The 127,193-nt window shown below is 37.8% G+C and overlaps 1 protein-coding gene across 4 annotated transcripts; it reads right to left on the bottom strand.

Annotated features, from left to right (window-relative positions):
• Positions 1-50,658: 50,658 nt before the first annotated feature.
• LOC149792122 (pyruvate dehydrogenase (acetyl-transferring) kinase isozyme 2, mitochondrial-like) lies at positions 50,659-120,987 on the bottom strand. 4 transcript variants are annotated; one of them, XM_089970645.1, is made up of 13 exons: positions 120,815-120,987; positions 116,330-116,471; positions 94,753-94,824; positions 89,986-90,049; positions 86,166-86,180; positions 77,211-77,331; positions 75,901-75,987; positions 73,306-73,383; positions 70,862-70,938; positions 68,277-68,375; positions 63,773-63,889; positions 60,056-60,169; positions 50,659-56,876 (listed from the first exon to the last, which is right to left on the bottom strand). In XM_089970645.1, the coding sequence occupies exons 1-13, from the start codon at positions 120,915-120,917 to the stop codon at positions 56,685-56,687; spliced, it is 1,281 nt and encodes a 426-aa protein (XP_089826771.1). In that variant the 5' UTR covers positions 120,918-120,987; the 3' UTR covers positions 50,659-56,684. The 4 variants fall into 4 exon arrangements, with proteins under 4 accessions (XP_089826771.1, XP_089826769.1, XP_089826772.1 ...); XM_089970643.1 differs by lacking the exon at positions 120,815-120,987 and adding an exon at positions 119,462-120,327; XM_089970646.1 differs by lacking the exon at positions 86,166-86,180.
• Positions 120,988-127,193: the final 6,206 nt, after the last annotated feature.

Genomic DNA, 127,193 nt, shown 5'->3' on the forward strand with positions numbered 1-127,193 from the left:
ACCGTTCTTGCTCCCCTGTTTCGATCTACTATTATGCACCCCGCAAAACTCGCCGCAGCAGTTTTTTCCGCATGGGGCCCCTAATCCCTGGGGAAGCCATTTGCATTTATTGACAGCAAGCGCCGGATTAACCATTATTATTAACCATTAATAAGCATTCAATTAAATATTAAAAATTATACAGTATAATGGATAATCATTATTCCAATAATACCTTTATCGACGCATTGGGGCGCGGAACATCTTACTACGAGGAGTCCCCGGATGACTTTTTTACGTCCCCGGAAACGTATCACGACGTGCGAGAATACTACCGAAGGCATTTGGGTCCATCTTGGAGCGTTTCCAGTAAAAAGTCCGCAATGGAACTCCTCACCGTCGCAGACTACCGGTTTCGTGGAGTAATCATCCAACAAATGGGGAGATTTTACGTATTCGTAGATGATCCGGACATAAGGGAATTTCAGGGGTATTCCGCTGTTAATGAGATTATTCCGAAACACCGGTGCAGATATCCTACCATCGACGTCGATTCCAAGACGCCATCGCTGGCCGAGTTATTGTCGTATTTCCATGAGTTAGTTGATTCCATTAATGATGTTTTAGTTTTTGAAACCAGCGATGGTTATCACATCATGTTGAAAACGATCCCGGTAGATTTCGAGGAACATCAATCACTGTTGAAGAAAGTCGCCGCGGATAGACCAACATGGAATGTTGATACACAAGCTGGGCTGCATAGCATCAAATTACCCGGAACCAGGTCGGCAAAACCAAACAGCGTTGATAAGCGATTGATTTATCCTGTTGGATTCACCGGCACGCTGCTATCTTGTCCGGTCTCTGTTCAGCCGTGTTACGAACAACTCGAACCCGAACCGGAACCTGAAATCACCGAGTGTGATGATCCTACTGCTGAACAAATTCGACAATTTTCCACGTTGTTGTCCGGACAACCCGATCAAATCACCGGGACTACAAATCAACTCAGCAACATAATATCGCTGGGGCGAGTTGCGGGCTCATTTTGCAGCATATGTCAGCGACGTCACGGATACAATGAGATCGGTGGATTCATCGAGGGGAAGGCCATTGACGCATTTGTGTGCGTTTACTCTGATCAGTTTGTAATCGGTTGTTACAGAAGCACGCAAAAAATAATAATACCGCGTGATATTGGAACCGCTAGTGACGATAAAACCCTCTACGAAAGGTATGTAAGGAGTTTTAATTATCGCCGCAAAGACTACAGTGGCGAGTTTCCCAAGAGGATTCCCGATTACACTTATCGCGAGCCACCTGTTCATGAAGGCGGCCGGGGATGTAAAATCATTCTCAACGACGACTACATGGACGGATCCCACTGTGGACTCGGCAAGTCAGAGTCGGCGTGGAAATCAATACGAGACGATCAGTCCGTGTTGTGCGTTTCGTACAGAAAAACATTTACTAGAAAGACCACCATCGATCATAGTCTCGAATCGTACGAAAATATCCATGGGGATATTATATTCAACGTTAAAACGACTCGTAGAGTTGTTTCACAAATAGAGTCGATTGTGCGCGTCCGGGGGATTCCTGATGTGTTATTGTTGGATGAGTGGCACGGAATTCTCCGACAGGTGGCCTCATCGAGTCGCGGCAAAGAGATCTGGGGCGCACTGACATGGCTGATTTCATCCGCGAGACGGGTAATTGTACTTGACGCGGATGCCAACAACGATGACTTAGAATTATTCAGAAAATACTTAAATCGCCCGGGTATGAAGTTGATTATTAACGCGTATCAGCCCGATCATGGAAAGAGGTTTACTGTGGAACGGTCTCACAGCGACAACTACAACAAACTGTTGGAAACGCTAGCGCGTGGAATCTCCGCAGTGGTTTTCGTGCACAACAAACGACGCGGAGATTATTCTGTGGAGTCCATCGCTAGATTGTTACAGTATTTACGATACCCAGTAAAATACTATCACGCGGACACCGACTCGGCCGAAAAACAACGAGATTTCGCTGATACCACTGCGGCGTTTGAAAATATCGACGTGGTAATATACAATCATACCGTTGAGGCCGGAGTATCCATTGTGGACCCGCGATTTGGGTACATGGCGGTGTTTTCCGAGGAATTAGGGTCCGTGGAGGCGACCAAACAGGCAATTCACCGATTCAGAAATATTTCGGAAATACATTATTCGGCAACAAAACAGAGCCGCACGGAGCTTCCACTGACCCGCGATGATATTATTTCCATAATCGAATCACATGAAAAGAATTTGTCGTCGTCAGAGTTGTTGTTCAGAGCGCCGAATCTCGGTGATGTGAATTCCGGCTACGGATACGCTTTCATAAGTACAATTATTGACGAAAACAACTCCAAGTGTTATTTTACCGGGCGACTTGTTGAAATGATGAAACGAACCGGCTATTTAGTTGAGTGGGAATTACCGGATGAGTACGAAACATGGAAGAAAAAAAAACGACGAATACAACGATGCGTCATTGACGCGGAAATTGATGATGACCCCGCCGTAGATGAATTTCTGAAGACATCGGTCGTCGAAAGAATAGCCGCGGCGGGTCGGGATGGTATAGCGCGAAAATACCATCAATATAACCCCGATGAACGATTGGAACCGTACAAGAAGAAATTGATGTATCTCAATCACGTATTCCAAACCGATGTGAGCAAACTGGACAGCGACCGGATAGAACATCTCGATAGGAATGTTTCACGGCTACAACGATACCAGCGGGTTCTCGTTGATAAACATAATAACGGTAGCGCTGTTATAACGACTTCGTGTCGATCCGATAGAATCACTCCGCGACAACAACTCGAAATAGTCCGCGATGTCCTTGACGCGCTAAGACTACCCGATGTTGTTCCGGATCGATTGGACGTGGCGTGTGTGGCGGTTAACCGCGGCGAGTTGATCAAAAATATTTCAGCGATGTTGGCGCAACCGGATCAACTCGGTAAATACAACACGCTGTTGAGACATTTCGGTGATATATTTCCGGACGTAAAATTCTTTAGAAAGGGCACCCTGACGCTGAAACACATCATTGAAAAAATTAAATTGATTTACAAGGGGTTCGGTGGAAGATTACAATCGGATGATACTAAACACGCTGAGCGATCTAACTACACGCTGTATTATCCTGAGTGGCCCCGACCCGACCTCGTAGATGACCTAACGACGACCATTGAAACCGTCAGCGACGATGGATTCGCCGGCAGGGATGTCATCGCGGTAGACGCTCACTGCAATGTTTACGATTTCATGTGTGGTTCGGTCAACAGCTGGTTTTCTCGATATGACGGGTCAGATTGGCCAGAGTAAAATGGGGGAAAGTGTGGAAATTCCTATAAAAAAATAAATTACCACACTTTTCCCCATTCCTCGTCGACCGTTGTGCCAACAACCGACCCTGTGGAGTCGCGTAACGGTCCCCCACAGACAGGTTGGACTCGAGACAATCACTATTGTCTGTTGAACCCTGCGACCCTCGGTGATATTCGCGTTACCGGCGACGGTGAAAACCTTCCCGTACACGAAAGCCACCGGGGAAGTGTGGTATTATTTATTTCCACACTTTCGACGCCCGCTCACCGTCGCCGCGACAACGCAACGACCAATTGGAGTGTTTCCGGCGCCTCATTCAATGATTTCTTTATTCGAAATATTTCGTTGCCAGCCGTTGCGAGGTGGCGCTGACGCCGCGGTGGTAACTCATGTCCCCTGCGGGGGGATAATATCTTTTAACATTTAAAAAACACTCTTATTATAATAATGTCAGAATTTGAGGTCGCACTTCACGATTACAGGCGCCGTAACCCGCAAATCACAGTTCGTGACAGGACTACTGGCACCGGCCGGAGAATAATTACTGAAAAAGGTCCCGATGGCGTCCCTCATATATGTTCTGTCCATGAAAACAGGGGGGCTGAAGCCCGGGCCCGTCTGAGGGAGAAATATCAGAAGCGGCGGCGCGAGGACTATAGGATACTGGCGGCTGTCCTGGCTGGTGTTGAGAATAAATATCGCGTTGAGCGCATCGATGGCGGAATTTTGATTAGAAAGGAATAACATTTCATGTTAGTCGCGTAGCGCCTTTTCCACGCGGGTTACGAATTTAATGTCCTCGGGAGATATTACACCGGGAACCGCCTCCATCACGAATTTATCCTCGCGGGGTTTATCCTCGTGACGAGGTTTTTTCTTTTTTTTACTGTCGGCGGTTGTGTCGAGGGTTGCGGCCAGCATGTTGTATTCATCCGTTATATCATCGATTCGCTGAATCAGCAGCGCGTTATCACGTTTCGCTGCAGCAAGATCTCGTTGAGCGCTCCTGAGCTCGTTTTGAAGTCTATCAACGCTGCGTTGTGAATCATCTTGACGCCGTTGTGCATCATCGTAACGCCGTTGCATATCATCATTGACCCCTAAGTAGTTACTGTTGGTAGTGACCTTGCAATAACAACAACAATAAAAACAGTTGATATATTTTCCACCGCAGAAAAAAAAATATTTTTGTAATTCATTTATCCTTCATTAATTTTTTTTTGATATTTATGCCGTGATCACAGTTTTTTACAAGCCAGTCCTTGCTGATATAGGAATAAACATTCCACCGTTTTTTTCAACGTTGGCGTGCTGACGCGGACGTTGGCACGTAGGGCAATCGCGGCTCTTGCACATGGGGTATGTTTGTTGAGGCGGGCACTCAGGGCAATCGCGGCTACGACATCCTGGGCAATCGCAGTCTGATCTACCATACCAACTATACGGGGTTTCCTGGTAATCTGAAGCCTGCATGTACGGTGGCAGCAATCAGCAAAATCAACAAATACGTGCACATGGTAACACTACTCGTATTACAATTTTCAATTTTTTATTCCAGCGACGTGTCAGATTGGGGAAAGTGTGGTAATTATTTTTTTATAGGAATTTCCACACTTTCCCCAATTTGTCACATCTGTTTGTCACATCTGTTTGTCACATCTGTTTGTCACATCTGTTCTGAAGAAATCACATCTGTTTGTCACATCTGTTCTGAAGAAATCACATCTGTTCTGAAGAAATCACATCTGTTTGTCACATCTGTTTGTCACATCTGTTCTGAAGAAATCACATCTGTTTGTCACATCTGTTCTGAAGAAATCACATCTGTTCTGAAGAAATCACATCTGTTTGTCACATCTGTTTGTCACATCTGTTTGTCACATCTGTTCTGAAGAAATCACATCTGTTCTGAAGAAATATTTCATCGACGTGTCAGATCTGTCAGCGTAAAATAGGGAAGTGTGGTATTAATTATTTCCACACTTTCCCCCCAGTGGTTGGTGGACCAACACTGGACTATTTTTTTTAAGAACAGTGAAAATGGGGAAAGTGTGGTAATTATTTTTTTATAGGAATTTCCACACTTTCCCCAAACCCGTGCCGTTTTGTGCGCAGGACTAATTATTCCCAATCGAAGGCCTCAGACGGGCCCGGGCTTCAGCCCCCCTGTTTTCATGGACAGAACATATATGAGGGACGCCATCGGGACCTTTTTCAGTAATTATTCTCCGGCCGGTGCCAGTAGTCCTGTCACGAACTGTGATTTGCGGGTTACGGCGCCTGTAATCGTGAAGTGCGACCTCAAATTCTGACATTATTATAATAAGAGTGTTTTTTAAATGTTAAAATATATTATCCCCCCGCAGGGGACATGAGTTACCACCGCGGCGTCAGCGCCACCTCGCAACGGCTGGCAACGAAATATTTCGAATAAAGAAATCATTGAATGAGGCGCCGGAAACACTCCACTTGGTCGTTGCGTTGTCGCGGCGACGGTGAGCGGGCGTCGAAAGTGTGGAAATAAATAATACCACACTTCCCCCGGTGGCTTTCGTGTACGGGAAGGTTTTTACCGTCGCCGGTAACGCGAATATCACCGAGGGTCGCAGGGTTCAACAGACAATAGTGATTGTCTCGAGTCCAACCTGTCTGTGGGGGACCGTTACGCGACTCCACAGGGTCGGTTGTGGCACAACGGTCGACGAGGAATGGGGAAAGTGTGGTAATTTATTTTTTTATAGGAATTTCCACACTTTCCCCATTTTACTCTGGCCAATCTGACCCGTCATATCGAGAAAACCAGCTGTTGACCGACCACACATGAAATCGTAACATTGCAGTGTGCGCGTCTACCGCGATGACATCCCTGCCGGCGAATCCATCGTCGCTGACGGTTTCAATGGTCGTCGTTAGGTCATCTACGAGGTCGGGTCGGGGCCACTCAGGATAATACAGCGTGTAGTTAGATCGCTCAGCGTGTTTAGTATCATCCGATTGTAATCTTCCACCGAACCCCTTGTAAATCAATTTAATTTTTTCAATGATGTGTTTCAGCGTCAGGGTGCCCTTTCTAAAGAATTTTACGTCCGGAAATATATCACCGAAATGTCTCAACAGCGTGTTGTATTTACCGAGTTGATCCGGTTGCGCCAACATCGCTGAAATATTTTTGATCAACTCGCCGCGGTTAACCGCCACACACGCCACGTCCAATCGATCCGGAACAACATCGGGTAGTCTTAGCGCGTCAAGGACATCGCGGACTATTTCGAGTTGTTGTCGCGGAGTGATTCTATCGGATCGACACGAAGTCGTTATAACAGCGCTACCGTTATTATGTTTATCAACGAGAACCCGCTGATATCGTTGTAGCCGTGAAACATTCCTATCGAGATGTTCTATCCGGTCGCTGTCCAGTTTGCTCACATCGGTTTGGAATACGTGATTGAGATACATCAATTTCTTCTTGTACGGTTCCAATCGTTCATCGGGGTTATATTGATGGTATTTTCGCGCTATACCATCCCGACCCGCCGCGGCTATTCTTTCGCCGACCGATGTCTTCAGAAATTCATCTACGGCGGGGTCATCATCAATTTCCGCGTCAATGACGCATCGTTGTATTCGTCGTTTTTTTTTCTTCCATGTTTCGTACTCATCCGGTAATTCCCACTCAACTAAATAGCCGGTTCGTTTCATCATTTCAACAAGTCGCCCGGTAAAATAACACTTGGAGTTGTTTTCGTCAATAATTGTACTTATGAAAGCGTATCCGTAGCCGGAATTCACATCACCGAGATTCGGCGCTCTGAACAACAACTCTGACGACGACAAATTCTTTTCATGTGATTCGATTATGGAAATAATATCATCGCGGGTCAGTGGAAGCTCCGTGCGGCTCTGTTTTGTTGCCGAATAATGTATTTCCGAAATATTTCTGAATCGGTGAATTGCCTGTTTGGTCGCCTCCACGGACCCTAATTCCTCGGAAAACACCGCCATGTACCCAAATCGCGGGTCCACAATGGATACTCCGGCCTCAACGGTATGATTGTATATTACCACGTCGATATTTTCAAACGCCGCAGTGGTATCAGCGAAATCTCGTTGTTTTTCGGCCGAGTCGGTGTCCGCGTGATAGTATTTTACTGGGTATCGTAAATACTGTAACAATCTAGCGATGGACTCCACAGAATAATCTCCGCGTCGTTTGTTGTGCACGAAAACCACTGCGGAGATTCCACGCGCTAGCGTTTCCAACAGTTTGTTGTAGTTGTCGCTGTGAGACCGTTCCACAGTAAACCTCTTTCCATGATCGGGCTGATACGCGTTAATAATCAACTTCATACCCGGGCGATTTAAGTATTTTCTGAATAATTCTAAGTCATCGTTGTTGGCATCCGCGTCAAGTACAATTACCCGTCTCGCGGATGAAATCAGCCATGTCAGTGCGCCCCAGATCTCTTTGCCGCGACTCGATGAGGCCACCTGTCGGAGAATTCCGTGCCACTCATCCAACAATAACACATCAGGAATCCCCCGGACGCGCACAATCGACTCTATTTTGTGAAACAACTCTACGAGTCGTTTTAACGTTGAATATAATATCCCCATGGATATTTTCGTACGATTCGAGACTATGATCGATGGTGGTCTTTCTAGTAAATGTTTTTCTGTACGAAACGCACAACACGGACTGATCGTCTCGTATTGATTTCCACGCCGACTCTGACTTGCCGAGTCCACAGTGGGATCCGTCCATGTAGTCGTCGTTGAGAATGATTTTACATCCCCGGCCGCCTTCATGAACAGGTGGCTCGCGATAAATGTAATCGGGAATCCTCTTGGGGAAACTCGCCACTGTAGTCTTTGCGGCGATAATTAAAACTCCTTACATACCTTTCGTAGAGGGTTTTATCGTCACTAGCGGTTCCAATATCACGCGGTATTATTATTTTTGCGTGCTTCTGTAACAACCGATTACAAACTGATCAGAGTAAACGCACACAAATGCGTCAATGGCCTTCCCCTCGATGAATCCACCGATCTCATTGTATCCGTGACGTCGCTGACATATGCTGCAAAATGAGTCCGCAACTCGCCCCAGCGATATTATGTTGCTGAGTTGATTTGTAGTCCCGGTGATTTGATCGGGTTGTCCGGACAACAACGTGGAAAATTGTCGAATTTGTTCAGCAGTAGGATCATCACACTCGGTGATTTCAGGTTCCGGTTCGGGTTCGAGTTGTTCGTAACACGGCTGAACAGAGACCGGACAAGATAGCAGCGTGCCGGTGAATCCAACAGGATAAATCAATCGCTTATCAACGCTGTTTGGTTTTGCCGACCTGGTTCCGGGTAATTTGATGCTATGCAGCCCAGCTTGTGTATCAACATTCCATGTTGGTCTATCCGCGGCGACTTTCTTCAACAGTGATTGATGTTCCTCGAAATCTACCGGGATCGTTTTCAACATGATGTGATAACCACCGCTGGTTTCAAAAACTAAAACATCATTAATGGAATCAACTAACTCATGGAAATACGACAATAACTCGGCCAGCGATGGCGTCTTGGAATCGACGTCGATGGTAGGATATCTGCACCGGTGTTTCGGAATAATCTCATTAACAGCGGAATACCCCTGAAATTCCCTTATGTCCGGATCATCTACGAATACGTAAAATCTCCCCATTTGTTGGATGATTACTCCACGAAACCGGTAGTCTGCGACGGTGAGGAGTTCCATTGCGGACTTTTTACTGGAAACGCTCCAAGATGGACCCAAATGCCTTCGGTAGTATTCTCGCACGTCGTGATACGTTTCCGGGGACGTAAAAAGGTCATCCGGGGACTCCTCGTAGTAAGATGTTCCGCGCCCCAATGCGTCGATAAAGGTATTATTGGAATAATGATTATCCATTATACTGTATAATTTTTAATATTTAATTGAATGCTTATTAATGGTTAATAATAATGGTTAATCCGGCGCTTGCTGTCAATAAATGCAAATGGCTTCCCCAGGGATTAGGGGCCCCATGCGGGAAAAACTGCTGCGGCGAGTTTTGCGGGGTGCATAATAGTAGATCGAAACAGGGGAGCAAGAACGGTCCTCAGCCCTGTCTCGGATGTGGCAAGGGCGTCCGAGGAAAGGTTAGAATTTGTATCGGCTGTGGAAGCCCCCAGTATCGGTCAGCGGCAGAATACTGCCAACGAAAGAATAAACCGATACCATCCCCGGAAGAGTTTTTAAAATCTCGAAAGGAAGCAGAACGCAGTTGAGCGGGATGAGGAAAGTGTGGTTCCGCGTACGGAACTCACGAGCCTGTTGGGGAAAGTGTGGTAATTATTTTTTTATAGGAATTTCCACACTTTCCCCATTTTACGCTTGACCAAACTCGATCCGACGCAATGGATGAAGTGGGATAAGTTGTATTTAATCGCCCCTAGCGTAGATGATCAACGATGCTACGAGGTGTTGAAAGATTTCAACGAGAATGCATCAGCGATCGCTAAAAAAATGTCATCGAGTTTATTACAGATATCAATGATGCACCAGGTATTGATGATATTGATGGCGACGTTAACAATCTAGTCGTGTATGATGATGTTCAAAAAAACCCAGCTAGGATATTTTCCAGAGGCAGGCATAAAAACACTGACGTGATATATGTCACTCAACGATACACTCAGATTCCAAAAGTAATCAGAGACAACTGTAATATTCTTGCTGTATTCAACGGCGTTGATACACACACGCTACGAAATATTTGGCAGACATGGTGCGGCGGTGACATGGACTTTAATGTTTTTCGAAACTCTTTTAGTCATGCTCAGTCGACCCCACATGGATTTGTAACGATAAATTTACATGATCCTCGGACACGATATCGTATCGGACTTGACCAAATATTCGGTTAAATTGCAAGTAGCCACTTAGCAGCAGGGGGGGCGATGACATCGACGCGGTCGTCGATGTGTTTACCGGACGCTGACAACGCTGGGATCGGCGCGCAGAAGGCATTAATTAAACCAAATGACGTCCGGACAATTGTCGATTTGGCCCCTCGACGATGACAACGACGACGACGTCGTTTTTTATTACCAGGCGCTGACGACACCGGATCCGCTGAGTCCAGAAGGTATTAATTAAGCCAAATGACGTTTGGACAAAATGTCGGATTCGCCCCCCCCCCCCCCCCCCCCCCGCTGCTAGTAGAAGGTAGACTTGTAACGAATGTTGTAGCTAATACGCCATATGCTGCTAATTTGCGTGTTGGTTTTGTCAACAACGGGATCATGGCATTATTTAGTGGCGCCACATATATGATTGATGGAAAAAATATTGAATCAGTTCAGAATGATGTCGACGTTGCTACAACAATAATTGGTCTGGCGAGATATTCTGACGACTTTACAAGATCAGCTGGTCCAACAATGATGTTTGCTAAGGATATTACTGACAACGCTGATCATGTTCAGTATACCAAAGTACGGACACCAGTAGGTACTGCATCTGATCCACAACCAGTTGATTTTGAACACGCAGACAGACCAGGTGCTGCTTTTGATATTGTAGGAAGAGTTAATGCGACTTACAACCTGGGATTTGCAACACGCCGATCAGCGCTGTCGGGAGGTGATAGAAATTTTTCGTGTGCAATTCCATTATCTCACATCTTTGGATTTTGCAGAAATGTTAGAAAAGTCATCTTTGGAGCTAAACACACAATTGTGCTCGTAAGAAAAGGTAATGATAATGATGCAATCTGGCGAGGTGCTGGTGTTGCCGAGGGTAAAGTAAATATATCAAAACTTTCATTGTGGATGCCAGTAATGACTCCATCTATTACTGAGGAACAAAAATTACTATCTTTTATGGATCAAGGCGGTAAATCATTGCTATCATGGTTAACAGTAACCACAGATGCTGCTCAAAGCAATATTAATGGTTTATTTACATGGCATATAGCATCACAACAGAGTGTTTCTGCACCACGACATATTTTTATTGCACTACAAGATAATGCTCGGACGAATAATCAAGAACGTTCACATATGATATTTGACAACCTTGGAGTTAATGAAGTTTCCTTACGGATAAATGGACATCAAGAACCAGCCGAGGATATACAACTAAATTTTGTTCAAAATCATGTAGCGCGCGCATATCATCGTTTAATGTCATTCATGGGACGTGATCAAAATATAGATACCGGCTTGCAAATATCACAACTAGATTTTACAGGTCTATATCCGATTTATTATTTTTCACTAGAACATCTTGATTTATCCAAACAATCTGTTGTTGATATACACTTTCGAGCTCATGTTACTAACCCTCCTCCTGATATACCCGGTCCACCAATTGTTCCCGGCTTCTACAGAGCGATCGCGGTCATACTTAGCGACAAGGCCATGTTACTTGAAGGTGGCAGTGGTCGAATGAGGGTCGTTGATGCACCGGTGGAAAATCTTTAATCGTGTTATTTAGAAAAATATTATTTATATAAAAATGTCGTATAGTCATGTTAATGTTACTCTGACCCCCGGTCAGATAAAAAAGCTTCAATCAAAAACCGCCAACAAATGCGGAACTAAAATATCACTAAAACGAGATCATATTAGTGGTGGTCCAAACAAATTATCGCTGACAAATAATCAGATTAAACATTTCAATAAAGCCCTAGAATCAAAAACTGGAGTTCAATTCCATCTCTCCCCGAGCGCCATCAAAGACATGGTTAAAACAGGTGGTATATTCCCATTTCTCGCTGCCATTCCGGCATTACTAGCTGCAGCTGCTCCAGCCGTAGCAAAAGCGGCCGCGTTAGGTGTTGCTGGAGCGGCGGGTAAAAAAATTTTCGAAAAAGTTACTGGTGGACGATATAACGAAAAAAAGGGACGCGGTCTAAGATTACCGGGATCTCGTTGGGGGAGAGGCCTAAGGCTTCCAGGGTCATTTCGTTAGACGTTCCATCATCAAATTTTGATTTACTTAATGCCGCTAAAAAATTAAAAATATCCGCCTTTAGAGGTGTTTTTATGCGAGATCAATTACCGAAACAACCAAACAAACTAGAAACAGGTATTATTAATCTTGACAAACGTTCCGGACCCGGTACTCATTGGGTATCATACGCGGTTGATCCGCGTGGAATTGTTTATTTTGATTCGTACGGGTTAGCTCCACCTGTTGAATTTATCAAGTATGTCGCACCACTCCACGCAACAACCAGAGGTTATAAAGTTTGGTATTCAACGCTACCCACACAAACAATGACAGATCCGCCAATATGCGGCAGTGAAGTAATTAATGTACTCGACGCTATATCAAAATCATCCAGGCCGCCACATAAAGTCGTGCACGATTATACAAGCAACCGATTTGTTGCGCGTAAGGCGTTTTAAACAACGGATCTTATTATAATGGTTGACATCTACGGAAGATCTTCTACTAGTAAGAAAATAAAATCCGACGTTGATCTGTCAAAGTATGCGACTAAAGATGACCTCGCTGATATCATGAACCTTGCTGGAGTTGATCCAGATGAGGTTGTTATTTTTCAAGATCGATATGGTAAACTAAAAACCAGCAATATCAAATGGAATGATATAGTCCGGCGAGTACTTGGTGCAGTTACAGATAATATTCCCGTGTTTACTGATAGCGGCAAAATCAGAGATTCAAGTATGTCACTTAAAACCATCAGAGATGAAATTGCAAAAAGTGTTGCTAATCGCGTGAGAAATACCGGTGACACAATGATGGGTGAACTCAGCATGAACGGGAACAAAATAGTAGTTTTAAAAGATCCAACATCTGACGAAGACGCAGCAACAAAAAAATACGTCGATGTCAACTATGGCACCGTAGACGGTAAATTATCCACGTTACGGGCTGAGTATGACGTTCACGCAGGAGCTTTTGGAAGATTTCGAAGAAATTTTCAAAAAATCGATGATACCATAGATAAATTCTTCGGTACTCCACGCGCCATTGACATGAAACTCGTTGATATCAAAACTGACCTAGACACGATCAAACAAAAACAGCAAGACATCGTAGCGGGAATTCCTGAGATTGTCAGCAAAACCAATTTGATTAAAATTCCAGCTGCAATAACTCCCGGGCATATCACAAACATCGTATGCACGGTATCATCGGGATTTGCAACATGGTCGCAGCAAAATAATACTATCAAATATACCGCAACAGTCACTGGCGTGTACAGGCTGTCTGTGTTTAGTGCTGCAAAATTTGAAATATTTACAACGTTTCCATGGCGTCATTCCACCGACAGGTTTTCCGGGGTTGTATCTGTTGTATTAAATAGCGGAACCGAAGAAATATTTATTCTGGAAGCAGCTGATAAGAAATTAACCGCAACATCCTTCTGGTGGTGTTTGGAATTTGTAGCTGAAACACCTCAATTGGTTACTGCATAAAAATATATGGACGGTGCACAATACAGATACAATCAAGCGCGTGAATGGCAGGCTGCGCTAAAAGATCAAGTTGATCAATATACAGTAAAAGTAAAAAAATATCGACGACGATTGGTTATCGTTGATGTGATTGTTTATTCAGTATCCGCTGTTGTTGCTGGAACCGGTGTAATATTATCAGCGTTGACAACGATGGCACCAGTAGCTGTAACTATCTGTATTTCAGCAGCAACAACTATTGCAGGTGTGCTTGGTATCATCACAAAAAAAATATGTACTTGTACGAACGAAAAATTATCCGATTACAAAATAAAATTACATACAGCGACGGTAGCATACTCGAAATTATCCTCGTTGTTATCAGCAAGTCTCAGTGATGGAATTATATCTGATTTCGAATTTTCAATGATAACCAAAATATACGACGAAGGTATCGGTATTAAAGATACAAGTATCAATAATGACAGAATTACTCCAGCAGATCGTGACCAACACAACTCCGCCAAAGATAACGATGATCTCGGTAAGTTCAATTAATCCTGAATTTAGTATTAATTTTCCTACTGCAATTCCAGTAAAGGAAATAGCACTAGCACAATTACGAGTATATTACAGCTGGCCAAATATCAGATCAAAATCATTTAACGGTACACCAGCAAATAATTCGATTGTATTTGCTAACAAGAACAAACCCGATGGAACACCTGACTGGTTTGTTGTTGGAATACCAACTGGCAGTTATGAGATCGAACAAATCAGTGAGGAATTTGCGCGTAGAATAAAATCAATAGCGGGAAAAGAATCAAAAATATCAATTAATGTTCATGAACCCACCCTGTCCTCGACGATTGAAATAAACTCGCCTGATTATGCCGTTGATATTTATCAGTCCACGATAAGATCCGTACTAGGATGGCCTGAAATTCCCCGGGTGTATCATGGACCACTAGAACCGAAAAAGTCTGATTATGTCACGGACAGGCAATCATATCATGAAATTAATCCATCATACGGGGAAAAACTACGTATTTTAAAAAGTAAATCAATGCTTGGCCATTTTATCTTTCACGATGATATTGAGGCATGGACTTTTATAAATCAGGGGGAAACAGGACATGTTTTGGGTTTTAATCGGAGTGATATTATGAAATATTTTCAGGAAATCAAATCAAGAATGTAAAAAACAACTAGATCAACTAAATCAATATTTTAACGAACATATTTTTGACATATCAGCGTCATCGCGTGAAAAAATCATCACGCGTGTGGAAATATTAAATCAGCTTATATCAGACATGGAATATTTTAATAACCGAATAGTTCAAGCGATGGTTAGTTTAAAATCATTTAAAGAATTTGATGCATATAAATGGTTAGAAAAATATAAATTAACAGAAGCCGATGTACCAAATTTTAAATTTCCCGGGTATAGTGTAACCGAGTTAAGAAAATCTGTCAATGATGTCATTGATGAGTTTTTTCCTAAAATAATCGATGCGTGGAAAAAACTAGCACCATATCCAACCGTTCTCAGATATGATAATGATCCACACGGCGGTGGAAGACACGTATCCCTGGGGATCGTTAATATAACACCGACGGTCGCGGTCAATCTGGTTTGTGACGTAATCGATGGCAGCTATCAAATAGATCTCGGAAGATCAAATCAGGCTCAACAAGGATACATCCTGTACACGTTCACACCACAAGTTCCCCCTGGAAGTTTAATCGTGCAAGAACCAACTAATCCCGTATATTTGCGGTGTCACAATAATATGTTAACGCGAATCAATTTTAAACTCACAGACCACCTTAATCGCTTAATTGACATACGTGAAGAAGAGCCTGTAATAAATCTGTATGTGAAATCTTAAGGATTTCTGTCCTAAGGACTTTTGTCGTAATGTAATGGAGGGTTTTTACACGCGAGGATTTCTTAACAGTTAGAAGAACATTTGTAACAGAGATCAGAATCAAATTCGATCAACTTAAAAAAATAAATAAAAAAATATTTTATTATTACTGGCACAAATTTGTGTTTGGTACAAATTAATCGGCCTAGGCAACTAAAAAAGCTGGTCGATGAAAGTAAAAATTAAAATTTCTATCACAAAAAAAAATAGGATTTATTAATTTTCCCGATTTTTACTGAAATTGTACAAATTACTTGATTTTGACTACCAACTACCCCGTCAGAAACATAAAAATGCACGAATTACTTGATTTTGACTACCAACTACCCCGTCAGAAACATAAAAATGCACGAATTACTTGATTTTGACTACCAACTACCCCGTCAAAATCAAGAAATTCTAACCTTGTCAAATTGTTCCTAATAAATTTTATTTATTATAAATTGTATTTATTATAAATTAATTTTATTTATTAATAATATTATTTTTACTGAGATTTTTATTTTTTTTTTACTAAAATACAACGAAATTGCTCAATTTTCCTGATTTTGACTACCAACTACCCCGTCAGAAATCAAGTAATTCGTGCATTTTTCTTTGATTTTGACTACCAACTACCCCGTCAGAATCAAGTAATTCGTGCATTTTTCTTGATTTTAGTAAAAAAAAATAAATTAATTCAGTAAATAAATAAATTAATTCAGAAACAATTTGTAAAATTAAGAAATTTGTACAATTTTATGTTTTTGATGGGGTAAATGGTACTCAAATTAAGAAATTTGTACAATTTTATGCTTTTGATGGGGTAAATGGTAGTCAAAATTAAGAAATTTGTACAAATTTGTTAAATTTCAGTAAAAAAAAAACAAATTACTAACCCATCAAATTCAGAAATAATATTTCTGATCAAAGATCTCAGTCATCTTCAAAATTACTACTTTGGATCGTTTCACCAGTAACGAGGTTACTCTGGATCGTTTCACCAGTAACGAAGTTACCTTCTGACATTATTTTTCTTAATAGTCTTATGCGAGTACTAATCGTTTTCTTTGCCTCATACTCGTGAGATAATAACGACTTAATTCTTTCTACGGCGGTAGAAAGAGGAACGAACTCCTTCACATGATCATCTTCTACGGTAGCTAGCGACTGAAACATTGCCGATTGAATCCGTTTCATGAGCCTGTATTCAGATGATAGTGTGTGTGTCCCCATGGTTTTACGTTCTTGTAAAATCTCAAAGTCAGAAACTATTTTTTCAGGATTAAGTTCATCAGATATATTAATTCCATCTTTTTTCAATTTTTTAATAGCGACAATTACATCATTGATATTTTCATGGTTCATTTTATAATATATGAATCTTTAAAATAAAAAAAAATATCCCAGAACCCCTTCGAGTTCGTCGGGATGTTTCAGGGACAGCACAAAACATATAACTTAATTAAGGTACGCTCAGCAAAAACCCACCCATAATAATTAATCCAGTGGGTGATACGAAAAATAGGTATCAACCACAAGTCAATATTGTGGTTGGGAATTTGCTGAGCGGGGGGGTTTTTGCGGTTCCCCCCACTATTATAAAAATCGCAATTATGCGTACACCACCGACAAATTGTCAGCCATGGGGGTTTGATCCTGGACCGCGAGCGTCACAGTCCAATACCATACTGATCGAGCTATCAAACATTGTTACGAGCATATGTTTCGGAACTTAATATATAGCTAGCTATATAGCTAAGGAACCAATATTTACACTAAACAGCGGTTTCTGAATAATAACAGTTTCTGTATTTATAACAGTTTCTGTATTTATAACAGCGGTTTCTGAATAGTAACAGTTTCTGTATTTATAACAGTTTCTGAATAATAACAGTTTCTGTATTTGTAGCGGTTTCTGAATAGTAACAGTTTCTGTATTTGTAGCGGTTTTCCTAAGCAGACTGAGAATCAATAATAACAGTGGCATGAACACACAACTGCAGGTCGATTACCATGACAACGGTTTCTGTTCCCACACACAGCTTCCTACGGATCAATAACATTATCATGATCTCTCGTAATGTTGTATGATGGGGAAATATTTAAAAAACATAAATAATACTTCTACGAGTAATTAGTTACGATGTAATTGGTTACGATGTAATTAGTTAAACTGACTAATTACGATCATAAAAAACCAACCATCTACGAAGAAAACTATATATTACAAAGTAATCTCCCCTTATATAATCAAAAATTCAGTAGTGTATGGAGGACCTACTGTGACATAAATTAAAAAAATTAATTCAATGTGGTGATGATAGTTAATAATGTGGTGATGATAGTTATTGATACTTAAAGATAATTTTCTGCTTATATTTTTTCGAGAAAGTGGTTTTATACATATTTTCTGCTACTTTTTGTACTGAATGCGGGTGAATATCAAAATATTTCGCAGCAGAAGATATTGAACGAAACATAATTTCTTTGCCAGTTTCTATGTTTGAGGAAATTACCGCCCTCTTTCCGATTGTCTTACATCTTCCTGTATTTCAACGTGTATTATTCTCGCTGTGAGAGATAGCTTGTAAATTGGATAAATTATTGTTTTGAGTGTCCCCGTCAATATGATCAATAACAAGACCGTCATTGATCACTCCGAAGAAACATTCATACGTAAATCTATGACATAGATAATGTTTCTTTTCCCCCCCGCATGTGAACATTAGATAACCAACATTAGTAATATAACCAACTTGTCTCTTCAACTTGCAGTGTCTGATGATACCATTAATATTTGATTCATAGTTTGTTATGACAGGATGTGGGACAAATATATTTTGCTCCATTATAATAATATTATACGTTTAAATCATTGTTTGTCTGAAATCTTGATATATAATCCCTCACGGATTTTATAGCGTTTTCACCGCTATTATTTTTTTTGTCATAATATCTTTTGAGTTCTCTGAACCGTTTCCCGCCGCACTTCCCACATAATTCTGTTTTTCCTCGCACTCCAATACCACACCGTAGACATGGTATTGGTCCTAGACTTCCTCGTCGTATGTTTTGTGAGTGCATCCAACAAAATTCCTTTCTACAGGATTTGTTGCATCGATTTACCGAGCCGATCATCAACCATCTGCATTGGGACATTGTATATATATATATAATTTTCTTTATTTAAATATTTGTTTTAATTATATGAACGAGTTTGAGAGATTATCCCAAACTAGGCCTGTTAAATATAAATTCAACCTTGACAGATTATCTTCTGACTTGCCAGTGCGAGATTTGGTTGATCCGAAAAATAAAAGTCTGATCTCGAAAATTCACGACGCCAAGAAAGAATTTTACACGGATGGTGCATCTCATACATGGTCAACGTTCAAGATTATACGCAACACTGTCAAGGACGCTACAATGAACGACAAGCGAGCGGCAACTATCATTAACTACATCGCTGAATACGAGGGCAATCAAAAATATTTCTTCAGAGTAAAATTTATTGTATTAACAGAAACAGATAGTTGGATTATCCGTGACAAATATGATCCTGTCCTTGGTAATAATAAAACTATCATATTAAGTAAAAATTCCAGACCGGGTCTATTGACGGGTATTGACAAACCGTATTATGAGCGAGCGTATCCAGTAACAGCGGTTATTTATGGAATCTATGAGATAAATAAAAAACCCAACGTTGATAAACTAGCGCCGATGAAATTTTCAAGGTTAAATTGTGTGGCCGAACGAGTAATAGAACACTTTACAAACGCGATGCGTGGAAATGGATTAACTGATTTAAGGCGTGAAAAAATAAACTCGTGGGCTGATTCAGTTAAGGATACCGGTGCTACAATAAAAGATGTTGCTGAGTTAGGAAAAATATTAAAATTTCCAATAACTGTGGCGACAATAACTGGAGAAGTACTGTACCAGTCGAAATATAAATCGAAAGGAGCTCCAATAAATATTATCGATCATAACGCGCACGCATGGACTAACGCGGTAACAATATTTCCACGTGATCGAACTGTTAGATTTTACTCCCCAGATAATTCTGGGGCAGATAATTCTGGGGCAGATAGTATGTTTGATTTTATCAACGAAATAAGTAAAACCGATCCTGTATCGGTATGGTTATTTAAAAGTAATGAGGAGGGTGAATTTGATCAGTTTGTCAAACCGAACGGTGAAATATATCGCACAGAATCCCTCCATGACGAGATGAAAAATCTTGCGACGTTTTTACAGTGCAAGCACGCGGAAAATACTGACAAATTACTAACTAATTGTTTTACCGTTCCATCTGTTGCGGCTCATTTCGCCAGAGAACGAAATTCATGGAAACCAACACGATTTGATTTACTCGAGGGCGTACGCGCAAGTTGCGTCGAATATGGACATGGCGGATTATGGAATACCAAATACAATTACAATGATGTTATTTCGGTTGATATGGTTGCATGTTATCCAGGAAGTTTTCTGGGATACGGAGATTGTTCTGTGTACTTTGAAAGATTTGGTCACCCTACAAACGAGATGACGCGAGTGGCAATTAATGGACCATTACCTGATTTTGATCTGACTGGATTCGCCTGTATTGAATCATTCGAGTTTAACGAAAATCTTCACAAGATTTGTTATGTTTGGTTTGGCAGACATTTTTGTGAAAAACGTTGGGCACCTATAGTTTTGTTGCGATATATGCTAGATTGTATGATACTGACATCGTTGGTGGTCAGTGAGGCAATTATATCATATCATGCACAGACCAAAGTTTGGTTGCCCATGTCAGATTCTGAAGTTATTAGCGAGTTTAAGGAAAAATATCCTGATATTTCCGAAGATGATATTCCTAATAAACTCAAAACCGCAAAAGATCTCGGTAGAAAAATTATAGGAAAATTTACTCAAGGTGGTGCATATGATTATAAAAGACATCACGCACGATGATGCCGAGTACGATTTTATAATCGCTGATACAACGGCGAAAAATACGTTTGTAAATCGAGAAAGTGTTTATTTATCCGACGGAACAAAATTAGGTACGATCGTTAGTTACATAAATGACGTATCCCCGCAATATACTCATCTAAGATCTTCCATGTTGGCTTATGTTTCTATAAATTTATTATCGATGATTAATAGATTTCCTGAGACCGCAGTCAGAGTCGCAACGGACTCGTTTTATATTTCAAGTAAATATTTAGAACCTGTTATGAAATTTACAAGTAATGATGAACGATGGGGTTCGTGGAGAATAAAAAAGGAACTATTACACAATTACACAGAATCAGCAGATGTTCCAATGAGAGATTTTTATCGTGAGGGTAATAAAATATCAGAAATGTCGAAGGCACCATCGTTGAGTGATCCAATAACCAGATATAAGACAGTATATCTCAATGGTCCTGGTGGATGCGGCAAAACAACTCGAACGATTAATGTTTTTAGAAATTCAGATATAATCGTGCTGACACCCACACATAGACTCGCACGTGAGATGAAACAGCGGCAAGTACAATCGTGTACGTATCTTTGTTTCTTTCGGTGGCGCGGAGATACATGGACTCCTGAACGGATGGGAGAAAAATATATACCTAAAATAATTATTTGGGATGAGATATGCACGGTCTCATTGGATACATTAAAAACGTTTCTTGATTGGTTGTTGACGAAAAATACCGCCATAATAATGTGTGGCGATCATGGTCAACCGCCGCCTTTTGTTGGACCATCTCCACATGATTGGTTAAAAAATTTCGTTGATTATTACGAAGAAATAGATGATGATCATAGAGCTCTTGAAGCAAATTTGAAGGAGTTTAAAAAATTAATCAGATTACAATCAAACAAAATTCAGTGTGAAATAATACGTGGAGTGATCTCAGAGACATCAATGAGTGATTTTTTGAACTCATGGAGACCCAACGATTTGATCGTAGCAAGCAGAAAAATAATCAGAGACGCTTTACAACAACAGTTATTTCAGCTACATAAAGAACAATATTCAGAACTACCCGTTCCGTTATGTTATAGACCATCAGATACACGAAAACAGAATATTAATGTTGATATTCCAGGACCCTTGACAGAGTCAAGGAAACAGATTCTCGTATTAAATGATATTGTCGCCGTTGATATCAGTGTGGTCGAAGATGCAATACACGCTGACAAATCTCCATGGGTGTTGGGATACGCTATGACGATCCACTCGTCTCAGGGATTAACTATTTCTGATACACGAGTCTGGATTGTAGACGATCGCATCGAGTGGCCAAATTTAGTTTATTTAGCGGTATCGAGGGTCAGAAATATGTCTCAATTACGTAGAATTATAATTCCTGAAATCGTTGATAAATTTAACATCATCGATGATGATATAATAAGAAAAAAATTAATCGGATACAAACAATCTGACAAAAAAAATAAACGTGACTTTGATCTTGATGTTGAATTTATTATTGAGTTAAAACAGCAGCAGAACAATCATTGCACCAGTTGTAATTGTATAATGTTATGGCGGTATTCGAGTAATGATTCAAGACAATTTACCGTAGATAGAAAAGATAATAGTCGCGGTCATACACGAGAAAATACCATGTTGACCTGTCTTGAGTGTAATCGACGTAGAGGCGCAGGCACCCTGGTGCTAGTGCTAGTTAAGTGATCGAAATCACCGGAGTGATCGCGGTGGTAGTTGTGTATCCGCGGAAATTATTTGTAGTTGTTCACGTGTAAATCCACGTTGAGGAGCGGCCGAATCTAATCTGTAGATTGCGGGTCTGGAAACGCCTACATTTCTTCCAGTGGATCTTGTCACGGTAGATATTTTGTGTGTGATAACACTCCAAATAGGATCAGTTGCTCTCGCTTTACCACCTTCAAGTTCACCAGGCTCATATAAATATCTGACTGTGACATCACCTAATATTTTTTGTTTTCCAGCATCTTTTCGTTGTGTTGGTATATTTTTTTTTGTGACCGCGCTAATGGGTTTCATGTTGGTTGTTCGTGTGATCTCATTATTTAATGCAGCTATCACGCCTGGTAATCTTGCCACCCATTCGCGAGATCTTTTATCCTGAATAAATTCCCTCGCGTATTGATATCCAAATAACCGTTCAGCAAGTGTTCGATTAAATCGCTCAACAATTGCTTGATCACGGTGAATTGCAGTATGACCTCGTCGTATTTTGGTATTATGTTGTTTCATCAGCGATGATACTGGACCAAGAAATTCCTTGCCAGGATCAACCTGTAGTAGCTGTGGCCATCGCAGACCACCTTGTGGTCCGAGTCCTCGTTGATAAATTCGTTCAAACGCATCGGCTACTTCAGATGATGTTTTCGCTGATAGCGGCTCTGCTTCTTTATATCTACTTGCAACATCAACTACGGTTAGCGCGTATTTGTACGTTTTTCCACGCACAGTATCATGCGGTAAAAACAGAATATCAGCTTGATGAACTTCATTAGGAACACTGACTTCGAAATACGCGTACTGAATTTGTTTAGGACGTGGTAGATAAATTTGCCATATTGCCTGCCTGGACAACCACGCGCTAGCAGTAGAATGTTTAACCGCCGCTGCATCAGCGAGTTTACCAATTGCTGCTTTGCCTCTCCAGTATCCTCTCGGCGAATAATAAATTGATTCCATTATTAATTACCAGCCCCAATCGCTAATTTACCTTTCATCGAGGATCTTACTAACCAATTAGCTAATGATTCTCTAATATTTTTATTTTTTATAGAATTTAATGAATGAATTAATTTTACATCTGCAATATGCCTATCTTGTAGATTTTGACTTTTATAAGCTACATCATGAGCATGACAAGCGCGATCAATAGCATTTATTGGTTCCTCGCCTGGTTTTGGTTGATCTTGATCATCGAGCCTGATATCAAGTCTGGTACCAGGACCGCAATAATTATATCCTGGTAGATGTTTTTCTCCGCTGTATTTAGCCCATGGAGCACCTGGAAACTTTGACATCAAATTAACAATATCACCACCGCGCTTATTAGGTAAAAACGAAAATTTCTTTCTACCGCATATAGAACATTTTCCACCGTACGCTATTTTTTTATTTTTTGTTGTAACCGTGGCTAAATCAGTAGTTGGAGTTTTAACTCTACAGCGTAAACAATATAAATTCATGTTATAATATATATGGATATAATTGATTTCTCAGCAACTCGGCAACGAGAGCCAGTTAAGCATCATCCTGCACTACCGAACTCTATCAGAATGATTATCATAGGACCATCTGGATCGGGTAAGACGCAATTATTACTTAATCTGATAATGAGATGGTTGAAATGGGATAAATTATATTTAGTAGCACCATCCGTTGATGATCAGCGATGTTATGATGTACTTAAAGATTTCAATGAAAACGCGCGATTACTGGATGAAGATAATGATGTTATAGAGTTTATAACCGATATTGATGAAGCACCATCCGTAGATTCCATAGACGGATTTATTAATAATTTAGTTGTATACGACGATGTGATGCTAGATAAACAATCAAATCCAGCCAGAATATTTTCCCGAGGGAGACATAAAAATACAGACGTGATCTATGTTACTCAACGATATACACAAATTCCGAAGGTGATCAGAGACAGCTGCAACATTTTAGTTGTGTTTAATGGCGTAGACACACACACGTTGCGAAATATTCATCAAACCTGGTGTGGTGGTGACATGGATATAATTAAATTCAAAAATTTCTTCTCACGAGCGCAAGCTACCCCACATGGATTTATAACAATAAATTTACATGATCCAAGAACAAGATATCGTGTGGGTATTGATAAAATATTTGGGTAACAGAGGTGATGATAAAATTAAATTTAATTAAACAGATATCATTAATATAATGAACAACTGTGCGTGGCTGCGTCAAGGAACCACTAACAATTGTAATAAAAAATGCCGTGGAGAATATTGCAAGAAACATAATTATCTTATAAAGAAAAATCCTCATGCTGGTCCACGAAGATGTGTTGGATGTAACAACGGCGTTAGAGGATTATATCAGATTTGTAAAAATTGCGGTGGAGATCGATACAGAAGTTTGATGAACTATTACAGAAAAAGAAAGAACATAAATCCAAAAATAGAAAAACCACCATCAGAACTTGAATATTACTTGAAACATAGAACAAATTCCGAAGATTCAGATGAAGATGAAACAGATGAGGAAAAACGACAGCGAGAACGCGTTGAAAAATATTCATCAAACTTGGTATGGTGGTAAATTAATAGCAGCAGAGAGGGTACCTACCAACGTTGGTCGTCAAAAAAATAAACAAGAAATAAATAAACACGTAGAGTACTTTATTTTTTCAGCTACTATTTCGAACTGAGGTTTTATTAGTACAATCGGTCATTGCAAAAATAAAACATCTCAAGGAAAAGTTCATTTGTAAAATCTTGACCTTTCTACGAGATGATTTATTTGTTTGTTTTATTTGTTTTGTCGGAATTCTATGGTCTGTTTACCCTCTCTGCTGCTCCATAACAGCGGATTTGAAACTATCTACCTCAACTGAAGAATTAGTATCAGAACCAGAAGAGGAAATTGAGGCGGTTGAGGAGGAGGGGGACGCTGACCCTCGTTGAGAAGTACACCGAAATGGGGCTAGATCAAGCATTGTATGACGTCAACATAGCAGGGCAGTTTATTACAGCCATACAATACGTTGCCTACAAATCTCTAGACACCTTTAAACCAAGACCTTCTCAATGGGGATTAGGGGTCAGAGTTCTTCCCCAATTCTACAGACAGGGCTCCAAAAGATTGCTTTTTATTAAATAGGGAACCATATTTGGCTTGGTATCCCTCCTTGACTAAACTATTCTCGAAACAAGCTTGACCCATTGGAACACCACAACAAACTTAACTTTTTAAACCTAACAGTGACCAAACTGGTATATGTCGCTTAGACATAATAATTTAAAATAAGATCAGTATGGCTATTTTTATGTACACTAAGTACTAATATTAGACAGATATGTTAGGAAGTAGGAAATTTAACAGACTCGTTAGATTTGAACTAATTGCACAGGTGGTTAACACATTATTGGTACCTTTTATTGTCCATTAGCAAAAACGGGACTTGATTTGAAATAAGTACGGGCTAGCGTTTTGGTGAGTACTTAACATCCATGGCTGTCTTGCTGAGCACCTTTTTCCTCCTTTACCACGCTCGGACAGAAAAATGAGTGTGTGGTGAGACAATTCCCACTCATGTTTAAAGTCTTTCAGTCAGGTTGTTAAGGACTAGTTAGTCCTACACCTGAGTGGCTAAATTTAAAAATAGTCTGTGAGTACATAAAAGCCTGGGGGATGAGGCTCTCTTTCCTTCCCCAGGAGTAATTAAAAATCACGCGGTGCGTTATTAAACCAGTGATACATGCTCCATTAGAGCGAAAATCACTTTAATTCAAGTAAGCAGGCAAGCAAGTTCGGGTACCGTCTCTAGCACTCTTGATGACACCAACTGTCTGGGTTATTTTCTTTCTTGGAAGCCCCTATGTTCCACTTCTGTTTGTGATAATAACTTGTGATACTTCGCATTTTCTAAAGTAGAAATCTTTACAAGCCGTACAAAATACAAAACTTATACGACTTTGGCTTTTGACACTTGCACAGACTCTTCACTTTATAAGTGTCACGAGAAAATTGTATATCCAATTTTTACCATTTTCAAAAACACGCACACACTTGCAACTTGACCAGAAATATGTATATCTTGTTTTGTGGATAAGTCACAGACAAGTCCAAGCATATATAGGTGGTTATGAACGTTAGGAATATCCCCTCCTTTTTTCAGAAATATCAAAGCTTGTATGTGCATTTTCCCTTTTCCACTCTATATTAGTGCTTAGATTTGTTCCAAAAAAAAAAAAAAAAAGAAAAAAGAAACGAAATAATTTTGAAGAAAAAGAAACAACTGAATTTTGAATTCAGGTTTCTCTCTGTTTATAATTTTTTCAAGTTGACGGTGCATGACAGAGTACATTCGCCTACCTTTCCAAAGTGAGAGGCATTTCTTCACATGTCATTGCCTTTGTTAAATTCGGTTTCATTGGTTAGTTATCGTTAATCTTTAATTTTTTTCATGCATTTCTTTTTGATAGAAGATTTAAGGCTTTCTATTGTTGTAACGGTATTTATGTTGTTTGGTCTGTTGATGAAATTATCTATAGCAAAGTGCTTAAGATTTTTCAGTTTTTTTATTATTTCAAGCCCTACAAAAGGAGACCAAGTTTGTTTTCAAAGACGATTGAAACTCTAAATTACACGGGCGTGAAGGAAAACATCGTTGTGTTTAATCTAATCATGCTTGCCGTATCTCTTTGTGTTTTAGAGGTCATATTTCTTCTTAAGTAAATACACGCATCAATAGACAGACAGATTGGGTCATCATCCTTGAGTTTCACTGTACTTTCGGTTCTTTACTTCATACAAACCCCAAATTTATTAGTTTGAAAAAGAAAAGATAACATGCCCCTCAATACTGTAACACGTCTGTTCTGACTCTACCGATGTGAGTGTTTATGTCGAAATGTTTAAGTGAGATATAAAAAAATGGTCAGCTTGAAAACGCGAACCAATACTGTGACGCTCAGTATTTTGATGTGGTAAGAGGAAATGGTACAACACACACAAAGAGGGCTTGTAAGTTCACATTTCAGTCTGTCTGCACTGTAATGGTAACAACGCAAGAACATAGGGATTATTATGCCACACAGCCCTAGAACAAAACAATGCATCATCCGTTGTAAGCCATTTCATTGGCTATACTTATTTTCTTACCGCGTTCGCTTCGAATTGACTTGAGTAGCTATTCAGACAGTGACGAGAATGGCCATGCTTTACTGGGTCTATCCTATAGGCGATTTATATAAAAAAAATATTTTTAAAAATTAAACTAATGCACGAACAACCGTACCATGGGCGATCCCATGGAAATTGTGTCCGTCTTATTGCAAAATACATCAACATTTAATTTAACCGTGCAGATCGCTAGAACAAACCTCTGATAATATACATTTTGAAAAGTGTTGTGTGACACGGATCGCCATTGTCGCTTGGTGTCTGCTTTCTTGTTCGAAAAGAGATCGTTTCGTCTTGACTATAAAAATCTAATTTGACTAAGTTTTACGCACTACTTGAACTCACACATTTACGTTGTAGGTGTAAGCCGTCGTTCTCAGTTTTCTGGAAGTTCGTTTTTGCGTTTCTCAGATGTGATACTATTTTTTATGGACCGAACGAAATTTCTTTTGGCGTGAATCAGGACTCGTGGTTTTGTGGCATAATTGGAGAGCATTGATTAAAGCTCAGTTATGTCGTCTTCGAAATCGCTGACACGGATTTGAACTAAAACTTCAGGTTTTGTGTGAGGCGATACGGTACATCATTGCCTTTTACTTCCTCAATGAAATTGTTTCATCTTATTGCAAAATTACATTTGACTAGGTTTCATACGCAGCAGGTCCATGTATATAAGGAGAGTGTCTTAGCGTCAGAGTATTCATTCCGCTCTCAAACGATCAAGAAGATGGAAGAGTCAGCACAGATCGACCTGCTGGTCAAATATTTGCTAAAAGTCATACGAAAGCATAATTCACATGCGAAAGTGGCAACAAAACTTACTCTTTTGGTCGTTGATTTGATGAGAGTCATACGAAAGTGTGTAAGTGCTAATGAAGTTTGCTATATCTGCAAAGGTAAATGGGTATTTGTCTCCAGAATACCTGCTTCGTCTAAGAAAGAGAGACAAAAGTCAAGATACCTAATATCGTTGTCAGGAGAAAGGACACTGGAATTCAGAGTGCCCTACGAGAAAAGAGAAGAAACAAAAACAAGACGAAACAGAGAAGAGGGATTCAGAACAAGAAGAAATTGAAGATGATGAAGAACTTGTGCCAGTAAAAACATGGAAATGGAAAAATTGACAATGGGAGCCGATGCGTTGGCCCTGATGTGAAATTTCATACTACCTTCTAAAAGAGAATAGACCAGAAAGAAAACGTAAGTGTCTCTTGGTCTTGACATTGTATAATAAGGATGGCGTGTTTTGTTTTTACTCACACTTTATGAAATTGTGCTCTTTCACCTCTCTCTATCCCTCTGGATCATGTTTTAGTTAGAATTGAAATGGAAGGATGTTTTCCTTCACGCACGCTCTTTAGGCATGCAAGTCCGTAAACAATAGTCAGTCTATTCGTCCATCATTTTGTGTCTTGATGTTTCCTAAATCACACACTGATGCCATAAAATAACGGGTTAAATGGGTTTTGTAGTGTTGGGAGTGGGGGTGGGTGGGGTGTAGGTGTTTGGCAGAGTTGGTCGTTGCAGGTGAGGGCTTAGGTGCTTTCAAAAAACTTTTTCTTCTTCACTCTGTGTTGATGGAATATAATGGGTTATTTTCTTCACTCTCTGTTGATAGTATATATATAAAGGGTTATTTCTTCACTGCGTGTGGACAGTATATAATGGTTTTCTTCTTCTTCCATCTGTGGTGTGCGCGCGCGCGTGTGTGTGTGTGTGTGTGTGTGTGTGTGTGTGTGTGTGTGTGTGTGTGTTCGCGTACGTTGTGTAGATCGCATATTTGGTTGTTTTTCTTCTTCTTCCTCCCGAGTGTGGATAGTATATTTGCGGTTTGTATGCGTTAGCGACGTTGTGTGGATAGTATATTTGGGGTTTGTATGCGTTCGCGTACGTTTGTGTGGATAGTTTATTTAGGGTTTGTATTATCTCCCTTCTGTGTTGATAGTGTATTTGGGGTTTGTATGCGTTCGCGTACGTTTGTGTGGATAGTTTATTTGGGGTTTGTATTATCTCCCTTCTGTGTTGATAGTGTATTTGGGGTTTGTATGCGTTCGCGTACGTTTGTGTGGATAGTTTATTTGGGGTTTGTATTATCTCCCTTCTGTGTTGATAGTGTATTTGGGGTTTGTATGCGTTCGCGTACGTTTGTGTGGATAGTTTATTTGGGGTTTGTATTATCTCCCTTCTGTGTTGATAGTGTATTTGGGGTTTGTATGCGTTCGCGTACGTTTGTGTGGATAGTTTATTTGGGGTTTGTATTATCTCCCTTCTGTGTTGATAGTGTATTTGGGGTTTGTATGCGTTCGCGTACGTTTGTGTGGATAGTTTATTTGGGGTTTGTATTATCTCCCTTCTGTGTTGATAGTGTATTTGGGGTTTGTATGCGTTCGCGTACGTTTGTGTGGATAGTTTATTTGGGGTTTGTATTATCTCCCTTCTGTGTTGATAGTGTATTTGGGGTTTGTATGCGTTCGCGTACGTTTGTGTGGATAGTTTATTTGGGGTTTGTATTATCTCCCTTCTGTGTTGATAGTATATTTTGGGGTTTGTTTTTTCCTCTTCCCTCTGTGTGTGTGTGTGTGTGTGTGTGTGTGTGTGTGTGTGTGTGTGTGGTCGCGTACGTTGTGTAGATCGTATATTTGGTTGTTTTTTCTTCTTCCTCCCGAGTATGGATAGCATATTTGGAGTTTGTATGCGTTAGCGACGTTGTGTGGATAGTATATTTTGGGTCTGTATGCGTTCGCGTACGTTTGTGTGGATAGTTTATTTGGGGTTTGTATTATCTCCTTCTGTGTTGATAGTATATTTGGGGTTTGTATGCGTTCGCGTACGTTTGTGTGGATAGTTTATTTGGGGTTTGTATTATCTCCCTTCTGTGTTGATAGTATATTTGGGGTTTGTATGCGTTCGCGTACGTTTGTGTGGATAGTTTATTTGGGGTTTGTATTATCTCCCTTCTGTGTTGATAGTATATTTGGGGTTTGTTTTTTCCTCTTCCCTCTGTGTGTGTGTGTGTGTGTGTATGTGTGTGTGTTCGTGTACGTTGTGTAGATCGTATATTTGGTTGTTTTTTTTTTCTTCCTCCCGAGTGTGGATAGTATTTTTGGGGTTTGTTTTTTCTTCTTCCCTCTGTGTGTGTGTGTGTGTGTGTGTGTGAGTCTGCGCGCGTATGTTGTGTCTGTGTGTGTGTGTGTGTGTGTGTGTGTGTGTTTGTTCGCGTACGTTGTGTAGATCGTATATTTGGTTGTTTTTTTTTCTTCCTCCCGAGTGTGGATAGTATATTTGGGGTTTGTTTTTTCCTCTTCCCTGTGTGTGTGTGTGTGTGTGTGTGTGTGAGTCTGCGCGCGTATGTTGTGTCTGTGTGTGTGTGTGTGTGTGTGTTTGTTTGTTCGCGTACGTTGTGTAGATCGTATATTTGGTTGTTTTTTTTTTCTTCCTCCCGAGTGTGGATAGTATATTTTGGGGTTTGTTTTTTCCTCTTCCCTCTGTGTGTGTGTGTGTGTGTGTGTGTGTGTGTGTGTGTGTGTGTGTGTGTGTGTGTGTGAGTCTGCGCGCGTATGTTGTGTGTGTGTGTGTGTGTGTATTGGTCTCTGTTTTTCCCTATAAAACTCACTTTATCCCTATCAGATACACTCTACCTACCTACATACAGTAGCGCGTATTCAGGTCAGCCACTTGCAACACTGTTGACATTTATCCGCTAGTGTTCAGTACAGTGACGTCACTGACGCTGGAAATTTTGAGACTATAAATATCGACTTGGGGATTTCCACATTTTGTAGCTATACATATATACTAGAATTCATAAACAGGAACGTCACTCAAGCTGAGGCTATAAAAAGATAGTGGGATTTTCCAAAGGAAAAACCCACAAGTTGGAGCTATAAATAGATAGTGGGATTTCATAGGAATTTCAGCTGATTATAGATACATAGGTATTTATCCACGATCGTCACAGAAGTTGATATTGTAAGTAGTTACTAATTTTATCCATTTTAGTCTAAACCGTTGTAACTTAATTTTCAGGGATATGTTTATTTTCCTTTAAATTCTGGGACAATTTCGTCATTTTAACGTTACTTTTAGTCACATCCATTTTGTCGTTGAGCATTTCCTTGATTATAGCTATTTATAGCATCATTACAATTATGCAAATTTTTGAACACCCCAGCAAGATTTCAGGTCTTGGTAATGCTTTATATATAAATCTCACGCTTGTACTAGTGTATGTATGTCTCTGTCTCTGTTGTGTTTGACCCTCTACCATCATTGTCCCTAGACAATCCCACCATGTTCAATTTCCCTTGACGCTAGACAGTCCCAAGATTTTTCTCCATATTCAATTCCCCTTGACGCTAGACAGTCCCACGATTTATTCCCATGTTAAATTCCCCTTGTCCCTAGACAAGCCCAAACTCTATTCCCCCCATGTTCAATTCCCCTTGTCCCTAGACAAGCCCAAACTCTATGTTAAATTCCCATTGTCCCTAGAGTTGCCCACGATTTTTCTCCATGTTAAATTTCCATTGTCCCTAGAGTTGCCCAGGGGTCTTTTTAATGCTAAGTCCCATTGTCCCTAGGGTGCCCCACCTTACTACTGATGAGGCTCTCATTCCTTCTCCCAGGAACAATTATCAGGTCGCCGTGGAAGAACGCAGCAGCAGAGGGAGCGTAATACATATATGCTGACCCAGCCAGCTAGCACCCATCCCACTAAACTCACTAAAGTGAATAAACTACAGCAGCCGGATAGACCACTACTACCAGCAGCAAGGGATAGGACTAAATCTAAGGTTGCCCTGGAGAAGACGGACCACGTTCCAACCCCGCAAAAAAATAAATAAAATAAAATGAAAAGAGACATTTGCCAACATTGTCTCTAAACCTCCACCACCACAACCACCTCCGCCAGTGAAGAGCAGGACCACTCCCAGAACAAGCACTCCAATTGCAGTTTCTAGAATGCAACATGAACTACAAGAATAAATTCTAGCTGATATCAGAGAAATCCTGCTATCACCACAGGTTACATTAGACCCACTACCGGACAAAACCTTCAAAGTCACCGTACAGGAAGCATAGGTAGCAACAACACAGGATGAAAGCGACCCAAACATAAAGCGACTAAATGCACTGGGACTTCAAATGGCTCCAGCTGACATCAGGTTAGCGCACGATTTTATGAAAGCAAATATATTTATAGGCTGGAGGTCAATTAAGGACAGAAAACCCACGTCGCAGCAATGGCACACAGGAAGTCACATCCTCAAGAAAAGGTTCAGTGTTGCCTACACTCAACATCCCGTGAATACACTGATAGAAGCAGCTGAAGTTTTAAGCGGATTCCATATATTTGAATGTTTTCCAGCCAGAAAGCGAAGGGAAACACGGACAGCGGAAGCAATATGCGAGGAAGAAGTTAGGCAAGGCACCTTCCCGCCTGGGGAGAAATAACAGCCCTCTTATGGCTACAAATTGCCATTTGTCTAAAGGGACCAGTTTGGCTTGGTTTCCCAATTCGATAAAACCACACAAAACTGACTTGATCGTTTCGGTTGCCTGCATCAAAATTTAAACCCAATTACCTAACAGTGACTAAATTTTTATTGTCGCTTAGACAATTACAAAAGCAAAATTGTTAGGGCATCTCACTATGTACACTATGTACTAGTACTATTTCGATTGTTAGGAGTTAGGAACAATATCAGACTCATTTGAATTTGACTCAGTTGCACAAGTGGCTGACACAATATTGGTTGTTAGTGTCAATTTCCAAACAACTGGATAAAATTTGGCTAAGTACGGGCGGGTTGTCTGATGCCGGAACTCCCCTACACTTCCCACGTTCGGATATTCGTACAAAGGGCGATGTGGAACGATTTCCACCCGCCTAAAATTGGTGTCCCAGTGTGACGTCATTGTCACCAACCAATCGCGACTGACGTTACAACTGCATTGGTCGACACCACAGTGACTGGTAAATAGTAAATTTTTTTTAGTATCATGAGTTCGTGGGTCCATTCCCACTCATGAAACAGCCCTCCAATCAGACCGCAATGGTAACCAACAGGACCCGCGGCTGAAGGCTGTAATTACCAGTGTACCTTGTACACACAAAGGCCTGGGGGATGAGGCTGTTTTTCCTTCCCCCAGGATCAATTATCATGTTGCTGTGCGACAATTAACAGTGGTACATGAACAACGTGTGCACACAACTATAATCCAACTAACTAACCACATGTGAACAATTACTACACATAACGGAATACAAAAATCAATTAAGTAAATACACAATGATAAATCTTCAGGATCAGACATTGTATTCCGACAGTTATTTTTGTATTTCCATAAGGAACTAACTGATATAAATATTTCCAGGATCAAACGTACTTACTCTGACTTTCACTTAATGTTTCAATAAGTACTAATACTAATCTATATTATGTATATATTAACATGATTTTGCACAATGAAACGACACCAACCATGAGGAAATGATGTTACACAAAAAATGACACCAACCATGAGGGAATGATGTTGCATAATAAAATGACTCCAACCATGAGGGAATGATGTCGCATAATAAAATGACACCAACATGAAGGAATGATGTCGCATAATAAAATGATACCAACATGAAGGAATGATGTCGCATAATAAAATGACACCAACCATGAGGGAATAATGTTGCATAATCAAACGACACCAACCATGAGGGAATGATGTTGCATAATCAAACGACACCAACCATGAGGGAATGATGTTGCATAATCAAACGACACCAACCATGAGGGAATGATGTCGGATAATAAAATGACACCAACCATGAGGGAATGATGTCGCATAATCAAACGACACCAACCATGAGGGAATGATGTTGCATAATGAAACGACACCAACCATGAGGGAATGATGTCGCATAATAAAATGACACCAACATGAAGGAATGATGTTGCATAATAAAATGATACCAACATGAAGGAATGATGTTGCGTAATAAAATGATACCAACCATGAGGGAAACTATACTAACTCATATATACAAGGAAGGGAGACGAAAGGGGTATACGGAACTGGAAACCTATATCCCTTTTCAAAACTGTCCACAAAATCCTTAATAAAATTTCAGACAACATAGAAGAAAAAAACCCGTAAGAAGAGTGCACTTAACATATACTAATTACGACATTAACTATAGTTAGTGCAGTAGATGTTTTAAAAACAAGGGGGCAGGAGGGGTCACTAATCCTAGATGATCAAGAAAAATCATTTGACATGATACAACATAATTATATCATAGTACTATTTAAGTATCGATTCGAAAAAAACGTTCTTAAATGGGTCAAAATGTTATATAAAAAAACAGTAACACATACACACACGAGTTACCAAACAAAACGCGCAACACACAGTCAGTTTATCTTTCCTCCCTTTGTCTGTTGTTCTCTGGAGTAGTAGCATGGGACACAGGGGGGGAAGCGGCCCCTTTCTGGTCGCGTCTCCTATGCGTGCCCTCCTGCCACCTTCAACATACCAAATATATCTGCACTGCTAAAAAGCACTTGTTGTCACCAATAAGGGGTGGGGGTGGGGCTAGAATGGAGGGGCCATTGAGGGAGAAGCGGCGTGGAGGCCTAATCCATTAGGGGACAGGAGCGCACTTGAGTACCTTTCTGCCACTCCCACATGCCCAACCCGTCTTGATCCCTCTGCTACTTATTCCTAAATAACAAAAAGAAATTCTTCCAAAAATACAAAACTGTAGCAGAAAACTTAAATACTTGATTTTAAAGCCAGTCCTAAACAGCAACACAATGGCTAAAGTACAACAGCGCAACATAACCAATATTCATACATAAAAGGACAACCATGCATTGATCTCTGGCAAAGATAACTAATATTATAAAGTTAGGAAACCGGAGGGTTGTACAAACCCGTAAAATCTTTAAGCCTGTAGATGGAAAGGAAAGAGACCTACAAATAGAAATCAAAGTTAGTACGTTTCCGTCTGATATAAAGATTAACCCCAAATTAAAGACATCAAATACAAGCTTTTTCTCTTCAAAATTCCTTTTGATGTTTACCAGAATATTTATTTTTATATATAAACCTGAATTGTGTATGTAAACGAATCCACTTTTTCCAAGAGCTGGTTGTTATTTTCTGCAAGACGTAAACACACATTTTTATCGCGTGCTGGTATTAATGATAAGATTTAGTATAAAGTATTAATGATACGATTTAGTATGAAGTATTAATGATAAGATTTAGCATGAAGTATTAATGATAAGATTTAGTATGAAGTATTAATGATAAGATTTTGTATGAAGTATTAATAAGATTTAGCATGAAGTATTATTAATAAGATTTAGTATGAAGTATTAATAAGATTTAGTATGAAGTATTAATAAGATTTAGTATGAAGTATTTATGATAAGATTTAGTATGAAGTATTAATGATAAGATTTAGTATGAAGTATTAATGTTTTTTTATAACCCATAATGCAAACTCAGAATTAGTTTAACAATTTATCACGGTTAGACGTCTGAAAGCATGACATGTTGATGCGTTTCTTTTTCTCTAACATATATCAATTATTTTAAATCTGATTTATATTAAATTTGATTTATACACTGCATTTCATCTATATGATTTATCGAATTTGTCTTTTTATTTCAGACCCTTTGTATCCCTCTAACTACAGTGTAAAATGAACGATACGATGATAGTGTAAAATGAACGATACGATAATATGTGTTGGAATAAATGTCTCCTCTGTGTTTTAGCTTTGCTGTTATTAGTGTACCCGTGTGTCAAATGATAGAGATGGGCTTCGTTTTCCAACATATGTAGACGCTTCGTCAATTGTAAAATTTGTCTATATTTTAAGCTCACGTTTACCGTCTTCATGCCATTACACATTCATATCAAAGAATTCCGCACTTTCTTTCCTCTCAATGTGTTCAAATTGGGCGTGGGTTTTTTTTTTTGGGGGGGGGAATTGAACTTCAAATAATAGCGAAACAATTTATTGCATTTCCGTCACTTTCCGCATCACATATCCTAAAAAGAGATTTTACTTTTTTATAACTCCAGAAACTACTTTGTAAAAATTATTTGTCTGCTCTAGAGATTTTCAATGAGTATATCCGTATTTCTTCCTCCATACCTGACACAGTTTGAGCATTGCTTTCATTCCGAATTCAGAGGTGGTCATGATTTTTATATTACCATCTCATATTTATTATGTTCAGATTTCCTTTACTCAGTCTCATATTTCAACGTGACAGTCTCGCTGTCTTACATATTGTCACTCAGTCTCACATTTCCGAGTGGCAGGAATAATGCCGAATGTATTGCCACCCAGTCTCACTTCAGAGCGGCATTATCACTGTCGAATGTACTGCCACCCAGTCTCACTTTTAGAGCGGCATTATCATTGTCGAATGTATTGCCACCCAGTCTCACTTCAGAGCGGCATTATCATTGTCGAATGTATTGCCACCTAGTCTCACTTTCAGAACTGCAGTATCATTGGCGAACGTATTACTCGTTATCTGCATATCACATTATGTTGAAACTATTGAAATGTTTTGTTGTTGAATGATTGTATTATTGCATCTTTCCTCTAACGTGGCTTTCAAGAAAGAGTATCAGTGTTATAGATCTCTTTTCCCATTCCTTCTCTAGCTTGAATAGTTTATGAATGTGTTTAGGACATCACTCGTTCCCTGTTTGCTTTGGATTTTAAACGTAGATTTTTAAAAATTCAGTCATATCGCTACGATGTCTGCATTGTGACAGTTTACAATATCAAGCACTGAGGCATATGCACTGGGGCATCATGCCGCAGACATGTAGCATGATGTCCCACCCAGACACATTATCCTGACACCAGGTCGACCAGTCCTAACACTAGCGTCTTAATGCTGAGCGCCAAGCGAGGCAGCTGTTAGTACCATTTTTGAAAGTCTTTGGCATGAAACGGCCGGGGGATGGAACCCTAGACCTTCCACTAGGCCACCGGAGCGGTCGATACACACATTTGCAGATTTCCACAGGTTTACTACAGACCGAGGTGGCATATCCTGCGTTCAAGCTTTTGGTGTAGATGCCATGTTCGAAAGATAAATGAAGAGATGTATCCATGTTTTCAAAACAGCGCGTGTTAGAATGTGTGGTTTGTTGAGACGATGTTACTTAAAAATCGCCATGTTGTGTCCTGTATTACAATGCGTTTGTGTACAACAGAACGACATTTGCCAAACGTTATGTACGATAATACTGTAATAAATTTTCAAGTATGCTCATTTTGTTATAGCGCGACGTTTATTATTGTTGTTATGAACGAACCCGGGAAAACCCCGGAAATAACCATCGACCAACGAGAAGCTACTGGCAAGCTTTCTCACATAACCACATTGGCAGAATCCGAGACTCGAACCCATGCAGACAGAGGTGAGATGGCAGTGATGCGTAACGGAGAGCGCTTTAGACCACTCGGCCACTCGGGGCCCCAGCGCCCCTTTCAAGGAATTCTTAGATTTTCGTGATTACTTGTTTGATTATTGGAACTCGGTGCAGTGGAAATATTCCTTAGCCCGAAATAATTAGTTGTTGTTGTTGTTCTTGTTTTAGGGTTTAACGCCATTTTTCAGCACAAGACAGGCTATACATGGCGGCCAGTGTTAATGGTGGAGGAAGAACCCGGGAAACCCCCGGAAAGAACCACCGACCCACGAGAAGCTACCGGCAAGCTTTCTCACATATCCACAATGGCCGAGCCCGAGACTCGAACCTACGCAGACAGCGGTGAGAGGAATAATTAGTCAGTTACTAGGAGCAGACGTCACAGTGTGAAGTGTTAGTGAGTTTCCACGATGCCATGGTTTACTTTTAGTGAATTCAGGTCAGAACCGCATGAGTGTCCCTGTCGTTCCATAGGCCCTATTAAAATCTAGTGGTGTACATTGGTGGTGTGACTGCAGTGTCAGTATTTACGGTAGGAATACCGGTAAATTACACAATGGAATCAGCAAGAAGGGACTCGGCAAATACCGTTTATGTCGCCATGATGGCAAATGCGATGCAATTTTACAGGCGAAATGTAGCCAGAATCCATGATTAGACTGGCCTTAGGTGGCTTAGCAAAATTAGTTCTTAAATGCCATCCTCAGGACATTTGGTTTTGCTTTAAAATAAGTTCAGTTTTAACACAATTATTTGCTCACTGGACTACCTAATATGTTAGGCAATATTTTCCACGCAACCCGATCGGCATACAATCATTAGGCAGGGGAAGTAATCTGTACGCTGATAAGCTTGCAGTCATTAGGCAGAGGAAGTAATCTATACACGAAACCTCGACTCCACTAGTGACAAAATATACCGTTTTCTGTCTTCGTTTATATTGCTTTATCAACGGTCTGAAAAATATGTTTTCATTCTGTTGTATTTCGTTCCGTTCATTTGCTTAAAAATCCCATCAATAGCATAAAATGTCTTCACATGGATAAAAAATTAAATCGTGCACTGTAGAATTTGTCCTAATTGGATGTTTTCACATGTAGCTGACATTCCGTGCAACTCGGGTTAACACATTGAATAGGCACCTAGAATATGTTTACGATTAACAAATGATATTAAATCTTCCAAATTATGGTACTCCGGGACTTCGGTTAAAATACGCTTGCTTTAACTGACAATCTACGGTACCTGGATGAACCCTCCATTCAAGCCGAGTGGTTAAAAAGCATTACGTTAGTAGCGAATGGGGGAGGGGGGGAGGGGACGGGTACGGCACTCTACGGACAACGGGACTTACATGTTAAAAAGGGTCCCGGCACTCTACGGACAAGGGAAATTAAACATGTGTGTGTTACTATATTACTGCTGATGAGTAGGCAGGCTATCGAGCAGGAAGAAGCACCAACAAACTGCAATCTCAGACTGCATTGCGAGAAATACCTTTAGCATTAGTAAATCTCTACAATTTCTTTAAACATTTCAAGAAGGTCTTTGACAAGTATGGCATGGGGCATTATGGGCAGCTATGAGGAAGTAAACCATCAGCTCCAGCCTGGTGTATGTTGTTGATAACCTCTATGACAAAGCTACCAATGATGTCCTCATCAACGGCAGCAGAGGAGGTTGATTGCAAACAATAGTTAGTTTCAGGCAGAAATATATACTGTTACCTACACTGTTCAACATTTTCCAGGAAATCATCATGGAGGATTACTTACAAGACCACTATGGCACTGTCATCATCAGAGGAAGAACGATCATCAACCTTCGCTTCGCAGATGATATTAGTGGTTTGCCAGGAGATGGTTGAGCGCCTTGCAACAACTTCTATACCACACGATATCAAGATTAGCACCGAAACAACCAAACTGATGACAAATAACACCAATGACATCAGTGCAGAAATAAAGGTCATTAGACAGAAGATGAAAACAGTCACAAGCTTCAAGTACCTGCAGTCAGTTATCACAGATGAGGGCTCCAAACCAGAACTGCTTTGCATGATTGCCCGAACAACAGCAGCAGTAATAAGGTTGAGATAAATATGGAAGGCACCAACATTGCTCGTTTCCTAATAAGGCGCATGCGCTCTCTTGTCATATCCATTTTTCTGTATGCTTCTGAAATATGGACGCTCATATCGTCTACAAAGGCAGGTTTCAGAGGTCTTGATCATCGCATACATTGACCATGTAACCGACAAAGAGGTCCACAAAGGATCCAACGAGCCATCGGAACCTATGAAGATCATTTGACCACTGTGAATAAAATGCAAACTGAAGTGGTATGGTAATGTCCTAAGATAATATGGACTGGCAAAAACAATCTTGCAAGGCATAGTGAGAGGATGCAGAAGAAGAGGCAGACAGATAAAAGAGGTAGGGAGACAATATCAAAGAGTGGACAGGCATGGAGTTTATAGATTCCCAAAGGGCAGTAGAGAACATACATACATGGAGAGAATTGGTTGTAAAGTCATCTGTGGTGCCCCAATGATTTCTCGGGTGACGGAATTGATGATGATGATGAGGATCTAGTTTTAAAACTGTCATATAGTAACGGTTGCCATACATTTGATGGCCTTCATGCCAGGATCATATATCCCATATATAGGCATATAGTAACGGTTGCCATAATTTGATGGCCTTAATGCCAGGATCTTATATCCCAGATATAGGCGTATAGTAACCGTTGCCATAATTTGATGGCCTTAATGCCAGGATCTTATATCCCAGATATAGGCATATATTAACCGTTGCCATAATTTGATGGCCTTAATGCCAGGATCTTATATCCCAGATATAGGCATATAGTAACCGTTGCCATAATTTGATGGCCTTAATGCCAGGATCTTATATCCCTGATATAGGCATATAGTAACGGTTGCCATACATTTGATGGCCATAATGCCCGGATCATATATCCCTGATATAGGCGTATAGTAACGGTTGCCGTACATTTGATGGACTTAATGCTAGGATCATATATCCCAGATATAGGCGTATATTAACGGTTGCCATACATTTGATGGCCCTAATACCAGGATCTTATATCACAAATATAGTTATATAGTAATGGTGGCTATACATTCGATGGCTATAATGCCAGAATCATAAATCATATATATGGTCAAAATTGGCCTGGAGTTTTAGAGAAGTTAATAATAGCAATCGTTGACAAATGCATACAGAGAGAGAGAGAGAGAGAGAGAGAGAGAGAGAGAGAGAGATTTGAACCAATCAAGTAAAAATATAACAAGAGAACTAAGTGGGCTCGAACTGATTCCCCCAGAAGCTAACTAACCAAACACATGAGCAGATGTCCGAAAGATCTGGGACTATAGGGTATTTACTGTTGATTACGTGTAATGAAAACGACTGTTTCAACTTTTCTTTAGTCTTTCTATTTTATCCATATCGGATGGCACATCAGCACCATTTGTCCAATATTGAAAGGACCCGAACCATGTCCTTTGTGACAAGATGGTCAAATTCTATTCAACAGTTGTTTTCCTGCCTTAAGTGACAGTTTGGCATCACTTCCATGAAAATTAAAAGACTGCTATGTCAGGATGCCTTTCTCACATTTGGTCAAAATTCTGTACAAGTAGCCTGTCTAAAACAATCATTTAAAGTTCATTTTATAGTTAGTAATGGTAGTCATATATGAAGGTGGGTCAGCATTAGTTGTACAAACGTAAAGGTCTTCAAATTCTGTTCAGCAGGTTTCGAAAATAAGCAATTTCTATGTTTTCTCTTTTGGGAGTGGGTGGGTAGGTAAATGGTGGCTATTTAATGACAGACTTGAATGCTTTTTATAAATTCTGAATTTTAAAATATATTCATATAAGGATCCTTTATGTCAAATATAATCTAATTATGTTTAACTGTTTTGGAGATGTTGCTTGAAAGTGTGTCACTTTTAGTAATGACAACCGTATATGATGCTTAAAAACATCAGCAATAATTGTATCAACTTCAAAGCCTTTTATGTCAAGATGCTTTCTGTCAAATTTGGTCAAATTCTATTAATCCATTTTTATAAGCTGTTTCAAGTTTTTAAATTATCGCTTATTGCCGCCATATGTAATGGCAAACTAATATCATATTTCCAATTCTTAAAGGTCTCAAGTTTAGTCAAATTCCCAATTAAGGGATTTTGGTGAAGAAGATGCTTCATGGGTCTTCTATATTTAGTAACATTAACCATATTTGATAACAGACTGGCATCACGTTTTCATATCATGATGCTTTCTGTCAATCAAATTCTGTTTAGCAGTTTCACAAAATTATCAATCTTAACATTTTTCCTAAGTTTGTTAACAGCAGACATATTTGATGGCAGTTCAACGTCTGTTGTATAAACATGAGTCACATTTATATCAGGACGCTTTCTATCAAATTTGGTCAACTTCTGTTTCATGATTTTAAATGAAGGCTTTTAAAGATGGGTTTTCATATTTTCATTTGTTTGGTAACGCTGGGCATATCTGATTGCAGGTCAGTATCATTTGTACAAATTTATCTTCATGCTAAAATATTGGTACTTTTGAGGCTTCAGTTTCGCTAATAGCCCTCTTAAAGAAACAGCAAGATCAACAAAATATTAGATGCAGAATGGGAATATTATATCTGGGAAACAAATTTGGTTGATGGCATATTTCACTGCTGGCCTACTGACGCCATCGATTTGGGGTCAGTTTTACAAGCAATTCCTGCCCTGCTAGTACTAAAATTTAATTACACTCAACATTATTCAATCTTTATTTTGTGATTAATTGTATTTATCTCCAGCAAATACAATGCAGAATTTGTATAGTACTTGCATTTTGTTTTGTTGTGTGTGTTTGTTTGTACAATTGTCATCAATTTAGCACCAGATATAAATTTTGTACTAATACTGTATCTACCCAAGTATATGTATTTCCATTTTCTGATTTTATTGTCTTTCTTCTCCCTCTTATTCTTATTATTCACCCTTAAAAATGCATGTTAAAATATTTAATAAATAGCTCTTGTGCTTTTGGATGACTATTCATAATATCAACAGATTGTAATTTCTATCAACTATTTTAATAATTTGTTAATCACGTGGACGAACACAAATTGTAATCCATACCAGGCATTACAAACTGTTACTACTCTGTGGTATTCAAAAAAGCAACGAGAAAGAGTGACAATCATCAAGTTTTATAAAATTATTTTTTTGGTTTATTTCCCTAAATTAAAAAAAAATGAAAGATATAAAAATAGCTTTGAAGTATGCTAAATGAAGATCCTTAATGTTCTATTAATTCCAAAAGTATGAGTAATCCAAACGAGTTCCAAAGGTATACCACACGATGATCAGTAACATACTGATGTCTCAACAGTACATAAGTATCATTATAATATAATCCTAAAATGTATTTAAATGAATTCACATTAACCATGTTACAGCTATTACATCCAAATAGCCTTTAAATGAATTAAATGCAATTCCATACTGCTAAGAAACATCCAAACAGTCACTAAAGCATTTCATTGTGTTTCTGTGAGTTACTCCAATTAATTTGCAATATCCTGAGTACTGTAATTCCAACGAATGATTAAATTTAATATATGACGTTCTTTCAATATAAATGAATAACTTTTAAGTCTGTTAGTAGCATTAAGAATGCCTAATTCTGCATAATAATTCTCTTACATAGACTACTAAAATGCAAATAATAGAGTACAGTACGAGACTTTAATGCATTATCTTGGCATTTTAAAATCACTGTATCAGTAAAGATGAGTTGATTTGGACTGATCAATCAGGAAATTAGGTCAGCTTGGCCTTTCAATAGGACTTGTGTCCTTGCCAATCAATTTAAGCACCTTATATCAAAATTACCCCTGATTGGGTAAAATTAGAACTTAAATTGTCATAAAGTAAGGAGACCTAACAAAACTGTTACTATGAAAATGATACACTTAATAAACTGAATTACAAGTTCCTAGAAATACCTTTTCACTGTTAAATGTAGTTTATTCACATAAAGTAACCCCAAAAAGCGATGATTGTCAATATGTTTTTAAGTGATTGTAGGTTCATAATGGTAGATAACTAAGTGGCTGGAGGTGTGTTGCTTCAATAGATGCTGATTCGTTAAGTGCAGTAAGTTATATATATATATATATATATATATATATATATATATATATATATATATATATATATATATATATATATATATATATATATAATTTTTACATTGTTTGTTAATTTTAATTTTATATTTCATTACATACTATTGTAATCTAGCATTGTATGATGGACTTGACATTGTCCAAAATTGCCTTCATTTCTGACTAACCTGAATTGTTTTTTTTTTTTTATAAATTTGTTTATTCTGTAAACAACTAATACCACACTAAGGGCTGTTCCATTTAAACAAACATGGTACCCAGGGAAGGAAGTTTTTGAAAAAATATATGCCAGGGTACTTAGATTTCACAGATTATATTAAAATGATAAGAAAATTTTAAATTGCATCTATGGAAGAGTACCCCACTTTAAAAGTGCATTCCCTGGGTACCACGTATTTTTTTAAAGGAATAACCCTAAAATATTTGCTATGTGTATGGACTTAATATCAGGATCATTAATATTAGTAAACATCTTTTTCTGGGTCTAGTTCAATATTATTGGAAATTACCTGGTGTACGTGACATAGTTCAGGTTCAATATTTTAATTTTAGCAAGGTTTCTAATAATAACTAACATTTTTATTTTGTATACATCAGAATCATTCTAGAAGGTTATTTTCCATTAGGTATTTTTTTTTATAGAAAAATGCTAATTGTGACTGGAGGTCAAGTAGAAGACTATAATCTTGTCAATGAAGAGAAAATTCACTTGTGTTGGAACTTTTAGCACAATCAAGTTGTATTATATGTTGTGTACATTATTTCATTTCGGGCTGGAATCTAATTCATCAAATTATTAAATTCAAGGGATTATTGTCTCTGGAAATACAAAAGTGCTCTGATAAAATTCTTGGACAGAGACATTCATTGGAATTTATAGTGAATTTAACCCTGGAAATATATTACTGTGATTCAGCAAAAGACTTGAAACATCAGCTGTATGCAGCTTACAACAAACACACCAACATCTTCAGCTTTGGATTTAATTTAGACTTCTACTTAATTTTATTCAGGACTTTAAGTTATTAGGACTTGTGTCTTTAATTCTATGATTATTTTGGGATATAATTCATAATACATTTTTTGTTTTATTCTTGGGGAAATAAATTGTTTGTTGAATGTTACAAAACTTGTTGCTTTTCACTCTTTTCTGTTACTTAAGAGATTAGACTTGTATCAAGCAGCATTACTGGCTGTTTGAACATTATCAATTACAGAACCCAATATATCATAAATTCCAGTATCACTGAAGCAACGAATAACAAGTCCACCATATTCTGAGGTTTTTCTACCTTGTTGTTGTAGGGTTTAACGCCATTTTTCAGCACACAATAGGCTATACATGGCGGCCAGCATTAATGGTGGAGGAAGAACGGAAAACCCCCTGAAAGAATTATCGACCCACGAAAAGCTACTGGCAAGCTTTCTCACATACCCACATTGGCTGAATCCGCGACTTGAACCCATGCAGACAAGTGAGATGGCAGTGATCCGCAAAGGAGAGCGCTTTAGATCACTCGGCCACCCTTTTCTACCTTGCACAATAAACTTAATGTAACTGATTAGCTATACAAATCCCTAACCAACTGGCAACATAGAGTGTCTTACTGAATGGCAAGTCTCTAACAGATTGGCTTAATCAAGTCCCTAACAGATTGGCTAAATCAAGTCTCTAACAGATTGGCTCTATCAAGTCCTTATCAGATTAAATCAAGTCTCTAACAGATTGGTTATATCAATTCCCTACAAGATTGGCTAAATCAAGTTCCTTACATTAAATCAATTCATATACAGATTGATCAGGTTGCTGACCACCCATAAAGGACAATAAACATGAAATGTAAGCTAAAAGGCAAAATAAATGCAAATTGTGCACTCATGTTATACACAATGATGGGGTGAAACCCCAGCTCACTGATTTGTGAATGCTAACTATGCAGTTAATGCCGGGTAATTATATAATACATGTATGATATTTGATTTCTATTAATAGATTTTATAACTAGATGAAAGATTTCATTTGGTTTTGGTGCTTTAAAGCACTGCAGTTCTTAAAATGATAGATTCTGGAAAGATGGATGGAATTGAATCCACACCCTTCTGGTCTCAAGTCCAATCCCATAACTGCTGACCCACCAGGGCTCTTAAAAAAAGACAGCACAAATTCTAAGCTTATTCATTTATTTAAGGAACAGACAGACTGGCTTACTTACTAAGTAAGTATACAAAAACCCACACAATTCCTTTTTCAACACTTACAAGCCAAAAACACAACACTGTATAATATACAATAATTCTTTGAAAGAACTTTCTTCCAAACAGGTACTGTATTTCATCACGTATGCATGAAACTCTTCTGTTAAACAAATGATTACCAGAATAAAGTTTGCATCAACACAACACTTCACTTTTATCAGGATACAAAATTTATCTCAATAAAAATAAGAGTTGTAAGGTTTAGCTTGCATTATGTTTAAATTATCGTATTTGCATTTTGAAAGAATACATGAATGTTATATTTGTTGCTTTACTCTAGTTATCACGTTTTATGAATAGGCACTTCTAATACACTGAGTGCTGCTACACAGTCAAATAACTAAACAAATGTGTGATAGGTCTTGTACTTCGTAACGACTACTTTTCCAGTCCATCATCTCATGAAAGACAGGTTGTAATTAATCAAAAATCATTTTGATTGGATGATGCTAAAAATGTACAATGTTATTATGTTATAGGGAAGTCAATGACATGATGAAAAACACATCACATATCACTGTGGCATGCAAAGGAAAACCATCTATTATGAATATACGTAATAAACACACTGAATCTTTAAAACCAGGCAAAATATAATATGCAAATATGTTTGTAAGCAAGAACCTGCAATTATTTGTTATTACACGACATTATATGACTATTATGTTAAAACAAAATCAAAATTTTCACTTGGTAGTTATAAGAGACAAAAGTTGCTGCACAAAGGAGAATACATTCCTCTTCTAGTATACTATTAACCTCTATGATGGTCTGGACCAAATTAACATAGTGGATATAAGTACACTATTAACCTCTATGATGGTCTGGACCAAATTAACATAGTGGCAGGGACCCCGAGTGGCTGAGTGGTCTAAAGTGCTCTCCGTTATGGATCACTGCCATCTCACCTCTGTCTGCGTGGGTTCAAGTCCAAGGCTCGGCTAACGTTGGTACGTGGGAAAGCCTGCCGGTAGCTTCTCGTGGGTCGTTGGTTCTTCCCTGGGTTTTCCAGGGTTCTTCCTCCACCAGTTATACTGGCCGCCATGTATAGCCTATCTTGTGCTGAAAAATGGCATTAAACCCTAGAACAACAACAACAACAACAACATAGTAGATATAAGCATGCTATTAACCTCTATTATGGTCTGGACCAAGTTACCATAGTGGATTTGAGCTCACTATTGTTCTGCTCTGTGCAACTGAAAAAAGTTGCCTCCTTGCTCTGGATAATTGATGATCATTAGTAATTTCCCATACTCTGAACATAAATATACCAAGAGTTTGATATTTTCAGCAATATCACACTGCCTTCTTCAGTAAATAATGTTGATCATGTGACCTATAATGGTCACGTAAAACAAGGAGACTGATGTAGATAGGTGTCTGTGGTAATTTAAGCCCATCATCACCATTTAGTGTTGGCCTCTACAGTTATATTTCAATCATCTCCATTACCTTCCTTTTCCATACGTTGTCCTCTGATGTGATGACCTTTGTCGTCCTTTAAGACAACAACTTACATGTGTGAAGGACAAAATAGAAAATTTGACAAATGTGATGGGGTTTATTGTATCAAATGTAATGATTGTGAGAATGACTACATCAGGGAAACAGTGTTAGAAACAAGGATCAAGAAATACATCAGTAGAGAGTCATTGGTCATACAAGAATGTTGGGACAATATGGGATATTCCATAGTTCCCAATCAGACAAAAGTCATCACATCAGAGGACAACAAATGGAAAAGGCGAAGGAAGCGACTGAAATATGTCAGCAGAGGCCAACAATAAACAGGGAAAAGGGGCTTGAATTACCACCCATATGTCACATGATCAACATTAGTTGCTGATGAACGTGGTGTGATATTGTTGAAAAGTTTTTAATTCTTATGATAATTTATGCTCTGAACAAGGGAAATTCCTAATGATCATACTTGCAAGTTGTTAAGCTTTACTCTGTTGGGACCAAGCTACTATATCACTGTTCTGTATTTGTAGACTGTAAAACTCTGTGTGTGGTTTGGAATAAGTTACCATACCTTACATAATGCCTGTTATTACACTGTCATTGTTGTTATAGGGTTTAGCACCATTTGTCAGCACAAGATAGGTTATAGATGGCGGTCAGTATAAATGGTGGAGGAAAAACCCAGAAAGAATCACTGACCCACAAGAAGCTACTGGCTAGCTGTCTCACATACCCACTCGAACCCATGCAGACAGAGGTGAGATGGCACTGATCCGTAACAGCAAGAGCTTTAGACAACTCAGGGCCCCGCCTGTTACTACGTATCTGTACACTGTTAATCTCCATGCATGGTATGTAATCTTACTGTGTGTTTGACTTTCCTTTAACTGTGTAATGCTTGTTACTGTGTACAATTTGTAATGTCTGTTACTGTGTATGGTTTATAATGCATGTTACTGTATACAAATTCTAATTCCTGTTACTTGGCATGGTTTGTAATGCCTGTTACAGTGGCGCAGTTTGTAATGCCTGTTACTTGGAAAAGCTTTTAACACGTTACTGGGTAGTCTGCAATGTGTTACTGTGTATGGTTTGTAATGCCTGTTACAGGGTACAGTTTGTAATGCATGTTACTGTGTAAATTTTTAAAAAATGCTTGTGTGGTACATTTTATAATGCTTCTTACTGGGTATGGTTTGTAATGCATGTTACTTTGTAGCTTGTAGTGACTGTTACCGTACATGGTTTATAATGTTTTATACCATGGTGCAATTTGTAATGCCTGTTACAGGTTATGGTTTGAAATACTTGTTACTGGGTAAAGTTTGTAATTTCTGATAATTTGTATGGTTTGTAATCCCCGTTACTGAGTAGTCTGTAATGCCTGTTACTGTGTAGTTTGTAATGCCTGGTAATGGGTATGGTTTGTAATGCCTGTTACAGGGTATGGTTTGAAATACTTGTTACTGTGTAGATTGTAATGCCGATTACTGTGTATAGTTTATAGTGCCCCACCCATAATGAAAGAATTTCATAAATAAAACCTCATTAAAATATTTGTAAACAAATAATGTTGTAAACAAAGTTTCTCATCACGTATGTATGTATGTATGTATATATATATATATATATATATATATATATATATATATATATATATATATATATATATATATATATATATAAAATCTATCTTGATATATATATATATATATATATATATATATATATATATATATATATATATATATATATAAAATCTATCTTTGCACACACACATGAGGAGTTAGTTCAATTTGTTAAAAGAGTGAATTCTCAACTCTGAAAGGCATTTTAATATGGTCCCACCAAATAAAACACATCTAAGATCAAGTGTTGAGCTTTGCTGAAGGCACAAAGTTCTGTGGTAACAAGATTACAACCATGTACATGCATAAGATCAAATGAAATCATGTTCTACACCATGTACATACATAAGATCAAATGAAATCATGTTCTACACCATGTACATACATAAGATCAAATGAAATCATATGTTCTACACCATGTACATACATAAGATCAAATGAAATCATGTTCTACACCATGTACATGCATAAGATCAAATGAAATCATGTTCTACACCATGTACATACATAAGATCAAATGAAATCATATGTTCTACACCATGTACATACATAAGATCAAATGAAATCATATGTTCTACACCATGTACATGCATAAGATCAAATGAAATCATGTTCTACACCATGTACATGCATAAGATCAAATGAAATCATGTTCTACACCATGTACATACATAAGATCAAATGAAATCATGTTCTACACCATGTACATGCATAAGATCAAATGAAATCATGTTCTACACCATGTACATGCATAAGATCAAATGAAATCATGTTCTACACCATGTACATACATAAGATCAAATGAAATCATGTTCTACACCATGTACATGCATAAGATCAAATGAAATCATGTTCTACACCATGTACATGCACAAGATCAAATGAAATCAAGAGTTCTACTTTGATTTTAACACCTGCTTCGAGCCAATGCTGGATTTGCGATGTCTGGTCAGTTTGAGATTTTCGGAACACAAGTTTTTAACAACAAGAGACATCCCTTTTCTTAAGGCCTTCTTGGCACGAAAGTATAAATACTTACAATAAGCTGAATCTAAGGCCTTTAATCAATGAATAGGACACAGACAGACAGACAGACAGACATGCATGTGATTGTTATATCAAACTTTTTCCATAGCAAGCTAAAACAGCAAAGAAGTGTACTTGTTAATACATGTGTAGATTTTATGCTGACTGATAATTTCAATGAAATTAAATAACTATCCTATACACTCTGAACTCAAATGAAATTAACTACCTCTGTATACATTGGTCTACAATGACATGAATCATCTGTATACATTGGTCTACAATGCCATGAACCATCTGTATTCATTGGTCTACAACGACATGAGCCATCTGTATACATAGGTCTACAATGAAATGAACCATCTGTATACATTGGTCTACAATGAAATGAACCATCTGTATACATTGGTCTACAATGACATGAATCATGTGTATACATTGGTCTACAATGACATGAATCATCTGTATACATTGGTCTACAATGACATGAATCATCTGTATTCATTGGTCTACAATGACATGAGCCATCTGTATATACTGGTCTACAATGAAATGAACCATCTGTATACATTGGTCTACAATGACATGAATCATCTGTATACATTGGTCTACAATGACATGAATCATCTGTATTCATTGGTCTACAATGACATGAGCCATCTGTATACACTGGTCTACAATGAAATGAACCATCTGTATACATTGGTCTACAATGACATGAATCATCTGTATACATTGGTCTACAATGACATGAATCATCTGTATTCATTGGTCTACAATGACATGAGCCATCTGTATACACTGGTCTACAATGAAATGAACCATCTGTATACATTGGTCTACAATGACATGAACCATCTGTATTCATTGGTCTACAATGACATGAGCCATCTGTATACATAGGTCTACAATGACATGAACCATCTGTATACACTGGTCTGCAATGACATGAACCATCTGTATACATTGGTCTACAATGAAATGAACCATCTGTATTCATTGGTCTACAATGACATGAACCATCTGTATACACTGGTCTGCAATGACATGAACCATCTGTATACATTGGTCTACAATGAAATGAACCATCTGTATACATTGGTCTACAATGACATGAATCATCTGTATACACTGGTCTACAATGACATGAACCATCTATATACATCGGTCTACAATGACATGAACCATCTGTATACACTGTCTACAATGACATGAACCATCTGTATACATTGGTTTAAAATGACATGAACCATCTGTATACATTGGTCTACAATGACATGAACCATCTGTATTCACTGGTCTACAATGACATGAGCCATCTGTATACATAGGTCTACAATGACATGAACCATCTGTATACACTGGTCTGCAATGACATGAACCATCTGTATACAATGGTCTACAATGACATGAACCATCTGCATACACTGGTCTACAATGACATGAACCATCTATATACATCGGTCTACAATGACATGAACCATCTGTATACACTGGTCTACAATGACATGAACCATCTGTATACATTGGTTTAAAATGACATGAACAAGGTAATGATTGTCTCACAAATGTAATCATCTACTTATCTTAAGGTAAACTATGTTCTTATTTGCAACATTATTTCTCAGGATTGGATTGCTCTTAGCTCTAGGTATGTGAAATATTGTCACCACCTGGCTGTAAAATACATTACACACAACGATTTCCCTTTGGACATTGTCATCACTTGGATGAAATAAACATTACAAACAACAAATTCCCATTACATTTTGTGATCACTTGGATAAAATAAACATTACACCCAAGAGATTCAATTTATATTCTGTCATCATTTGGATGTAATGATCATAACACAATGATTTTAATTTACATTTTGTCTTTTATTTGGCTGTAATAAACATTCTACGTAAGATTATCTTTACATTTAGTCATCACCAGGATAAAATAAACACCATACACAAGGATTCCAATTGTCATTTTATCAGCAGTTAGCTGTAATATTACAAACAAGGACTTAACTTCATGTTTTCACACCGATTTTAGACCTTGGTCTTGTAATCCCTGCTATTGTGTTACAAAACTTATGAACCATTAAATATCATGTTCATCAACATAAAGCACCGGTAGCAAAGATAAATTATATAATATTCATCAAAACAATAATTGCTTTGCTACATGAAATGGAGAAAATATCACAATTTGTTTTACAAATGTCATTAAAACAGCACGACACTAAGCATTTGATTCTATGATGTCACATTAAAAGTCAGTGGCATCTGACCATGCGAAGAATGACTGCAACATAAAGAAACATCAGGGATCATGTGACTTTATGCCATCCAATCAAAAATCATCTCTCATGGAACTTGTATAATAATAGGCTACTATGAGATGCTGTATTTTGACATCTACTACAAAAAATGTCATGTGGAGCCTTGAGAAAATACTAATAATTATGGTGCTAAGTAATGATGCAAAACTACGGAATGTGAATATTTTAATTTTATCGTTTCTGTCATTCTTTTTACAGATATATAAAATCTGAGATATGTCCAAGCAAACATATTTCACTGGACAGCTGATGACCTGTATAAATTTAAATACGAGTACAGCTTGATGTTTTGTCCTTCTAGTTTTAAAATAACCATGACATCACTAAGAACAACTTAAGGTTACAAAAAGTCATTGCTCTATAATAAACAAGTGATAAAACAATCATTATTGCAGTTACAATAAGCAATCCAAAAAATACTAATCAGCGTTACAATTACAATCTAAATACCAATCACTGTTACAATGACAATTTAAACACCTATCATTATATAAATAAAATCTGAAAAATACCAATCATTATTACAATACATGAAGGACAATAAATAATCAAAATTCCAATCATTGTTATTACAATATGCAATATAAAGTACCAATCAATATTACCATTTGAAGCAGTGCAAATTCTCCAAACAAGTTTATTTACAACTTTGTGGAAAGAAATGTTAGCCTGAGATCTTTCAAAAGCTTTAAAGTACTAAGTCTCCATAATTTATGGTATTAACTGTCACAATGACCATTGCTCCAAGTCTTTTAAGTCCTGGAACAAAATACTCATACAAACAAAATGGACAGAAGTAATCAGCCCACTAATATGATGCAGTGGTATGTCACTATGAAGACGATCTGTATATACAATTGCTGACTTTAGTTTTGAATCCAATATAGTGTCCCTCACCATAAAATCCCTCAGTATAACACAACTCCTCTTGGATAGTATTCCTCACTATAAAGTCTATCCCTATACCACTGCCCCTCTTGTACTGTGGGTGAGATTGCGTATGTCATATTGAGTCCCTTCCTATACCATTGCTCCTCTTGTACAACGGGTGTGATCAAGTATTCCCTAGTTTCCCTCACTATAAAACCTCCCCATACACCACTACTGTTCTTACACTCTGTGTATGGTCATACATCCCATTAAACTTCTTAAATTGGGTTTTTCATGACATATTAAAGTTCTTGGCTCTTGGAAATTAAAAAGTTGATTTCACAACATTAAATACTATACTTGTGTTTTAATGCAAAATGAAGACACTGCACCCACCTTAAACATCTCTTGGCAATTATCTCCCTCACTTGCAACAAAGGTTGTTTCTATGACTTCCATGAACAGAATTATAATGAGGGACCAACATACAGACCTGTTTACCATGACAGATATCTATCAGTACAGCTCTGTCTAACCACGACAGATATCTATCAGTACAGCTCTGTCTAACCATGACAGATATCCATATGTACAGATTCGTCTAACCATGACATATCTCAATACAGCTGTCTAACCATGACAGATATCCTTCAGTACATCTGTATAACCATGACATATATCTACCGGTACAGCTAACCATAACAGATATCCATCAATACAGCTCTGTCTAACCATGACAGATATCTATCAGTATAGCTCTGTCTAACCATGACAGACATCCTTCAGTACTGCTGTCTAACCATGACAGATATCTATCAGTACAGCTGTCTAACCATGATATAAATATATCAGTACATATCTGTCTAACAATAGTTTCAACAGTAGGCTACATGAATTAGACAATGTAAGGTAAAAATTCATTGTGAATACCTCCATCTATACAGAGACAATGTTCTCTCCCATTCAGAGTGAGTATAAATACCACTGTGCTATTTTCTTTGTAAACAATTCATCAAATCATCAATAATGCAGAATTGCTCATAAATCATACATCTGTTTGAACTGAGTGAGTTATAGAATCCTTATGTACTCCACTGAAATAGCTGAAGAGAAAATGACCTTACCTATTAAGCTGATACTATGAACCAAGTCAATAGTTTTGGGAAATATTCTGTGGAAACTACACACAAAGGGAAGCACTCAAAAGGTCTGCAAGTACATGTTCCTTTCCTTTTTTATGCTTATCAATCTTTATACCCAAATACAATGCAATATTCATTTGTTGGTATGTCTCTAGCTTTCTTAGAGATCACTTACTTTCAATATCATTTTACTCAAAACATTTTAATGAATTTCATCGTTACATTAACTTTCAGCTGCAACATACATTTTAATCTTTTGTGTACTTCCAGAAAAAAACTGAGGTGTAGCTCTAGCTATTATTAGTTTATAGGACAGAGATTAAGAACAAGAATTCCACAGAATAATACACAGGACAGATACAAATAACAAGAATTCTATTAAATAATACAAAATGATACCAAAAAATATCCAAATACATTTTAAAACTGACACAAGAAAACTTGGTCACAGTGACCTACTTTTGTCTCTGATGAATATAACCATGAAGTTTTATTACAAAAAGGTGTCTAAAAACTGAAATGCAAAACCTTAAAGTAATAAGTGTAGTAAGAAAAGTCACTATGACCAAATTTTTGTATGTGATAAGCACTGCCTACCTTCATGAATACAACCACCATGTTTCATGACTGTATATTCAACAGCGTCAAAGAAACTCAGCTGGCTGCAAAAAACTTAACAACAATGCTGGTGAGAACATCAACAACAACCATGAAAATAATATGCATGACTCACCTATATTTTACAGGTGAAGAAAACAATTAACTTTCCATCAGACCTGTCTTATTTAATTGTTTGAAATAAAACAAATCTGCTTGCTGGATGGATTTGTAACAAACAAAAGACTGATGTCCATTGGTAGAAACATATTGCAGGATCTATTTTAGGATGCACTATTTCAGGTTCATACGTTTTTCCTCTCTAAAATTAAGCCAAAAAAATCAACTCAACCAACAGCGCAAGACACTCATTTTACCGAATTCTATTAAAGTCATAACCCAATTTGCTCAGTCAAATATATGACACTTTATCCCAAGTCCATAAAGTGAGTATTTTACACGGTTTTACTCTAAGATAAAATTACAACCCTACAGTCTTAAAATAAGTAATAGAAAAGAGTGAGAAGCAACAAGTTTTGTAACATTCAACAGTAGATGAATTTGTAACAAACAAAAAAAAAACTGATGTCCATTGGTACACATGTACTGCAGGATCGATTTTATGATGAACTATTTCAGATTCATACTTTTTTCTAAAATCAAAGCCAAAAAAAATCAACTCAACCAAATGGCACGTAATGCTTTTGCTTATTAAATATCTTCAACATTTATCAAATTTCCTTTCTTTTCTCAAATGGAGAGGGTATTTATTACACACGACTAAAATATCAGTTCCACAAAAGATCTTGCACACTTGTCATCTTCCTTGAGGTTGTGAACCCCAAAAGTTTGATAAAACACATATAATACTGATATTCAATTAAGGAACAAATTGTGCAATAGAGAGCAATCAACACATGTTTAACATTATCATCCTCATAGCAAATTACTAGACAGTGACCAATAGGTGTCAACTCTATTTTACTCAAGGTACAAAGACATGCTTAGAGCCTCCCATGTTAAACAAACACATGCCAATGCCTCTTTAGACCACAGTCAAGCTTTTAAAGCCATATGCTTCAAATCCTCTTCAGCACTTAATTCATCACAACACTTTGTGTACTGTGTTGATTGAAGAACCACGGGTAGTAATAGTGCTGTTGGGACGAGAGGATGGACCAGACTGCGACCAGGGCTGAGGGGAACTCCAGTCTGAGACGGCCACATCTGAGTCATACATCTTGTATGCTGTCTTGTTGTATACTGGTAGACATTCACTGGCCTCATTGGACAACACCTAGTGTTAAAAAAAAGATGCAATTAACACAAAAATGATATTAATATCAATTACTCAAATTAGGATGCAATTTACACAAATTACTAGGGGCCCCGAGTGGCCTAAAGCGCTCTCCATTACGGATCACTGCCATCTCACCTCTGTCTGCGCCAGTTTGAGTCTCAGATTCAGCCGATGTGGGTATGTGAGAAAGCTTGCCAGTAGCTTCTCGCGGGTCGGTGGTTCTTTCTGGGGTTTTCCCCAGGTTATTCCTCCATCATTAATACCGGCCACCATGTATAGCCTATCATGTGCTGAAAAATGGCGTTATACTCCACAACAACAACACAAATTACTCAAAATATAACTGGCTACATTTTCAAAAGAAGTCTTAAAAAAACTGTTTCTTTTATACTTAATAATGCATTTGTAACATTAGGGCTATTTTTATTTGTGTTTCTAAAATTATACGAAGATAAGCCTGAATCCTGAACTAAGTTAAGGTCCCTACATATAATAACAGACTCATTTTCATATTCATATATAATATCATACATATTATTAAAATGTTCTGGGCAATCAGTTTTTGTTCCATATACATTAATTAAAGTGAAGTTCCTTTCACCAATATGATTGTTTAATGCAATCAAATTACCATCATCTTTCTTTTAAGATTCTTTTATATCACACTCAAAGTTGTTATTTAATAGTATATAAACTCAAGAGTTGGAACTGTAACAATTTACAATACAGTATGAAACTTTATCCTGAGTCAGTAACATGAGTATAATACAAGCAATATTACACTGTTTTACTCTAAGATAAAAGTACAACCCCATGGTCTTAAAATAGGTAATAGAAAAGAGTGAAAAGCAACAAGTTTTATAACATTCAACAAATAATTTATTTCCCTAGAATACAAATTGAAAATTTATTGCAAACTAAATCCCAAATAATCTAGAATTACATATGCAAGTCCTAATGATTAAAGTTCCGAATAAACTTTAGTGGAATTTCAAATTAAATCCAACAATGAAGGTGTTGATGTGCTTGTGGTGGACTATGTGCCAAAGTCTTTTGTTGGATCCCAATAATACAAGCCAAGAATATTTTCTTATTTGAAATTTCAATACAAATCCAAGTATATTTCCAAAAATGTTAATTCTGATAAGCATTATATATTAAAAGTGAACAATTAATTTGAATAAATAAAATTCCAGCCCAAATGAACCACTAGACACAACAATAATACAACTGATTCAGCTCTGATATTAAAGCATGAATGAATAATTTTCGAATAAACAAGACCTCTGCTTGCACAAAGAGTAGCTGTTAGAGCAATCATCTGTGCAATATTATGATCTACCATGTCCCCCATAAAAATGAAGGTGCATGATAAGAAAGAATTTTGAACAAAAACACAAGCAAACATTTTGCTTAGCTAAATGAATGAGACAAAGAGGGAAAAAAATATCTAAAAAATTAAAAAATAATAAAACATGAAAACCTGAATGCTGGCTGATACAAACTTAATAATGCACATCTTACTGGAATATGTTGTTACAACATTCATGATTACCGATTTATTTGTCCGACTCATAATAACAGATTTTTATATTCATTCTGATACTTTAAAATATATGATACTTATAACAATAAGAATAAAAAGTTGTTTGCACAAGGTATAAAAAGAAATAGACCAACCTCAGCACAATTATCAAAGATATGGAATAATGCACAAAGATCAAGAACATTTTGCTAGAAGTGGAGAAGAGGAAAAGGTTGAATGATACTTTTAGATCAAACATGATCTAAGATAGGGAATTAATTGCTGCATCAATGTCATCAAAAATGTCAAGTCTGAGTCTTGTCCCTAATTTTGTCTTGGCACAGTCCCAGCAATTAAAGTACCACCAGATTTTATCTTTGAATACTTCGACAGCCTGTTAAAGATGCCTAAGTTCAGTCATTCTTATGGAATGTTTTTCTTTCAATTTTCTTTTGTTCTTTACGAGGGCTATTTTGGCGTTAGAATTTAAAATTTCACAATTATTTGTTTTTGTAGTCTTGTGGTCCAGGAATCCTATGGACGGTGAGTAATGTCTCTCTGATCCATGTCTTTATGGGTTGCTTCCTTGGTCTTTAAATTTTCATTCTGTGTGTCTGGCATGCTAAACATTTTCACACTATTTTTCCTGAGTATTGTTCATTTTGATTTGATTTCTACATTGCCTCATTTGCCTGATGTGCTGTGGCTTTGAGGTCTTTCAAATTCACATTTCCATTTTTAAAAGTTCAACTTTTTTTTCTATTGTTTATTTTCAAACACTAAAGATTCCATCTTTTCTTGCAATTCTGTCATCCTGTCTTTTACTTCTTGCTCTAGTTCTCTTTTCAACTCTACTTTCATTGTGGCAAACAGTTGAGACATGATTTCCGACACCAACCCACCTAATTCCTCTCATGTAATCAATAAGTTGATTGTCTTCCTTTGTAACAGTCATTTTCAGGGTTGATTTATTATCATGCAAATCTCTCTGGATTTGGTAAACACCACTCAGTTCTTCAAAGTCCATAATTAAGTCTCAAGGACCTGCATTGCAATGGATGGTTTTCTGTTTTTAGTAACAGTAGCCATATTTGATAGCACATTGGTATCTTTTGTAACCAGCCTAAAGATTTTAAAAATCTGTCAGCTTAACAGGACCACATTCTGTTCAGCAGTTTTGCAAAACAAGCCATTAAAATTTTGTGTAAAAGATCGTTACCCTATCTGATGGCAGATAAACATCTGTTGTACAAATCGGAAAGCCAACCAGTCCAGGATGCAATCTATTAAATTTCGGTCAAATTCTACTTAGTGAGTCTGAAAAGGAGTCATGAAAGTTTTTTGTTTTATTTTTAGTGATGCTGGTGATCTTTGATTGCACGTCAGAATTATTAGTACAAATTTGAAATGTCATCACGGCAAGATATTTTGGTCAAATGTTGTCAAATTCTGTTCAGTGGCAGTGGAATTCTCAGTAACAGTGGCCTTTAATGACGGTAGATCTCATGTATAAACTTGAAAGGTATTTATATCAGGATGCTTTGAAAGGTATCTATGTCAGAATGCCTTGAAAGGTATCTATGTCAGCCTCAAGTTTTTCTTACTGTATGGGAAATCTCTTCACACACAATCCTATCAGCATTTTTCTTACCTTCAGATAAATGATAGCATCTGTTCCATAACCTTCCACTGAACTCAGTACCAAATCTCCCTGGAAGTAGCGAGCATAAAGTCTTGAAAGTGGCAACCCGTAGCCATACCCAGCCTGAAATTAACAGTATTGTGTTATGTGCTATACACTGCGAATTAACAGTGCTATGTGCTATGTGTTGTACACTGCTAATTAAAAATGTATGTGCTATATGCTGCTAATTAACAGTATTATGTGTTATACACTGCTAACTAAAAATGTATGTGCTATACGCTGCTAATTAACAGTATTATGTGCTATACACTGCTAATTAAAAATGTATGTGCTATACGCTGCTAATTAACAGTATTATGTGTTATACACTGCTAATTAAAAATGTATGTGCTATATGCTGCTAATTAACAGTATTATGTGCTATACACTGCTAATAAACAGCATTAGGTACTATACAACACTAAAGAACCTTAGATTAAAATAAATGTTGGTGTGTACAAGATATTCAACATAGTACCCACCAAGGTCATTATGCATAAAGATACATCTTTGTTTTGATCACAACTCATAAAAAATATGCTTTACTGAACACAAGCTTCTCTGCAGGCCTCTTAGGAAGGATAATGCTTCAACGTAAACACACTACCTGCAAAACAGTGATTTTAATTAATACAAAATGTGCAGGAAATTTGGTATTAACCGAAGTTTTGCCTTTTTTGTAGTAATGCGATTTATAGTAATAAAAAAATTCATACCATGTTGTGTCATTTGTAAGCTCTTTACCAGAGTGAGCAGTAATGGTTTGAGTTTAAAGGCACCTCCAAAAACACTGACAATGTTCTCTTACTATGATGTGCTTCAACATTACACAATTTACCCAAATGATCTTTTAAGTACAGTGTGAATATTGTGTTAAATAATGTACCTCAGGCAACTTCCTTAACAGCATGAGCTGGAAAGCACTATTTGACACCACACCACATTATGCAATGTAACTGCATACAACCAGGTAACAGGCCACAAGCTGCACATGCCTGCTGAATGCTATTTTTCAGTGACATTTTCTGACCACAGATTTCATATGCAGGCCTGGGGATTGTGCAAATGAACAGTTTGCTTTAGTAATTAAGCACATCTGGGCTGACACATAGTAATACCCTGCTATAGTAATTAAGTACATGGTCTCCACCTGTACATAGCAATACCCTGCTGTAGTGATTAAGTACATGCTCTCCACCCGTACATAGCAAAATGCTGCTGTAGTGATAAAGTACATGCTCTCCACCTGTACATATTATTACCCTGCTGTAGTGATAAAGTACTTGCTCTCCACCTGTACATGTTAATACCCTGCTGTAGTAATTAAGTACATGCTCTTAGCCTGTATATATTAATACCCTGCTGTAGTGATTAAGTACATACTCTCAACCCATACATGTTAATACCCTGCTATAGTAATTAAGTACATGCTCTTCACCTGTACATATTAATACCTTGCTGTAGTGATTAAGTACATGCTCTCAACCCATACATATTAATACCCTGCTGTAGTAATTAAGTACATGCTCTCAACCCATACAGGGGCCCCGAGTGGCCGAGTGGTCTAAAGCGTTCTCCGTTACGGATCACTGCCATCTCACCTCTGTCTGCGCCGGTTCGAGTCTCAGATTCAGCCAATGTAGGTATGTGAGAAAGCATGCCAGTAGCTTCTCGTGGGTCGGTGGTTCTTTCTGGGGTTTTCCCGGGTTCTTCCTCCACCATTAATACTGGCCGCCATATATAGCCTATCGTGTGCTGAAAAATGGCGTTAAACCCCACAACAACAACATCAACCCATACATATTTATACCCTGCTGTAGTAATTAAGTACATGCTCTCAACCCATACATATTAACACCCTGCTGTAGTGATTAAGTACATACTCTCAACCAATACATGTTAATACCCTGCTGTAGTAATTAACTACATGATTTCATGTATATTAATACCGTGCTGTAGTAATTAAGTACATGCTCTCAACCCATACATGTTAATACCCTGCTGTAGCGATTAAGTACATGCTCTCAACCCATACATGTTAATACCCTGCTGTAGTGATTAAGTACATGCTCTCAACCCGTACATATTAATACCCTGCTGTAGTAATTAAGTACATGCTCTCAACCCATACATGTTAATAAGCTGCTGTAGTAATTAAGTACATGCTCTCAACCCGCACATATTAAAACCCTGCTGCAATAATTAAGTATATGTTCTGGACACTAATGTAGTAACTTAGTGTTCTAAACCTGTACACAGCAGCAACTTGTTGTGGTAATCAGCATGTTCTTGGTCCATACATAGCAATGCAATACCCTGCTGTAGTAATCATGTTTTCTAGACCATACACAGCAATACCTTGCTGTTGTATTTATGTATGCTGGGCCTGTGCACAGCAGTAATCTGCTATAGTAATTAAGGACATGTTTTGGGTTCATGCATAGCAGTACTCTGATTTGGTAATTATGTATCTTCTAGACCAGTGCTGTCCAAACTTTTTGACACCATGGGCCACTGAAAAATGCTTTTCCTTAAGCCGAGAGCCACAGCAGAAAACTAAATCACTGCTCGAGCTCTGGCGGGCCATTTAAAATCAGCCCGCGGGCAAAATGTGGACAGCACTTTTCTAAACCCATACATTGCAGTGCCAAGCTGTAATGATTAAGTACGTGATAGACCCGTGAATAGCAATAGCCTGCTGTTTATGTTCTGCATTTGTACACAGCCCTGCTGTACATATTGTGTACTCATGTTGGACATATGCTGTACATGTTCTGGAATCACAAATAACAATACCCTGCTATACATGTTCTGGAATCTTACATAACAATACCCTGCTGTACATGTTCTGGAATCTTTCATAACAATACCGTGCTGTACATGTTCTGGAATCTTACATAACAATACCCTGCTGTACATGTTCTGTAGTCTTACATAACAATACCCTGCTGTACATGTTCTGGAATCTTACATAGCAATACCAGGCTGGACATGTTCTGGACTTGTACACAGCAACACCATGTTGTAGTAAATAAGCATGTGTTCTGGTCAACATTCACTAGACTCATCAATTTGAGTATACTTCCAATTTCTAATATTCCATAGCAACTTAACTAGTTACAAGTGATTTGGAAGTAAAATCGTTAAAAATAACATTTGTGAAAAAGTGAGGGTTATTTTATGAAAAGTTCATGAATATTTTTTTATCAATAAAAAAATGAGTATGGGTATATATCCATGTTTTGTACAGTTTAATAAATATGGAATCTGATCTGCTAATCTCTGCATAAGGATTAATGACTTGCTTTTCTTCTTTTTCTTCCAACAATACATTCCATATTAAGACAATAGTTTGTGTTGCAATTTTTGGAGGGATGGGTGGGCGTGTGGGATTGGTTGTTGTTCTTGTTCTTGGGTTTAACGCCATTTTTCAGCACAAGATAGGCTATACATGGCGGCCAGTATAACTGGTAGAAGAAGAACCCTGGAAAACCCAGGAGAAGCTACTGGCAGGCTTTCCTACGTACCCACGCTAGCCGAGCCTTGGACTCGAACCCATGCAGACAGAGGTGAGATAGCAGTGATCAGGAATGGTAAGCGCTTTAGACCACACGGCCACTCGGGGCCCCTGTGTGGGATTGGAGATATGAACATAAGACAAATTGAGTTGTAAAGTATAGTTACCAAAGGAGCTGATCCCTCCCTCATACTAGAAGCATGGGGTTGTGGAGCTGTGGAGAACATGTATTGGAACAGCAGGTCAATTTTGCTGTAGGAAATACCTCCACCTCTATCTGACAGCTGCAAAAGATAATAACGTATCAGATCTACAGAGAAGCGATCCGAGTGTAATGATTATTATTATCTATAATCACAAAGTGTAATGACTATTATTATCTATAATCACAAAGTGTAATGACTACTATTATATATAATCACAAAATTGTAAAGATAATTATCATCTATGATCATAAATTATAAACCAGTGAACTCAGTATATGGAGATAAGTATATGAATACATCCTGCCTGTGTAAAATCTTAACTCTCCCTGACTGGAAGCTGTAATCATGGCTATTCCATTTCAACATATGGTACCAAGATAAGGCATTTATCTTTCCACAACTAAAAGCTGTAGGACTGTTCCATTTCAACATATATGTGTGTGGGAGTGTGATTAGGATTTTTAATGTAACTTTAAAAAAATATCAGTCATATCGCTACAATGTCTGCAGTGTGACAGTTTATAGTGATGTCTAGCACTGAGGAATCATGTCGCAGTCATGTAGCATGATGTCCCACCCAGTCACATTATCATGACACCATGCCAACCAGGCCTAGCACTAACCTCTTAATGCTGAGCACCTAGCGAGGTAGCTGTTAGTACCACCTTTAAAACGTGTTTCGTATGACTCAGCCAAGGTTCAAACCTGCAACCTCCCACATCTGAGACAGATGCTCTAACCACTATGCCACCAGAGTGGTCTTTCGACATATATGGTACCAAGAGATAAGGCATTTATCTCTCCACAATGACAAGCTGTAGGACTGTTACATTTCAACATGTAAGGTACCGAGATAAGGCATTTACCTCTCCATGACTGATGTTATATACATATCTACATAGTATATTATCATTATAATTATAGTTTGTAAGGGCTATAAATAATATTTTAAATGCTAAATGACTTATCAATACTAAGATCACATTTTAAAGATGTCATGTATAGTGCATAAATCGTTTCATTTATGGGTTTCAAAGTTCAATCAAACTTTCGTATAAGCGAAAATCACATGATCCAGCAAGGACACGAGTTCTACTGTGAGAGGCAAAGATGACCTAGTTCCTTATTGTCGATGTTACAATAGCTGATCTCTTTACTGATAGAGTGATTTTGAAATAATCATTGGTAATCTAGGTAATAGAATTATAGAGATGCTGCCAGGAATTTTCTTAAGAGGGGGAGGTCCCTCACACCTAACTCCAGATGGGGAGAATCAGGGGAGTCAATGCTTAATGGGAGCTGATGAGTTACAACATTATTATAAGGTATATGCATGCCTAATTTAAGACAGCATTTAATGACTATGTATCACTTCCTTGACAAGAAATATGCAAAGTATCTGCATACCAAATTTAGTTTGCTGCACTGGAAAATATTCTTCTGTTTTTTCAAAGCTTCTGAAAACAAGAAATGGTTTACTTAAGTCCCTTGTTCTACACAAGTCCCTTGTATCTGAACAGCCATCAGTTGAATCCCTGTTTCTGATTTTAAGAGCTGCGTCACTTCTGTTTTGTGAACTATGTCCTCCTAATAATTGATTGTTTGTAACAGGAAAACCACTGCAATTATGGCCACTTTAACACATTAGGATACTGGCCTTCAAGATATTCAAACAACTCAATCATGCTGTTCTTATATTTCTATTGTAGGATCACATTTGTTGCAAAGATACATGCCATGGTTGCAGCTTTTGATGAACACACGTTAACAAGTGCAACCATTTTCATTAGTGAATCAAACAAACAAAATACAACACATAGCATCCCTCCTTTTTTGGTTCATTCATGGACCATTTGTAGGAAATTAACCATGTCTTGAAATTTTGGTTCCTTTTCTAATTTTTTCACAGCCTATGGTTATACAAGCTGTAGATGAAGTTTTATTTTTGTACCACTGGTTTGTGCAATGTCTTCAGTTCGTATCAGAACATGAGAACTTTGCTCTTGTTCTATAGTATCGACTGTAGAAGACAATATTACCATAAAGTTGTCTTCCATTTCAACATTCATACAACTCGCAGTTTGTTACACTCTACACAAGTTTGTTAGGGCTGAAAATGGATAAGTTTGTTACACTCTATACAAGTCAGTTAGGACTGACCAATGGATAAGTTTGTTACACTCTAGACAAGTCTGTTTGGGCTAACCAATGGATAAGTTTGTTACACTCTATACAAGTCTGTTAAGACTGACCAATGGATAAGTTTGTTATACTCTATAAGTCTGTTAGGACTGACCAATGGATAAATTTGTTATACTCCTCTAGAAGACAATATAATCGGAACCCCTCATAGTTTCTGCAAAAAACTACATCAGATCTCGATGATTGTACTTAAACACTAAATCTACCTTAATACAGCTTGATTAAGATCAACAGCAAAATGGATGACTAAAACTTAATTAGACAAACCGTTATTTTTTAATTTTTGTCTTTAATAACAACGAAACAATAATAATAATAAAAAGACACATGCACTGAGTACAACAGATTGTAGGAACCAGAATCTGCATTACCTTTCCCCACATGGTTTTGAGAAGCTGCATGATTAATGAATTTTTGCTACATGATCCCACAGCCTGGTAGCATCTTTGAAATTACTTATAGAATTCTTAGTAGTACTATTAGACTAGGAAGCTATACTGAGATGAACTCATTTAATATAAACATCTGCCTGAATTAGAATGCTCAAATTACTCCAGATTGATTGGAGTAATAGCTGTACAGAATTACTGTGAAACAATCAAAGACATTTGGATTTATAGCGACATTGGAATTAACATGAATTCAATGAAAGACATTCTGGGATTATATCAATATGATTTCTTCTGTACTACTGACATATAAGTACATTATTAGCATTCAGACTACCTTTGGAATTCATTCAGACTACCTTTGGAACTCATTCAGACTACCTTTGGAATTCATTCAGAATACATCTGAATTCATTCAGAATACATCTGAACTCATTCAGACTACCTTTAGAACTCATTCAGAATACGTTTGGAACTCATTCAGAATACGTTTGGAACTCATTCAGAGTACCTTTGGAATTCATTCCAAGTACCTTTAGAACTCATTCAGAATACTTTTGGAACTCGTTCAGAGTACCTTTGGAACTCACTCAGAGTACCTTTGGAACTTGTTCAGAATACAACTGGAACTCATTCAGAGTACCTTTGGAACTCATTCAGAATACTTTTGGAACTCATTCAGAGTACCTTTGGAACTCATTCTGAATACCTTTGGAATTCATTCAGAGTACCTTTGGAATTCATTCAGAGTACCTTTAGAACTCGTTCAGAATACCATTGGAACTCATTCAGAGTACTCGAAGTTATTGGAATTGACAGAACATTTAGGATTTTATTCGCCATACAGTAAGTTATTTTCAATTTTTTCACTTTTCATTTTGGGGAAATAAATGTATATATTTCAATTATCGAAAACTCAGTGGTTTTGCTCTTTTTTTGTTCCTTATTTTAAGATCATAGAGTCGGAACACTATAAGCTGTAAGGACTGTTCCATTTCTATATATATAGTACCATGATAAGGCACTTATCTCTTCATGACAAAAAGCTGTAAAGACTTCCATTTCTACATATATAGTACCATGATAAGGCACTTATCTCTTCATGACAAAAAGCTGTAAAGACTTCCATTTCTACATATATAGTACCATGATAAGGCATTTATTTCTCCATGTATGCAAGATGCAAGGGCTGTTCCATTCTACAGTACAGAGAAGGTACTTATCTCTCCATGACTAAAGGACTGTTCCATTTCTACATCTACATAATAGATAAGGTACTTATCTCTCCATGACTAAAGGACTGTTCCATTTCTACATCTACAAAATAGATAAGGTACTTATCTCTCCATGACTAAATGCTGAAAGGACTGTTCCATTTCTACATTATACAGTACAGATAAGGCATTTATTTCTCCATGAATGCAAGCTGTAAGGGCTGTTCCTATTCAAATAACACAGTACCAAGATAAAGCTTTGTTTTAAAAGTATTTGTCTACATGACAATCTGACTACTCCAAGAGTTCAACATGGCAAGCTGGCTACTCCAATAGTTCAACATGGCAATCTGACTACTCCAAGAGTTCATATGAAAATGGTAAACAAAATTATCAATTACATCAATGGATGACTACTCCATACTGATCATTCCCTGGGTCCTGAGTATGTTTTACTGGATCAGATCTAAAACACAACTTTCAGTTCACAAACCTATATACAATTTGTCAAGATGTTCTAGCCACATTAGAATAGAACAATTACAAGAATTTAAAAATACTAGTTTTAATGTCATCAGTAGCAATCACAAATAAATCATCATTACAATTTCATTGACAAATGGATCAAGCGTGTGTGTGTGTGTGTGTGTGTGTGAATACCTTGATAGTTAGGTCCTCTTCCCCTTTACAAATCAAGAGCTTCAGTGGGGGTAAATCACTAGCTTTCAGGTTACTCTCCACAACTGCTCTCATGGCATTCTGAAATTATTTATCAATAAAGATTGTGTTTGACCTATCATATGATCAGTGAGGGAAATCTTTGCCTAAATTACCCAAGACATGATACAAGGTTATCTGTCAATTAATATTGTATCCATAGCGAGTGGGACATCTCCAGACTTGCCAACCCTAACAAGACCCTCTCAGTAAGGCAATCCTAACAAGACCCTTTAAGTAAAGCAACCCTAACAAGACCCTCTCAGTAAGGCAACCCGAACAAGACCCTCTCAGTATGGCAACCCTAACAAGACCATCTCAGTAAGGCAACCATAAGTTGCACCAGTTTCCAGTAAAATGTAACAAAATATGATATACTGAAATTGCCAAGATAGAAAATATGCATTTAAAAGTCCAGAAGTGTGACTCAAGACTGATGCGGCCAGGTTAAACATCACATAAAACTCAAAAGTTTGTAAAGATTACTTGAACCTAATTACCTACAGTATAGTTTCACAAACTGCCATTCCAAATCCTACAGAGGAGCTCAATGACTTCTTAATATCTCTCAATTTCATGTAATCCTTAAAAGGCAATTTATGATATTATGAACTTCTCAGAGAGTGCAAGGTGAAGCTGTTTGCATTTGCAACATGCACAATGGAGAAAATGTTGCCATCAATGTTACTTTCATTCAGTTCTCAGGATATTGTATTGGTGGAAATTAAAATAGGCTCTAAGCACACAGCTAATCACTACTGTGTGTGACATATCAATAGTTGGTGAAATCTCCGTTACCAAAACATCATGACTAATATCTATGTTAGTTACAAGTGTGTGAGGACTTTCACATCAAAAGTGAGTGAAACTTCTTACTATGTTACCAAAGACATGCTTCTCAGTCAATTAATATTATATGAGATCTGTTGTATCAATCGTGACTGAAACCATCTCCCTGTGTCATCAAAGGCACGATTCAAGATATCTCAATTATTAATGAGATCTATCACATCAACAGAATGAGCAACCTGCCTGTCCAAAACCAAAGTTATGTACTTCAAGATATTTCAGTCAATTACTACAGTGCAAGACATATCATATCAACTGTGAGTGAAATCTGTATAGCGAAACACTGCTATAACACGCCTTCTTATAACATGAATTCAGTGTCGGTGCTGCTCCTTAATTTTGTAATAACTTCTACTGCAAAGTTTTGTGCCAAAATCAACAAGATGTTTACACAACAATCTGGCAAGATGCGTTGCATTTCTGAATAAAAAAGTCTTATCATTGTATCTTTATGGGCATATAAAAATAACACACTGCAGTACATGCAGACATATAGAACCATTTATGTGCTTCGTGTTTCCTTAAGTATTTTTTATTTTTTTGTGTGTACATTTAATTGAGATACAGAATGACAAAATGACTAAATATTATACATATCTGTGCATATTTTTTATGGAATTAATATGTATTCACTCATACCAATGCAACAAAATCATTTTCCTGTACAAATGCAGTAGCCCACAATTACCGATGGAATTAATATGTATTCACTCATACCAATGCAACAAAATCATTTTCCTGTACAAATGCAGTAGCCCACAATTACTGATGAAATTATTATGGATTCACTCATACCAATGCAACAGAATCATTTTCCCATACAAATGCAGTAGCCCATAATTACTCATGCAATACGATTGGTTTGTGAGTACATGTGTTGATACTTTAATTATAATCATACCATGTACATCATGTACATGTAAAGATGCATGGGTCATTGAATAAAGTAAAATATTATATATGCTATCTCTGCTTTCTCATTTAATATGCATTATTTAAGATGTTAACTGTGTCAATGAAGCACATAGTTTTGCACCGATTCCTATTACCCCACCCCACCTTTTTTTGTTGAGCCTATCGGATAAGTATGCATCATTTCCTTCAATTAACTATTTTGCATGGTACAGTACGTAGCAGGATCACACTATGTGGACCCTGAAAATCACGATATGGTGGTCTTTCACTGTTTATCTATACGTTGTTTAAAATCTAACAACTGCTACTGTGTGAGATCTATCAAATCAATAGTGAGTGAAACTTCCATGTCTAAGCTGTCTGAAATTTCTGTCTATTGCTATTGTGTGAGATCTGACATATTATCATTACTGAGCGAAACCCCCATATCTATGCTGCTTGTAGTCTCTATCAATTGCTTATTTCTGAGACCTTACACATTATATCAATAGTGAGCGAAACCTCCATATCTATGCTACTTGTAGTCTCTATCAATTGCTGATTTCTGAGACCTTACCTACAATATAGTGAGCATAACCTCTATATTCTAAGTTTTGAGTTGCAGAATCATTTGATTGTTACAAATAAACGGTATACTGTATTATTTCAGATCATCTTTTGGAATGACAAAATCTAAAGTTGGTTTGTAATCTGATATCATAAATCACAAATAAATCAATATTTAAGGTATGTATACAACGGAATTTCATGCATTTTTCACCCACCTTAAAAAGCTCAAAGAGCATGTGGTAGAGATGAGATGGGACATACACTATTTGAACTGGAAGTCCTTCCTCCTTTGCTGTGGAAGGAAAAAAAAAACAGATCACTGATTAATGAATTTCCATCAAAAGTAGAAGGAAAAATAAGCTTTTCATAATTACCTGACCTGGCCAACTTTAAATATCTTACACTCAATACAAATTCAATATATTCTAGTGGCGGAGTGATCTGCATGCAATGTGGCCTGGCATAATATTTGGTACTAGTGTTGGAAACAATCAGTGTGGTCTGGCATAATAACAATGAGGCATCATGCTGCAGACATGTAACATAATCTAATCAGTCACATTATTCTGACATCAGACAGACCAGTCCTAACACTAGCCTCTTATTGCTGAGCACCAAGTGAGGCAGCTGCTATACAATTTTATGTCTTTGGTAAGATTCTGCCTGGATTCAAACATGTGACCTCTCTCATCCAAGCTGGATGCTCTAACCACTTAGGCCACCTGAGCAGTTCAGTCTTTTTTCATATCAAATCAACAATTATTTTGGTTACACAGTCATGGTGTGTCAATGTTTTTTCATATCTAATCAACAATTAAATTGATCACACAGTTGTGATGTTTCAGTCTTTTTTACTTCAAATCAACAATTATTCTGGTCACACAGTCATGATGTTTCAGTCTATTTTCATATCTAATCAACAACTGATTTGGTCAGATGGTCATAATGGTTTGGTTTGGTTTTTGAGGGGTTTATTGACATTTTTCAGCATATTATTGGCTATACATGGTGGCCAGTTTATTTGATGATACTCACAAGAGCCATGATTCAAACTCATGTGGACAGAGGGGTTATGTGAGAGTAATCTGTAACAGTGAGCAGCTCAGACCACTCCCCCTTCCTGGTCCCCATGGTCATGTCATGTCCATCTTTTATCACATCTAAGCAATAGTTAATTTGAGTTGCACAGTTATGATGTGTCAGTCTTTTTCACATCAAATCAGTAATTACTTTGGTCACACAGTCATGATGATATGGCAGTATTTTTACCGATTCCCACCAATTTTGGTTTATGTATCTCATACTAAAAAGTTAAGATACGGATGAGAAAATGTGCATCTGATAAAAAAAAGCATGTATATTTTCAAACCATCTTTGAAACACTTTTTGTTCCTATATTCATAGAAAGTTTAAACCATAATGCTTAAATGTGTAACTTTCTATATCGGGATATTGATGTAAGTCTCTTCCTACAAATGGCATAACATGGCATAACACTTGACCATAAAATTAATCTGAACACAAAACTTATAGGCAACACTATGTCATTCTTATATACAACACAGTCTGCACATGCAAGAAAGTCACACAGTATCATTGTGTATCACATTCCTATATATGTTTGACACAGATTGCACATGTGAGAAAGCCATACAGGATACATATGTATCACGTTCCTATATATGTGTGACAGTTTGCTCATGTCAGAAAGCCGTACAGGATACATATGTATCACATTCCTATATATGTGTGACAGTTTGCTCATGTCAGAAAGCCGTACAGGATATATATGTATCACATTCCTATATATGTGTGACAAAGTTTGCCCATATCAGAAAGCCAAACAGGATACATGTATATCACATTCCTCAGTAAGTGTGATAAAATTTGCCCATGTCATAAAACCATGTTGGTTGCATGTATCTTACATCCCTATATTTGTGACACAGCTAGCCCATTTTATAAAACCATGTTGGATGCATGTATCTTACACTCCTATACAGGTGTCACAGCTAGCCCATTTTGTAAAACCATGTTGATGCTTGTATCTTGCATTCCTATATATGTGACACAGCTAGCCCATGTTATAAAATCATGTTGGATGCATGTATCTTAGATTCCTATATTTGTGACACAGCTAGCCCATTTTGTAAAACCATGTTGATGCTTGTATCTTGCATTCCTATATATGTGACACAGCTAGCCCATGTTATAAAATCATGTTGGATGCATGTATCTTATATTCCTATATTTGTGACACAGCTAGCCCATGTTGGTAGTATACATCTCAAATTCCTATACATGCATGACAGTATTCACATGTTAGAAAGCCATATAGGATTCATTCATCTCGCATTATTACATTCTGTGACACTACTTAAGACTTAAATGAACATCTGCAATTGTGGTTTTATTACTTAAACATTTTTCTTGCCCATGAAAAGTACTCAGAAGTAATCTTTGTTTAAAGCATATACTTTTTTACTGACTAAAGTTTAAAGATTTTTTTGTCTACTCCAAAACTTTCCAAGAGAACTCAAGTTTGATCACTATATCCATGGAAATTATTTCTGGTAATAAAATTAGTGAAAAATGATCCTTCATAAAAATACAATTCAATTATCATGTGTCAATTAAAAATGAACAATGATACACTTACCATTAAAGCATTCAATTTTGAGATCAGGTGCAGAGAGGTAATACTGTTCACACAAAAACCTTGCATTGGCAAAAGCATCTGAAATTGGAAAATATACTATTGAAAGAAATCAATGGCTAAAAATCTTTGAATTTCCCTCTATGAAAATTTAAGTTTTTTTTCAAAATATTTTGAAATCATCAATCTGAGATACATTCACAAACAATATCAAAACTTCCCCCTACTTGTAACAAAGCATGGAGACACCAATTAAGTTGTTCCAATGGGTGGGGGGGTAAAGGGATATGGCGTGATCAGCTGTATTTAATGCCAGGTCAAGCTTGTATGATTAAATAGGTATTAAAATTACTTCCCTGGATTGTTGTTATCAAAATCTCTAAAGGTATGTACTAAGTGGATCCTTATGGAAAATGAAGATATAAAATTAAACTGGGACCATATTTCCAATAAAAGCTTCAGTATGAACTTAAGTACTAGGCTGTATAATTTGTTATTGACCTCTGGCAACCTCTACAACACCACAGCTGGGCTCTATACAGTCAATATGGACCTAATCACTAGGCTATGTAGCTTGTTACTGACCTCTGGGAACCACAGTTGGGGTCAATACTGCCAATATGGACATAAGCACTAGGCTGTGTAGTTTATTCCTGACCTCTACCTCACCACAGATGGGGTCTATACAGCCAATATGGACATAAACACTAGGCTGTGTAGTTTATTACTGACCTCTGGCAACCTCTACCATATCACAGTATTAAACCAAAATGGACATACCAGTAAGCAATGTCTAAAGCAATATCTAACTGACCTCTGGCTACCTCTTCATACTATAGTTTGGGGTCTATACAACCAATATGATCTTAAGTGTACTTTGTTACTGACCTCTGGCTACCTCTATAACATCCAAGTTAGGGTCCATATACCCAGTATGGACCCAAGTACTAGACTATGTAGTTTCTTACTGACCTCTGGACACCTCTACCATATCACAGTACAGCTGGGGTCTATACAGCCAACATGGACCTAAGTACTACACTGTATAGTTGGTTCCTGACCTCTGGACACCTCTACCATATCACAGGGGGTTCTATACAGCCAATACAGACCTAAGTACTAGAATGTATAGTTGGTTACTGACCTCTGGTCACCTCTACCACATCATAGTTGAGGGCTACAACTAATAAGGCCTTAAATACCAGGCTACGTACTTTGTTACTGACCTCCAGATTTCTTAACCCTTACAAGACCTCAGCTTGCCAAGCAGTTGATTTTTGACCATACGTTAGACCAGTTTTCAGTAAGGTGTAACTAAATATCATGCACTGCTATTGGGAGCTGAAAGACATATCTTTAATGTTCCAGAAGTGTGATCTAAGACCAATGCAGTAATGGCAAACATTGGAAGACTATAAAGTTTGAAAGTATACTTGGAACTTGATTGCCTCCAATACAGTTTCACAAACTACAGTTCCAAACCCTATGGAGCTCAATAGTTTCTTGACATCTCTCAACTTTATGTAATCCTTAAACAAAAGTTTTAATTTCATGTGGTGATGACAATCACCTTTCATGCCATGAGACTTACTCAAATCAACACATCAAGTGCAATAAACTGTTGCTTTTCCTGCATTTTGTCAGCAAGATTCCATTTATTCTTCTATAGTGACTATTACAATTTTATTGGATGTGATCTATAAAAAATTCTAATAAGCAACAGCTTGTGCATGCAGATGTTTCACATCACAAAATACATGCAGTTGAAGTATTTAAGGTAAAGTTAGTCTGGTCCAGAACCAACAATACCACTGAATCTAATATGAAACACAGGTCTGAATCAAACACTGACAAACCTGTATCTAGATTTCACTGCAAATAATCATATTTCCATAATTTGTGCTTTTGTTCTAGTCCATATTTTAAGGGTCATTTCCATTAAGACTTATGGCAAAAATCATAAGGCTTGGCAGGTGTGGGTCACTGGCTACAAAACCAATATTGACCTAAGTACATAGCTTGTTACTGACTTCAGGATATCTCTTCAATATCAATTTGATGTCTATACAGCAAATATCTAAGTTCTAGGTTTTGTAGTTTGTTACTGACCAACGGGTACCTCTACCACACCACAGCTGGGATTTATACAATCCAAAACAGACCAGACAATGGAGTTTGTTACTCTACTGCTGACCAACCGCTACCTCTACCACACCACAGTTGGGGTTTATACAATCCAATATGGACCAGGCTATGTAGTTTGCAACTGACCTCTGGCTGCCTCTACCATATAACAACTGGGGTCTATACATCCCATATGGACATAAATACTAGTCTATATAGTTTCTTTTTTTTTATACTGATCCATGACTTATCTCTATCCACATCACAGTTGGGGTTTATACAATCCAATATAGTCCAGGCAATGTTATTTGTTACTAACATGGTTACCACACAACAGTTGGGGTCTATACAACCAATATGGACCTTAGTACTAATCTAGTTTTTTAATCCAAGTCTGGCTATCACTACCACATACATTATGGTCTATAATGCCAATATAGATCTAAGTTCATGGCTGTGTAGTTTGTTACTGACCTCTGGCAACCTCTACCACATCACAGTTGGGGTCTATACAGCCAATATGGCGGGGATGATTTGCCAACTGGGACCCATACAGCAGAGCTGAAACAAAGATAAAAATACCACTAATCTTCTTATAAATACACATATATCTAGACCCACCCCAGCTGCAAAGTCTTAAGCAAATATCAATGTTCAGACATGTTTGCTGGTGGCCAATTTACTATTTGATGAGTTTATCAAAGTAGGCATCCAGTAAGTGTTTTTGTTCTCTGTCTAGTTTCAAATACATATTTACTATTGCTATGATTCTATGGTCCTGAATTCAGAAGCAGAAAGAAGCAAAACCAACAAGCTTATTAAAATCAACAAATAAATTTTTCAATGTTACAAAGTACAAATTTAAGAGGAATTTAGTATTGTAAATTAAATTCCAAATAATCCTAATCAACTCCAAAAGTATAAAGCATTCTGAATTAATTCCAACATTGAATTTGCTGATGTACCAACAGTCTTGAATGAATTGATGTGTCAACAGGCTTGGTGCATCACAATGATATAATCCAGAATGTCATTGAATATATTCACAATAATCCCAAAGTCATGTTTTGTCAAAAAACACTTTGTAATTCCAATAAATAATTTTTATATCAATGATTCCTCTCAAATTATATCCGAACACAACAGTAAGTAATTCCAGTGACTGAATTTAGCAGAAGAATACAACTTTGGTGACAAAAACTTCTTTTATGTATATCCTCACTTGACCTATGTTGCAATAGCATTTTCTGAGGAAAAAAATTCAATTATCTTCATGGAAAATTACACCAAACTGTAAACAAGTTCCAGAACCTTCTACGGTCATAATCAAGACTTTACCTCTAATATCAGTAAAACTTATTCCTAACTGAAAACAAGACAAAACTCAGGTACATGTCAGAACTCTATCCTCAGTTATGGATAAAGGTCAAGCTTACAATACAAATTAAATATACATGACATTGTCAAATAAAGGCTTATGGAATAAATGAAGATTAAAGCACACTTTAATCCAAAAAAAGGAAACCAAAACATCACACCTCTCCCCAACCTACAACTTAACGGTAATTCTGACATGTAATAGGTGAGCAGAAAACTTGTTGGCCCTCAGATCTGTAATATATTATTATAGCCTTTTCCAGATTACTGATTATATGAAAACAGTTATTGGTTGGTTTGTTTAGCTTCAAAAAACAACTATCAATTGAATTAATTAATTTCATGCATCCATTTTAATCAAACTGTCCAAAAGCATATATTTCTGTATGGAAGTCTCTGTGCTGTACCATGCTGGTTGATCAACATCCTAATGCTGATGCGGTTGATATAAAATCGGTCCAGGAAGTACTGAATTTGATTTTCCTGTTTTCCATCCGTCCCAAATGACTCCTTCATCTCCAGTACACCCTGGAAAAAACATTTTGTACATACAGTGGAACCCTGCTATAACGTGATAATTGGGGTCCAAAAAATTGGATCACATTAATAGCGGGTTCGCATTAATGCGGGTTTTACAGTATTTTACTTTTTTCAGAGAACAACTCATTGGCATATATACACATACGTGTATTCAAGTCTAATGTAAATGATGAACAGGGTATCAACACCGTTTACTATCGTGCATTCGTGACATGCAGTTCATCCATAATGCATTTAATTCCACTGAAAAACTGCACACAGATTTACAATATTCAATAATACTGTCTCAGATCATTGTGTCTGAATTCAGCGTGTAATATACAGCATGCACAGAGTATTAACACCGTTTACCTGAAGTCTGATATCACACTGTCATGGCATGCAATTAATCCATAATACATGTAATTCCATTACAAAAATTGCATACATATTTAAACTATTCAATAATTTTGTCACACATCATTATGTGTCTGAATTCAATGGGAAAAATTAACAGCAAAATCAGGTTAAGAAACACGAAGCATGTGTATGGTTCATTACGTTCCAGGGTCTATGAATGGTCAGTATAAATTTCATACTGCTAAAATTTTCTCATATGCATTTCCATGTACATTTATCCATTGTAAATTTCCAATAATTAATGCTTGTATGCCTATATGTTTGAACAACTATAGCAAGAATGATTAACAATCAACACAAACTTTCAGCGTGCATGTAACTTTTACTTCAGATTTTTTGTGAATATTGAAAGAAACGAGTGAAAACTACTATACTAATCATTGCGCAAAGTGCAGAGAATGACTTTCATTTGTAAGCTTGCTTTTCCATGATGGTAAAATATTTTTATAAAAAATAGGAAATTAATATCGAGTTCATAAGCAAACACCATACACATGTAAAACCCGAGAATTAAGTGCAGCAGGCCTACAATAATCACGAGTCACTTTTATACAAAAAATTAAGCTGAACGCATGTACAATTTCATACCCTTTCAATTTCCAGCTAATATAGCAGACATTATTTACTGTTCAACTGACTGTGCCTAATAATACCGTCAAGCCCAGCAAACATGTTGGCAGCTTTCATTTTTTTTGTTTATTAAATTAAGAGATTCTTTTAACAACCACCGCATTGTCTGCTGCTTGGTTTTGTATGCAGTTAAAGAAGAAACACGTTGGCTATTGTTTGAGCAATGATTGTATACAGAATTATGAAGACAATCACAAAGATGAATTACTGGCTTTACTCATGGATCAGTAATAAGTAACATTTCTAATAATGTTTATTTTGGTATAACACTTCAAGAACCTGGTGAAATTATTAAATTTTAGAAGCTACGCCACGATCATATTATATTAAAATTCATATGCAAACTCTTCCCCAAAATGATAATAAACGTTTTACACACTATTTCTCATACTTAAAAAATATTTTTTTCCGGTACAAGAAAAATACATGTACATGTATTTAAAATTTCAGGAACCATGCCATGATCGTATTATATTCGAATTCATATGCAATCTCTTACCCAAAATGATAATAACTTTTTTTTATACATGTACACTATTTCAAGTACTTTGAACAAAAAATATTTTTTCCCAGTACAAGAAAAATACACATACATGTATTTAAAATTTCAAGAACCATGCCACGATCGTATTACATTTGAATTCATATGCAATCTCTTCCTCAAATTAACAATAAAGTTTTATACACTATTTCACATACATTATAGTTTGAACAAAAAATATTTTTTCATGTGTGAATGAATATAAGAAATTTCAGGAACCACGCCACGACCATGTTATATCTGAATTCGCGTTATGGCAGGGCGCGTTAAGGCGGGTCGCACTGTATCTGAAGGGTAAAATTCAACACAATCATATCTATATAGTGCAGAGAAAAATAAAGCAATGCAAAGAGGCATACAATACAAAGAGTAAAGGGAAAAAAGTAAAATCTTAAAATACAAAGTTCCATTTTTCCCAATAGATGGCAATCTTGTACAAAATCAAAGATATTCTCAGATGGATGGATATCATGTTGTGGTTGTTGTTGTTGGGTTTAATACCATTTTTCAGCAGCCAGTATATATGATGGAGGAAGAGCCATAGAAAACCCTGTTAAGAACCACCAACCCATGAGAAGTTAGTGTCAAGCCTGAGACTTGAACTCGCGCAGATAAAAGATGGCAGTGATCCATAATGGTGAGCACTTTAGGGGCATCATGTTAATCTACTTTGTTGCATGGGTCTACCATCATTGGATGCAAACTCCGTTGAAGATAGATGGATGTAGTGACCACTCTGTGTACAGCAGTTGTCCCTCCTTGATAGAGAATCAGTCAGTACATTAAGCCTGCCTGTAATGTCATACCTGAATGTTTATTGATCTTGGGAATGACATCAAAGGTAATCCCATGCTATTATGCATAACTGTGACGCCTTCATTCCACCTTGTTTATGAAGGCAATTGACCACCAATGAATTCTCCTAAATTATTAGGACTCCTTTCAAATGAAGATGGTCTTGCAAAATGTGGGAGGACTTCAAGATTTCCTTTATTTCTGCCACTGAATCAGAAGTGTCTGATTTCCAATGATATATTTATCTACTGATCCAACATGCAAAAAACTGGTCAGTGAGAGAAAGGCCAACCGCAAAACACACATGTAGAAGCAGCCATGATTTACGAGATTCACAGCCATAATGAAGAGGCCGGAGTTGAGGAACTCAATGTCAAACATTTTCCAAGAAGCTCTCTTTGACACTAGTAGTCTACAGACTATTTATTTGGGAAGATGGATATGTTTTATATGGGTCAGTAACTCGACCCAGCTGAATGAAATGTTGTGAAGATGGATTATGTTTTATATGAGTGAGGAACTCTACCCAGCTGAATGAAATGTTGGGAAGATGGTATGTTTATATGAGTGAGGATCTCTACCCAGCTGAATGAAATGTTGGGAAGATGGTATGTTTTATACAAGTGAGGACCTCTACCCAGCTGAATGAAATGTTGGGAAGATGGTACATGTATGTTTATATGAGTGAGGATCTCTACCCAGCTGAATGAAATGTTGGGAAGATGGTATGTTTTATACGAGTGAGGATCTCTACCCAGCTGAATGAAATGTTGGGAAGATGGATTATGTTTTATATGAGTGAGGATCTCTACCCAACTGAATAAAATGTTGGGAAGATGGATTATGTTTTATATGAGTGAGGATCTCTATCCAGCTGAATGAAATGTTGGGAAGATGGATTATGTTTTATATGAGTGAGGATCTCTACCCAGCTGAATAAAATGTTGGGAAGATGGTATGTTTTATATGAGTGAGGATCTCTACACAGCTGAATGAAATGTTGGGAAGATGGATTTATGTTTTATATGAGTGCAGAATTCTACCCAGCTGAATGAAATGTTGGGAAGATGGATTGTATTTTATATGTGTCAGTAACTCTACCAGGGATGGTCCTGGCTTTTAAAAAGCTGTCGCCAAAGAAATCGCCAACCTCAATATTTTGTCGCCAATTTTCAAAAAGTGTCGGCAAAACAAGTAGTGTACATTTTTCCAAGTGTTAATTTAGTCCATTAATGTAACAGGCAATGAAAATCACAAAAGATGGGTTAGTTAATACTTTAATTACAACAAGCATTAACAAAATGTTACAAAGTGTTACATGAAGATCCGTCGCGAATGTAGGGCTGCCCACTTGTTGAATGCAGTTTCAAAGTCTAATTTTTCACATCTGTACATGCTGATTCTCATTAAATTCTCGAGAGATGAGATGCAGAGCTTATTTCTGATGTCAGTTTTTATGAGGTTCATCTTACTGAATCCACATTCACAGTCCACAGTGCTGACAGGTGACACCAGTAGTCTCTCAGCAGCCCCCCCCCCATGGCTAGCTTCACAAAGCTTGTAGAGAATTGCTTCCTAAATCCCAAGAATGATCACTGAATGCTGTATAAATTTTCTCGACAAGCAAAATAGGATCTCCATTCCCACGAATGAAACTTACACGAGTCAACACCTGGCAATATTGGACCGTATATATAAGCATAAATTCACACCCAATTTAGGGATTCTTTCACTCCTGTATTTTGAGAAATAAATAATTATTATTAATTATGCAAAACTTTTTTCTTTTTTTTCTTTCTATTTCTTGTTGCGGAGTTTAAGTCTCTGCAGCCGTAACACGGGATTGATGGCAAAAGGAAAAGATCAATGAGTAAAATGCTGCACTGGCGACAGATGTAATTGTGATTGAGATTTTTTCCATTTGCTTTGTATTTATACACAGTAGTCGGTACTTCAGAGGTTATCAGTTTTCTATGAAGGTTCAGCAAAACTATTGTATTGGTATATGTAAAAAAAAAAACACAGAAGGATTAGAATTGTATCTGTTCTATTCGCGTCTTCAGAAGTCAGTCAGTTGTAGGTATAGTGCGGTAGCATGACTGACTGTATCGCAGCATACAGTACTCAGCCCAGATGTCAGCATAAGCAGATTATGATGTAACAATGCACTGTAAATATGGGGTTGTCAATACGAACAAAGGATCATTTGTGTAACAGATTGATTCTAATGCATTGCTTAGTCAAGTTTGTGGCTTCCTTTTGTTCTCCCTTTTAATTTATCCAGTCCAAATCCATGACTTTATGTACAAATTAAATAACCAAAGAGTATGTCCGCCAAAAAAATCGCCAGATGGGATATTTTTGTCGCCAATAAGGAAAAAAAATCACAATTTGCGACATTGGCGAAGCCCAGGATGATCCCTGACTCTACCCAGCTGAATGAAATGTTGGGAAGATGGTATATGTTTTATATGGGTGAGGAGCTCTACTCAGCAGAATGAAATGTTGGGAAGGTACATGGACTAACAGTATCCACCCTTAACTTCAACATGAAAACCAAACTTACCAAGTGCTTTATTGGTATGCCAACATCATGGATGAGAATTTATCAGGTGGAAGTGGTTGATTATGAAGCTTATTGTTTGGGTAAAAGCCCAAAGGCAGAAGGGTAAGGCCCGAAACTGCAACATGCAGGTATTTTCTTAATTTTACATGGTTAGGATTATGTAAGTATGCATTGGACAAGTCCACTTGAGAAATACTGACAAATGGATGGACCTTGCCATTTTGAACTTTGGGCCTTTTATGAACATGATCAGTAGCCTTGAGCTGTAATTGGACACAACTTCAAGTTGGATTTCTTAACCAAGAATAGTCCCCAATACAAGCCCAGGGTCCATAAAGAATTCTTAATAATAAATTCAAAGAAATTAAAATGTTTGGGTTTATTTCATTTTTCAAAGACTTTTAAAGACCTCAGGGTAATCTGCTCGATTTTCCCAAAATTTCAAGGCCTTGGAAATGCTACCTCATTTTTCAAAAACTGTCAAAGTCCTTCAAAGACCGTAAGAACACGGAAGCCAGAGGATGCCAGTTTTCAAATGATCTATACCCTCCTATTGTCTAGTTATGCTTTTATCTCCTTCTGGACTTCATGGTTTGGCTGGAATCTGTCACAAAGACTGGGTGAACAAGATGCAGAGCTCCTCCATAACCTATTTTATCAACCATTCGTTTTTAAATAATAAATTGGCCCATGACCTGTTGAACAGAATGAGCCTGGTGTCCACCAGAGGGTTTCCCAAGGATGGTAGAAGAATTATGTATGGGATTGGGACACCTACAAGAGAAAACCCTGTTTTTCCCTCTGCTCCCAACATGTCAATGAGAAGTAGGCTGAAATAATCTCCATTGCCTCTGTCCCTAATTTTGCTGTATCCAAGTACAGAGTCTATCCCATCTCTGCCTATTGTAATCTAATCTCTAAGGCTGCTCATGATGAGGGAAAGTAGGATTTTGTACAGATAATTGTAGAGGCCACTTCGGTGCTACCTATTATCAGATTTCTGCAATATATCCCCCAACACAAGTGGGGACCCAAAAAGGAAGGGAGTGCAAAGTCACCGCCGGGTTTAATTAAAGCAGAGAAGTGGAGTATTGCTTTGTAATGAATCTAAGTTACAGGAAGCTGCTAGCGTGTTAGCCATAAAGTGGAGACTAGAGATGTGACCATGCACAACTCAGCCAAGTGATACTCTGCAAGAGAGGCAAAATTTAAGGGTGAGGAAACTTGTCCGTCTATGTTGTAATATGGAGGGTATACATATTAATGACAGTGAAATCTTTGTCAAGGCTAGGAAAATCAGTATGATAGGTGCTGTGCAAAGTGTATCAATATGGAGGAAAAAGGTGGAAAGTAGCTGACTTGATCAAATAGGGACTTGTTTTTACTAGGATCAATGATCTTTCTGACAAGCAATCAACTATTTCAACAATCTTCAAAGATTGGGGTAAAACTCTGAAAGACAGATGCGTGTCATCTTTATCTTTATCAACTAAAGCCATAACCTTATATGCTGTAAACGGCAGTGTAGGATTCTAACAATTTCCTCTATGGCAGCTTTAAAACTGAATTCAGTTCGTTCCATGTTTGGGTCAGAATTATCAGTTTAAGAATATTTTTCTTCTGGAGTTCACACAGCATTTATATATCAAAAACATATTGGTGTGTAGGATGTGCTACACATTTTCTCATATTGTTTGTTTTTCATTTCAATCTCAATTAGTTTCAAAATGGCCTTTTCTAGTGGAGTATTTGCAACTCTAACTTCACAGACCTCTTTCAGATACTGTCTAGTGTCATGCATGTATTGTGCTGTACAGGCATTATGAGGTTCAAACTGTCATGAAACTTTCTTACTTAAATCCCAAATGTATCAGTTTTGAATATTGTTTGCAATAGCAACAAAGCAAATTATGCATATCTTTACTGTGTGCTTACTAACTTTTGTGCATGATTGTGGGTGTATCTTAACGTAATATTTGTAAAAATGTTTACATTGCCTTTAAATTTAGAATGTTCTAGACAATGTACTGGTTTACAGTTTGAGGTAATTTTCCAGTATGATGATTGAGGGTTTTTTAAACTCAGAAAATGCTACTGTGACATAAGGTCAAGTGGGGTCAAGTGTCAAGGTCAAGCATACAAGGTTCTGAAGTAAACAAAACTCCCATTCCTATCTTAATGTTAGTCTTTCATTTGTGTTCAGATGGTATAATGGTACCAATTGCGCAGGTCCAGGTTGGTGGAGCTAAAGGTGAAGGGAACACTGCATTCAGAAATAAAGAACAACACTAGCTGTGACTGGTGCATTACGTAAGAGTTGTTACTTTCTGTTGGGGATAAAAAAGTTCAGCCTCTTGGCAACATGTGAGATTATGTTAATTCTTATCTAGATCATATTTTGTATTTTTTATGATTTTTTTAAAATGTGGTACACATGGCTGAAACTGAGTCAGATCTGTTGTGACTAGATAACTCTTACCCCTGTCTATTTCCAGCAGAGTTATCTCTCTTAAATGCAATGGAGTACCTGGTTTTGTCCTTGTCAAATTGACAATCTAGCACTGTTCTCTATGACAGCGTGTGACATGCATGCTGAGGTAGGATAGAAAATATATTTATTTCACAAACATTGGCATTGAGGTATATGGAAAAACAATTGGTACCGTGATACCTAAAGGGAAGAACAGACTCATAGTGTATCCATAGAAATGCATATATGTGGGTGGCATTTATGAACTTTAGTAGTTTGATGTAAGAAAACAAATGGGTGCTGAACAGTTTTGCTCAAATATTGAAAGTCCTTTAAGAATAAAATGTATGAAATCTTCAGAAAATAGCACAAGCTGGCTTTGGATGGGGACTTTTGATAACTATGGCTATGACAGATATAGACTTGTGTTGCCTGATGCCTTTATGTCTGTGTTGTTAGCTCCTAGATTGGAATACATGCAACAAAATAAGTTATGTAAACATAATATAGTTGATTTTGGCCAAATATGGACTATATTACCTTTAAAGGATGAAAAATCATGTGTACAAAAACAACTATCTTGTTCTTGTAAGGCACACCATAAACCAGGACAGAGAACACTGTAAGTAGATAGATCACTTGTACCATGTAGGATGTTCTGGTACGAGTAATTTTAGGTAATTTATTAAAGATATGGTATTCCTTCCCACTTTGATTATAATTGTCCTGCTCTAATTGTCCATTTTTGTACACTTTCCTGCCATGAAATTGTTCACGCAGTTTATTTGGTTAAGTTCTCTTGTATTCCCTTTTGTTGAAGTAGCAGGGAACACCAAAAGACAAGAGCAGTTTCTTTAAGTCAGCATTTCCCATTGACACTTGTATAAGCCCAATTATAATCTACTAATTACTTTCAATTAATTCTATTTATTTCTGTCCAGCTGTTCTTGTGGAATTTCCATATTAGGTCCAACATGACCAAGTAATAACCATTTTAGTAACACAATGCACATTCGTTCCATTCAAATTCACAGTTCTTGAAACTTTGCATCTCATCGCAAGAATCCAAATTGGCATGGGATTATATCTGAATGATTATGGAAGGCTGCACTCTACATGCTGACATTGTAGAAAATATGAACTATGTGATATGAAAGAGACGCGTCATCTTACAAATTAAAATTACATCACTCGTGAGGTCTCCATTACATACAGAAGTCTAAATGTTAGGTTCTCACTTTATCATTAATGTATTTTTGGATAATTTAATTGCAATGAAGTTAATACAGGTTGTTCATGAACTCATCTTTATTAATTTACATGGATAATATATTAAAGGAAATAAATTTACCACACCTTATGTATATCATTCAGTTATCTCCCTTACACCAGACACCACATTTCCAAAAATAAACACTCACATTTTCAGTGACTGGCTATGAAAATAAAGAGAAGATTTGTGAATTATTATATTAGCCCTCAATCTTGATGCAATGTAAGTAGAAGCAATTTAATGATTTCTCACAGTAAAGTTTACAAGTCTAAAAACTGAAAAAGTATGTTTTGTTTGGTAAAGGTAAGTTCCTGCCTTAGAACTTAGTCATTATTGTTAATTTCTTATGCAGAAGTCATTTAAATTATATGTATCTATATTATCTAAATTATGCACCCTTTTATATTAGACGGAAATGAACACAACTTCACCTGAAATTTGGGTACCTGTATGGGATGTTATAGCACAGTTGCCTTTGGGCTGTCCTTAGACCTATGGGTCCTTGCCCCCATATATTTGTTCAAGGTAAGGTCATCAAACTTTCACTTCTCATTTTTCGTATTGCTGATTTTACCTCCTTCTTTTTAGATACACACTTTCCTCCTTTTTTTAACTTCAATTGATGCACTATACTTATTGTTTATATTTGGCATTTTTCTGTATTTTATTCCCCTAATTTCACCCCCAATCCAACAAAACCACTTAGAAGCAAAGATTTACTATATTTGGTGACTGAATGGCTCACTGCATCAATTGTATTCACATGATAAAGGAGGGAAGTTTACTATTTGTTACATACAGGATGGGAAGGTAGACCTTTGTGCAAGGACTGGGAGGTTAGTGACCTCATGTATCTGCAGACAGTGTAAAGTGTTCAAAGCTTATACTTTATAATAAGATTGGGTCATGTCCACCTGCCTCTGGTGTTAAATTTGCATCTACCTAACAAATATAAAGTCCTTTCTTTTAGGTGTATTGTACATTTTGAAGTACGAAAGGTACATACTATTTGGTACATTGACCTTTGACCTAGTTATTACATAATATGACATAATGTGATTTATCCCATATCACCCATGTGAAGTTCAATAAGTGCTGATATGAATAAGATACAACTCATAGTTAAAAGAATTCATTTTATGTCAAAAGATGATTTTGCTAGTGAAGCAAAAGTATGAAAACAATAGTTCAAACAGCTCAATGACATTTCTATACACTTTCATATAAGACATAGCTTAGTATCTCAGAAAATTGTTTTTCACAAGTGAGACTAAGTACATTTGGTACCTGTACAGTTCTGAACTATTTCACAGATTACTGGAAAAATTAAGGTTTGCTATAGGTATAACGGTACCAATTGCGCAAGTCCAGGTGGGTGGAGCTTAAGGTGCAGGGAACATTGCATTCAGAAATAAAGAACAACACTGGCTGTGATTTGTGCATTATGTAAGACTTGTACTTTCTGTTAGGCTTTTAAAAAAGTTGAGCCTCTTGGCAACATGTGAGATTATGTTAATTCATATCTAGATCATATTATGTATTTTTTTTTTTTAAATGTGGTATACATGGCTGAAACTGAGTCAGATCTGTTGCGACCAGATAGCTCCTACCCCTGTCTAGTTCCAGCAGAGTTATTTCTCTTAAATGCAATGGAGTACCTGATTTTGTCCTTGTTGTTGTTCTTGTAGGGTTTAACACCATTTTTCAGCACACAATAGGCTATACATGGCGGTCAATATTAATGGTGGAGGAAGAACCCGGGAAAACCCCGGAAAGAACCACCGACCCACAAGAAGCTACTGGCAAGCTTCTCACATACCCACATTAGCCAAATACGAGACTCAAACCCATGCAGACAGAGGTGAAATGGCAGTGATCCGTAACGGAGAGTGCTTTAGACCACTCAGCCACTTGCGGCCCCAGTTCTGTCCTGGTCAAATTGACAATCTAGCATTATTCTCTATGACAGTGTGTGACATGCATGCTGAGGTATGATAGAAAGTATGTTTATTTCTCAAAACATTAGCACTGAGGTATATGGAAAAACAATTGGCACCGTGATACCAGATACAACTTGAGAGGAATCATTTAAATTATTCATTGCAATTACAAAGTGTTCACTGAATGTTTGGACCAAAACACTATTTTAGGATTATTCTAAATTCAACTGAAAACATCAAGGACATACGTACATCAGCCCATTCAAGACTCTTGGCACAACAGCATAATCAATATTGGAATTAAACTGGAACACTACACTTTTGGACTTGTGATAGAACTTTTAGGATTATTTGGGATTCAAGTCACAATACTGAAAGTTCCCTTTAAATTTTCACTTTGTATTCAAGGGATATAAATAATTTGTTAAATTTCACTAAACTTCTTGTTTTTTGCATTTTTCTGTTACTTACTTCAAGATGACAGTGTCATAACAAAGACCATGCCCAAAATGTTACAAATGTGCAATATGATTTTATAATATATTCTGGAAAGGCCGTCTACACAAGTATCCAAATTGCAGATTACAGTTTATTTGTCCATGACATTTTTCTTTCATATAATCATTTTAACAAGCTTGCCAGGCCAGACAGATGGATGAATGGTCAGGCTACAAGAAACCCCACCCCTTTTTGTATGCTTATCAATTCAAGCAACCAAAAATGTCATTATGATGAAAAAGGGTGGAACAGAAATAAGACTGAGAAAATAGGAGGAAAAGGAGGCAGAATTAAGTCAATATGACTGAGAAAACTGAGGGTGGTAGAGGGAGACAGAAATAAGTCATTATGACCGAAAAAAATGGAAGACAATATTTGAGAAACTGGAGACAAAGATAACATTATCTACAAAACATCTAGGTCATGCTATAATCTCCTATTAAAAATGAAAAGCATATATGACTAAGTAATCATGCCTGTGCTCGCATTCTGTCTAAGACTGATAGTGTCTAATTACATACTCATAACTTACAGCCAACAAGTCTTATAGAATTGGAAGCAATTAGGGGTTTACAACTCACCTGAGCCATAAACTGCTTACTGCAAATATGTCCGACACAAATATAGCATTGTTAGCAAAGATTTACAACACATCTAACACATAAATAGCATACAGCAAAATAAGTAGGACAGACAGAGACTGAATTGATGAGGAACTTTTTCAACTGGCCTGAGCCATAACAAGGGCGCTCACACATGGAGGGTGGACACTTGCTTGTCCACGACCCAACCTCTGATTTCACCTCTAAACAGGTTTTGGCTATCATCCATAAAAATTAATGGCTGACCACTACATGTCAACAACCCCACCCCCAATAATAATTCTGCGAATGCCCTGAACCAAATACAGCCTACAGCAAACTGTGTAAAGAAATGTAGGGTTTATAACTCATCTGGGCCATAAATAGCTACAGCAAAAAAATCTGACAGACTGTATGAAAAAATGTAGGGTTTATAACTCCTCTGGGCCACAAATAGCCACAGCAAAAAAATCTGACTGTGTGAAGAAATGTAGGGTTTATAGCTCATCTGGGCCACAAATAGCCACAGCAAAACATCTGACAGACAGACTGTGTGAAGAAATGTAGGGTTTATAGCTCATCTGGGCCACAAATAGCCATAGCAAACAAATTTGATAGACAGACTGTGTGAAGAAATATAGGGTTTATAACTCGTGTGGGCCACAAACAGCCACAGCAAAAAAATCTGACAGATAGACTGTGTGAAGGAATGCAGGGTTTATAACTCCTATGGGCCACAAATAGTCACAGCAAAGAAATCTGACAGGCGGACTGTGTGAAGAAATTTAGGTCATGTAACTCACCCGTGCCACAAATAGCCACAGCAAAAAAATCTGACAGATGGACTGTGTGAAGAAATGTAGGGTTTATAACTCATCTAGGCCACAAATAGCCACAGCAAAAAATTCTGACAGACAGTGTGTGAAAAAATGTAGGTCATGTAACTCACCTGTGCCATGGTTTCTACCACATTAGTGTGGCGATTCCTGATCTTTATCAGCGTGTCTGTAAACCTGCAAAAAAATACAATGGAATACTCAAACAACAATACAATGGAATACTCAAATAAAAATACAATGGAATCCTCAAACAATACAAAATAATATTCAGACAACTACAGAACTGAATATTCAGACAACAACATAATGGATTATACCAACAATACAACAATGCAATGGAATACTCAGATAACAATACAATGGAATACTCAGACAACAATGAAATATTCAGGCAACAATAAAACAAAATAGTTAGGCAAGAAATACATTAGAATACATACAGAACAATACAGTGGACTACTCAGGTAATCAATAAAATGGAACTCAGCAATGCAACACAATATGCAGACAATACAAAAAATACAATAGAACTCAATATTCAGACAAAAATATAATGGAATACTTCAACTATTCATTAAAAGTTGCAATTATCTGCACACGTTGGTATACAATTCATACACTTGCATGTATTTCGCATTGCTGTAAAGCTACCATCAGCAGAAGGGTTCATTTGGTACGTCATATTTCATATATCTTGTAAATTCACATGGAATAGCACAACCATCTGCCCTGTGGCCATTTTGAATTTCATGGTTCCCACGCTTTTCTAAATATAAACTTCCAGGTCTTTTCCAGATAAAATTAATTTTTTCAAGGTTAACATTTAACCATTACCGAATGGAAATTAAAGAACATTTTGGATTATAAAACATGCGTTTTCCAAATCTGAAGATGTTTCTCTTTCAAGACTCCAAAACATATGTGTCAGAAAAGATGATCATGAACAAAACCACTAAATGAGTCACAAGAAACAAACCTGACCATACTCCTATAAATTGGCATTTAAAGCCATTTCATTGTACAGAATACAAAGTCTAACTTTACTTTGCTTACCTGCATTATGTTGTTACATGGAAACAACATAATGAGCACACATTTTTGTTTTTTTCAAACCTTTAATTCTAAAGAATTCTAGAGCAATGTATGTGCATGTTATACAAAGTAAACATTTCCTATCACAGTATGAAAACCCCCCCCAAAATAAATGCAAAGTATTAGAATCTTATCTTGTAATGAAAAAAGTTTAACTCTGAATTTATGTGTGCCAATAAAATCTCAAACAATATTTTTCAACCAATCTATACTCCTTATGATGATCTGGTTAAAAATCCATCATTTAAAGACATTTACAAAAGTGCTGATTTAAATTTTGACAAAAGACCTTCAAAATTATATATTATTGTATAAAAAAGGACTTGAATTTTTCTGTAAAATCAACTTGTCATCTTGTAGTTCAATAAACCAAATAAACCAGTCCAAAAACCTGTACTGATACATGGGCTCTTATCCTTTCTTAATATATTAAAAATGGTACGACAATTTCCCATTTCTCCCACTTAAGATCTGAAACCAATGCTTCAAGCTACATGTCAGTGTAATAGTTTCGCATCAAAGTTCAGCTCAGAGATTCTACATTTTCTAATCTGTGTTTCCTTCAAATATTCCAACCCCATTTTTCATATTTGGACATTTAGGATGAAGTATGGGTTCAGAGCAATTATATATAATATATTACCAGCGGGCCCAGCATATTTAAACTATGTTAAATTGACTTATAACTGCACGAAATCGAGAGGAAATTTATTTTCTCAAAAATGGCAAGTATTATAATCATTATGTCTTTAATCTGCTGAAAGACTAGACGAAATTCGGCAAAGATGAAACCTGACCTGGTGCAACAGGCACTTGATTCTGGGGTAAACTAATCATATGTACACTCACCAATTAACATGTTAATTGGTAAGTGTACACATGATTAATTTATTCCGGAATCATGTGCCTGTGCCCGGTACTCGCCATTTGCATTAATAGTTAATGACTTCACAACTCTCACACAACGGCATCAAAAGTCCAATAGTCACATGATATCAACAACTCCTCTATAATGTCGTTGTACAAAATTTCAATTATATTAAATTAAAGTCTACCTTTTGTAAAAACAAGAGAAAAAAAAAATTCTCAACATATTTATTTAGAGAACAACTACAAGAAACTTGGCCAGTCTGATTCATCAAGCAGAGTAGTCTGGTTTCCTGCTTTGTATGCTCCCCGTGTGAGAGAGCACAAGTCAACGTAGTAGTTGCGTGATACAACAAAACTTCGGAAGTTGGTCTCGGAAAAAATATAGAAAATTTTGTGGTCTTTCATTTTTGTATTTTTATTACAACTAGTATATGAATTTCATGTAATATTTTTTCTACAATATTTGAAAATGATGGTTGTGAGATTGTGTGTGCTCATGCAACTAGCAATCAAAATTGTTAGTACCAGCTCAAATTTCATCAATGCATTAGTTTTATCATCTTTCAGCAGATTAAAGACATAACAATTTTAATAATCGCAATTTCTGAGAAAAAAAAACCATTATTTTCATATAGATTTCATGCAGGAATAACTAAACTGAATGTTTAAGTTTGCTAGCCCATCCATAAAGCTGCTATAACGCCACCATGTTCGCCTCTTATGATCCTAGACTGGTTGTAAAACAAAAAATCTACCAGAAGAATCTAATCCACCGAGTGTTTGGATTGTCTCAACAAATATATTAATGCAAGCACCCAAATGATCCATGCAGCAACCTCTTAACTGATTCAGCCCCGATCCCGTCTGTAGGCATGATGAGGCTGTACCCTACTTCCAAGCTCTGCAGCATCAAGGTCATTTAAGATACACCAACGTGGATGGTATTTAAAAAAAGCAGACAGATATAGCTCTAAAATGATATCAAATAATATGGAAGTTCTAGTTGCACTACAAAATACAGATAGAAAAACCTCATTTTTTGGACCCGTTTTTTTTCCACCCAAAATTCACTCGAGATTGGAATACGATTTTGTGTCCGGATTTTAGACCTTTTTGGCCTCAGATCTAAGGCATACTGGTCTTAACAGCACACAGACAGGAGAACCTTTGCAAAAACTAGGATAAGGTGGGCATTTGGAATAAATTGCGGTCTCCATATGAAAATGATGTGTCCATTAGGCAAAAAAAATAAATTTTAAAAAATCCAACTTTTACCCTTCTGCTCATGCGCAAGCAAAATGACCAATGGAAAATGATGTTTCTAATACAACTAGGCATTAGTCTCATGAAAAATCTGTTGAAAGCCGATGTATTACGATGTATTCAGAAACAGCCCCCCAAATGTCTTTCCTGCGCACATTTCAGGCAAAAACAACAAAAACCTCTGGGGACGATTGAGTTAATAGTCTGGTTAGAACTCAATAACTTTAACTCTCGGTCATTTCAGTTATGACTCAATTGCGTAATTGTTTCGGGCATCAAGTTGCGGCAGAAAATTCCAGGGTTTAACCCCGACTTTCTTCAATATTTGCAAAATTTAAAGACTTTTCACGGTAGGGAAAAACATTTCCATTTCTGTGTGGGTCTGGAACTTGTGTTAGATATGGCTGTTACCAATGACCGGTATGTGTCTAAAGTATGCACAGGTTTGTTCCAGAAATTTCTGCATCCAGCAGAATTGCACATTTTAATCAACAAGTGACAAGAAACCCATGTATTGGCCATCTTTATAAACACAGATATCGACGTTTGATTTAACAGACTAACCAGTACAGTACTTGCTAGTAAGTATGAATGGCACTTTCTTTAATGGTCAAAATTTACCTGTCCATGGACAAGTAACTTTGCAAAAGGTGCTCGTCCATAAGTACATATTTATCACTTGGACAATATAGACAATGGATTTCTGTCACCTCCACCACCCCCCCCCCCATCATTTCAGAGCCAACAATTACTCACTGGTATTTCAGCAAAACTTTCACTGCCCCAATGAACTCATCTACTTCAAAACTTTCAAAATCACCATCATCATCGCCAGCTGCCAAATTATATCATAAGACGAATCATGAGACAATTATAGTTTAGCAGTTAGAATGTGTAAAACTAACTGCATGGTAAAACAATGGCAGAATGTTTGTTCAAACCCCAATGTAGCAATCAAATTTAGTTTTACAACCATTCATGTCAACCAAGACAATTCAATAGATGCTTACCTAAAAAATTTCATACTTCTAGAACCTGAAAATTTCAGACAGTATAAGACACTTAATGTCCCCCTTGTCTACTTAACACATGACCAGTATGGCACCATAATGAAGGACAGGACTCTATTTAATGTACCCCTTAACACATGACTAGTATGGCACCATAATGGACAGGACCCTATTTAATTTACCCCTTAACACCTGACCAGTATGGCACCGTAATGAAGGACATGACCCTATTTAATGTCCCCCTTAACACCTGACCAGTATGGCACCATAATGAAGGACAGGACCCTATTTAATGTACCCCTTAACACCTGACCAGTATGGCACCATAATGAAGGACAGTGCCCTATTTAACCTGTTTAATGTCCTCCGTGGTCTACTTAACACACGAGAGAAAACACAAATTTTATTTCGCACAATTGCAAAATGATGCAATGAAAAGACATTTATGCACATTTATAAATCTATCCCTAGTCATACACATATGTAAGATATGGATTTATAAAGAAAAATAATTCAATCAATTTGGTTTGTTTTAGCCTATAAAATCATTTATATCCACTCTGTAAGCTTTCTTAATAAATTTCCTCATATACAAGCAAAGACCTTTTAAACTGGAAGATGCTTTGTTTGAAACAAACTTACTGTGAGAGATTCTTGGGATTTTCAGCATCTAAATTCTCAAATTCCAGGATTTCTGCAAAACTCTGCTTATACCTACAAAAAACAAAGGCAATATTGTCTATGTAGCAGTATGCAGAAAATCTGAAAATGAACACACAACATATCCCCATATATTCAACTGTGATGCAAATATATCTTGACATGGGAGAGTTTCTATAAATGGAACATAACAAGCTTAAATAAGAACAGGTAAACTATACTTGTCCTTCATAATAAATACCCTCAATATACATGTACCATTATCCCTCTAAACACTACACTTGTCTTTCACAATAAATACCCTCAATATACATGTTAACAGGGATCGTCCTGGGCTTCGCCAATGTCGCAAATTGCGATTTTTTTCCTTATTGGCGACAAAAATATCCCATCTGGCGATTTTTTTGGCGACAGACTTTTTGGTTATTTAATTTGTACATACAATCATGGATTTGGACTGAATAAATTTAAAGCCAGAACGAAAGGAAGCCACAAACTTGACTAAGCAATGCATTGGAATCAATCTGTTAAACAAACGATCCTTTGTTCTTATTGACAACCCCATCTTTACAGTGCATTGTTACATCATAATCTGCTTATGCTGACATCTGGGCTGAGTACTGTATGCTGTGATACAGTCAATCATGCTACCGCACTATACCTACAACTGACCGACTTCTGAAGACGCGAATAGAACAGATACAATTAATTGAATGGCTAATCCTTCTGTTATTTTTTTTTTTTTTTTTTTTTTTACATATACCAATACAATAGTTTTGTTGAACCTTCACAGAAAACTGATAACCTTTGAAGTACCGACTACTGCGTATATATACAAAGCAAATGGAAAAAATCTCAATCACAATTATATCTGTCGCCAGTGCAGCAGCAGCAGAGGGGGCGAATCCTACAAAGGTCTAGAGACCACCAAATGATAAAATAAGCCTTAAAAAAAAAGCTAATCCTACAACAAAACGAGACTTCCAAATGCTAAAATAAGCCTTCAGAAAGGGGGGGGGGGATTCTACAACAGCAACGAGACAAAAAAACGCGACCCCCCCCCCCAACTTGTTGTCGCCGCCCGGGGGCTGCTCTCTTCGAGTTTCTCACGTTAACCATACAATGTATCAAGTCCGATACGGTATCGTGTCCGCGGGTCGTGTAAATTTATTGTCACAAATCCATGCGGGGTTCTTTGAGCGCGACTAAAGAAATTTTTGAATTTATTTATGTCCATATCACCGCTACACCATGTCTGATGAATGTTTCTCAGCGTGTGAACATCAACTCCATTAAACACCGCAAGAAGATTACAGTTGTCTCTAATTACTTTAGGAATTTGTGTATAACGCTGAGTAACATAAATCACATCAGTGTTTTTATGACGACCTCGTGAAAATATTCTTGCAGGATTTTTTTGCTTGTCCAGCATCACATCATCATACACTACTAGGTTATTTATTTCCCCGTTAAGGTCTTCCACGGACGGAGCTTCTTCAATATCAGTTATAAATTCAACAACATCCTCGCCGTCTTCACTCAGCGCTTTTGCACTCTCATTAAAATCTTTTATAACATCATAACAACGTTGATCATCCACAGACGGAGCTATCAAGTATAGTTTGTCCCATTTCATCCACTTTATTATCATGTTCAGTAGCAGTTGCGTTTTACCTGATCCTGACGGTCCTATGATGATCATTCTGATAGAATTTGGTAGCACGGAATTATGCTTGACTGGTTCTTTCCTTCGCGTCGCAGAAAAATCAGTGATCTCCATTTGTATATAAGGAATAATAATTATGGATCTATATTGTGTAAAGTGTAAGGCACGAACCCCTACAAACGACATAACAACCATTACAACAAAAAATAACAGACAAGCACTCTCTGGTAAGTGTGCGCGATGTGGCACAAAAAAATTTAGATTTCAAAAAAAAAGCCTGACAAAGTCAGCGGAGGTGACATCGCAGCAACCCTCGGACGACTTCCAGGTACCCCTTGGGCTAAATATCCCGGAGAAAAACATCTTCCGGGATACAATTACTGCGGTCCAGGGACACGACTAGATATCAGACTTGATGAACAATCTAAACCAAAACCGGGAGAGTATCCGATAAACGCTATCGACGCAGCGTGTCACATACATGATGTTGCTTATCGAAGTAAAGATCTACAAGACAGGCATATCGCGGATGTGAAATTAATTCATGCACTAAGCGCCATAAAAAATAAATCATTTAAGGAGTCACTCGCTAATTGGTTAGTAAGATCAGCGATGAAATCTAAATTAGCATTAGGCGCTGGATAATTAATAACAATGGAAGCATTTCCAATGCAAGCGATTTATTATTCCCCAATCGGATACTGGAGAGGTAACTCAGCAATTAATAAACTCGCCAACGCGGCATCAGTAACACGCGAGGTTGCCAAAAAATGGCTGTCAAAACAAGCAATATGGCAAATCTACTTACCACCACCTCGACAAATCAACTTTGCACATTTTGATGTTAGTACCCCCAATGAAGTTCATCAGGCTGACATACTATTCCTGCCTCATGATACTGTCCGTAGAAAAACATACAAATACGCGCTAACAGTAGTTGATGTTGCTAGTAGATACAAAGAAGCAGAACCGTTAGCGACTAAAACAGCCGCTGAAGTTGCCTCTGCGTTTAAACGAATTTATCAGCGAGGACCTCTAAACTGGCCACGATTATTACAAGTTGATCCTGGTAAAGAATTTCAGGGCGCGGTATCATCACTGACAAAGCAGCATAACGTTGTTATACGACGAGGGCATACTGAAATTCATCGGGATCAGGCAATTGTTGAGCGATTTAATAGAACACTCGCTGAGAGATTATTCGGATACCAGTACGCGAGGGAATTCATTTACGATACGAGATCTCGTGAATGGGTTGCAAGACTGCCAAACGTGATAGCCGCACTGAATAATGAAATTACCAGAACAACAAACATGAGACCTGTAAATGCAATCACAAAAAAATATATACCCGGCGTCGAACGTGGACATATTTCAACGCAGCCAGGGACGCTAGCGTCCCCGTTGCTGGGTAATGTCACCGTTAGGTATTTATACGAACCAGGCGAACTAGAAGGAGGAAAAAAGAGAGCAACCGATCCAACATGGAGTGTTACTACACATAAGATATCCAGCATAACCAGATCAACTGGGAGAAACGCAATCTACAGATTAGATTCAACTGCTCCTCAGCGTGGATTCACACGCGAGCAACTTCAGGTGATTCCCACGGATACACAATTACCACCTCGATCACTTAAATAACTGCAGCAGCACCTCTGCGTCGATTACACTCAAGACAGGTCAACATCACATTTTCACGCGTATGACCGCGATTACTATCTATTCTATCTACGGTAAATTGCCTTGGATTATTTTTCGAATACTGCCACAACAATAAACAATTACAACTTGCACAGTGATTATTCTGCTGTTGTTGTAATTGTATAATAAATTCAGCATCGAGATCAAACTCTCTACCATTTTTTTTGTCGCTCTGTTTGTAACCGGCTAATTTCTTTCTTATTGTATCATCGGCGATTGATCTGTTGATGCTGTCGTTGACAACATCATCTAATACAATTCTTCGTAACTGACCTATCCTTCTTACTCTGGACACGGCTAAATAGACTAAATTTGACCACTCGATGCGATCATCAACAATCCAAACTGTTGTATCTGAAATAGTTAGTCCCTGCGAACTGTGGATAGTCATAGCGTATCCTAGCGTCCACGGGGATTTGCTCATTTTCAGTGCCTGTTCAACAGCATCAACATCAACTGTGACAATATCATTTAATACTAAATTCTGTTTCTCCACCCCCGACGCAGTCCCGCGCGTTGGAATATCAACATCAATATTCTGCAATCGCGTATCAGCTGGTCTATAACACAACGGCACTGGCAACATGGGAAATTTCTTCTGATGTAACTGAAATAACCGCTGCTGAAGTGTGTCCCTGACTATCTTTCTACTTGCCACAATTAAATCACCTGGTTTCCACGTTTCCCAAAAGTCGCTCAGCTCCGTCTCTGGAATTATTTCACGCATTATCTCACACTGGACTTTATTGGTTTGTAGCCTGATCAGTGCCTTAAACTCTTTCAGCGTTTCATCGAGTGCTCTAACATCGTTAGTTATTTCCTCATAATAATCTACAAAAGTTTTCAGCCACGTGTGTGGAGATTCACCTGTAAATGGGGGTGGTTGACCATGATCGCCGCACATCACCACTGCGGTATTTTTCTTTAGCAGCCAATCCAGAAACTGTTTTAATATATCTAACGGCACAGTGTCTATCTCATCCCAGATTATTTTCTCGGGAATATATTTCGTTCCCATTCGTTCAGGTGTCCACGTGCCGCCGCTGTATTTGAAAAAACTGTGATACGTGCACGCGTTAACATCCCGTTGTCTCATCTCCCTGGCAAGTCTGTGTGTGGGAGTCAGCACGACCAAGTCAGAACCGCGAAATAATTCAATCGCCCGAGTTGTCTTACCAGAACCACCAGGTCCGTTCAGATAAACTGTTTTGTGTCTTGTAACAGGATCGTGCACCGGCGGCAGCAACGAAGTTGCCCCCGACGAAGATATTTCTGCGCTGCGATACTCATCCACGATTTCAACGTCAGCTGATTCACAATATCCGTGTAACATTTCATTCTTTATTCTCCACGAGCCCCACGATGGATCATCCGATATAACATTATTCAACACCGCTAAGTGTTTTTTACTAATATAAAATGAATCCGTTGCAACTCTTACTGCGTCAACGGGGAATCTATTAATCATCGACAACAAATTTATGGATACATAAGCTAGCATCGAAGATCTCAAATGTGTGTACTGAGATGATTCTCCGTCGATATAACTAAAAACAGTCCCTAGTTTTTCTCCGTTTGACAGAAACACATCTTCGCGTTTACAGAACATGTTGTTCGTGGCTGCATCAGCGACAACAAGATCCAATTCAGTCTTGTCCATGATTAATCGACTGTGATGTTGTTTATGATCATACGCTCCACCTTGAGTGAATTTTCCTATTATTTTTCGTCCTAGATCTTTTGCTGTGCTTGCATCATTTTTGATAATATCGTCGATAGAAGTTTCTGGATATTCTCGTGACCAATCTTCGATGACTTCTTGTGACGTAACCGGAGTTGGCAACCAAACTTCGGTTTGACGACAATAACATATAATCGCTTCGCTGACCGTCAGCGACAACAGTATTCGACTGTCAAGCATGTATCGCAATAACACTATCGGTGCCCATCGCTGTTCAACGAAATGTCTGCCAAACCAAACATAACACACAACATGTAAATCCTTAGCGAATTTAAACGACGACACACGAGCAAATCCGGTCAAGTCGAAATCAGGCAATGGTCCGTTTACAGCAACTCTTGTCATCGAGTTTGTAACGTGGCCAAACCGTTTAAAATATTCGCTGCATTCTCCACGCCCAAGGAAACTTCCTGGATAACACGCCGTCATGTCCACGGATATCATATCGCGGTAATCATACCGAGTATTCCACAAACCGCCGTGTCCGTATTCAACACAGCTCTGTTGGATATCCGCAAGAAAACTTTTCGGAGTTGGTCTCCATGAATTTCGTTCCCGGGCTACATGCGCGGCAACACCCGGGACAGTAAAACAGTGTCGCAGTAACGTATCAGTGTCCGTCGCATGATATTTTTCTGCGAGTTTTTTCATTTCGTGCTGTAACGCCGCCGTTCTGTATATTTCCCCGTCGGGTCTCACAAACTGATTATATTCTCCATCTTCGCTCGAGAATAACCACACCGACACTGGATCGGTTTTACTTATCCGATGAATACAATCAAACATATTTCCCGAGTAATACTTCACAACACGGTCTCGCGGAAATATTCTAACCTGGTCAGTCCAAGCGTGACTGTTATGATCGATAATATTTATTGAAGCTCCATTGCGATTATATTTACACTCATACAATACCGTACCGGTTAACGATGAAACCGTTATAGGAAATCTCAGCGAGCGTTCCAACGCGGCAACATCATTTATTGACGCTCCTGTATCCGCTACTCGTTTAGCCCATTCTGTTATTTTATTTTTTCTGATCTCGGTTAGACCATTTCCACGTGGTGCATTTTTAAAATGTTCCATTACTCGCTCAGCAACACAATTCATCCTTGACTCTGTCAACGGCGACACCCTCATCGGGGCGAGTTTATCGACACTTGGTTTCTTTATCGGATAAATTCCATAAACGACCGCGGTCACAGGATACGCTCTGGCATAATACGGTTTATCAATCCCAACAAGTACTCCCGGGTTTGAGTCTTTGCTCAACAAAATGGTTTTTCCGCGCGGATCAAGAACAGGGTCTAGTTTGTCTCTGATAATCCACTTTCGGGTTCCCTCGTCGTCGACTCCAACAATAAATTTTATCTGCACGAAATATCTTCTCGTGTCGAGATACTCAATTATATTACGCGCGATTGTATCGTTGATGGTACCATCAATGATGAAACTCGAAGAGTTTTCACGGGAAACTCTTCGATGAGCGATGCTAGCATCGTCGGGGATAATTTTATACGAAGACCACGTGTGTGCGGCACCATCACGACGAAACTCTTCTTTGGCATCCTTGATAACACCAATTACCGTTGCTAACTCTCTTCGTCGACGATCAGTGGTTAACCGGTCAAGATCGAATCGACCGCCTGCGGGTTTTATTCTGGATAGTCTTTCAAAACTCATTATTATAATTAAGACAAGTATTTAAATAGACAAATATATTATATATAATGAACGGAAACTCAAAGAGTTTCTCATGCAAGTGGATTAAACTAAATTCATCAGCGCCGTGTAGCAGACGTTGCAGAGGCGAATACTGTGGACAACATGCTCAACAGGTCCGCGGTGGGAGTCTAGGACCGATACCGTGTATCAGATGCGGCATTGGAGTACGAGGAAAAACGCAATTATGTTCAGCGTGTGGTGGAAAACGCTATCGAGAACTAAAACGGTATTATGATAAAAAAAATCCAGCCTCGAACACTCTCTCGGAGCGTGATTACATAAATAAGTTTTCAGGCAAATTATGAATTAGACAAATGATTTGCTTATAGTATAATGAATCAAGAATTCGTCCCCGAACAAGAATTTGTTCCACATCCAACTATTCCAAATTATGAGGCAAACCGAGATGGCATAGTACGACACTGCACGCGAAGACGACCAGTTGGTGGAGTTGATAATGCTGGTTATTTAAGATTTACTGTTGGGAAAGAGAGGTATTTATGTCATCGTTTCGTCTATGAATGTTTCTTTGGAGTGATCCCTAAGGGTTTTGTCATTGATCACATTAACGGTAACATACTTGATAACTCTATAAACAATCTTCGCGTGGTCACTCAGAGCAAGAACTGCCTACTGGGTAACACAGGGCGTTGTAAAACAGTTGCAAGAAGAGCTATTAAATCTATAAACGCAATTACAGGTGAAGAAATTGTATTCCAGTCAATAAACGCCGCCGGTAGGTATTTCGGTATTTGTCCACCTTCTGTACAGCATGTCGCAACCGGGATCCACAAAACAGCATTTTCAAAGAAGCTCAAACAGAAGATTTCATTCTGTTATATAACTCTTATCGCTGACACAAACGACGATAACTCCTCCGAGAGTGTGTAACGCTTTGCAGAGTTGTCGTTGGGTCAGAGGATTTGCTCCCCTGAGAAAGCCACCTTGATAAAATATTTTATCGAGTTCATAACATGTAATCATTTATTTACCGTAGAATATATATTTTTTTACAAACAATATCCTCGTTTTACTGAATATATCCGACTGTTTTGCTCTTCTGTGCTTGTTATATGACCGCGCTTAAGAAAACATACAATTAAAATATTTTAAACAAGTCCCGCCCACTGCTAGAGCGAATTTCCAACTCGCAAGTAACAGTTGGGTTATATACGAAATCGCTCCCTAAGACCTTTGGGTCGATCGAAAGTCAGCAGCGCAAGCAAAACCATAAATTTAATCCGCCAATGGCGGGTGTCTTTTGTGCACCATCCAATGGTCGATTCAATGGATGGTTTTGCTCTGCTGCTGACCGTAGAAAATGACCCACCTGTGTATGTTTGTGTCGTCATAGGATAAGGTCTTAGGATAAGATTACATGTTCATTGTGCCTTTACTTGCTGTCATACTCGAATCAGAGGTAAAGGTTGTTCTGTGTTGTATCGTCCCTCCCGAGCTTCTAGACCGTTATTTGACGATCTAGAAGTTCCTCATGGGGTGAGTGACCCCCAAAAATAAACAGATAGATGGATGCATAAAGCTCTACGTCACCTGGGTGCCCACCAATAGAAACATTCAGAAAGAGTGTTGGCCAAAAATAAACGGTAACATGAGGTGCCTAAGGGAAAAATCACAACACGAAGGTCTAATATAAGACCAAGAAAAAAAAATCCTAACAAAGGACTCATGAAAGAACCGTAGGCCGGTGAAGAGTACCCAGTAAGTGATAACCGCTCATCATCTATCTGTTTATTTTTGTTTTTGGTGATGCTAGCATGAGAAACTCTTCGAGTTTCCACGCTCATGCAAAGCATTTTTCATGCATTTAAAAATATGAAAATATATAATAATATGAATCACGAAAACATAAATACCATACTTGTTGAAATTAAAGAATTACAACAGCGAGGTTTTAATATTTTACTAGACACTGAAACAATTATGTCAGATTTTGAATCCTTGAATGAGCTATCACAATCGGGGAAGAACAATCTCCCCGCCCGTTATAGGTTCATTAAGGGTTTGCAAGATCGCATTTACAGATCACTTGCCGGGATAACTGAAAATCAGGTATCTGAATTTATTCCACTGTGCCGTGCAGTTGAGAAGATTCGTCTTGGATTGTCACAAGAGTATGAGACTCGAAAATTAATTAGCACCAGGGTGAGACGGTTAAAAGGTTATATAAAGAATCTAGACACGGAAATGCCTTGCATTTCTGACGAAAATACTAGTATTTGTGACTACGAGGCCGACAAGGAAGTATAAACCGCATAGCGTGTGACTCACAGCACAAAGTGAAAGTAGAACCTGAGAAACGCTAGCCCCCCGCTTGGAGTGTAAAGCACATTTCCACGGTAAAAAAAAAGTGTATTATTTTTTTTGCCCTAGCGATGCTAGCATCGCCAGAAACTCAAGCATTTCTCTGGAAGTCCAAGGACTTCTCAAGGGCGTTTTCAGAGTGTGAAACTCAAAGAGTTTTCGAAATGTTTTACATGAGAAGTCCTTAGACTTCCAGGATTAACTCGAGCGTTTCAACATCAATACAACAATGAGAATAGTTCATAATCTGTTCTCGTTGACACCAAGCTGTGATCATATGATTTTGCTGTAACTGCGTCAATTGTGACGGAGTTAACAAGAAGTCTTCGTTGCCATACACGTCAACGATTATTTTAACGGGGAAATACTGTTCCCCTAGGGAAACCCTAGGGGGCTGACTCTTTGAGTTTCCAGAAACGCTAGCGTTTCCAAATGCGGTTTTTATTGCCGTGTGAAGAATTTGCTTATCATGAATATGAACTCGTGCGTGGATGTATTCGTGTTCCATTATACACAACTGTTTTTTTTTAAATGCGTGAGAAGTCCCTTGGACTTCCAGAGAAACGCTATGCGTGGAAACTCTTCCAGAAATGCTTTGCATTTCCAATTTCAGGACTTCACCAGTAAGTTCACGGAGACAGTCTCGCCACGCAGGTCCAACAAATTTCCCCGTTGGTCGACGAGTTTGAAATTTATCGTTGACAACCACGGATTATTACACCGCAGATAGACCACATTGATTGGTTCTTGCACAATCAGAAAACCAGGGGGGTCTTTTGGTGTGAACGTATACAGGATAAACCCCTGTTGGGGTGTAGTATTATCTGATGCGCTGTAGCTACCGTCGATGACGTCACATACAAGATTGACCGCAATAACATCTGTGATATTTACGATCCCGGGTGAGATGTGTCTGCCATCGGATGCTGTACTGTTGTCGTGTCTTAAAATAACAGGTTGTGGTTTTGTTCGCGTGTACGCGGCAAGAATATCTTCGAAAGATTTATCAATAAGATCCTGAACCGATTTTTTTAACTCGGGCACATTATATCCGGGGAGTTTAAACCCGGGAATATCTTCCACGCGGATATTATACAACGTCGCAAATTTTATTCTTCTGTCCGGGGTAGGATCAATCAGAAATCTTTGAATTACTATTTGATTTGTAATTGCCATCAAGGATGCGAGTTTATTTAGTTTTTCTATGGTAGTGATAATTTTATTACGAGTCGCGATTTTATCACTGGAAGAAATATACTCTTGAAAATACCACCGCAATAGTCTTAGCTCTTCTTGATGATATTGTTTGATCAGATCAAATATATTTTCTACCAGGGTTACGTGTATAAAAGAGAAACCACGGTCGGGGGGGTACCCGGTTCTGTGAAAACTTAACCCCAACCCGTCTTCAAAGGTATCCGTGAAATAAACTTCATCATATAATGGTGGATCTTGAGGTATACCAAGCCTGTCGGTCCTTGGTCGTGCGAAAATGTCGTGTAGATCTTCTTTCGTTGTCTCGAAATCCGATTTTTTAGGTTCTGGTGGACCCTGTTCAAACCCCGGTTGTATTTGTGGCCATCCTAATACGGACCTGATTGAGCTGCTATAAATATCCACGGCGTATCCCGGTGTTGAGATTTCAATGACCGCAGACAGCGTTGGTTCGTGCGCGGTCACAGATATTTTGGCTTCCTTGCCGGTGATTCGTTTTATTTGGCGTTGTATCTCATTGTTGATTTCTTCGATCTGATAACTCCCAGTGGGTAGCGTAATTGTATCCCATTCAAGTTCACGTTGTTGTGGGTCCGCGCTGGGTCTCCCGAACACGAACGAATTATTCGGCTGCTGACCACCAAATGATGCCGACCTAACATTGGGCCAGCTGTGATACACATTGAGCTTTGCTAACGCGATTTCACTCACTGGAATTGGAGTTCGAAAATTAATACCGAATTCTGGTGTCGTCGAGGACACTGAGATCATTGTGGTCCTTACCGGTGTTGTGTTTGTGACTATTTGTTGAAGCAGTTCTATTGACATTATTTATTTGTTTAGTTTTCAAATAGTCATTGTACGCATCTGACATTAGTTTGAATTCAGAATCTGATATCGACGTAGCGTCGCTGGATTGCACGTCTAACGATGATGATATCAGCGATGATAATTTCTGATATGCGGTCGTGGCTGTATTTAATTTTGTCGTGTAATCGTGTAATTTTGTGTTAGCACATGATGATATTTTTTTTGCTATGATGCCGAAAACTCCAGCTGTTGTTGTGGCCGCGGAAACACAGATCGTGGCGGCGACTGCTGCAGTTACCGGAGTGACCGCTGATAGTATTGCTCCGGCAGATGCAACAACGGCAGATACTGAATAAACCATAATATCCAGCACTGTTATGCGGCGCTTGTATTTTTTTACTTTTTGACTAGTTACTTCGATGACAGTTTTTAACTCAGATTGCCACTCACGGACTTGATTGTATCGATATTGTTGAGCATCTGGCGTCGTTGACATTATTCAATTACGCGGTAACCAATTGAGGCGTTGCAGCGACGAATTCCAAACAAAACCAGTAAGATGTTGCTGTTAAACTATCGTCCTCGGCTTCAAGCATAAATGTTTCCTCGGTTCCGCTGTTTAGTATTACAGTGCAAACCCCGGAATACTTATCGGTGGAATGTCTCCAAGGATATGTTGTGAAGATTTCAAATTTAGCGGCTGAAAATACAGACAACCTGTAAACACCGGTGGCTGTTGCTGTATATTTGATAGTGTTATTTTGTCGTGACCATGTTGCGAATCCCGATGATACCGTGAATACGATGTTGGTGATATGCCCCGGAGTAACTCCAGTGGGAACTTTAATCAAACTGGTTTTGTTAACGATATCAGGAATACCCGATACGATATCCTGCTGTGTTTGTTTGATCGTGTTAATGTCGGTCTTTACATCAGCGAGTTTTACATCGACGACTGGAGGAGTCCCAAAGAACTTATCCACGACCTCATCAGTTTTTACGAAGTTTCTTCGAAATCTTGTAAACGCGCCCACGTGAACATCATGCTCTGCACGCAGCGTATTTAGTTTACCGTTGACGATGTCCACGTATTGTTTGTTTGACGCATCCTGGTCGGATTCGGGATTCGCTAACGCGGTTATTTTGTTGCCGCTCATGCTGAGTTCGCCTGTCATCGTGTCACCGGCTTTTTTCACACATTTATCAACACCTTTATCAATACTGTCTTTGATGCTTGCGATTGATATATTCGAGTCCTTGATCCGGCCGCCATCACTAAATGCAACGAAGTTATCCTTGGTAGCTCCAAGAACTCTGCGAATTATATCATTCCACTTAATGTTGCTCGTTCTTAGTTTTCCTTGCCTGTCTTGGAAAATAGCAACTTCATCTGGGTCAACTCCAGCTATATTCAAAAGATTATCGACTTCATCTTTGGTCGCATATTTTGAGAGATCAGCATCTGTGCTTGGTTTACCTCCTCGTGTGAAAGGTCTTCCGTAAATATCCACCATTATTCTTATTGCTGTTTTTCAAATGCTAGCATTTCTCGATGCGGTATATTCATACACTACTTTATGAGGAGGAGTTGCTGGATTTCTTGAGATTGCATCAAGAACATTTAAAACCTCCCTCCCACAAATGGGCGGATCAATTAATGTTTGTGTTGGTAACGTCGACTGCCACACTGGAACATTAGAAAATCTGCTGTTGAGAGTGCGAGGCACTCCGCGGACATACTTGAGAAACTCAACTGGCGGTGCTAAACCGTACGAATCAAAATAGATAATTCCACGTGGATCGATCGCGTAAGCAACCCAGTGAGTTCCCGGACCATCTTTGTTGTCGAGATTGATAATGCCAGTTTCTGGATTATTCGGTCGTTGCGGTAATTGATCTCGCATAAATACGCCTCTGAAATGTTTTACACGCAATTTTTTAACAGCATCGAGTAAATCAAAATTGCTCAACGGCGTTAGAATTTTTTTGGATACCATGATGGTGGAGTTCCTGGTAGTCTTAGCCCTGATCCGCGAGCGGATCTCCCCTTTTTTTTCTTGTATCCTTTTCCCGTTGCCTTTTTTAGTGCCATTCCAGCTGCAGTTCCAACTGCACCGAGTGCTGCGGCTTTTGCTACGGCTGGTGCTGCCGCGGCAATCAACGCCGGTATTGCTGCGAGAAGAGGAAATATTCCACCGGTTTTAGTCATGTCCTTGATAGCTGCAGCAGAGAAATCAAGTCGGACACCGGTTTTTGCTGTTAGTGCCTTATTAAAATGTTTAAGCTGAGTATTAGTCAACGACAATTTGTTTGGACCACCAGTAATCTGATCTCGTTTTAGTGTTATTGATGTCCCGCACGTGCTTGCGTTCTTTGATTGCAATTTCTTCGTTTGACCGGAAGTCAAGGTGACATTAACATGACTGTATGACATTATATCCTAAGTTTGATTTTAATTGCGTTACATATTCTCGATTGGAGCGTCGATGACCCTCATTCGTCCGCCAACACCTTCAAGCAGCATTGCTTTATCGGAGAGTATGACAGCAATCGCTCTGTAACCACCAGCAGGAACACCTACACGAGCTCGGAAATGTAGGTCGACAACAGATTGTTTAACCAGATCAAGATGTTCCAGCGAAAAGTAATAAATCGGATATAAACTCATAAAGTCTCGCTGTGATATTTGCAGGCCAGTGTCTACATTAAGGTCGCGCCCCATAAATGACATCAGACGATGATACGCGCGTGCGACACGATGATGTCCGAAATCTATTAATATATCCTCAGATGGCTCCTGATGCCCATTTATCCTCAACGAAACTTCAGAAACTCCAAGTGTATCAAATACCATTGGATTTCTTTCCTGATTATCTATTCTAGCACGGTATTGAAATGCAATGAAAATATGTCGTGGTGCTGATACTCCTTGTTGCGATGATATATGCCACGTAAACAACCCGCCGTGATCACTTTGAATAACGTCTGTGGTTGTTGTTTTCCAGGATAGCAGTGATTTACCGCCCGTGTTCATAAAAGACAACAGTCGTTCTTCTTCGGTGATTGACGGAGACAACACTGGCATCCACAACCACAGTTTAGTTAGTATTACCTGACCAGGGGCAACAGCAGCATCTCGCCAGATAGCGTCATTATCATCAGGTTTTCGCACAAGTACAACTGTGTGTTTGGCACCGAATATGACCTTGTGGACATCTCTGCAGAATCCAAAGATGTGAGACAATGGAATCACACCTGAGAACTCTTCATCTCCACTTAACATCGATCTACGTGTTGCAAAACCCAAATTAAAATTTTCGTTCATCGATGCAACTTCGGTACCACCAGCATTCATTGTTACATTCCTGTTCTCGGGGCTGTCGGTTATATCCTTTGCAAACATCATTGATGGTCCGGCTGATCTGGTGTAATCATCCGAGTATCTCGCCAACCCGAGAATTGTTGTGGCAACGTCGACGTTATCATGAATTGTTTCAATTTCTTTTCCATCTATCATATAAATAGCGGATTTAAATAACGCCATGATGCCGTTGTTAACAAATCCAACTCGGTCGCCGATTCCGTAGTTAGTGTTATCATTCTTTAAAAGCCTACCTTCAACTTCGATGAAGGCCTCAGCGGGCAAGAAGTATCTACTTGTATCCTGGACCTGTAGTTCAATTCTTCCCCGTTGGTTAGGATTACGTGCTTCATAAGAATAATATTGAAAATCACGTACAGAATCATCTTTAAGTACTGGTTTGGACATATCAAACGCGTCATTGGATTTTCGTGCAAACATTATTATTATTTGTGATGGTCTAATTAAAATGTTATCGTCACCGGAAACCACTACCAGCTATCAAATTAGCAGTTACACTATCTTGCAACGCTTTGGAGGTAATTCCCGCTGTTGCGATCTCAGCTAATTTCTGATTTACGGCCTTATTTACTACGCTACTAACATTTGCCGGCATAGCTTCAGTGGATGGTAGTTTTACTGGCGCCAACCTCTTGACTGGGGGTTTTTTTTGTATCAGCTGTGCTAGTCGATCCTTGATTGATTGAAATGCTTTTCCGGCAAGACTACCAACAGTGCCAATGGCTTTATCCTTGACAACATCAGCGGCTTTCATCGCGAATTGTTTTACTAACGGTCCAGCTTTCGGAGCGATTCTTGTGACTAAATCCCTAACAACATCACCGACTCCATCTCCGTAAACAACCTCGTATACTGGTAATCGTGAGTTTACTACTCTGACACTTCTTGGTCTGCGAAAAGAATCGTGTAGTATCATTTTATTTAATTATTGTTTCTCTAACTAAATTTACTAGTCGCTGTAGTAACCATCCGCGAGTTCATCAATGAGTCCCCGGTAGATGCCGATATCCATGATGCCACGCTGAAATAATCGCTGACAAATATCAGCGGCTTCATTGGTTATTTCCGGAGAGTTGTTTCCGGCACGTCTTCCTCCGATGAGAACTTCTAGTCTGGACACATCGTTGACGACGCTATCAGGACAGATATTATAACCGTAACCGGTGTAACCTTTTCCCATTTTCCTTAGTTTTTCTTTTGTTTTATCAATTTCAATGATTATAGAATTTCTACTATCGATTTTGCTTAATAAAGCATTTTTAGCACCAGAACCCTTCAGTTTTTTTATGTCTTCTATTTCCTCGTTTACATATTTTAATTTATCATTTAATTCGATTAGTTGCCTTTCTAGTATTTCCCTTTCTGACGTATCGGGTTGCAGAATGGGTGACGAAACAGGAGAGGAAAAATCATCATCGTCATCGGGAGAGCTAGCGCCCATTTGTTCACGCGATAAAAATTCAGGCACTGGATCGGGCAGTGTCATTTGCAGGGTCTGTTTTAGAGCTTGTGTTTTCTTCGCCGGTATTTTTGCCTGCTTTTTCATTTCCTTTTCCTGTATTTTTGCCTGCCTTTCCTTTTCCTTTGCCTTCATTCGTTTGTCTCTTAGTTCCTTATTAACCCCAATTACGCCAGTTTTTATAAAATTATGGGTATCATCAATGCTAGATATTCGAGAAATGCCTCGGTTTACTTTATAAACATAATCCCGCCACTCACCCTGAGTCATACCCGAGCCAGCTCCTGGTTTTAGAAATTCTTGCCGGTTAGGATAATTTAAGACAATCCAAGCAGAAAACTCCCTAAGCTCATCTATGTTAGTAAGCGGAATATTTTTTATTTCAGTAATACCATCTTCGGTAAATTTATTAATAAATGTTTCCTTAGCAACTGTCACTACTCCGGCGGCACCTGGATCAGCTGCGGCACCTGCATCTGCCTGTTGCTGTTTAAGTTCTTCTATTGCTTGAAGTAACCCTCGTTTTGATTTGGTAGGGTCAGCAGGATCAGGTTTTCCTACAATTGCAGTTTTAACTTCACCAGTAGCTGCTGTAATAGGCTTAAATAATTCCTCCGCAGATGTTGCAAACTCAACTCGCGATTCTTGTCTTGCTCGTAATTTTTCTTTAACGGAATCATGGACCGGAATAAATTTTTTAATCGCGGCTAGTCGTTGTCGTGCCAATCTAGTTCTGAGTGCTTCTCCGATATTTGCCATTATTTGATAACCTGCGATTTAATTATCGGGCACGGATTTGTGACAATAAATTTACACGACCCGCGGACACGATACCGTATCGGACTTGATACATTGTATGGTTAACGTGAGAAACTCGAAGAGAGCAGCCCCCGGGCGGCGACAACAAGTTGGGGGGGGGGTCGCGTTTTTTTGTCTCGTTGCTGTTGTAGAATCCCCCCCCCCCTTTCTGAAGGCTTATTTTAGCATTTGGAAGTCTCGTTTTGTTGTAGGATTAGCTTTTTTTTTAAGGCTTATTTTATCATTTGGTGGTCTCTAGACCTTTGTAGGATTCGCCCCCTCTGCTGCTGCAGCATTTTACTCATTGATCTTTTCCTTTTGCCATCAATCCCGTGTTACGGCTGCAGAGACTTAAACTCCGCAACAAAAAATAGCAAAAAAGAAAACAGTTTTGCATAATTAATAATAATTATTTATTTCTCAAAATACAGGAGTGAAAGAATACCTAAATAGGGTGTGAATTTATGCTTATATATACGGTCCAATATTGCCAAGTGTTGACTCATGTAAGTTTCATTCGTGGGAATAGAGATCCTATTTTGTTTGTCGAGAAAATTTATACAGCATTCAGTGATCATTCTTGGGATTTAGGAAGCAATTCACTACAAGCTTTGTGAAGTTAGCCTAAGGGTGTGGGGGGGGGGGGCTGCTGAGAGACTACTGGTGTCACCTGTCAGCACTGTAGACTGTGAATGTGGATTCAGTAAGATGAACCTCATAAAAACTGACATCAGAAATAAACTCTGCATCTCATCTCTCGAGAATTTAATAAGAATCAGCATGTACAGATGTGAAAAATTAGACTTTGAAACTGCGTTCAACAAGTGGGCAGCCCTAAAATCGCGACGTATCTTCATGTAACACTTTGTAACATTTTGTTAATGCTTGTTGTAATTAGAGTATTAACTAACCCATCTTTTGTAATTTTCATTGCCTGTTACATTAATAGACTAAATTAACACTTGAAAAAATGTACACTACTTGTTCTGGCGACACTTTTTGAAAATTGGCGACAAAATATTGAGGTTGGCGATTTTTTTTGGTGACAGCTTTTTAAAAGCCAGGACCATCCCTGCATGTACCATTATCCCTCTAAACACTACACTTGTCCTTCACAATAAATACCCTCAATATACATGTACCATTATCCCTCTAAACACTACACTTGTCCTTCACAATAAATATCCTCAATATACATGTACCAGTATCCCTCTAAACACTACACTTGTCCTTCACAATAAATGCCTTCAATATACATGTACCAGTATCCCTCTAAACACTACACTTGTCCTTCACAATAAATACCCTCAATATACATGTACCAGTATCCCTCTAAACACTACACTTCTCCATCACTATAAAGACCCTCATCATAACAATGGCCCTCTTAAGACAACATGTTCTTCACTATAAAGACCCCCAGTATACCACTGGCCTTCTTAACACAATATTTCTCTTTCTGTTACATATATTTGATTTAATTTCATTACATGTCAAAATAATGTAGTTTTGTTTACTAGGAATGTTTGTTCAGAAAATAGGTTGACCTATTTAATGTTCAGCTGTAAACACAAAGCTGACCTAGTTTCTGACCTTAAGTCAGAAATCGCTGAGACAAGTAAACAACTTTTCATATTTACCCTATTCTTATAGTAAAATAATTGGTTTTTGTGAAGCTCATACTGGGACTGAGATTTTAGACATAAATACTTCTTGAAGATTCTGGAAAGTAAGGTGACCCTCACTAAGGAATCTGTTTTGCATTTTAAGTTACTGTATATTATTTGTTTATAGAAATATTTTGTCAGTTTGAGCTTAAAACACTTGATCTTATGGTGTTTGTTTGTTTGTAACCAGTTTGGGAATGACATTTTAGTGTTTATTTGAATTATTTGGATTCAAAATCTTTTTCCTGGAAATATACGAGTGCTTATGCAGGATTTCTGGACAAAGACATTTCATTAAATTGTATTGGGAAATTCAAACACTGGATTAGTGTTTGTGAATAACACAAAACTGTAGACACAACAGTGCAATAATAGCTACAGTATACATCATCACCTTCCATCTTGGATTCTTCATTGGGACTATAATTTGAATTTATTAGAACATTTCATTATTAGAACTTCTACAATTTAATTCATAGATTATTCTTGGATTTGATTCTTAAAACCGAACGTTCTTATTGTTTCATTTTTACAGTTTTTCCAGGGAAATAAATTATTTGTTAAATTTTTCAAAGCTTGTTGCCTTTACTCTTTCTTTTATTACTGTTTATTCGAGCCTAAACACAAAATATAAGATATCTCTAAAATACAGTGCTGGCCCTCTTAAAGCAAATGTCCCTCACTATAAAGACCCCCAGTATACCACTGGCCTTCTTAGGACTACATCTCTCTCTCTCTCTCTCTCGAAAGTACAGCACTGGCCCTCTTAAAGCAACATGTCCCTCACTATAAAGACCCCCCCCCAGTATACCATGGCCTTCTTAACACTACATTTCTCTCTCTCTTTATAAAGTACAGTACTGGCCCTGTTAAAGTAACGTCTCTTCACCATAAAGACCTCCCCCCATTATACCACTGGCCTTCTTAACACTAGATTTCCCCCTCACTCTAAAGTACAGTGCTGGCATTCTTAAAGCAACATGTCCCTCACCAGAAAGACCCCCAGCATACCACTGGCCTTCTTAGCACCACATTTCTCTCTTTCTTTACAGTACAGTGCTGGCCCTCTTAAAGCAACATGTCCCTCACTATAAAGACCCCCATTATACCACTGGCCTTCTTAATACTACATTTCTCCCTCACTCTAAAGTACAGTGCTGGCCCTCTTAAAGTAATGTCTTTCTGGCCATAAAGGCCTCCCCCCATTATACCACTGGCTTTCTTAACACTACATTTCTCCCACACTCTAAAGTACAGTGCTGACCCTTTTAAACCAACATATCCCTCACTATAAAGACCCCCAGCATACCACTGGACATCTTAACTACATATCTCTCTCTTTCTTTAAAGCAAACTGTCCCTCACTATAAAGACTTCACAGTATACCACTAGCCTTCTTAACACTATATTTCTCTCTCCATCTAAAAAAGAACAGTGATGGCCCTCTTAAATCATCATATACATCACTATAAAGACCCCCCAGTATACCACTGGCCTTCTTAAGACTACATCTCTCTCTCTAGAAAGTACAGCACTGGCCCTCTTAAAGCAACATGTCCCTCACTCTAAAGAACCCACCCCCATTATCTGTTGTTGCTGTTCTAGGGTTTAACACCATTTTTCAGCACAAGATAGGCCATACATGGCGGCCAGAATAACTGGTGGAGGAAGAACCCTGGAAAACCCAGGGAAGAACCACCATCTCACGAGAAGCTACTGACAGGCTTTCCCACGTACCTAAGCTAGCCGAGCCTTGTACTCGAACCCACGCAGACAGATGTGAGATGGCAGTGTTCCGGAACGGTGAGCACTTTAGACCACTCGGGGCCTCCCCACCCCCATTATACCAATGGTCTTCACACTACATTTCTCTGTCCGTAAAGTACAATGCTGGCCCTCTTAAAGTAATGTCTCCCTCACCATAAAGACCCCCATTATACCACTGGCCTTCTTAACACTACATTTCTCTCTCACTGTAAGGTACAGTGCTGGCCCTCCTAAAGCAACATACCCCTCACATAAAGACCCCCTAGTATACCACTGGTCTTATTAAACACTACATTTGACAATTACTCTCAAGACTAGCCATCTCTACTCTACACTATAACAACTCTCTGTATACCACTAGCATCTTGAGTCATAGGTACAGTCAGGAATCCCAATAACTGGGTCAAGGTTTGTACTGCCATTTATACTTTGATAACAGCTATTTACTTTTTTTCTTGTCTAATGAAAACCAATTATCATGTGATTTAATATCATTATATGATCTATTTTTGTGCGTCAAGCAGTTTGTTTTTCTGGTCTATATCTTTACAAAAAGCACAAGTAATTGTCAGCCAAGGTTTGTTAAAAAAAAACATGCCAAAACTGGGCTGTCCACATCCATTGCTAGCATGCACTCTCCATCCCAACTATTAGTAAAGTCCATAACTCATTATCACCTGGACACTCAATCAAGTGAAAAATTAACAGACTTCACACAAAATTTTATGTCATATTTTGAAGTTATGTGGTTAATTCAATAAATCCGTCCTATATTCAGATAATTCTCCCCAATCATTTCCTTTTGCACTCAGTATAAAAATTCTTCAAAATATTTAAATTTAGGATTGACCATGTAATACCTTTTATTCTGAGGTCGCAGCACACAAAGCCTAAAATACCTATTACTCGGAGAGCTCACAGCACACAAATAAATGATAGGCCCTGTAATACCTTATACATAGAAAGAGCTCACAGTACACAAACCTGCAATAGCCCGTAATACCTTACACAAAGAATGAGTTCATACTCTGGCAAAGCTCACACCATGCCAATCAAGGAATGGAATACCTCATACTTTGACAAAACAAGCAAATTACAGAAAGGCTTTGGAATACCGCATACTCTGAACGAGCTGACAGCATGGAAATCAAAGATACGTCATAGAATACCTCACGCTGTTATGCGCTGTATTACCTCGTAGTCAGATACAGCTCACAGCAAACAAGCCAAAGAATGATTATCAGCACAGGTTGTGGGGGGTAATTTATTGCAAAGACAAAGACAAAAAGAGAAACACGCTTACCAGCCATTCACTATGTTGACAGAAGGCATAGACAGAAGATTGCTGGGAAGAAGACTTATCTCCTTCATTATATTTGCAAGGCGGACTGGCAATTCATGGCGCAGAAATTCAAATGATGACTTTTCTGTACCAGTCTTGCTGCCTGAAAATGGAAAACGGTCATATGGTAAGCACATAACTATAAATAGCTGATTACTAATACACATTTATAGCTACACAAGTCATTACCTTTTCCTTTTTACTGAAGTGGATTTGTGATCTTACGAGTCCTTATGTGCTACAGGTAATTTTCGTTTCAAAGAACACACACCTTCTACATTAACTAAAACTAATGAATAATGAAACTTAATTTGACCTATTTTTACGGTTACCAGCCACAATTTTCTAAAATATTTGGTTTGAGGAAAAAAAAAAAATTGTAAGGGAAAGAGGGATATCAGCTAAAAACAGATATAGATGTAGTAAGCAAGCACTGTACTTTGGGGTACAAAGTACAATTTTTTGTGTGGGTTTGGACACTTAAAGTCTTTGATGTGTTTTGCAAGGCTTATGTAAGCTTCCAAACAACTGTTAGCACATTCTCGTTTTCAAAAGGAATATTTTACAGTGATACTTCCCTTATTAGTAACACTGTTATGTGGACATGTAATAGCATTATGTGTGAACTTTACATTACCTGTAACACTGAACATGTACAGCCATTAAGTTATTTTCATTGATTTCTTTCATAAACGCCACAGGTAAATAAGAATTTTACAAAATTTTAAATAAAGGTTTTAAAAAGTACAATTCATCAGTACTGTACAAACTGGGAAGTTTCAAACTGACCTGAAATAAAATACTTAAAAATCCAAGGCCATAATGATTTCAAGGATAACAAACAAAGGATGTAAAAACCATAAACCACATTTCTGCAGATGTCCTTGACAGCCATACTGTAGGACTGTCTCACAGATTTTATGTATGTTTAGATACGGTATTTGGTAATGAAAAGAACTGCTATACATACTCTCTGGGAAAGTATAAAACATTTCTCAACAAAAGTCCCCAAAAAGTCTAAGACTGCACACATGGCTGGCATATACCAAAATGGCTCCAATGGGCCTTAGATTGCTCGCATGGCTTACATTAGCCAAAGATGCTCAAATGGGCCTTAGATTGCTCATGTGGCTTGCATTAGCCAAAGATGCTCCAATAGGCCTTAGATTGCTCACGTGGCTTGCATATGCCAAAGATGCTCCAATGGGCCTTAGATTGCTCACATGGCTTGCATTAGCTAAAGATGCTCAAATGGGCCTTAGATTGCTTGCGTGGTTTGCATATACCAAAGAGGTTCATGAGGGCCTCAAGGTAGATTAGTTCTTAGCTAATTGTGTTACCCTCTTTAAATAAAGTCATTATTATTATTATTATTATTTGGTTCCAATGGGCTTTAGATTGCTTACGTATATGGCATATGTCAATCATGCTGGTGGCAAAACAGTACCGTTTTTCCAACATAATACTATTTTTTAGTTAACATCTCATGGTTCAGCGACACATCAAGCAGAATGTGGATATCTAGGTCTCTTTCATTATGCCCCTCATCCTGATGTATGCTACCACGTACTAATCTGTTCAGTGAATGGTAAAGGTTCATGCTTTGGCCCGCTCAGTCACAACCGAATACCTGACTGTTTTTCAAGCACCTGTACTGGACATTCAACTGACTTCAGAAAATTCACTTGGCCCACCTAAATTTTCACTTGTCCAAATTTTAAATTCCTAGCTTTATGCTTGAAGAGATGTGTGCATTTTAATACACAGGCGGGAGAAAGAATGCACAACATATTTCCTCAGAGATATAAAAAATTGTCAAGATATCTTGTAAACAATTTCTTACTGATATGGTAGCATTCATACTTCATCAGCATTTCTGTAAAGGAATTTACTTTAATTCAGATTTTTCCTTGCTTCTTTTTTAGCACCTGATCAACTGTCCGTTGCACCATGTTTAGGGATTCAAGAGGTCCTGAACTAGCATAAGGCATGCATGATGAATCCTACATTTTTGCAGTTCCATGTTAGCCAATGTTGTGGTGGAATTTAAAACCTGTACCAGTTTAGGACATTGTCTGAAATAATTACAAAACAATCTTTTCCAAGTCAATCAAATCGAGCCATAGAGAATTATTAACCTAATGTAGCCAAACATTTCTTAGTCATGAAGTCCTATATGACATTTTTTGCTGTCCGAGTCTGGCTTATGTTTCTATTGAGAAACAATTATAGCTGACTCGTTTTATCCTCCACTTATCTGTGCATATAATGGCCAATCAAGGGACATGATACAATTGTTCACAACAAACAGGTGTCCTTTATATACATTATCAGTACTATTGATGTGTAAATGCAGTTATGAATGGAACTGATTGGGTATCACTGGTATCATGTACACTCCAGTCATATAGAGTTACTACTTTTGTGCACATGACAAGTAAGTTTCCTCAAAAGCTCCCTCAGGGCACCATCTCACCCAATAAAATAATGAAAAAAGATTATTCCTGTTCCTTTCAAATTAATTTAAAACATCCCAGCCGAAGTGAACAGAATGTGTTCATTGCCAATACATATAAGCTCCTTTACTGGCTGACAGCATACTATAAACAATGGTTGCATTATTATTTTGGCAAGTACAATGCAAAAAGTGAAGTTACCTCATGCAGATGATGTAATATACATATAAACAATTAAACTGCACACAATAAAAAATAAATAAACATTAACAAGGTCATAGACAAAAAAAGTTGTTCTCTGCCTTATTTTTATTCTACCTTACTAGTACTGTAGTGGCACCACCAGTCATGTCCAAAACAAAAACAAAGAACCACGGGCACGTGATTCCGGTAAACTAAAGTGTACACTCATCAATTACAACACTGTGATCTGTGTATGGAGCATAACCGATGCCATGGCGGCCCCAATTAGTCACTAAATCCCATGGCCCCATTTAGTCACTAAAATGGCCCATTCAAAATGCGTGAAAATGATAATACATCCATGCCACTTAAGGAACTTTAAGCCTCTGCTTTTGTTGTTGTTGTAAGATTCGTGTAGCAGTGTTTTTGACAAGCCTTACAAGAAACTTCTTACCAAATTCAGTCAACTGTTCCAAAGTGAGTGAGTTAGGACAGTACTTGGAATATTTATCACACTCGGGGTCATCAGGAGAAGAATCAGAATACAGGCTTTTCTTCCTTCTAACTGCACTTTTACTAGATGTTTCCTCCGTTTTATGTTGTTCATCTTGACTCCCATATGCCTTAATATTCGTGTCCAAATCCTTTTTAGTTGAGACACATCGGAAAAACTGCTGAAAGATGCCAACCACTCTTTGTTCATACGATTTCCGGACAGTTATTGCAATTCCAAAACGTAAAAACATATTCGATATATAAAGTCCCACAATTTACAAAGTTACGTTGATCAACTTCACAGGAACCACTTCGACAACGTATGCAGTATACCGTTTTCGCACTACGTGCTTATTTATACAACCTGTTTATCCGTCTAAAAATAGCATTATCTCCGCTTTTCTTTTCTTTCAGAACGTGGTTGGTTTCCACTGATCAATGAGTTCCAAGGTCAGTCTAAATACTTAGATGGGAATAACAATTCTGACATGAACTAGATTATGGAGAGCGGTTTACCGAGATAATGCAGAATCAACAAGCCCATAAATGCATCGTTCTTGACCTAACACTCTGTACCAGTCCAAGGCGGAATTTTCTCGTTTGCAAAGAAGTATAAACCCCCGTCCAATGGTCAGGTCGCTCAAGACCGATAAGAGCCAGTCACTGACCTATATACCAAAGTGCGATTATTTCTATTTGGTGATTCTCTGTTTATCCTTTCCTGCCCGTTAGCGATACAATGGCGAAGATCAACCTTCGGAGATACTAATAATGTATGAAGCTCGTCGCACAGCAAATTTAACTTGTCCCTCCACATTTTTTCCATAATTATTCCTTGACAATAAGAAATGAAATGTGTGCATAAATACACAACTCACCCGAAATGTTTCCTTTTGTCTCTGGGTATCAAAATTATTCGAAGTTATACAATATACTAATATAGACTATATCTTACTAAAAATGTTATATTTTTTAAAATAAAATATAAAACGGGGTGGGGGATTTATATTTCTACCATGTCATGACATAACGGAGCAATGTTTCGATCAGTCATTGTCTATCCCATTTGAAATGATAGTGACGTTTTAATGTTACAGATTGTAACACTGACCTATGTGGGTACCTATGTGGGTACCGGTAAAACAACACTAAAAATATTAGAAAAATACTGCATGTTTTATTTGTGTCTTACTCTAACATTCCATGTACTGATTATCAACCTCCACAATCAGCTTTTAATAGCCAACAAATAAATAAATAATTAAATTTATAAATAAATAATAAAACACATTTCAATTAGGCTAAAACTTACCAAAATCGACTAAAGTCTGAATGGAGACCGGTTGAGGATGAAACTGACAATAATGTTCCAGAAGAAATCCTAATTGCTGCATTAAATACCTTGTGACCCTCATTTTTATTTTCTGCACAATTTGTTAATTCAAAATTTGTGTGCTGGTTTGTAGTCAGCCGGTAGAAAGCGGCTTCCATTCTACATCTGTGTCAAGATATCTACAGTTCGCGGTCAATATACATGGATGACGTCATGGAAATATTGTTGGAGGGGATTAGTGTGCGGTCATTCGGATTACTTCGAAGTTTAAAGTTGCTGGTCTACTTTATAGTATCATTACACTCCCCCCCCCTCCCGGTGTTTGCAAACGTTCGGTGAAACAAATATACATTCTGTCCTACTCTTATACTCTTGCATGCACGTCTTACACTGTCATTGAGAACAAAGTTACATTGTCAATTTCACGACAAAGTCAGGTACATGTACTCAACTGCATTTAAGAGAGATAACTCTGCTGGAACTAAATTGGGGTAAGAGTTATCCCGTCACAACAGATGCATTTTCAAGGATGTGTATCACATTTAAAAAAGAAAAAGAAAACCACACACATACACATAAAAGATACAAAATATGACATAGATATAAATTAACATAATCTTACATGTTGCCAAGAGACAACTTTGTTAAGCCTGACAGAAACCACAATTCTAAGCATAATGCACCAATAATAGTATAGAGTTCTCACATAGGGACATGAATTTGGGGTGGGGTGAGTAGGGGCATCTCTAAACATATTTTGACCTATATCCATAAAACTTAGCAGCTGACCACTACATGTTCGTTCCCCCCACCCCACCCCAAAATAATCTACGGGCGCTCCGGAGTCACAGCTAGTTTTGTTATCTGTTTCTGAATGCAATGTTCCTTACACCTTAAGTTCAGTCTACATGTGAGGTTAGTTTTGTGCAAAAACATTGGTTCTGAAGAGACAGCTAGACGCCCTTATGGAGGAATGAAGAAAGCCTCTGCAAAAGGCGTGTCTGGTACGCAGACGGCGAAACCTCACCAAGGGTGAACACGAAGTGTTAGCCTCAAATCAAAACCAAATTTTTGACGAAGCATAATAACTGGCAGTAAACTTAATTATGCTTGTTTAACAAATCAAAGATGATGACTTCAATATTTCATCAACATTTTTTAAAGAAAGAAAAAACAAATATCTGCTTAATTAATGCGCCTCGCAGCAAGAAAAGCTGTTTTCACCATAAAACAAGGCTACTGAAGATATTGAACAGAAGTGAAAAGATTCACGTCATTGGCTGTTGGACACCTTGCATACCAAATTAGACATGCGTTTATTTGACCCTTTGCATTTGATAAACGTTTATTTGACCATTTGCATATGACATACATTTATTTGATACCAGATTTAAAAGGGGCCCCGAGTGACCGAGTGGTCTAAAGCTGTTTTCACCATAAAACAAGGCTACTGAAGATATTGAACAGAAGTGAAATGATTCACGTCATTGGCTGTTGGACACCTTGCATACCAAATTAGACATGCGTTTATTTGACCCTTTGCATTTGATAAACGTCTATTTGACCCTTTGCATTTGATAAACGTTTATTTGACCCTTTGCATTTGACATACGTTTATTTGATACCATATTTAAAAGGGGCCCCGAGTGGCCGAGTGGTCTAAAGCGCTCTCCGTTAGGAATTCACTGCCATCTCACCTGTCTGCGTGGGTTCGAGTCTAGGATCCGACCAGTGTGGGTATGTGAGAAAGCCTGCCAGTAGCTTCTCTTGGGTCGGTGGTTCATCCCGGGGTTTTCAAAGAGTTCTTCCTCCACCATTAATACTGGCCGCCATACATAGCCTAACGTGGGCTGAAAAATGACGTTAAACCCCACAACAACCAGATTTGAAAAGGAAATAACCGGAGACACAAAAGTGATGCCTGACAGAATTGACAATTTAACATTGCACTTGCGCAGGACTATATATATATATATATATATATATATATATATATATATATATATATATATATATATATATATATATATATATATTAGTTAATTAAAGACAATCCGTGTTAAACATAACAAAATTCAGATAGTAACATCATCAGAGATGGGCAAACAACTTTAAATACTCGCAAAGAGAAGCAAATCGAAATCGTCAGAATACAATTGAGACAGATACAGTAGATGCTTTAATAAATGTCCGATAAAATAAAGACAATTATTACAATTGAAAACAATGAATTTAAGATGTCTGTAAATGTGTATGAAAGTTTGGGAAGTTAAGAATTGCCTCGTGCAGCTAGATCATGGAATAACTGCCATATTCCAACACCTAATAGAAACTGTGATAAACCAGTGAGAACAACTCAGGAGAGAATGTCAAATACTTAATTTTTGATTATATTTGCTTTAAGCGACAAGGATGTTCTGCTTTTGGTAGACATTGCCCCTCTATATTGAAAAGGTGATGGAAGGTACCATTACGTTGGAATATATAAATGATTTTTCAAAATTAGTGATAAACAGACAACACACACAAATTGTTACGACGATACAGTCATAAACTTAGCAACAGAAATAAGCAGAATCAACGAGGCTTTTTTTATATAAAAGAAACATAACAATTTAGTTATCAAAGTTATAAATGAAAATTGAGATCTTACAGTTTTGCGAACTGAATCCAAAAGTAATCCCGAAAAATGTCTATTCAAATCCAAAATAATGATAAGTTCCATTTAAATATCAGAACCAGAAATATAATGGTCCGCCAAAATTAGGATTTTGAGAAAATGGCGTTGTCCAGAACACTTTTGAATAATTTACAATATTCCAAAATTATATTATGGTCCAATGAACACTTTCTATTTTCCACTGAACAAACAAATATTTTTCCGCTTTAATAATATCTAAATACAACATAAAATACGTACGCAGACTTGATGTTACAACAAGAATACAGTTAATAAGAATAAGAAAACTGCACTTACATACAGGCTAGAAGACATGCATACAATCATTATTACTACCTTCTTGACAAATCACAAATTTCCAACATGGTAGAAGAACTGACATGATTTAAATCACCCAATCGTAATTAACTTAATTCTTTTAAGAAGCCACCTGACAGATCCGTTCAGTGTGAAAAAGGCCTGATAAACGTATTTACTAATAATTGTATTATAATAATTGTCAATAAATACGTTAAGTATATTTTTTTTTACATAGATTCCACGCCAAATCCAGACAATCACTACAACTTAGTCTCGAATAAACATTAAAAAAGTCAGTGCGTGTGTGTGAGAGAGAGAGAGAGAGAGAGAGAGAGAGAGAGATTTGGATTTTTAACGTAGCTTTATTTTTTTTAAAAAAAATTGTCATATTGCTACGATGTCTGCATTGTGACAGTTTACTGTGATGTCTAGCACTGAATCATCATGCCGCCGACATGTAGCTCCATATCACATCCACAAACATTAGCATGACACCAAACCGGCCAGTCCCAACACTAACCTCTTAATGCTGAGCGCATAACGATGCAGCTGTTAGTACCATTTTTAAAAGCCTTTGATATGACTCGGCCAGGTTTTGAATCCGCGACCTCCTTTGTCATAGGAGGACGCCGAAACCACTTAGACCAATGTAGCGGTCAGATTAAATCATGTTTTGCAACACACACAAAACACAAAAACAAACATGGATATACATAAAACCTCCCCTGATAAGGAAAATAAAGATTTATGCAATAAAGCTTTCGTTTTCCATATAAATCAAATACACACATGATAATGATACTAAAAAGTACACAGGAAGAGGTATAATGAATATACAAAATGTATACAAAATAATGCGATATAAAACTCCCATGTACGTGAAATTACATCTGCGATTAAATGTTCATTTCCATTGATGTGCCTAATGTCGATGTTGTATTCTTGCAACATCAAGCCATATCTTGACCTCTAATTTTTATGTTTCATTTTGTTGATGAAAGTAAGAAAGTTGTGATCAGTGAATACAACACTCGGAGGAGCTAAATTTACACACACCTCAAAGAGCTGTAAAGCCAAACTTAAAGACAAGCACTCCTCGATAGTGGATTAATTTGGTGTTTATTGTTTTAGAGAAATAGCATATTGGATGATTCAGGCCATTTTGATCTCCTGAATTATAACGCCACCATCCACAACACCACTTGCGTGAACAGTAACTTTAAATGGTTGATTGGAATTTGAAGCTGAAAGAACTGGTGCGCTTTTAAGTATGGCTTTTAACTTGTCGAATGACTCCTGTCATTCGTCAGAGCAATAAAACCTGATCTTTGTACTCAATAACTTGACCAGGGACTCAGGAATTACAGAAATATTGGAGCAAACTTTCCGATAATATCCAGCTATAATAAAAAAATCGCATCAGTCGCTTTTTAACGATAGGCACAGATAATTCAGCGATAGCTTTAACTTTAGCTTCTACAAGCTCGACTTGAACATGTCCCACAGTCTTAAAATCGTGACACAAGCTCGGTACAACTCACATTTACTTAAATTGCTAGATTTGCCTCACCCAGTCGGACGAATAATTTCTAGATAGTATACAGCTTATCTTTCCAGGTGTCACTATTTAACGACGTCGTCGATATATGTATCACAGCCATCTATACCAGATTGTATCATGTTCATTAAGCACTGGAATGTTCAGGAAGAATATTCCCTACCAAATGGCATTGCTTTGTATTGGTAGAGTCTATCTTGATTTGAAAAGTCAAAATTTCGTTTGCTCTATCCGTAAGTTGAATCTGAATCCTTTTAACAGGTCAAACTCTGTGACATAGTTTGCATTTCTAATTCTATTAACATAATCAATTTTTGGTATTGGAAAAAAGTCTGTTTTGGTGACACTATTCATTTTCCTGTATTTAGTGCACATACGGAAATAATTATCTAGTTTTGACACAACAATATATGACGCACTCCAATTACTTTTGCTTGGCTCCTTAAAGTCAGTCTCGAACAAATATTCAATTTCCTTTCTCAAAACATTTCTGCTTGAGAGGATTCATCCCGCAAGAGTTGTTTTACAAGTGTAGAATCTACAATTTCAGCATCATGGTAGATACTGTTTTTTTCCAGTTGGAACATCTGGAAACAAGTGCTCATATTCATATTTTAGCTGTTTCGAATTTACCTTTCCTTGTGGCTGTAGATGTGAACGTTTCTTGTCCACATTGCTTAATATTTCAGAATTTTAAAGACTGGTTGAATCAAAGTCACAACTATCCGGTTGTACATCATCATTTAAGTAGTCACTGTGTGGGACATGAACAACTAAATTTATGGAATGATTTACCGAGCTATCTGCATCAACATAATCCTTCAACAGATTTATATGGTAGAGTTGTTTCTGTTTCCATCCCCTCACGTGTGTGAATGATATAACTTTAGTCACTTTCTTTTTAACTGTGTATGGACCATATTACCTAACTTGAAGAGTTTGTGGTATGGGTAAGTGAACCAGAACTTTACCACCTGGCTGAAAACTTTTTTTGTAATTTTGTCATACCTTATTTTCATTTTTGATTGAGTAGACTGATTATTATTTCTTGCCATCTCACAAGCTTTCAACAGTTTGTATTTTAAATCAGAGTCATAATCAAGTAAATTAATCAAGGATTCCTTTGTTAAAATTAGTTTCTCTTTCAACAACTTCAATGGTCGATGAACAGTGTCCAACAATAAGTTCAAAGTGCTCAATCCCAGGGACTCTTGAACTGGCTCCCTAACAGCAAACAACAGTGAATTAACACCTTCGTCCCAATCTTTTCTAGTATATTGTTTACTATGACCTTTTCATATGCTTTAAAGCCTAAAGGAATCTTTCCAACACTCCTGACGTTCAGGGTGAAGTGCACACCTAATTCGTACGTAACTTGTTGGAAGATCCCCGACATCAAATTAGAACCTTGATCAGACTGGGTAGATTTGGGAAAGTCAAAACGTGTAAAGAACTTTATTAAGGCTTTCACTGTAGTGTTGGTCTTCATATTCCGTAAAGGAGTTCCTTAATCCTTCTTGACGCACAGTCAACTAGTATTGGTTTGTCTTAGGTAAGGTACATACACTGGTTACGATTATTCTGTTAAATGGTTGGTCAAATGTAGGAATATGTCGTAAATGAGCTTTTTGTATCTTTTAGTTGGGCTATCCCACCATTTGACATGTGTGACAAGATCTACAGTATTTCGAAATATCACATTTGATTATCAGGCAAGAAAAGAATGATTAAGATTTTGTGATAGGTTTTATTGACTTCTAAATGTCCAGTAAAGGGAGTCTCATTAGCTAAATTAAGAATTTCCTGTCTATATGACTTAG

This window comes from Sinohyriopsis cumingii, chromosome 9 (assembly GCF_028554795.1).
Source record: "Sinohyriopsis cumingii isolate HCF-2022 chromosome 9, ASM2855479v2, whole genome shotgun sequence".
Taxonomy (NCBI): Eukaryota; Metazoa; Mollusca; class Bivalvia; order Unionida; family Unionidae; genus Sinohyriopsis; species Sinohyriopsis cumingii.

Excerpts from the sequence above, each read along its gene's own strand:
- LOC149792122 (XM_089970643.1), bottom strand. The coding sequence starts at position 119,753 with ATGTTTTTACGTTTTGGAATTGCAATAACTGTCCGGAAATCGTATGAA. Across the intron at positions 116,472-119,461 it reads GGAACAGTTGACTGAATTTG|GCAGCAAGACTGGTACAGAA; the intron begins GTAAGAAGTTTC and ends TTCCATTTTCAG. Across the intron at positions 60,170-63,772 it reads GGGAGGGATCAGCTCCTTTG|GCTGGGTATGGCTACGGGTT; the intron begins GTAACTATACTT and ends TGTTAATTTCAG.